Below are 144,179 nucleotides of genomic sequence, written 5' to 3'. Positions count from 1 at the left end.
AGTGTCATAATGTCTTTTGCTGCTTTAAGATAATTGTCACTTAATTTGAAGAGGGAAAACACTCTTGTGAAATTTGAGTAGCACTGAGATTCTAACCTCCTCAAACCTAGACTATGTGAGTCAAAGCAAAAGAAGGCTGGGACAAAGCTAAGGAAATTCAGGATATAGGTAGTTCCCCACTTTACTCAATGAATCAATTCCCATTTAATGAGTACCTAATTGGTGGGAGGAAGGGAGGGAGGGAGGGAGGGAGGGAGGGAGGAAGGAAGGAAGGAAGGAAGGAAGGAAGGAAGGAAGGAAGGAAGGAAGGAAGGAAGGAAGGAAGGAAGGAAGGAAGGAAGACTTATTATGTTTCTCCTCTTGTGTATTCCTAAGGCTCCTGATTCATCAGATTTTGCTATCAGCTTGTTGTTGTGCTACCTCTCAAACTCCCAAACCTCAATTGCTTCCCCCAAGCAATTGAAGCATCCCAAAATCAACATACTCCTTCATCCAGAAGCAAGGCACCTAAATGTCCACTCACATTGCATTAGTAGAGGGGGGAAAGTATAAATCTCCTTCAAGTCAAATACATGCCGTTCTCGCTGCAAGAGTAGGAAAGTGATTTGCCACTGTCATCTTCTAAGATGTTCCTTCAACTGCCCTGGGATTTTCTAGTAACCTCCTATCCAACTCAAAAGCAGCCCCAATCCTGCTTAACGGGCAAGGTGCTATCTTGAATACCCATCAAAAGAGGCCCATTTTTCAGGGAAACTAAGACAGCTTTAGTTAATATTGACCCAACTGTCTTGCCTTTCTGACAACAACAACACATAATATAACACATAACATGCCAAATGTAATCTTTTACACTGATTTAGTTTTTTAAAACATGATTTTAACGTGATGTTAATCTTTTAATGTCCCAGTGTGAATTGATTCTTCCTTTTTCCATTATTTTTATCCAGCTTGTGGAAAAATGAGAGAAATATTATCAATATAGCATTGGCAGTTCTTGTTCTCCACCTTCAGGAAATTACCAAATCTCAACTATATGGGGAGATTTGGGCTGTACTGGGCTACCATACAACAATGTGTAATTCTGAAATGTGGAACTGACTATAAAATGTAGGTAACTGACAACAGTTATATCAAGCTGTATTTTCCTGCTGACAGGAATTATCTGTAAGTCAGGGAAGTCACTAGCCTGCTGGCAGGATGGAACAGTATTTGTGACAGCATAGCAGCATTTGTATTTTCTGCTCCAGAAAAGCAACTTTCTTTACTCCACTCCAAGCACAGAGAAGGAAAGACGTAAGCATTTGGAGGGTCAGCAGCCAAAAGCTTCCTTTATTCCACATAGCAAGTAGTGAAGCCAAAGATCATTGGATGGTACAGTTTATGCAGAGGAAGCCCAGCTGGAGAAACCTTTGATTGCTCAGGTGGACTGGGACTTGGGAAAAATGTTTCTCTAATTCTAATAGGATAGTAAAAGCTAAACGCCAATAAGTCAATGATACAGAGTAGTATGGAGATAGCCTTGAAGAAGGGATGTGGCAGCCATTAGGATAACATGAGCTTAGCCCAGAAAGACAGGAAGGAGTAAGGACAAAACAAGATTGCCCCACCTTGACTCTCTTTAGTATAAGAAGGAGGGAAACAGAAATGCTGTCAGGCTTTCAAGTGTCTGTTAGTATGGCCTGTATCAGTAGAGCAGAGTCCTGGAATTTCTTGTGGTATCTGTTCCCTGACTTGGTCTACCTCCAAGGGCTGACAACATACCTTATTCCATGACGACATCTACTCATTCGGTTTGACTACCAGATTTCTGATCTTATCCAGACCCCAATCTGATAATAATAAACATGATCAGAAGGAACATTTGGGATCATCTACAGTATTCTGTTCCTATGCTCTCAACAGGGCTGTTATTATTTCACATGTTATTCTAACTGAATTGGCAATTTATTTATTCATTTTTTTCCTACCCCTTTCCCTAGGTGATCTAATAAATGGTTTCTCCCTTGATCCTTCATCTTTTTAACAGCTCTTGTTAGGTTAAGGCAGTCTGGTGACCCTCCAATGTGGTGGTCTCCAGGTGCATTGGGACTACAATCCTCCAGACCATCCTTGCTTGGAAGGCTGGGCTGGCAGGACATGGGTGAGCCCTCTCTCCCACTCACGTGGCTGTTTTATAAATCAAGAATCCTTACACCTCCATCTATATATATCAGGAGAGAAAAACAATAAACAAATGCCTATCTAGGCTCATTGACATTGGATTAAAAAACATGCCATGTTTTGAGCCAGGGAAAGAAGCATAATCCCCACCTCAGTTATTTGATTTAGCCAATGTTTCAGCTTTGATCGTCTTCCAGGTTCTAGGTGTTGCAAATTGCTTTCACTCATTTGGCAGCCCCAGTAAAAAAAATAGATCAAAGAAAATACTGCTCTCTCAAATCATGTTGTTCTGTTTGTTTACACGAATACAACAACCCCATAATATCTGAGTCACACCTGCACACAAAGAGGTTTGATTCCACACAACAAAATCATAGGGAGTACATATAATTCTCCTGTTTGACATAACTCACACCTCACCTCACACCTTAAATCCAATAAGCTCCCATTTTAACAATGAAGAATTAAGCTGTGAATATTTGGATGTGATATATTTCTAGGGAAATGTTGCTTTAAACAATTATTCATTAAAATTGCTCTTAATGTGTCATTGGAACTAATCTCCTTACGACTTTAATTCTTTTGTAATACATAGTTGTGAGCAAGGATGTTTTACCACAACTCTTCTGCATAACAAATGCTATGCCAAGTAAAAATATAAGTAAGAGAACAGAAAAGGGTGATAATGAAAGGCTCAGAGTGTTCTTGCAGAATGAACTGGAAGGAAAATTTTAATTATGATTCTGCAGCACATCTCAAATAACAATTATCTCAACTGCTGTCTCCCAGTGCTCAGTTTCCATTAAAGAACAGTTTGTAGAGGGTTAGGCAGCAGGTGCCTTCTGGATGTTTTAGGAAATGTTTCTCATAAAACCCAGCAAACATGGCCAAAAATCAAAGAATTGGGGAGCTATAATTGAAGACATTTGGAAGATACCAGTTTCAAAGAAAAGAAGAAGTTAATAAATTTAAGTTAGCTGGCAAAATGTGATTTGTGTTTGTTTTGTTTTGTTTGTCTATGCAGCATTTGCTCAGGTCTGAATTATTTGGTACTATATACATTGATTTCTTATTAAACATAAATACATGTTAGCCAATCCCCACAGTTGCACTGTCTTCAGAAACCCATTTTGCCATTAAGGAGACAAAGAAGGAAAGGCAGTGTCACACAGAATACATGTTACTAATACTACTGGAACATTCCAAAGAGGAATCCATCAACCAAGAGAACTCTAGAAAGGAAGAACCCATGAGTAGTCCAGCTAGCAGGACATTCAAAGGTATCTTGAAGATCTTTGAGTCAGACAGTGCTGAGAGCAAAGAGGAAGGAAAGGGCAATTTAAGGAACCCATGAAGTTTAATTCAGGATCCTCAAGCATCTTAATTAGGAGGTTACTTATTTCAATACGGGACTTTGCTTCTCAGTCAAAGCCACCACTATCAGTAATAACTGTTTCTAAATATAGGTTAACATTTCTAACCCTACTCCAGTTAAACATCACTTCAAGACAACTCATAATCTATGTATCATCTCTCATGGAGCACTTCTACCTGATGAACATCTCAGCAGGTACAAACAAAATTAAGCATCCAAGGACAATCAGGCCTGAAAAGGCCATTTGTGACTTACAATTCTGACAGATCATCTTGGAATCCCTGCTCAGTAGGAAAACACCTGGGCTGACATGCCATATGGTGATTATGCTAATGAAAATATACCTTCAGGTCTTACTGTACAGCTTCAATTGGGCAGACACAGCTAATGCTGGTGATGCAAAGCAAAAAAAAACAACACCTTAAATATTTTGAGGGCAGATTTCAAGTTCCATTCTTCCCTTAGCGATTTGGCCACTCAGTCATGTCTCATCATAGAGGGAATTCATGAGCTATAAATGCAGATTGGTTAGCACTGTAATGCAATGAAATACAGGAAATGTTATTTCTATGAAATTAGAAGAAAGATCTCAACTTTTAGTAAAATGATTTTTACCTTCAGTACTCCAGAATGTCTTTTCCAATTCAGTTATCTCCTGGATTAGCACTTGCTTCCAGGATGATGTTCTGGTTCATACGTAGACTATGCATGAATCTGGTGTCATCCTGAAGAATGTGTTAATAATGATTCAAGGACATGGACTAACTTTTAATACATAGAAGCGTCAGAAGTGTCAGTTTTGTACAGATTCAGTTACATACAGACAATAGTTGCAAAAAGCATACAACTCATACATTGAGGATTATTATTTTAGAACCACATAATCACATAACAACAACAACAACAACTCTTTACTTCTTTTTGGGACTTTGCAAATATTATTCAAAGTTTGTTGAATAAATTACAGTGAAAGTAATTCCTTTATGCACCTTTTGAAACTTAAGTTAAAATTTATCTGGGATGACCTATTGTGACAGTTTTTCAAATGTTACACTTGCCTTGTCCTAACAGTTTTACACTGAGTCCTTCCAATACCATTAAGTAAAAATTCTAACTATGGACATTTCTGAATATGAGCTATACGATATATTGATGCAAAAGAGGCGGGGAGTTCAGGATTGCACATGCTTCTAGAGCAATTAATGATGCTGGGAACATGAAAAAGGAGACATTGCATGTTTTCAGCTCTGCAACCTTTTGGAACCTACTTCTTGGGTAAAAAAATCACTTTGCACTTTGACTAAAGCTTTTTCCCTATTGTTCACTATATACAAAGTACTTGAAACTCTGATTTAATTTTCAGTTTGAATACCATCTATGTAATCTTAGTACAGTCTATATTAACCTCCAGTTTTTACTTTGATGGACAATAGGGAAGATATAGAGGATGAAATACTAACTGCAGAAATACTATTACTTGCTCAAGGAGTGATAATACTTTCAGAACAGATACCTGCCTGGGGAAACTGTGTACTTCTTGACCTTCAATAATACATAATCAAAGGATGACCATATAAGGTACAAGTACCAGAACTGCTGCAAATTGTCTATTAGTGATACCTGGGCATCATGGGCACATTGCTTCTTCAATTTGTTTGCTCATTCTCAGACAACAAATATTTTGCCCTTTGCTATATGGGAGAGTTCACAAGGAAAGTCTTCCAAATTCAACAGTGACTGACACCAGAACACAACTTATTTCATCTGAAACTGAGCAATATTTCTTTTCATAGTCCCTGGCCAGATCTGATCCTGGTTTGGGGGGGGCACTTTTCCTCCCCACACTAAATTTGGTCCTATTCAGTTTTCAGAGAATTATTGTGCTAGTGGACAGCTAGTGCTTAGTTGAAATTGGATTTGATTAATTAAATTGTGTTGTTGTTATTTGGATAAGAAAAAGATATTATGATTTGAAAATAAATGCTCCATATGCAATTGAAACGCTTACAACAAGAGAATTAGAACTCATTATGCTTAATCATAGGGATGGAAACTGTGTCAGAAAATCAGCACAGATACTACTGAGTTCTTGGACAGAACTCCCCAGTGCAAGCGTTTTTTTTCTAATCATAATGGAATATAGGATTTATATTCTATGAAAAGTATGAGTGTTTGGTTAATTAATTTTCCATATACGGATACTAAGGGTGTACAATATTGTGGGTGAATCAGTGGTCAAGACAGCTACCAATAATAAACTAGAAAATAAGATAAAATTATAATGAAAATGTAGAAACAAAGACATTAAAAATACTTAATCAGGAGTAAGCACCAATTTACCTTTAGAGTGTTCAGTAAATTTCAATACTGCCTAGAGCTGACCCCTTAGAGGAAGAGCTGCTGCAGATCTATACTTGCACCAGAGTGAATTAAATTACTCATTTGGCATCCCTTGAGACCTTGATTATTTCAAATCTACAATATATGAGATGAAGGAACAACACCCATATTTATGGTGACTAGTAGATTATGTCTTATTTCCCCTTCATAAGTTCATGAGGCATTTTTTAATAAAATTTTTTAGTAATATTTGAGCCTGGACATTGTGCTAAGACATAATTCTGGAGGCGAGCTTACATTTGAACCCAGTAGTCCTACCTCACCTGGCAAACACTAAAGTGTTCACAGCTTGTGACAGGACAGGAGACAGCCAATGTTCTGCATTACCTTCCTTCTCCTCCTAAGATCAGAAAACTCTTGGCTTAGCTAAGCTATTATGGTTCTTTAAGGGCTGAAAAACATTCTTTTTTATACCCTTTTATCAGCTGCTTCACCAAAGTACTGAATAGACCAATTAATTTATATCTGAATGTCACAAGAAGCAAAGATGTCATTCATAATTGCACTTGATCAATGAGAGTTAAAAGGTGTGGCCAGTTACAAAGATAGTTATTTGAATGATCAAGGTTCCTAGCATTACTCTAACAATAGCAGTATCTCAGAAACATAAGGGCATAGAGTATTCCATTATTTATTTAGGCATCAACTTTTTCTGCATTAACATAATGAATCTCTATCACTGAAAATTACATCCTTGTCATGAAAGTACTATTTGCACTTTTTGGCATTATTTGTTCCACAACCCATTTTGTTTAATTGCAGATCATGAGGCATTAATATGGCTATAGTCAGCTGACTTATCACAACCATATGATTTTTTAATATCACCACAGAGTTTTTATAGTATTTCACACAATCCAAAAATTAAATATGAATGTTGATCACTGCAGGTGTAGCTAGCTAGTAAATTACCAAACAAACATTCCCATGATAAGTAAGATAGCTTATACAAGCTGAGTCCAGAGTTGGGGAAATTCAGAGATGAACTGCAAGATATCCATGAAAACAGCTCTGAGCAACTAAGAACACAACAGAATCATTATTTCATCATTTCCTGACAGAAACTGAAATTCTTTAAAGCCAGAATTCCAGAACCCCCCACCCAGGCTTCAGTGTTTGACAAGGAGGACATTCTGGAGAGGATTCATCCTCACAAGGAGACTACTATTCTTCTGAGAAGGCTTTTGCACATGACGATTCCTATGCTTTGTAAAGCAGTTAATTATTCAGCCTGAACCTTTACATTCCAGCATTCCATGGGACTGAGCAGTGTAAGACTCTTCCTCTGATTCAGACCAAAAGGATCCTTTGCCACATAAAGATGCCAGCTTAATTCTGCATCTCCCAGGGCTCTTAGACTGGACCTTAAAAATAGTTCAAAGCTTCCTGTTTCCATGAGTGATCTCTCTATGGAAGCTCATGCTTATCCTCTAATGAGGATTCTCCTAGAATAGAAATGAAACTGCACCCCATTTTTTCGTGGTTTACAACTATATCAGATCAGATTAATTTTATTGATTGGCCATGTGACTCATATTAACAGGCAATAAAAGAATACATACTAAAATAGAAATATATAAAATCACAGGAAAGGAAGGAAGGAAGGAAGGAAGGAAGGAAGGAAGGAAGGAAGGAAGGAAGGAAGGAAGGAAGGAAGGAAGGAAGGAAGGAAGGAAGGAAGGAAGGAAGGAAGGAAGGAAGGAAGGAAGGAAGGAAGGAAGGCAGGCAGGCAGGCAGGCAGGCAGGCAGGCAGGCAGGCAGGCAGGCAGGCATCAATTTAATTCATACAATTTCATCACCCTTACAATCAACCTCAGTCTATTCTAAATGTTCTGTCCTCTTCTGGATAGTCTTTGATATGAAAGAAGCACTCCTCCTGGTAATATGCAACTAGAACATAAAAAAAGCACTGCAGCCCTCCACAAAAGTGAACAATTTTGAGGAGCATCTTTTCTAAATAAGAAGAGTGTAAGCTTTGTAGAAATGGTTTCAGATTGCTTCAAAAACAACAAATATATGTTCAACCATTTCCAGATCCACTTTTATAGATGTACATGTACATACATTCTATACATGTATTCAGATGTAAGCTACACAGTATTAAAGAGATTTACTTATCAGTAAGTATATATAGAGTGCAGAATAGAATATCTCTATTTCTTCCCTCTTTAGAGGAACTCATTAGAACAGCAAGTTTGGGTAGAGACAAATTTAATGTTAACCCTTAATTATCATAGGAAGATAAGTGATGCTCTGATCAATTTGGGAAAATGTTAATAGATTGTATTGTAACGTATTGTATTGCATTGTGTGGGTGAAGAGATGTTCATCATGGATGTAACTTAATCAGGTGACTTTTTAAAAGCCTGTTTATTTAATAAAATATTATTTTTATGAGGCTTAGGCTGATAAATCAGTCAGATACATTGAGTTTGTATGAGCTGAGAAACTAAGGAAAATTAGGCCTGATTATATTTGGATCAGCAACCACCTGAAAATTTCAGGGCAGTATGTTAGACTGGGAAATTAGTAAAAAATTCTGTGAGTAGTTAATGGCAATTTCTTCCATACCACTGCCAAGAAGACTGCATGCTGTAGTTGTATAGATGTAGTCACCAGAGTTTAAGCTCAAGGAACCTTTACCTTGTAATCCTGAACACAGCCAAAATATTCCAGACAGAAACAGGTAAATTTCAGAAACTAGCCAGCAAAATAGCAGGAGCTGGAGGCTTTGCAGCTAGTTGGTAGGGGTTGCTATTAGGAGAGACGGTATCCAAGTTTGCATTAGAAGAGAACGCAATAATACTCCTAAAGCCTAGTATTCTTGGACAGATTGCTTGCTTGCCTCCCAGTGTTTATAGTCACAGATGTCATAAAACTGGAACATGTTTTCAGAGTCTCTCTTTTCACAGAGGAACTGTCCCACTACCAACTATCCACCGAAATTCTTATGGCTCAGTAAAGGGATTTGTGTGGAAAATAGCTTTTGTCTGATGTAACCACTTCCTGAAGCACTGGAAAATTCCAGAACACCTTCTCTATGAGGAGAGACTACTATCTCTTTTTTCTCCCCAGCATTGCATCTGGCCTGCCAGCTGAAAAACTGAGGCATCTTCCCCCCCCCCCCCAGCCATATTAAAAATGAGAAATGGTTTCCTTCAAACCCATATCTGGGCTTCAGGGTCAACTAGGCCCCAGATTTCTGCCTACTAGTAACTGCCTCATGTCATAAATCCTTCCTCTGAAAGCAATGGCAACAGACCACCCTGGCCATAGGCTTACTACACCTACTCAGGTTGACCATTAGATCCTTCTGGATAGGAAGAAATCTAGTTAGCCATCTGAAGCAATGCAGCTTTCCTGAACTCTGATGTCTTCCTGTATCCTTTTTGGTTTGGGTTCTTGATCAGAAGCCTGTCCTGCTTTTTGCTTCTTACTTTTTGAGTGTATCTTGTACTTCTGAACTTGTGGAATATTGCTTTGAGTTCCTAGATCACGAGAAGCCTTCTGTGATTATGGGGAAGAATACCATAATCCCTATTTGGAGAAACGTATTACACAGCTGTAATATTAGGAAATTCTTCGGAAGATATGATCATATAAAAATCAAGGAGTGATCATGAATTGCACCATTTAAGATTAAAAGATCACCTTGAAGTCAATATAAAATCCCATCACTGGGAAGAAGAAATGGCTGATTCCGAAGTGACTGGGAGCAGGCTATTAACATCTCAGGCTTAAACAATGAATGTCCACCACAGAATCTGTATATGTTAGACAACACATGTCTTATAAATAGTGACTGTAAGCAAGAAGCAGGGTTTGGGATCATGTTCTTCTCCTTTTGAATGTTTTGTGTGTTTGTGAATGGTATGCAGAGGTAGTTTATCTGTGAAGCCGAAGTGGAGTACAGGGTCTCCCCAGTTTAAGAACAAGTCCGTTCCCAAGGTCTGTCCTTTAGTCAAATTTGTATGTAAGCCAGAACAGTATTATTGTATAATTCTGTGTAAGTAGTATTGTGTAATTAACTCAAACCATTGTGTATTTAACTTGAATTTTGCTACAATGAGCTCAGTTTTTAACTATGGATTATCTGTAAACCTGGCATTCTTAACCTGGGGACTACCTGTATCAAAATGGTGGGCCAGTAGTGGCAGAATCTCATATTAAAAATTAACCCTCTTTAAAAATGGCTTCATCCTATGCTAAATTTCTAAGTGCAGGAAAATATTTAAAAAGAATAGAAGGATATTCAGATTATGGTTCTCCCATGTCAAACTTCAGTGGAACAGTCCATGCAGCTTCTTCACAACTATGTTACTTATTCAATCTTCACAAACTATCAGAGGCTGCAGTTCAAAAAAAAATCTTTTTTTAATTGCTACATTATGTGTAAATAGATTGGGAAACCTATGACCTGCCATAAGTTGCCGAACTATAACATTTAGAAGCCTAAAGATTCATCAGAGTAGCTTTGCCTGCCACCGTTTTATTTTCAGGATTCTGCCATCTTGTGTTGGATGACTCTGAAAGTGTGCAAGAGTTTCTAAAGCAGGCATTCCTACACTTTTTGCCATCATACTTCCCTTTAATATAATCTTAATGTACACACCTCCTCTAAAAATCTAAACACCAAAACAAACGCAAACGAACAATGAAAATAATACAATGAAACTTTATTTTTAATAAAGACATAAAAAATAAAAAAGCAGAGTTTGTGCCCCCTCCACCATCATGTTACTCACTTGAAACTAGTATTTTGAGAAAGTTGGATTTATTGTAACAGTGTTGCAACAATGTACAACTAAAAGGTTCTTCACACCTCCCTGGGCTCACTCTGAACCTCCCCAAGGGAGGTACACCTCACAGTTTGGGAACCTGGTTCTAAAGAGACAAGTATTCCTAGTTAAGATGCAAAACCTGTAGAGAATGTTTTTGCTTTTTAATTAATGATTCCTATGAGTTCGAAGGTTTGTCTGTTATAGATTACAATCTAATAATTATCTGACTCTCAGACTACCTTCTTAAGAGAGTAATAGCCTAAGACGTATTAGCTGACTGCACAGAGTTCACAAGCAATCCGTTGGCTGTGAGGGGGGCCTTAAACACCACTCCGTTAGCTAACTACCTCATTTGGCAAACCCATTCATTAGCTTACTATCTCACCACTCCATTAGCTAATTATCTCACTAGGTCAAATCCTAGTTAAGATGCAAAACCTGCAGAGAACGGTTTTGTTTTTTAATTAATGATTCCCACAAGTTCAAAGGTTTGTCTGTTATAGATTACATTCTAATTATTATCTGACTCTCAGACTACCTTCTTAAGACAGTAATAACCTAAGAAGCATTAGATGACCCAGTCAGAGCAACACATGATTTTCTTACAGCTAGAATGGATTAGTTCAGTCTATCCTTCATGAACTGCAATTGGTTCTGATGCTGTATGAAGCACACTGGTGGATATTCACAGGCAGAACCATATCATATCAGTCCAGCAAGGTTTGTTCTGGGGGTCAGTGTTTCCAGGCGCAATTCAAAGTGTCCGTGATTACCTTTAAATCCCTTAGGAACAGCTTAGGACCAGGTACCTTAGAGATCTCCTCCTCCCACAGCAGCCTGCCAGCACTGATAAAGAGACACCAATGAGTTCGTTCCACATCTAAGCAAGAAGGCCAGGCAGTGATCTTGTCCATACTGATTTCATGGGGGACAGTTTCAGGGCTGCCCCACTGGCCTGTCAGGTGGAATATTGCTTGAGTGTTTCTCTTTAGCCATAGGAGATGGATAGTCCTGTTGAAAAAAGAGAGAGGAACCACCCCAAACAAACCAAAACCCGTGGCCCAGGTGGCCTTGAGCAGGTTGGCTGCAGAGGGCTGACTCTCATGCTCCTGCTGCGTGCATTACAGCTCCCCCCAGGTGGCATCATGTAGGGGCTGAAAACTCATTACAGCCTGGCCTCTCCCAGCACTGGAAGAGCAGAGCGTATAGCAGGGTAGATTTTGGTTGAATGTGAGGAAATACAGTAAAAAGAGCTTAAACAAAATAGACCTATCAGCCAGGATATTATTCTTTATGGGGTGGGCTGTTTTTAGTTTAGTTTAGATTTGGGGGGGCAGGGGGGAGACACAAGATTATCAGTCTCCTGGGAAATCAACAGCCATCTATCCAAAAGCAAACTAATCCTAGCCCTAACCCTAACTAATATCTATGTCACTATCATTCCTATACAACTCTCTAAAATATTCTTTCCATCATTCCTTCAGGTTCATCCCCTCAAAATTGTCACTTTTATTTTTAATTCCATCCACTCTGCTGGAGCTTCCTGTTTAGCCCTCTTCATACATTTGTAACACAATTTTTATTGCTCTTTTAATCGTAACTATTCCTTGCTCCCTTTGACTACAGTTTTGCAACTATCCCCTACTAATGGTAAGGACAGTAACAGTTAGTTGGCACATTTTGACCAAAATGCTCTTCTATGCAAGGTAAGATCTCTCATCTAGAGACTGTCTGGCAAGCCAACATACTGTTCTCAGATCTGACCAACTAGGAAATACACGCAGCATACTAATATACCTTCAGAATTAACAAACAAATAAAATTTCTATGATAAAAATATTGCAATTACATTTTCTCTGCTGTTTACAAAAATTTTCTCAGTGATCTCTGTTTCTCTGGTGTTAAATTTCTCTGTGCTGTAAGTATTCTATATTGAAAGTATCTTATAGGTGCCAACTCTCTAAGAAAGCAGTCCAGATCTGAACAAAAAAGGCAGAGAGCCTGCCTAACTATTTTAACTGGTAATTATGAGTTTTATGTGGCTTTGCATAATGTTGATGCATTTTTATCAGTTATGAATAAAATGTAATTTATGGCTATTACAAAAGGTGAGGACCCTATAAGGGGTCTGCTGATCCTGTAATACTACATAGCATTTTAACAGGGCAGGAATTAGCTGTGCTTCTTGTTAATTTATTTAGTTATTCAATTGATATTGCTGCCCATCTCACCTAAGTGACTCTGGGTGGCTTACACAATTAAAACCTTTTAATTTAAGAGTTGTTGGCACCATGCTCCAATTACAAGGGAATACGTAGCAAAGCAAGGAAGAGAACATAGGAGAGAGAAGACTGTATGTACCGAGAAATCAAACACCCTTTTCATGTCTCTGTGACATTCCTTGGGCTATACAAGTAGTAATACTCATTTGTTTGTCATGCACGTGGGTTGATAATATATGATGTACTGGGTAGATAATGAATTGCATCTCAAACATGACGACTGCATTGCCACCGTTTGCCACTCCTTTTCCTCCCTTGGATGCTTCAGATTGTTGAGAAGCAATCAGAAGGAAAGATAGAGATAGCAAAACAAAACAAAAAAAACCTGCCATCTCTTCTAAGTGGAAAAAGGCTAAAGACCATTCCTCATGGCTAAATTAATGCTATCTACCTGTCCCTGAGCAGAGAGAAAAATATTCTGGCACACATTGTGCTGTCTGTGTTGCCAATCAGCACAACCCTTCTCCCATACCTGTTGAATCAAATGATGCCCTTCCACCACCAACTGGGACATAGGTAATTATCCCATAAATAGCCATCAAAACTGCAGCTGCATGGGGCGGGTCCCGAGAGTGTTATTGTAATTGCACTTTTCTTGTGCAAGTCCTTGGGAGGAAAAATAGTAAAAAGTGTGGCCTCAGAAGAAGCAGCAGACAATGGCAGAACCCAGCTCTCTTTCCCAGTTTAAACTTACTTTTGGTACTGCCCAAAGACTTTGAAAGACCAGGGTCATTCAAAAGTTCACTAAGCCCATATTCATGAGAAGCTTGCATAAGACCTGATAGGTATTATGGAAAAGCCCAGTCAGGTCTTATTCTGAACAATGCTTCTGCATTGGCTGATGCCAGTCTCTCCTGCAGCCTAAGCAAAATAACCATGGTAGATAGCATCCAGATACCAGAGAAGATGGGTCTTACCCCCATCAGCTAAAGCAGCCAAGAAGAACAGGGCATATCTCAATCTCTGTCCTGTTGGCAACCAGATGGATAATATAGCTTGCCAAGCAACATCATGAGAACGCAGCAGAAAAAAGCAGATAATAGGGCGTGTTCATGTCTGTTAGGGGAGAGGGAGGAAACGCCCTAAGGTGCATGAAAGAGAAGGACAGTGTCAGCCCTTTGAGATAGACCAGACTAGGAAACCAAAGCCATGCAGGCTGATACTACTTTTATTATAAGGGTATAGTAGCAGAATTTTGCAAGCCTGAATATGCTTCCCCCTTCCCTCCCTTCATCTTTGTGAAGACTAGGGAGGGTCTTGTCTGACACATTTTCTGAGTTCTGCCTTGAACTGAGGTTTCTTTTATCTGATCATTATCTTAGTAGTGGCTCTTCCTCAAGGTCATTCCTTCTGTCCATTACAGGCAGTAGAGACAGAAAGTGTGGAAAGAGAAATTGGACTTGGAGAACAGACTCCCTCTATACACATATACAAGTCTTTTCTATCTACCCTATATTGATTTCAATAGAAAGTGTATGCAAACATACATCTTATTTCACATGATTGACAGACTTATCTACACATCTTATCTAAACAGACTTATCTACACATCTATTCCATTAAAAGCGATTCAATGGGGACAGAATGTGTATTTGAATGAACTGGACCATTGATCAGATATATGCCCCTAAATAATATACCAGAAGAAAACTGATTCCATTCTACTTCCAGAACTTCTTACTTGGATTCTGGAAGCAAGCATGGGTGCAACAAGAGGGAGAAGAAAAGAAATAGTTTTTTTTTTAATTTGATATCTTTCTTCTTTGGAGCTAGTGTAAAGCAGAAACAATAGAACAAAATATACAAATCGGGTAGTGCACTCACACTCACACAATATTAGATAATATTCAGGCAAACTCCTAAACAGGCAGAATAGAAAAAGACTATTCTTGTGATTTGTATTTTTGACCTGTTCATAGACAGGAAGTAAAAGGTTTTAGCTGGAGTTGTGTAGACTTTTAGCAAGTTTGTTTTGCGTATCATGCCTCAAGTAAGATACTGACGTCAGTGTAAATATTGGTCCAAAGCCATTATTAGCTCATTCATCCATCCTCAGTGCCCAAAGCAATAACACACAGAAATCGACATTATCCTGAATGACAAGTTGGCAGATATGTCACAGGAAATGCCATTGCCAGATGAGTTACCAGCAGGGGCTTTCTCCCAGCAAAGGCCTAACAGGTGTGATTGACTGATTGATCGATTGACTGATTACGCGCATCAAGTCATTGTCAACTCTTAATGAATAGATAGATAGATTTTCTCCATGACGATCTGTCCCTAACCTGGTCTTTTAGGTCTTCCAATAGTGCACTCATTGCCATTGTAACTGAGTCCATCCACCCTGCTGCTGGTTGTCCTCTTCTTCTCTTTCCTTCCACCTTTCCCAGCATTAGAGCCTTCTCCAGAGAGCTAGGACTTCATATAATTTGTGATTATGAGATGTTCTGGGATTCCCATTTTGCTAAGTACTTTCCACAGCTTGACGTGATGACACAATCAAAGGATTTCCATAATCGATGAAGCATACTCTGACTTCTTTTTGGTATTCCTTGGCTTTCTCAGCTACCTTGAGTGCATCAGCACTAATGTCTCATGTTCTTTGGCCTTTTCTAAAGCCAGCTTGAACATCTGGCATCTCTTTTTCCATGTAGGGCTCTAATCTGTGTTGAATGATCCTAAGCATTATTTTGCTAGCATGTGAAATTAAAGATATTGTATGATAGTTTGCACACTCTGTTAAGTCTCCTTTTTTGGTATTGGAATGAAGGTTGACCTCTTCCAACTGATTGACCACTGTGCCATTCTCCAGATTTGCTGGTATACCTTGGTTAGAACCTTGATTGAGTCTTCTTCTGTTGCTTGCCATATTTCAGTAGATGTTTCATCAGTTCTTATAGCCTTTCTATTTGGTAATGACTGGAGTGCTGATCTAACTTCATCTTCTAGTGCTACAGGTTCTTGCATGTAGGGAATATTTTCTAAGGTATCACGGATGTTGACATCTCTACTGTACAGTGTTTCAGTATACTCCTTCCATTTTCCAATGACCTTTGAATTGGTTACTATCTGTCCATTGATGTCTTTTAGCATACCAATTCAAGGTTGGAACCTCATTCTGAGTTCAGAGATTTTTTAAAAGATTTCCCTTGTTGTTCCATGTCAGTTTCCATTTTCTATTAAAAGTTTTCCATTTTCAATGTCTTTACAGATGTTGTTGTAGTACTGCTTCTTGTCTCTTCTTACAGCTCTTTGAAACTCTTCATTAAGTTTCTGAGATTTTTATCTTTCTTGGCTTCAGCTTCTCTTCTCTTCTTGGAAATTTCCATGGTTTGTTCTGACCTCCAGTTTGCTTTCTTTTCTTTCTTCACTTTTGGCAGTCTCTTTTCACATTTATCCTTAATAACTTAAGTTAATTTCCTAATTCCTCTGGTTCTCTATTTGGTTTCAGGACTTCAAAATAATTCTTGATGTTCTCCTTGAAAATGATGCTTTTCTTCTTCTTCTTTAGCTTAACTTGGAAGATGAACAGTTCATGATCTGTTTCAGAGTCAGCACTTGGCCATGACTTTGATGTTATAATTGAGCTCCACTACCTTTTAGCAGTAATATAGTCAATTTGATTTCTATATACTCCATCTGGTCATGTCTATGTATAAAGGTGTCATCTGGCTGTTTGAAGAGAGAGTTAGCTATGAAGAAATCATTGGAGTGGCAGTAATTGATAAGTCAGTCTCCTGCTTCATTTTGGTTTCCTAAGCCATACAATCCAACAACATTTTCCTCTTTCATGTTTCCAACTTTGGCATTCCACTCTCCAATCACAAGCAGCACATCTTTTTTTCATGCTCTCTCAATCTCAAATTGAACTTTATCATAAAAGCATCAACCTCTTCTTCTGCATTGATGGTTGGAGCATAAACATGAACAATCATCATATTAAAGGGTTGTCCACAACGTCTAATGAATATTCTTTGGTCATTGATTGCATTGTAGCTTGCTATGACCTTCCTTACTATAAAAGCAACCCTGTTCCTTCTTTGTTTTTCATGCCCTGAGTAATAAACTATTTGATTCTTTGACTGAAAGTGTCCAATCCCAGTCCACCTCAATTCACTGGTGCGTAAAGTGTCAATTTGTAGTCTTTTCATTTCATCTTTTTCTGTGCCAAGTTTTCCCACGTTCAGGCTTCTTACATTCCATATTCCTACTATAATTCTGTCTTTGCAGCTTTGGATTTTCTTTGCCTGTATGGCAACATCAGCAATTAGATGACCCAAAGGCTTTCATCTAGCACTTTGAGTGCCATCTGACCTGAGGTGCCCATCATCCGGCACTCTGTATCATCACTCATTTTATAATTTATTCTTGGTAAAAATACAGGATTGATTTACCATTGCCTTCTCCCACACGGTATTAACTGATGCCTTTGCCATTGCCACTAAAGTGATCATCTGCCTCCAGCATCTTCCTATATCATTGTTGGCCAGTATAGGTGCCTACTTGTTTTAGCTGGGCAGCTGGGATGACCTTCATGCCTTGGGTGTCTCTGCTGGGAATATATACTCTTGGCATACACTCCAATGTATGTTCCTGATGTTCTTTGCTCATCCCTCCCAAGAACACCCCCCCACACACACACACACACCACTGCCACAATGAAGAAGCACAGCAGGACTTGGGGGGGTAACATGTGTACAGAAGTCAATATAATGTTTTAATTAAGACTTGAAAATTGTTGTATTCACTAAGAGTACCAGACCTGGGATGCACAGCTCTCAACTACATGCATCAACATTTGTGCTAATTGGTCTTCAGTGAGAAGTATCTGCAGACAGTGGTATAACTAGGACTGGATTTCAAAGCTGAAGTATATGGCTCTGCATGATCGGCATCAAGATATGGCCTGCCGACACATATATGTGAATCTTCTTGAAGCCATGAATGTACAATGTACATACTGACAACATATGTCTCTTTTATATTTATGATTACTGGATGTTAGCCAAAGTTATAGAATTTCCTGTATCTGTTTAGTACTCCATAGTAGCTATCCAGATTTCTGCAAGACAGCTATAGTCCCCTTAGGGGAACAAAACTAGGAGATGAATCAAATCCTCAGCAGCTACTCCAAAGTGTTAAGAGTATCCACAATACCCAGCCCCCATCTCACATAGTTAATTAGGTTTAAGTATCCTTATACAGTGGTACCTCGGGTCACGAACGCTTCTGTTCACGAACAATTCGGGTCACGAACAGCACCATTCGCAAAATTTTGCTTCCATTCGTGAACTCCGCATCGGGTGACGAACATGACCCGCGGCCATTTTCCCTGCTGTGACACGTGGTCGTGGCTTCCTATAGGGAGGGGGACTCTCCCTCCAAACAATAACCACCTCCCCACCCGCCTTCCTGTCCTCCACGCCAGAAGTCACCTCGAGCAAGGTTAGCGTTCTCTCTCTTCATACTGTACTGTACTGTACTTTGTTTCATATTTTTGTGGTTTAAAAAAAAATACATATGGTTCAGAATGGATTAACCGTATTTACATTGAACCTTATGGGAAAATTTGATTCAGGTCGCGACCAATTTGGGTCGTGACCAGAGTCACGGAATGAATTAAGTTCGTGACCCGAGGTACCACTGTAATGGGAATAACTGAGTAATAAGCCATTGCACTAGAAGCCTATAATCTTGTGTATACTTATCTGAGAATAAACCTTTTGAACACAGTGATACGTCATTCAAATAAAGCAGCACGCAGGGAATTATGTTGCATCGATCACAAAAGTTCTAGGTGTAGTTAACGTGGAGATAAGTTAACCTGGAGATCAGATGTTCAACAGGATACCTGAGCATACAGGCAGAAAAATTGTGTTTAAACTATGCATTGATGTATCTGTGACTTTACTAAATAGTAATAGGGGACATGCAGAACATCATATAATCTTTGGAAAGATTTTGTAGAGGCATAGAGTAAAATAGATAAGGTGTACTTGGAGAAGATCAGAAATTTTGAAAAGAAAGCTTAATAGGTTTTTGTGCTGAGGAGTGTTTCTTTATCTTGCTTATTCTATTGCAGACTCCAACCTCTAAAATTTGGCAGCAAATACATCTTTTTTATAGCTTAAAAAACTATGAGGTTTTTTTTTTCAGAGTGTTCACTATCATGATACTTTGGCACTGAACAGAATAATATTTTTAAACAAGATTGGATACTTGGAAAATTGAGCATCTGTAGCTAGTTCACCAGAACACAAGAAACAAATGTTCATTTTTTATAGGATAATTTCACGTTGTAAAAGGACATTGAATAAAATCTCTTGCGGAAAATGGTTGTGCCAAAGTTCTGGCTATCCCTTAAAAAAGGGAAATCACAGCTGTGCAAAAGGCAACAGGGACAATGGCTTAAGTTACTCTGGAAACTCACTGGAAACAGTACTAAAGGCACAGCCTCATATTCCTCTAACCATGGCATGAACTATTTTTATATGACATCCTTGTGATGTTGCCATTGTCTCACCTCAGCCCACATTTGAATCAGTTTAATGCTGTCTTCAGCTGTTGCAGTTTCAAAGTAGTGTTTCCCCCGTTCTCCTGACACAGTTTCTGCTATGGAGACAATCTAGCACGCTCTTTCAACTATACGGTTGATGACATCCAATTCTGACATCAAAATTTTGGCCACTTTTGACTCTGCAGTCCTGCCTCCTCTCCTCCAGTCACTGGGCACTGCCATCCATGACTGTTTGGGCTTGGCCTAAAGGAGAAAGTGAAACACCTGGCTTCTACAGAAGCATTTGTCCAAGTAACACATGCTTCCCAAAGCTCTTGTCAGTCTTAAGCGAATTCCTGATATGCACAGGTTCTGCGCTTTTTTGAAGGAGTACTATGCTTGTTTTTTAAATACAGGTTTAGCCCTCTTTTGCAAAACAGGACTAACACTCTCTTGAGGGCTGTACTGAAGGTTCGTTTAAATGGGGAAAGAGACCCAGTTTCTGCCAGGTTTATGTCACCAATGAATGCATAACAGGTTTTTCACTGTTTCTCCAATAAGGGGTTTGGTTTGGCTTGTTACTATTTTTTATTGAGGTGATGCATTTGGCCTAATCCACAAGCTACTATCACGTGCTGCTGGCCACAACCATTCGCTACCAGCACTGCCGTACTCTAAACTATAAAATGACAATGTCAACTGCATATAAAGAAAATTTGTATAAGATGTTTTATAGGTGGCATTTACCTCCAGCAAGGATTGCGAGAATGTACAAGAGCAAGTCTGATAAATGTTGGAAGTGTCATCAGAAGCCCGGTACATACTACCATATGTGGTGGACATGCCCGGAAGCTAAAAGATATTGGATTAAAATCCACACATGGTTGGAAAAAATGATAAAACAACATATAGACTTTAAACCAGAGATATTCCTATTAGGAATTATACCTGAAACATATAGTAAAGAACTGAAATATTTGATTGTAAATGTTCTGACAGCGGCTAGAATTGTATTTGCTAAAAATTGGAAAAATGAAAAAGTACCTATGCAGGAGGAAGTCATTAAGAAAATTATGGAATGTGCAGAGATGAGTAAATTAACATTTGAAATTAGAGAGCAAGAAGATAAACAATTCTATATGATATGGGATCTGTTTTATCAATGGTTGGATGAAAAGATATAGTAATGTAATAGATCAGCAAATTATATAATAGAAACTTGACAAACTGATATAAATTACTATATATATATATTTATATATATATATATATATATATATATAATCAATGGATAAAAATGATATAAATCCTATTATGAAAGCTGGTGTTATAGACTAGTAACAAATGAATAATAATTGATAATTGATAAATATATAAATATGTGTTAGATAGATGACATGAGATTCTATATAAATGATGAGTGAAGATTATGAAAGGATGGCACAAATGATTGGTAACTGGCTGACACACGGTTTAAAATGGAAGATGGTTTTTTTTATGCTTTTTATGTTATTGTTTGTTTGTGTTTGTTGTAAAAAATAAAAAATTTATTAAAAAAAAAAAAAAAAGGATGTGGCTTGCTTGCAAGCAGTCATTTCCTCCTGCTTTATGCCATGTCTCTCCTCCACACCTGATCGCCTTATTGGACAGGTCACAGCTACAGAGAGGGAGGTGAGGTGAAGTGGGAAGTAGGACTCCCACCCAAAGTTCCTTACAGTTCTCCTCTGTATCTCTGATCTGTCAATGGGGCTAGTTTTGAGCATGGCTTTAGCACCAAAGAATGCTAGATCTGTGTTCAGAAATAGCCCAATTGGCAGGTCACAGGCCCAGAACACCTCCTCACCTGGCATTTGCTAGTCAAGCAATTTAAGAGGTGGCTAAACTGCCATTCCAAGCAGCTGTCTACATATGCCCAGCCCCACCCCACCTTGTTAAGAGGGGGGATTGGTGGTTGTTTTTCCCACCAGCAGGTGACACTCAGAGGGCAGGGAAGTAAAGAAAAGGAAATCCACTGGTCACTTTCCTTAATTACCGCACACTAAAACTCTTACCAGCCTAGTTGGTAAGTCAGAATAGGACCTAGCCATTGGGGCAATAGATTTTATCCTATGATACTTTTCTGCCAGCTTACTGACTGATGGATTATACTTTTACACAGCTGTCAGGCTGTGCTCAGAGAAGTCCAACAAAGACAAGACCAGATTGACCAAAGTAGCCCTATTGAAGTTCATGCATGAAACAAGCATTCAAGCCAAAACTTGCTCTGCACTGTTGCCCAACAAATTTCCCTCAAGCCATACAAAAACAACAACAACAGCAATGCTGGTAACTGAATAGTCTGGCTAGAATAGTTTCCAGTTTATCTAAGGCAACAGCCTTTGGGGAAAGTTGTTAACTTTCCTATGCTGGGTTAAGGAAAATATGAAACCTATTTGTCTCTATAGCAGATTTCATTCCCTCCCGTTCGCCCCACCCCTTAAAACACTACCATGGTTAGAGTTACATTGTGCCACTCCTTGTGAAGAACAGGCTCCAAGAGTTCCACCTCTACTATCAAGATGCCTATCTCTTCCCTTCTTGTGGGATAAGCAGGAAAGTTCACTAACTCAGCTGGAATATCAAGTAAATTCTTTTGTTTGCTACAGCTCCTGCACCATCACTGTCTAAATGTATTTTGGAGCCCTGTTTAAAACATAATGTCCTTTCCTTTCCTCCACTCTTTTCTGTATGTATCTGATTAGTACATTTCAGATGTAATCTTTGTTAATAGCATTGAATGTAACTATACTTTTATTCTTCTTAAAAATTATACTGTGAAAGGTTTGATTAATCTGACCATCATGAGTCAGGTAGATCAATATCTATGGGCCCATTTGGTGACAGCCATAGCATATGGAAGACTGTGGCTTGAAATGTAAGAGGAAGAAATGGTAAAGGGCATGAATTAATGAAGGAAAAAAGGGGGGAAATAGATGTTGTGAAATGGTAAGGCTACAGAGGGAGTGGTATAACTATAGAAATGTTAAAGTGGGGATAAAGTTTGCTTATGGAGTGGCTCTGCAACTTGTGTAACATGTATAATTACTGCATCCATGCCTGACATTGCCATTATTATTGCCTGATACAAAGCTAAAGATAGTAAGAGGGAATGTAAAACCTAGAGGGGGACTAGCTTATTGAGTGTACCCAGGGAGGTCCTGGGCAAAATTCTGATTGAAAAAGTGTAAGAGGTAACAATGAACATAGTTAGGTAGTAGAGTCTGGCTTTATGCCACTGTGCAGACCAGATTTTTACTCTTCAGGAAATTATTGAGAAATGTATGCATGTGAGAAGGAAAGTTCATTATAAGTTTGCTCATTTAAAGAAAATATATGATAAAGCGCTCAAGCTATGAAAGGTATTGTGCAAATATGGGGCAGATGTTGGGTTGCTGAATGCCATAAGAACCATATGTGATAGAAGTAAAGCTCGCCTGGGAATAAAAGGAGCATTTAGCAAATGGTTCAGCACTAAGCAAGGAGTAAAGAGAAGAGTGCGTGATGTCCCCTTGGGGTACTGTATTTCTGGACAAAGGTATAAGGAATGCGTGCGGTGATGCAGTTGGGGGACTGTATGCACATAGAATTTGTATGCAAATGAAACTATGTAGTGGCTGAGAACCTGAATGATTTTCGTCCATGAAGTCTAATGAATATTCTTTGGTCATTGCACTGTAGCCAAGTCCTGTTCTTGCTATACCTTTCCCAACTAGAATAAAAGCAACCCCATTTCTTGTTTGTTTTCCATGTCCTGAATAATAAACAGTATAATTTTCTGACTGAAAGTGTCCAATCCATCTCAATTCACTGATGCCTAAAATTTCATTCTGTAGTTTTCCCATGTTCATGTTTCTTACGTTCTATGTTCCTACTGTAATTCTATCTTTGCACCTTTGGATTTTCTTTTCCTGCATGGCAACAGCAGCAACTATAGATCCTGAAGGCTTTAATCTAGCCACATCATAAACACTATTACTATTCTGAAAGATCCTTAGTTCTTCCTCAGTAGCATGTTGAATGCCATCTGACCTGAGGGGCCCTGCATCCAGCACTGTATCATCACGTATTTTATATTTTCTATCCTTGTAGTTTTCTTGGTAAAAATACAGGAGTGGTTTACCATTGCCTTCTCCCACGCAGTATGAATTGATGCCTTTGCCATTGTCACTAAAGTGATCATCTGCCTCCAGCATCTTTCTATATCACTGTTTTCTCATCAATAGCAGCTTTCCTTTTCTCTTTGCATTTCTATAACTCCTAGAATTCCCTGGGGCTTGTCATTGGTTCCTTAGTGAGAAGACCAGTAATCCCCAAAAGGCAGTTTGTGATTTATTTATTTATTTTATTTATTTATTAAACACATTTATAAGGCTGCCCATCTCACTAAATGTGACTCTGGGTAGCATACAACCAATACTTAAAACAATATCACAATAATTAAAACTCTTTAAAAATAAAAAAACAAGATAAATAAGATAAATAAAAACAAGATTGAGGGAGAACACCCCTCTTTACACATACAACCATCGTATAGTCTCCCCATGGGATCCCCAAGGTTGCTGGAAAACCCATGTTTTCAGAGCCTTCTGAAAGGCTAGGGCTAACCTCACCTGTGGTGATGGTGGGGATGATATTCCATAATTATAAATGATATTGCTGTTACTGCTTTTTCTTGAACATTAATTTCATAGCAGACAGGTGAAAGCAATCAGCCTTCCAGATGTTTTGACTTCAAATCCAATTGGCATTCAGCCACCATGGCTAATAGAAAGGAATTGTGGGAATTGTAATTCAAAAATCTGGATGGTATCAAGTTCACCATGCTCAGCTTCAGAAAGTTCACTTGTCCTACGTGACAGGCAACCACAGGCTTCAGCAGACCTGGCTGTATAGACTGAAAGTGCATGCTCAAATGTGTTTCAAAAATTTTTTGCAACACAGATCTCTTTAAAAAAATGAACATCAAAGCATCTTTACATTAAGTTTCACTTAGTTAAACAAGATTTTAAATTCCCCACCCACATAATTGCTTCATGTGGAATTTGCTTATTTGCACATCTCCACTGAGAAAAATAACAATTCAAATGACTCTGCATATACAGTGCTACTTCTTTAAAGAACACTACACTGGTATTCCATGGCTGTTGGCATTCTTTTTGGTAGATAAGAAATAGTAAAGGGGCTCTTTAAGGGGGAAAGCGATAGGTCACTATTGTCCAAATGAAGTTTAAGGGCAGCGTACAGACCATAACAATTTAAAAGATATGAGGAACTTGCAACTTTTCAGAAGTTGCTGCCTATAGCTCCCAGCATTCTTCATCACTGGCCATGTTGGCTGAGTTTGTAGAGTTTTTTTCAACAAAATTTAGAGGACTTATTCCTGATTAAAATTTAGAGGCTGACTTTACTATAAGATGTGATATATTGATAAAAGCAGCTAAGGTGAATAGAAGGATTGCAATGCATTCCTCTTCTTCACTCTGATCTTCCTAATACATCTTTTTTTCATGACCCTGAGCAGGCTGAAATAAACTTATACTCACATTTCATTTTATCCTTGCAACGATACTATGGTGTAGCCTAAGCTACATAGAATAGAATACAAACTGCTGGCTGAACTTTGTGTTTAAGCAGGCATTTTAATTTGGTTGTGAGTGGTAACATGAGCAATTCTTCCCAAGTACCCCAAGCTGAAAGATAATAATGCAGATAGCCAAGATGGTATAAGTCAACTGAGTGTAACAAAGAGTAACACCCAAAGCAGGCATAAAAAAGAGCCTGAAGCAATTCCATCAGTAATGGACAAAGCTGATCCCATTATCCACTTTGCACACCCTGCTGGTGGGGAAGGCTTAGACAACACTGAGCTATATGAGGTGGAGATCTCCTTAAATCCTATCAAGAGGAGCTCACAGACAATGAATTGGAAGAGATGATCCAGGCAGCTGCGAACTGCAATGAAGAAGAGAAGAAAAAGGAAGAGTTGCTCTCCAAATCGTTCACCACCAAGGGGCTTTCTGAGAACTCCTGTGGTCTTGGCAGACAAAATATTTGAATTTTACCCTCTGATAGAGTACAGCACCAAGTTAAAAAGGCAATCGAAGGCTGCTTTTCAGCCTTATAAAAACACTACCAGGCTCTGCAAAGCCAGACCAAGTACTATCACCAGCTATGTTATAAACATAGCTACATCTATCACAGCTGCAGAGTCATCATCAGAAAATGACACTGATGTTTCCATACTTTCAAGAGAAAGAGAAAGAAGAGAATGAATGTTCTATGGCTTCCTGATTTTGTTTTTTTTTATTCTGCAGACCAGACTGGACAGAGATAAGAATGGTGTTCAATCCAACAAAGGAGTGAAGAAACTCTGTTCCAGCTTTATTATTTATTTTTAATTATTAATTTTGAATAAGACACAGTATTCAAAATATTCAAAAATATTCATTATTTATCTTTGTTTCCTTATTCTTTATTTGGAATAAAATAGAGTGGGAAAGCAGAAGATCTGAAGTAGTCAAGATACAATATCCTTATTTCTGGGTTTTCTTTATATTTTGGGGAATTTTTCAATAATTTTCCAGAGCTGCAGAACCTAATCTTCTGTTCCCATTGGCTCAAAGTCTTGTTATTCACAGTTTTGTTACGTGCAGCTGTACAAGGTAGTCCTCACTGAATGACCACTCTTTCAGCAACCGTTCGAAGTTATGATGGGCGCTGAACGAGGGGTACTTCCACGGGTCCACATAGTTGTGGCCATCGCAGTGTCCCCACAGTCATGTGATCTTAATTCGGGCCCTTGGCAACCATTACAATTACAACATCACAGCGCCCCATGGTCACATAATCTCCATTTGCAACTTTCACTGCCAGCTTCCAACAAGCAAAGTCAATGGGGAAGCCAACAGGAGGTCGCAAATGGCAATCACGTGACTGCAGGACACTGAGACTGTGCAGGATTTGCCTAACAGCAGCAGTTGGGACTGCTGGAGCTGCTATCGTAAGTTGGCACAGTTATGTGATGTCACACCTTATGACTGTGTTGCTTAGCAATGGAGTTCCCGGTCCCAATTACCATCAGTAGGTGAGAACTACCTGTATATTAAAACTTTAAGCCTACGAAAAACAAAGCCTACCTTATATCTACCACTTTACAAGCACACAGTTCTAATTCAACCCACATAGTTTTTATTCTGCTCAAAAACCCATCAGTCTATTGGGCAATGATATCTTTCTAAATGAAGGAGAAGATTAAACAGATTTCCAACACAGCCTGTGGCATCAGTATGAAGCATGAGACAATTCCAGCAGCATTGCCCAGAAAATAAGCTTCAATCCCAGAGTTCTAATTAATAATTTAAAAAAAGAAAATAAAGGAGAAGAATGCAGGATGCCAGAAGGCAATAAGTATTCTATTCTGAAGCCTGTCTGTTCTTCTGCTATTATCTGCCTAGTATCCATTCAATCAATCTATTGAAAAGTTATCTTGTATAAAACTTAAACCCTATGTCAATATGACTTATGGGGCAAAAATTAGCAGGGTCTGTGAAATCTCCCTTTTTAAATATTGGAATTAGAAGAATTAGAAATAGTCCAGAATAAATTCATAAGATCAATCTTAGCCTTACCCCCATGTATACCGGCAGCGATGTTGAGATTAGAAGTGGGCCTTCCATCAATTAATATAAGTGTAAAGAAAGCAATAATCTTATATTACAGAAGACTAGTTCTCATGCCTGACACTTAATTGGTAAAACAATGCCTCCATGAACAATTCATCAGTAGTGGATCGGTGAATTTGTGTCTAAAACTATTATCACAATTTTCACTAAATCAGGAACTGTTGAACAACATAAATTATCATATACTATTGAGGGGCTACTTATTTTTTAAAGATTTTAGACAAGGTAAAGAGCATATGTGAAGTTGGTGAAGTGGTACCGATCTCTTAGAGATGGAAAAGGAATGCCATATTATTTAGTTTCTTACATTCCATTCCCTGAGACATGCTTTCACAGAACTTTGTTTTCAGACAATGCCAACAGCCTATATCGATGGAAGATATAAAGGATTACCAAGGACACATCGTTTATGCATTTGTAATCATTCACAGGTAGAAGATCTGATCCATTACTTATTATATCGCAAATAATATCAGGAACCTAGAGCTAGATGCATCATGTCTTAATTAATCCAACTGAATCAGTCTAGCATAAAAGAAAAAATCTATTTCCCACTGACTGATATAGATGAACATGTAACAAAACAAGATGCATTGTTTGCAATGGCTGCAGTGAAGATATGAAAGCAGATGTTGACAGATGGTGCTGTTAATATTAGAGGGGATGAATTGAACTGATATGGATTGTTGCAATTTTACATGAATTTTGCTAAAACCTATGGTTGCAAATAAATGTATTACTACTAAATTATTCTATTTAGTTAATTTTATATACCATGTTTCGAAACAAAATTATATACCATACCACTTCCATAAAATAGTACAATACTGTATAGCTTGTAAAGGCCAGGGGGAACGGCTTTTGCAATTGCAACACTCCAGTTATGGGACTTTCTTCCAAGGGAAGTTAGAGCTGAGGCCAGGTTGTTAGTTTCTGAGAGTAGAACTGAAGGAACAGACGTCATCCAGGCAGTTGTAGGGTAACAAATATTTCTGCCTTTTCTATTGCCTTTCATGTACCTCTTCTTTAAAAAAATAAAGTTTCTATTTTTGCATATATGTGTCTCTGTGTACTGTATGTATGTACGTACGTACACACACACACAATGTATACCCTCCCCAGTGGTTGACCAAGAACACACCAAGAGCAAAGCATGTAATATTCCTGGAAGTCTCAAAGGATGCCAGGGTAACCTCTAAGGAACTAAAGGCCTCTCTTGCATTGGCAAAGGTCAGTGTTCATGAGACCACCATCAGGAGAACACTGAACAACAGTGGTGTGCATGGCAGGGTTGCAAGGAGAAAGCAACTACTCTCCTAAAAGAACATTGCTGCCCATCTACAGTTTACGTGGATAAGCCAAAAGGCTACTGAAAGGGTGTTCCGTGGATGGATGAGACCAAAATAGAACTTTTTTGGCTTGGATGGAAAGTGTTCTGTTTAGCAAAAGGCAAACACTGCAGTCCAGCATAAGAACCTTATCCCATCTGTAAAACATGGTGGTGGCAACATCATGGCTTGGGCCTGCTTTGCTGCTCTAGACCAGCATGCCTTGCAATCACTGATGTATAGGGAAAATGAGGAAAATATATCTTTGGGTGAATTTTTGGGTATTGAAATATAAAGGAATGTGCAGGCTGGTTGTAAAGAATTTATCCGACTGGTGTGAACTGGGATGACTGTAAAAAGCCTCATGTCAAAGCCTTACCACAAACATCCCAATATACAAGGCATCTGTCTCACAGTTCTTCCTGACAATTAGCACCTTGAACTAACTTGTTTCTACCTCCTAGTAAGGCTATTGTTTTCCTTGAAGATAGCAGACAAGAAGAGGGGCAAATAATCAAAGCATCTGTCTCGAAGAAGGATGAGATAAGAAGGGGGACAGACAGTGACTTGAGATCTATTGCTTGCTAATGTATGCCTGCATCATCACATGAATATGTATGCGTATTCGTTCTTTTCCCTTCCCCTTCTTGTAGAACTGTATAAATATCAGGGCATCCATTTTGCCTGCAGCGGAGTGTCTCCCACTAACCTTTGGTGGGCCCCCCCTCCAATACGTACTCTCTAATAAACACTGCAGTGAAGCCTTGATTATTTTGCCTTTGTGTCCTGTGTTTTGATTCCACAGATGGAACTATGAATTCTGAATTGTACCAGCCAATTCTACAGGAAAATGTCAGGGTATATGTCTGTGAACTGAAGCTCAAGAGAAAGTGGGTCATGCAGCAAGACAACGATCCAAAACATATAAGTTGTACAACCAAGAATGGTTAAAGCAGAAGAAAGTTAATGTTTTGGAATGGCCAAGTCAGAGTCCTGACCTTAATCCTATAGAAAGTTGTGGAAGGATCTGAAGCAGGAAGTCCATGTGAGAAAGCCCAGCAACATCCCTGAGTTGAAGCTGTTCTGTAAGGAGGAATTGGTTAAAATTCCTCCAAGCCGATGGGCAGGACCAATCAACAGTTATTGGAAATGTTTATTTGCAGTTGTTGCTGCCCAAAGGAGGCACACCAGTTACTAAAAGCTTCACATACTTTTGCCACACACCAACATATAGCTTTGGATCATTTTCCTCAATGAATGAATGAACAAGTATAATGTTTTTGACTCATTTATTTAATTAGGTTCTCTTCATCTAATTTTAGGACTTGTGTCAAGAACAGATCACATTTTAGGTCGTATTTTGCAGAAATACTGAAAATTCAAAAGGGTTCACAAACTTTTAAGCACTGCTGTAATAATATGTACCAATACCATATAACACAATGACCAAAAACCTAGCACCATAATTTTATTAATTTACTTTTTTTAAAAAAATCATGTTCATGAAATAAACACCTCTTAGAAATTTGTGTATTTCATTGTTTGAAGAATTGCCATATTTTACAATCATACGTGCAGGTACACTGCAACAGTTCGACAGAACTTTTCCCCCCCCTCAAAATGGCAATAGCTTAGTAGCCTAGTCAGTAATTCATCTAACTGCCTACTTAGTCATTCAGTTATTAGAGGAGAGCAGGTATTCCTCATACTAAAATGGGTAAGAAGAAAAGACATAGATCTAGCCCTGAAACTCTGAAGTGGGTAAAAGCTGTCAAACCACTGAAGATTAATGATTGCCTAACAGCCAATGGCACTACTGAATACCAAATGCTTCCCAACTTTGAGGATATTATAAATAGCCATTAACTTCAACTTATCAACCAGAGATTTCTAGGATAGCAGGAGCAGATACCATCACTGGCAAGAAAAAGAATACATTAGAAATCAGTACTTGCTTTCATGATTCTTCTGATGGAATAGCCTATAATGAGATTAACAGGCTGTCAGCTAAATCAATGGCAGATGTGATGGCTAGCCACTCCCTCCTAACAGCACAGACTGTGCTAGCCTTGTTTAACCAACCTGCATCCATCTCCCTTAGGACTGACGAACTGCAGAATGAAATAAAAGCTTATGCAGAAGTCTCACTAAAGTGACAACAGCAATCCCTCCAACCCCTTTGTCAGGTTGTTGGGTCTAATACTCTGCCTCGCAATATACAGACAGAAAATAGACTGTATAACGACTCCTATTTAAAGAACAAGACAAACTCTCTACTTGCGTATCAGAACAAACCAATAGTTCTGACAGTGCTTCACAATAGCATTAATGCAAGGAGATGGGACTAACAGCTCTGCGCAACGTTCTCTAAATCAGCTTCTTCATTGCAAACTTCAGGCTGTGGACTTGGTTCAGGTCACTTTACTTCCAGGCCGTATTGATGAAGATAGAATACACCTATTCTTTAACACCCCAGCTCTTCCATCAATGCTTTAAAGAATGTGACCCTTTCTTGCTTTGTTTGATAAATTTCCAGCCCAGTTACTTGCAGACCTTAATATGAAATTCATTTCAACCAAGGCTATAAGGCAGCACCAATCTCACAACCTGGTGACTGACCAGGCTGAAGGCCAAGCTCCTCTTGTTTCTGATCTTGACAAAAATGAGAGCAATTATGCATTCTACCAGCTTCATTTAAGTGCTGGACTCTTAGGAACATTATTAACTTTTTCTGTACAATGACTAAAGATAAGCAGAGGAAGCCTAGAATTGAAGGACTAGCTCAGGTATGAACTTCATTCATGAGATGGCACAGTCTCTTGCACATCTGGCACATCTCAAAGAGGAAATCCACTTATACCTACAAGCTGCTCTCAAACCTCTCAGAAGAGTTGATGCAACGTAATGGTAGCATTCCCCCATTACACAGACTATTCTAGACTGAACTCATTACTAACATCCCTATGGCTTCATCCTTGTCAGAAGTTGGTTCTAGAGAGCATGGCCTTGATTTCCCTCTGAGCTCCAGTAACCTTCCAGAAGAGCTATACAGAGAGGTTTTTTCCATCAACTCACATGCTTGCAGGCCTGAGGAAAATTCAGGGTTCTTCACTCTCACATCCCTCTTAGCAGAAAACCAGTGCAGCAGATACAACTTTTGCTAGGCACCAGTAAGTTCTCCAGCCCCCAGGAACTTCTGAGATCAACCTCATATCCAACAGAGGCCCTAAGCACATATCAAGATCTTGTAAGTGCCATCCAGCCACTCCAAAATCTCCCTCCCAGGCTAGGAGAAGACCCACTGGTATCCCTCAGAAACCATGGTTTGATCAGGAATGTATCTCTGCCAGGGCAAAATTGAAGGTTCCCCTCTCCCCATTTCCTGGCCTCCAAGCAAGACCATATATATAGCATTATAGCATCCCTTCCCACTTGGACATTTTGAAATTAATAAATCAGTTGAAAAGTGGGAAAGCCCCTGGCAGTGATCAAATACCACCTGAACTACTGAAAGGAAATGCTGACTGGTGGGCTCCTGCCTTGCCCCCTTCTTTTACCCACATTAACAACACATTCCAAATGCTGGGTGACGGGAACCGGTCCATAACTATTCCATTCCCTAAGGCAGGCAACAGTACAGATCCCCTACATTACCATCCACTTAGCCTACTGTCTCCAGCAAGCTACATGCCTGCTTTCTGTCCCTACAAGCTGCTGAACCGGCAGGAACAGGAAAACATTTTGGCAAATGAACAAGCAGGATTTAGAGAGGGCAGATCCACAATGGACCAGTGTGCCATCTTGCAATTTTTAATAGAAAAATATACACAGGGACAGCAACACTTTTTATACATTGCTTTTATTGATCTAAAATCAGCCTTTGATTTCATCCCAAGAGAGAATCTCTGGTAGAAGCTCATCCGTACATCCATTGACCGTTGGCATTTTTAACTAATCAGGATGCTACATGAAAACACAGTCACCCAAGTTAGATATAATAAAGCAGGCCATCTTACCACAGACATTCCAATCTGTTGAGGAGTGAAACCGGGATGTATTCTGGCTTCCCTACTGTTTAATATTTATATAAATTCAATGGTTGCTGCTCTTACCAGAAAAGAACTTTACCCCCCTAAGCTCAGGGGCAGACATTTGGCAATGTTGCTATGTGCTGATGTAGCAATCTTCTCACTTACACCAGTGGGCCTTAGGAGAAGTTTGTGGGCCTTAGCAGAATTCTGCTTACAATTAATCATTCCAAAGCTAAAATGATGGTTTTCTCAGGAAGACCTAGTTGCCATAAACATCAATGGCAAATAGGAACAAACAAAATAGAATAAGTTTCTGCTTTTAAATATCTTGGAGTAATTTTTCAAACCTCTGGAAGTTAGCAGGAACAATCCAGAATAATCTCTGCCAAAGCCAACAATAGTGCCAAGGCAATCCTCAACTTTTTTCAAAGGGAAGTAGATGCATAACTGCTGCCATTAAGCTGTTTAAAGCTAAATCTATATCCCAAATGCCATATGGCACACAGAGTATGTGCCTACAAAGATCTAAAGCCCTTGAATACTGTTCAGTCTAAGTTTCTGCAAACACTGTTCTAGATCCCATGCTATGTCCCACATGCATTAATTCATATGGAAACTGGAATGATTCTACTAGAGGCGAGAGTCCATGTTTGTCGTCTCTCTTATTGGATGAAACTTCTATTTTCTGATAGCCCACTGGCCCCCCTAATTCTTCTTGATAACTTTACATCAGGATGGAAAGTAAAAATCAGAGCTGACCTGCATTATTGTGGCCTTTCCATCCATTCTCTGCTATCTCTAGGCCTAGAGAAAGCAAAGGCCAAGATTTGCCAAAGAGCCTTCGATATTGCTGTTCAGACAGACTTGAGTGCTTCAGGCAATCTACACAGGTGGGTTCCTCCCTGGAAACCTTTGAGACCTGTAAACTATCTTGTTCAATCTGGTTTGTTCAACCCACCGTAGAGCCTTCTTTCTGGCCCACTTTAATGTTCTACCCTTGGCAGTATTGGATGGGAGGTTTCACAAAATACCATTTCATGAGAGAAATTGCCCATGGCCAGAATGAAGCTGAGACCTTAACGCACATACCCCTGCACTGTTCCTTTTACTGGAACGTACGTGCTTCTAATGAGATGGAGGTGGTTGAGTTCGTACTCTCGAACCAGAATCTCATTATCGTGAACAGAGTTGCCAAGTTATTATCAGCAGCTATTGCCATAAGAGGGCTTAAGATGTCCTAATCTTGGAACGATATAATGAGGAAGTTTTCATTTTTATTCTTTTCTTTTAAATTTGTTATCTACTTTCTGTTTTTATTTTATTTTGCTTGCTTTATATACATGTAAATTTTAACTGGCAGGTCTGTAGGGTTACATTGTTTTTATTGTAATTGAGCCTGCCTTTGGGTGTTGTTTTATTTAGTGTTGTAACTACTTTGCTGGTCACTGACTGTAAATAAACTACTACAAGAAAGCTGCAACCTTCTCTCTTAAAAAAAATGCCAGAGGCTGGAGTAGCCTCTCTTAACATCCTACACATGCCAATCTACCTTCTCTAGCAAGTATGATGGAAGGAGAAACCCAATATCTTTGTGGCCATGCAATATCTGGCCTTGGAATTATCATCTCTTTGCATTCTAGTGATCATGGATTATGGCCCCTCTACTCTGTGTCTCCCATTGGAGCTCCTTAAAATTATGTAGTCCAACAGTACCTACTAGAGAAATCTAGGAATGAGATCTTAGTATTTATATGATTTGGAAGGAGATCACGATTTATACAGAGACTAGTCTATAGCTCCGTCACCAACCAGCATAGTCACACTGAATAGGGTTGATGAGAGGTGTAGTCAAGACATCTGGAGGATGCCAGACTGGGGAAAACTGATGAAGACAATAAATATTTTAAAACATGAAACACTGCAGCTTTTTATAGCAATATGGAATGATGCATAAGAAGAATCTTATCAGTAGCCCAATTCATTTGAGTACTGTGTATCATGACAAATGCAGGGAACAGCAGAAGTTATAGGACATTTTGAGATGATGCTTATGGGAGTGCCCAAATTGCCCAGAAGAAATTTCCAGGTACTAATTAGTATGACACATATTAAAGAACTGAACTTCAGGAAAGGATTAATTATGGCCATGTTCTACAGAGTTCATTTGGCCTTGTCATCCACATAGCTAAATAGTTACAGGAAGTCTGAAATCCTAAAATCACATATTTTAAAAGGTAAGCCCTCATTTCAGCCCAGCCATTTAAATTGTTTCTTTATCTGAAACACTCATTTTTTTAAAATGATTTATAGAGCCACCCATCTCACAGCAGAGACTCTGGGCAGCATACAATGATTAAAACCATCATAACAATATATAACCCATCACCCTCAAAATAAAAAGCCACAGAACCCACCTTATTTCCTGATCCAAATGCCTGGATGAAGAGCTGGGTCCTCCATGCCTTACGAAAGGCTAACAGGGTTGGGGCTATGTGGAATTCTGGAGGGAATGCTGTTCCACAGGATAGCCTGCAGAGAAGGCATGGCTCCAGGGTCCAACAAGATGGTATTGTTTGATGAAAATAACCTGTAGTATACCCTCCCTGCTAGACCTAGTGGGGCAGGCAGAAACAATGGAGACAGGTAGTCTCACAGACTGGTCCTATGCTCAGGCAAGGCAAAAATACTCCACTATTCCACAGTGGGAATTACAGATTTATTTCACAAAGTGCCTGCCTCTGGACCACAGTTGAGTGAATAGCAACATGTGATGCAGTAAGTAGGACATCTTCATCTGGATACTACCCAGAGAAGAGAAAGTACTAACTACTTGCAAGCCCACCACTTTTGCCTGCAGATGCCAGTCATCCTTTGCAGCAATAAAAAACAACATTAGGAACCTTGCTTTCCCAGCGTCTGGTTTTTGTATGGTTACAACAGGGAAATGCAGGATAATTTCAGGAACTATTACATTGGAAGGATTCATGGAGGTTATCTATTTCAATTTATGCTCACTCCAGGATCTGCAATGCAGGATTTACTTAGAGCATCCTTGATATATGTCTCCCCAGATTTGTTTGTTTGTTTGCTTAATTACCTCCAGTGCAAGAGTCATAATCGTCTCAGGCAGTCTATTTCACAGTCAAGCAGCTCTTATCATTAGGAAGTTTCATCTAATGTTTAATCAAAATTTGCTTTCTAGCCATTTCCACTGATTGGTTCAAGATTGTCTTTTGAAGCAATAGAATATTCCACTCTTTCTTGAAATGTGCTTTCTATTCAGCATGAAGACCTTGGAAGTATTATTTATTTATTGCTTATTAAATTGATATCCCACTGTTCTGGTTATGCAACATTCTAGGCAGCTTAAACAATAAAAAATTCCAATTTATAAAATGTAAGAATAAAAACAAAGCTATTAAATACTTTTAAAATCAAAATCAGTTGCATACTTAGTGTCAGTACACAGCATGGATTTGTGGACCTTGGTAAAAAAGTTTACTAAAGATGGAAACATTATTGGAAGAATTTTAAGAAGTACAAATACTTATATAAAGGTAGTGGTAGTCAGTTGTCTGTTGCAAGGAATGAACATTTATCGAAAGGAGCAAAAATGCCTCTATATATGTGCTTGCTTCTGTCAATTTTGTTATATGGAAATGAGAGTTGGATATGTCAGGAAAAACATGAAAATATATTGTATGCAGTAGACATGGGGTACTTATGAAACGTGTAGGGTAAAACAGGAAGAGATAGTAAAGTTGCATGGCACTGATGAAATCTTGAAAAAGCAAAAAACATAAGAACTTTAAAGAACAAAAGACAATGCGTGAAGCAGTAAATGAACACGGTTGTAGCAGAAATGGTAGATTTAGCTATATTTCTTTTTCTTTTTTCATGCTTTTAATTTCTTTAGCTTAGTATTTCTTGCCCCCTTTTTGCACTTTGCATAACATTGCTTACCCTATAGTGTAATGGAATATTATGAAAGGTACCTATGTATTTATGTCAAAATCAGTTCAATTAACAACTAAAAGCTTGGTGAAGGGATTTCACCATTTTTCTAAATACAGGAAGAATGGGGCCAATGAACCTCTTTGAGAAGTACATTCTGTAGCCTGAGGGCCAGAGAAAGATTAGTTGGGGGGGGGTCTTCAAAAGGGTTTCTCCTGCTGATCTAACTAGGCAGATTCATAGCAGAAGTAGTCTCTCAGTCCCATGTAGAACAGCCAGATTCAGGAAATAGCTTTGTCCCCCAGGCTGTTAGATTCTTGATTGTTTAATAAATAAATGTCAATGTGTATAGAATGTATATTTTATAGTAATTATGGTATCTTGATTGTAATTTTAGTGTCTGATTGAAATTGTGAGCCAACTACAATGGAATTTCATTTTATTATACACTTGGTATATAGTGTATAGTGAAATGACAATAAAATTGTTATTCTATTCTATTATTCTATTCTAGATGGTCAGATCCTAAGCCATTTATGGCTTTAAAGATCATTACCAGGGCCTTCTGTTGTGCCCAGAAAGCAACTGATTATACAGGTATTACATTATCTTACACCAATTAGCAGCCTAATCAACCTATTTTGCACCAATTATAATTTCCAAACACTTTTCAAGCACAGTCCCATGTAATGCACAGTGCAGTAGTCAAAAGAGGAATAAACCATAGTATGGATAAGTAAGCTTCATTGGATCAAAGTTGGTACACTAGCCACATTTATGCAAACATGTGCTTCACCACAGCTGTCACTAGCAAATCCAGTGATCAAAGAATACTCCAAAGTATTTGAAGTGTGTTATCATAACTTCCTAAGCCTATTCTTTTCCAGGCTAGACATAACCAATGCTGTCAATAGTTTCTCATACAAACTGTTTTGTATGAGGGTTTTTAGATCCCTTACCTTACAACATTTCTCTGGATATGATCAGTTGTCAATACTCTTCTTAAACTGAGGACACAATACTCCAAATTTACCTTGACAAGAACAGAGTAGCACAGAACTATTACTCCCATGATTTGCACATCAAACGTTTTTCAGGCAATTTAAAGCTGCTTCACGTATGCTGGAACATATTAAGCTTATGATCCTGTATCATCTACATGCTTTCCATATTTACTGGGACCAGGTGAGCTCTCTTCTATCCAGTAATTGTCCCTTTGATTTATTTGGTATTAGAGGACAATTTTTTTTTCCTTTTTAGCTCTACAAAAAGTAATCTTTTTGGTTTTACTCCAATGTTTCTATTTATCAAAATACTTGTGAATCTTGATTCTTGTCCCTGGTGTTGGCTATTCCTCTCAGCATTCTGTCATCCATAGATTTTATAAATATCCCCTCCCCACAGTTATCCAAAATCAATTATAAATATTAAATATCTCAAGACCTAGCCCAATCACATACTTCACACAAAAGTGTACAGTTTACAGACCTACTGAAGGGCCCTAACAGTTTAGCAAATCATATGCTTAACAGCAGAAGCACCCATGTCCAACTGTATGCTACCATGTTTGAGCCAGGATATCTAAGCAATGCTCTTTCTGAATTAACTTATGTCCATGGTGTTTTCATGATCTATCAAAGTAGTAACTCACTAAAATAAAAGAAAGACTGGTTTGTGTTCACTTAATATGTTAATTTGCATGCTATGTATATAAGGCTGGTTGGTCTGTAGCTTTCCAAATGCCTCTCTTTTTTAACCAAATCACTAGCCAAGAATGATTTACTCTATTCGCATTTTCAATTCACTTCCCCATCCCTATCTACTTGTATTTATTACACTCCTTTCTTGGTGCAGTGAATATGAAGTTTCACATATAGTGCTAAGTTACTGTAGGTAGTGATACAGTGGGGCAAAAAAGTATTTAGTCAGCCACCAATTGTGCAAGTTCTCCCACTTAAAAAGATGAGAGAGGTCTGTAATTTTCATCATAGGTATACCTCAACTATGAGAGACAAAATGGGGGGAAAAATCCAGAAAATCACATTGTCTGATTTTTAAAGAATTTATTTGCAAATCATGGTGGAAAATAAGTATTTGGTCAATATCAAAAGTTCATCTCAATACTTTGTTATATATCCTTTGTTGGCAATGACAGAGGTCAAACGTTTTCTGTAAGTCTTCACAAGGTTTTCACACACTGTTGCTGGTATTTTGGCCCATTCCTCCATGCAGATCTCCTCTAGAGCAGTGATGTTTTGGGGCTGTCGCTGGGCAACACGGACTTTCAACTCCCTCCAAAGGTTTTCCGTGGGGTTGAGATCTGGAGACTGGCTAGGCCACTCCAGGACCTTGAAATGCTCCTTACGAAGCCACTCCTTCATTGCCTGGGCAGTGTGTTTGGGATCATTGTCATGCTGAAAGACCCAGCCACGTTTCATCTTCAATGCCCTTGCTGATGGAAGGAGGTGTTCACTCAAAATCTCACGATACATGGCCCCATTCATTCTTTCCTTTACACGGATCAGTCATCCTGGTCCCTTTGCAGAAAAACAGCCCCAAAGCATGATGTTTCCACCCCCATGCTTCACAGTAGGCATGGTGTTCTTTGGATGCAACTCAGCATTCTCTCTCCTCCAAACACAACGAGTTGAGTTTAGACCAAAACGTTCTACTTTGGTTTCATCTGACCATATGACATTCTCCCAATCCTCTTCTGGATCATCCAAATGCTCTCTAGCAAACTTCAGATGGGCCCAGACATGTACTGGCTTAAGCAGGGGGACACATCTGGCACTGCAGGATCCCTGGCAGCGTAGTGTGTTACTGATGGTAGCCTTTGTTACTTTGGTCCCAGCTCTCTGCAGGTCATTCACTAGGTCCCTCCGTGTGGTTCTGGGATTTTTGCTCACCGTTCTTGTGATCATTTTGACCCCACAGGGTGAGATCTTGCATGGAGCCCCAGATCAAGGGAGATTATCACTGGTCTTATATGTCTTCCATTTTCTAATTATTGCTCCCACAGTTGATTTCTTCACACCAAGCTGCTTGCCTATTGCAGATTCAGTCTTCCCAGCCTGGTACAGATCTACAATTTTGTTTCTGGTGTCCTTCAACAGCCCTTTGGTCTTGGCCATAGTGGAGTTTGGAGTGTGACTGTTTGAGGTTGTGGACAGGTGTCTTTTATACTGATAACAAGGTCAAACAGGTGCCATTACTACAGGTAACGAATGGAGGACAGAGGAGCCTCTTAAAGAAGTAGTTACAGGTCTGTGAGAGCCAGACATCTTGCTTGTTTGTAGGTGACCAAATACTTATTTTCCACCATGATTTGCAAATAAATTCTTTAAAAATCAGACAATGTGATTTTCTGGATTTTTTTTCTCATTTTGTCTCTCATAGTTGAGGTATACCTATGATGAAAATTACAGGCCTCTCTCATCTTTTTAAGTGGGAGAACTTGCACAATTGGTGGCTAACTAAATACTTTTTTGCCCCACTGTACTTTCTGAATTCAGTCTGTGGAATTTGTATAGGTTTTGCCACATCTGCAGATATTATCTTTTTGATGTTACTGCTTTTCTTATTACTATTTTATAAATAATTTTGCATTATCTGAAATTCTAAATAATAAAAAAGTAAAATTACAATACATTGTGATATTTTTGAATGCTACAAATCACACCTCCTCTAATCTGGCATGTACCAACATATTTAAAATTCAACTTTCTATTTCTATTAATTCAATATTGTAATTTATTTAGGTGGACTTGTTTATTTTTTTTAAAGCAATGACAACATAGTTTGCATTTGATTGCACTTAAAATCAATCCTAAGGCAGTCAGGGGATTGAACTGGCAAGTCACGCATCTCTTCATAAATCTTACTAACACATACCATATGTGCTTGTGCTTTCAAAATCCCCCATATTATATTATATTATATTATATTATATTATATTATTTATTTTATAGGCTGCCTGTCCATCACAACTCTGGGTAGTTACAATACGAAACAATTAAAAATAGAATAATGCAAAAACCATACAAAAACAATTGTCTGGCAAAAGAATGCCAACAGTACCAGATCAAACATCCCACAAGAGGTCTACCAACTACTCTAGCCCAAGAAAAGAGCTTGGGGAAGAGGCAGGTTTTAAGGGCTCATTTGAATAGGGTCAGGATGGTGCCCATACAACTCTCTGGGACATGTCATTTCAGAAGGTAACTGTTGCAACAGAGAAGACCTCTTTCTTGGGTCCCCACAGGTGACATGCAAAGCATGCTGACTGAGCCTGGTCAGACAGGCAGAAACTATGGAAGACTGACAGTCCCTCTGATAACCAGGTCCAATGCCATGAAGGGCTTTATAGGTGATAGCCAGCACCTTGAATTGCACCCAGAAGCCTACTGGTAACCAATGCAGCTCATGAAGCAGAGGTATTATGTGGGTATACCTTGGCATGCCCATAACTGCTCATGCTGCTGCATTTAGACCATGATTAATGGGGGGAGGGAATATCATAGCTTCCTGATTATATATTCAAGGGATCTCAATCTATATGATCTCAGAGGAATAGAAGAGTTAAGATCTAGTGGATCCAAAGCTGATTCCTTCTCCCCCTATATTACAGAGCAAAAACACTGCCAGAGATCTTTCTGCAAGTGTAAGTGGACTATGTGACTCTGTCAAATCCTCTTCATGAGTTTTCTGTCTGAGATTTTCTTTTGTGCCTTTGAGGTAGTGTTGACTCCTGGCGACTGCCTGGAGAAGTCCCTGCAGTTTTCTTGGCAAGATTTCAGAAGTGGTTTGCCATTACCTGCTTCCTAGGGCTAAGAGAGACTGAGTGGCCCAAAGTCACAGGTGGTTCTGTGCATGGTTTCTAGCCTCATACTTTAACCACTACACCAAACTGGTTCTCTCACCATTCTACTTATATTAATACAAATAGTTGCATATTCCTGCATGTATATTCTGAGGTTTGACAATCCTGTTCTCTGAGCATTATTCATTAGGCATAGGTTTCCCACAACACTGTATAATGAGGGAGAAACTCATTTGGTAGAAACTAAACTTCGCACTTCATTAGGTTCAAGTGCTTAAACTAATAAAAAATATTACAATAACAGGACTACAACCCGCTTTTTTAAAAAAAGCAGCTAAACCACCAAGGCCTGGGACCTCAGCACACCCGGACGCGCAAGCAGGAAGGGGCAGGCCTAACACCCTGCTAAAGTTGCTAGAAGAGCAATGCTCTGCCCCTAACTTTTTTGCGTCCCGCTTTCTACATTTTTGCTTTCCCTCAAAATCCAACTAATCCTATGGCTTGCAGGTCCAGCTAAAATCGACCTCAACTTCTTAAATTTAAGAGCAGACACCCAGCGGAGTCTTTCCCCGATAAAGAATTGGTAGGTTTACTGTAGTTATAAACCTACTTTACTAAGGAAATGATCAGCGCCAACGTGTCCCTTCCAGAAAAATACCTATTGATTCGGATCAGAATTCTCCTGACAACGGGGTTGAGGGGGGGGGGAGGGAGGGAAGAAGAGAGGTCATTTAAAAGTATGCGATCTTTTTCTACTGAATTAGAGTGGAAAGGGAGGCTGCTTCTCGTAGATTCCTCGCCATACAAGTATGGCAAGGCTTTAAGATTAAATGTAAAATATTTACGGACGCATGGAACACGCTGAACAAAGCCACCTCGCGCGTTTTAAGACCTTTAGCAAGCACCCTGCCTCTAAGCATTCCCGCCTTCTTCTCCGCCCTCTTTTTTTACCAGCTTCGCTAATCCTCTCGAGTCACATCTCGGTACGCTCAGTAACAGCATGGACTCTACGCTTTGCGATTTAAATAAAGCCGCGTGTTGCCGTTTTCGCTCGCTGGGACTACGGAGAGAGTTTGCCTGGTAGTGGCTGAGATTGTGTGAAGTGATAAAACCTCCTCGACCAGCCAGCCAGACCGACCAGTTGGATGCCTTTGTACAGGTCTTTCTGAAGGAGACGTTTTTGCTCAGCCACTTGGGCTTTCTGAAGTTTGAAGTGCCGCGGTATTTCTAGGGGCTAGAAACCTGGTGCGTTTAAAGCAAATGGCTCACCCGAGAAGTCTCTCCAATGGACATCTACGCGGTCGCCAGAAAAAGAGTAACTTATTAAAACACGAAATCCACAAAAAAAACGGCGTGGTTAAGGAACCTAAGGTAAGTGCTACCTCCCAGGATCGGCTCCCCAAAAGACAAACATTTCTACTTGCTTGCCTGCTGTTGTTTTAATGGAAACTTTTTAGATGTAGGATCTGCTCCTCTTTCCCAGCCTTAAAGTCCTTAAACTTGCGGGATGTGGCTGCCTAAACCAGGCCAGGAAGAGGAACTCATCCCCCTTTTCTCATTCATTCCGGATATTCCATGGTTACCCGTTTCATCATTAATCTGAAAACTTGTATAACGTTATTAAGTACTCCTTTTTAAAAACAAAAACTCAAACCACTTCCTCACGAATGCCAGGTCATTTATGATTTTTTGGCTCTGTTTTGCAAATTCATCATTAATCTGTGCAAGTGCCATGCCTTTGTAGGTTGCTTCACACCAGCTTGCCACTCTGTTCATCTGTTGGGAGTAAACTGATAGTATCCTTATTTTGAGGTACTGCTAGCCTCCCTCACTTTATCTTCCCCAATTTCAACTTTTCATTGGTAGTCACACCTCTCAGATGCTTCCTGACGGGTTTTTCAGCCATTATCCTGCCAAACAGGTCTTGGCAATAGTTGGAGAAGCAGACTGTCTGTGTTTGGGGGTTATTTTCTTGTAGAAAATGGGATTTTGAAAGGTTTAGTTGGAGTGAGGAAGAAGGTGATATGTGGAACAGTGTCCTTGACCACAGGTTAGTTAGCTGATTAACTATTTTGATTACTGTAACCCAGTGCCATTGGCCTTAAACTGATAGTTTGATGCTCAGGGTTGGCACACATCCTAATTCAAATGGGTTACAAGAAGTATAGCTGGATTAGGACTTGGATGGAGGACAATTATAGGATGCCAGGCTGGACTGGGAAATCAGAACAATACTTTGGAAGAAACAATGGCAAACTGCTCTCAGTTTTTCTTTCAACATTGCCTGGACCATTCTGTGAACTTAGCTGGAGTCAAGCTGAACTTGAAGGAGATCTCCCCTTTATATAAATATGCAATACAAAAACATGGTTTCCTCCACCCCTGCTGCCACAAATGATCTAAAGGTGGGATCAGGTTTGAAAAGACTGAATGCTACTGACATGATGACTAGTAGCAGCTCTCTAGAGATCCCCATAAAAACCTTTCTCCCTAAGATGATGGAGGTTGAACCAGAAACCCAATGTGTGCTCTACTGCTGAGCTGTGGTCCTTTGAGGAAAAATTTAGTTTTTCTTTTCTTATAAATCAATGCCTGAAGAGGCTAGAAATGCAGTAGCTATACAGGGGCTTTCTTAGCTGAGGTAAAGTATCCTTTCTTGAGTTAGTATTTCTTGTTCCAACTTTCCTGGCATTGCTAAACATGTCTGGTGAAATAACAGCTTCTGACTATATTGCTCAGACTTGGTGACCTTCTGCAGAAGTATTTCCTATTGTGATGCTCTTACTATCACAATCTACATATTTTACTATGGTTTATTAAACAGATCCACCCAGTGTCTGACCCAAGGAGTGTCTGTGGGTGGCTGTTGCTTGTGGGTAAAAAAGGGAGAGAAGGATTGTGTAACAGAGAAAAGAGCATATATTGTAATATAATATATAACATCCTAAAGGGGTTATAGGCAGTAAAATAATATTTGATAAAATAACTTTCTACAAGTATAAATAAAATGGCTTAGAGTGAATTCCTAATGGACCACAGTGCAAAATTCCAATTTACTGAGGTTTCTTTCTATACTGTTCTTGAAGAAATGGGTATTCTCCTAGGTTGTCTGAAAGAATCAAACTGCCTGCCAGGAAAATAATGGAATTTTCCTTAAAAAAAGTAACAAACGACACAGTTGAGCTCAACAATGTCTGCTTGCATAATAATATTTTGTTTCCTGTATTAGAGTTAATGTGTTCTGACTTTAGACCACCTCAAACTTTTGGTATAAATATATCAATTTACTGTACATGATGCCATGTAAATGTATTTGTATAGGTAGTCCCCAGTTTAAGAATTTGTTCCCAAAGTCTGTCCTTAGGTTGAATTTGTATGTAAGCTGAAACAGTATTACTGTATAATATTGTATAAATAGTATTGTGTAAGTAACTTGAACCATTATGTATTTAACTTGAATTTTGTTACAGTAGGCTCCGTTCTTAACTATGGGTTGTCTGTAAACCAGCCATTCTTAACCTGTATTCAGTGTGCCATAAGTACATTCATGATTAAAAAATGCACCACTGTAAAGGAAAAAATATTTTTTATATATGCTGCTTCAGAAGAAAGGTCAACCCTGAAATTTGCTGGTTGAAATCTTTATTAATGCTTCCAATTTACGTAAACCTATTTACCTGCTAACTAACTAAAGTTTTTCTTCTTTGATGATTGCTGGGGTTTTTAAAATATTTAGTTCAATTCAGTTGCTGAGTTATTTTGAAAATATTATTCTCAATACAGCTGTTAGTTGTCTAACTAGGCAGAAGAATGGGTCACAGGAAGAATGAAAATAATAATTAAGGAGTTAAGATAATGTGATGTTCACATGTTTAGGTTACTACTTGACCTCTTCACTTTAACATGTAAATCAACATTAGATCTTCAGTTGGTTTTTGTAGGTTCCAGACTTCCACTTTACAAAAAAAAACTTATATGGCTGAAATTCTGAATGCTATTTAACTACCTTTAATGCAGATTCAGAAGAATTACTATAGTTTACTGGAAAAAATAAACTGTTATTCTTTGGTCACAGATGATATAGCTCTCTCTCTCTCTCTCCAAGAGAGTTTCTATAATTACAGGTCATCCCCTCTCAGTGCAAGTTCCCTGAAACTGGCCAGCACAAATTTGAACTTTCTACAGCAGTAGCAGTGTAGGTAGCCATACAAATTATTTTATGTATTTACCAAATTAACCAAGTACTACTGAATCTTCTCAAATCTTCACAGCAGCTTATACTAACATAGTAAATCTACACAAATTTGTGCAATAAATACTAATACAAAACTGTCAGCTGGGCCTGTTCCATAACATTAGTGCCATGATGGAAAAGCACCTCCTGACCTAATGGATGTTAGGGTACCATGAGCATCTTTTCCTGGGAGGATTTCCTTAACAGGGTTGAATCCAGTTGAAATAGGTGGCCCTGGGAATACCTAAGTGCAAAGCTATAAAGGCTTTGTAAATCAAAACTAATACTTTGAATTGCACCTGACACTAATTCGTAGCCATTGCAGGGCCTACGGATAGTGTAATATGATCATAGCAAGTAGCATAAATTAACACGTGAGCTGCTGCATTTTGGACTGACTACAGGTTCTGAATGGCCTTCAGAGGCAGCCCTGTGAAGAACACATTGCAATTGCGTGGTCACAAGGGCATGAATAACTTCCACAAAAGAAAGGGCTGAGGATGGCTCACCAATAAGCCCTCCTGGCCACAACATCCATCCCACCCTGATGTCCACCAGAAGTCTTTAAAATATTGGCTGTTCTCCCAGGCCTTGGAGTAGGGTGTCTGTGGAGCCCTGTTGGTAATGTTGTTTTTTGTTTGTTTTTGTTAGAGGAAGTATGTTTGTTTTTTATTGCTTTACTTTTATTCTTACTTTGATGTAAGCCATTGTGGAATCTTCATGGAATCAGGCAGCTTCTAAATCTCTTAAATAAATAAATCTGCTCTTGGAGCACTAGCTGTGAGTCCAGGCAGTGCCGTCCATTCAACAGATGACAGAAACCAGAATGAGCAAACAGTAATTCAATCTTGCTAGGGTTCAACTTTAGCCTGTTTCTAAATCATGACTTGTTTTAACCAAGATTTATTAAAAGCTGTCATGCAAACTCACAAATAAGCTACAAACTGCATTTTATACATCACAGTAGTCAGATTCTTCATCATTTAAAGCCAGAACCACATTAAGAAATCAAAATTGTTTAGAACAATTGAGCCATTATAGCTTTTCAATCTGTGTAACACATTTTCTAAGGTGAGGAAATAAAATGGAAGAGACGCTAGGGAAACAGTGGGTTTCAGATGGAAGACAATGATGTTTGGGCCTCCTTCCCCATAACATCTCATGGGTGAAGCAAAACAAAATATAATAAAAGCAAGGCTGGAAGCAATTCCAGATGAATAAGCTATAAACCAGTTGTAGTCCTATTCTTACTTAGTCATGCCTATAGAAATGATATTGGAAATTTAAAATTTGACAGTAAAGATAAGTTCTTCATGGCATGGATTCCAACGTGCTAAGCTGCAACAGTTTGTTTGGCTTTCACCAAGTATGAAGTGTGAACCCAAGTACTCTGGAATATAGGTTGTGACTTAGTATTGGGTATGAAAAATGTAATACCCTTTCTGCAGCCTCTAGAGTGATGCTTTTATGTTTTTTGAGGTATATCAATTGGCAAATTGGGTGTCTTAAACTTTGTAGAGGCTTAACATTCCTATTTCATAACTTAATCCTCTTTCTGAACCCATTTTAGGTCTTGGTTGCACCTACATTTGGATTAAGGTCCTCAGTATGTCATGCAAAACCTAACATGATAGATGATAAACCCTGTGCTATATTATAATATCTATGACAAATCACAAAGGTTGTGTTCATTCAAAAAAATAAATCATGTTATGGCTTAGTATAATGCTATGGTTTATAAACCATGCTAAAATAATATGTAGGTTGTTTGGTTTTAGTTACCATTGGATGTGTATGCACTGGGCATGTTGCAAATTCTCTTAATTTTGTGCGCTTCTCAGATATGATGGATTACAATATCATCCCTACCCTTTTGGAAGGAATACCATTTAATATTCCTTCAAGGAAAGGATAGATGTAACTAGTGGCTTTCCCTGAAAAGTATCTTTAATCCATCACCAAGATTGGAGAATATACTGGGGATTAAAAGGCCTCACCAAAATATCAGCAAGGTTCCTTTATGAATTTCACAAAACAGAAGGAAGGTAGCTGCTCTCCCCACAATGTTTGCTACCCAGTAATTCCATCATGTCTGATGAGGCATTACAAATAGCTGTGGAAAGAAGGAATGTGAAAAGCAAGGGTGAAAGGGAAAGATATAAGCAACTGAATGCAGATTTCCAGAGAATAGCAAGGAGAGATAAGAAGGCCTTCTTAAATGAACAATGCAAAGAAATCGAGGAAAACAATAGAATGGGGAAGACTAGAGATCTCTTCAAGAAAATTGGAGATATCAAAGGAACGTTTAGTGCAAAGATGGGCATGATAAAGGACAAAAAAGGCAGGGACCTAACAGAAGCAGAAGAGATTAAGAAGAGGTGGCAAGAATACACAGAAGAACTATACAAGAAAGATCTTAATGTCCCTGATGTCCATGCTGGTGTGGTCACTGACCTTGAGCCAGACATCCTAGAGAGTGAAGTCAAGTGGGCCTTAGGAAGCATTGCTAACAACAAAGCTAGTGGAGATGACAGTATTCCAGCTGAGTTATTTAAAATACTAAAAGATGATGCTGTTAAAGTGCTGCACTCAATATGCCAGCAAGTTTGGAAAACGCAACAGTGGCCACGGGATTGGAAAAGGTCAGTTTACGTTCCTATTCCAAAGAAGGGCAATGCCAAAGAATGCTCAAACTATCGCACAATTGCACGCATTTCGCATGCTAGCAAGGTTATGCTCAAAATCCTACAAGCTAGGCTTCAGCAGTACATGAACCGAGAACTACCGGATGTACAAGCTGGGTTTCGAAGAGGCAGAGGAACTAGAGATCAAATTGCCAACATTCACTGGATCATGGAGAAAGCACAAGAGTTCCAGAAAAACATCTACTTCTGCTTCATTGACTATGCAAAAGCCTTTGATTGTGTGGATCACAACAAACTGTGGCAAATTCTTAAAGAGATGGGGGTACCAGACCATCTTACCTGTCTCCTGAGAAATCTGTATGCGGGCCAAGAAGCAACAGTTAGAACCAGTCACGGAACAACAGATTGGTTCAAAATAGGGAAAGGAGTACGACAAGGCTGTATACTGTCACCCTGCTTATTTAACCTATATGCAGAGTACATCATGAGAAATGCCAGGCTGGAAGAATCACAAGCCGGAATTAAGATTGCAGGGAGAATCATCAATAACCTAAGATATGCAGACGATACCACCCTAATGGCAGAAAGTGAAGAAGAACTAAAGAGCCTCTTGATGAGGGTGAAAGAGGAGAGTGCGAAAGCTGGCTTGAAACTCAACATTAAAAAAACTAAGATCATGGCATCTGGACCCATCAATTCCTGGCAAATAGAAGGAGTAGAAATGGAAGCAGTAACAGACTTCATTTATTTGGGCTCCAAGATCACCGCAGACAGAGATTGCAGCCATGAAATTAAAAGACGCTTGCTCCTTGGGAGGAAAGCTATGGCAAACCTAGATAGCATATTAAAAAGCAGAGACGTCACCTTGCCAACAAAGATCCGCATAGTCAAAGCTATGGTTTTTCCAGTAGTAATGTATGGCTGTGAGAGCTGGACCATAAAGAAGGCTGAGCGCCGAAGAATTGATGCCTTTGAACTGTGGTGCTGGAGAAGACTCTTAAGAGTCCCCTGGACTGCTAGGAGGTCAAACCAGTCAATCTTAAAGGAAATCAACCCTGATTGTTCATTGGAAGGACTGATAATGAAGCTCAAGCTCAGATACTTTGGTCACCTAATGCAAAGAGAGGAGTCTTTGGAAAAGACCCTGATGCTGGGAAAGATTGAAGGCAAAAGGAGAAGAGGACGGCAGAGGATGAGATGGTTAGATAACATCACTGAAGCAATGACCGTGAAATTGAGCAAACTCAGGGAGGCAGTGAAGGACAGAAAGGCCTGGCGCAATATGGTTCATGGGGTCACGAAGAGTCGGACACGACTTAACGATTGAACAACAACAACAACAACAACAATTCCATTTACTTATGACTAAAGCAAATTAAGGTGATGGCTAATAGATGTTAGAAATTACATGTTCTGTGAAGTACTGTTTGTACTTAACCTGTTGGTACTCAGTCATCCTCCCCCAGTTACCACTTAAAATTTGCCCACATTCAGCCTTTCCTCAATAGGGAGTATTTAACTGTTTGGTAAATTAACAGCAGGTAATAGCATCTATCCAATCTTGATGGATCCTGAAAAAAGCTAAGCAAATAACTCTTGTTAGTACTTAAATGGGAGATCACCAGGAAATCCCAGGACTGTAAATTAGACTGTGAAATTGAAAAAAAAAATGGATAAAAAAGCAGTGACAAAATACTTCTGTATTGTTGCCAAGAAAGCAACATGGATATCCCACATAGTCACTAGGAGTCAAGCTTGATTCTAAGGGGATTTTACTTTAACCTTTGATCACTTTATTACTTACTCTACATTCCTTTCAGCTTTGTGCATTGCTTTTTGAGACAGATTATCAGAACTGAATATAGTATTCCAAGTATCACAAATGAAGCAACACTGCAGTCTTATAGTACATGAAGCATGGAAACTGGATATTTTCAGTTTGGTCTCAACAAGACAGTTTGCTTCTTGTCATGCTTTTTGGGTTTATAATTCTTGTTTCTGCAGATGTCACTCTTGCACTATAAGTGACAGTGGGTATGTTCAAAAATTGTTAATTTTCCCTTGTGTATTATGCAGTCACAAGAACTTGCTCCTGCGTGATGTAATCCATGCAAAACATTTGGCAAAAATAAAACATTGTTAGAGGTTTATGTACGTGATGGGATATCTACAGTTATACAACCAAGTCTCTCTCTGAAATTGCAGGAAGTGCACCATGTTCAATACCACAGCCATTAATCTTACAATGTATAGAATTTATGGAAGGTATATAAAATATATAAATAATGTTGTCCCTATCAGCAGGGCCAAATCTAGCCATCGTTTCTCTTTTTCTTTCCCTTATGCTGTTTCTTGGTGATGCATTTTTTTTCCTTTGTGCAGGTGCATACTTTGCACGTCAAAGTAAAAATTGTCATAATGGCCCATAATGCTTTTGCAGCTTTATACTGAACTCCGTAATCTATTCAGGACACACAACACAGTGAAACTCCTTCCCCCTTTGGAAAACATAAGTCCCCATTACTTATCTACTGAGCTGTGTGCTTCAGCCGCCTTTTCCCCAATCCTCTCTGCACCCATTAGTACAGAACTTCACTACCTGTCTCTTTGTATAACATCTATTTTAGCATCACCTTGTTCAGAAGTGCTTAGCAGGGCTATTATTTTCTACCCGTGCATCCTTATGCATTTCAGCTTGAATTGACTTTAACTGAGTGTACATGCTATAAAGCAAAGAGGATGGTCAGACTTGGGTTTTAAGTGGTTACCAGAGCTGAGAGGTTCTGGAGATAATAGAGAATGTGGATGGAAGAAAGGAAGAAATGCCTCACCACAATACACTGTTAAAACTCAGGAGAAGAGCATCTACGTTGTACAGTGGTATTCAATTTTATAATATAATATGACCAGTAGATGGCTTATGCAGCATACAAGCTTTCACGTTACTCAGATCAGCTTGGATTGGAAGGAGCATGGATACTTCAATGGAAGACAATATCAATTTCAGTTGCTTAATAGTAAGAGATATAGGGAAAGGTGTCAACATAGGTTCATGTGTCCTGTATAGACATGTGCAAAAATTTCCAGGCCGAAACTTGTCAGTTCCAAAGCTTCCCATTCTAACTTCATATGGGTTATTCCACTTAACCAAAGGAACATGCAAATTTGAGTTGGCTGCTAAATCCTTTATATAATGAAATGGGAATTATTTTGTTGTCTTCATGGCTTTGACTCAGGAAAGGATCAAAAGCCCATGGAATCAGCAGCCTCTCTTGTGAAATAATATTCCATCTTAAGCTCCAAGAGATTGGGTGAGGAGAATTCCAGCCAACTGAGGTTGTCTGCCTGGCCTACCAGCAATTAGTAAGGCCTTAATCCTTTTCAGGAAGCCCTGCCCCCTCATTCATAATTCCTCCCACTTCTTATTGTTCAGGGAAGGGAGGATGAATATTACAATTTTTCTTCACCTGGCTTTAAAATAGTTTTCATTTTAATATCCTGTTGAGCAGGTGGGGACATTGTGAAGTTGGTGCTACTGCTGAGGAAGAAAGGACTAATCACCTTTATGCTTTTCTACTGGAAAAATTAGCCCCATTGCAATGAGGCTTTAAAATAAACTTGATGGATGTTAAATGGACACTATTTTAAAGCCATGTTGTTGGAAGAGGGTATTTGGGGGGAGCTACCACTGAGGTGAGTTTCTGAGGGGAATAGTCCTGTGGATGGAAAGACAAATCTTTCTCTTTCTAGCAGACACTTCATGTTTCCAGTGTACATTTCTTTTACTATTTGCAGTTATAAGAGATTAAGTGGTATGAATGATGAGTCTGTGCCTAGGAAAGTGTGCTATGGCCGCATCTGTAGTAGAGTGAAGTGTCTTCATCCCCTCTGCATTCTGACCAAACCTTGTGCTGTCATTGAGGATTCCAATATGGTTGCTCAGAGTCAGTTCAGAGCTTAGGGTGAAATAAATCCATCGCCCTTAGCCAAGGTAAGGTAATGAATCTTGCTGAAAATTACCTACAAAACAAATAATTCAATTGAATGTGGTAGATGTGACCCATTTGCAAGTTTTCCGGTTTAAGTCATCTTTGGATGACTTTGAGACTTCCATATGAAACAGTCATATAATTCCTCCATATTGGAATGTTTCATTCTTTCTTGGCTGAAAAAGTTTGTTGAATAATGGTCATTCTGTGAAATTCAACTTGCATTCCATGGGTCAGTAAAGCAACAAATGACAAATGTTGATTTAGTTCTACTGGCATTTATTTCCATGCCTAAGCACTATAATTTTTGAAGAGATAGGCTCATACTATACAAGTTGGTACAAATTGCTAATAAAACAGCATTTGCTGTTCATTGAATTTTGTTGCTTTTCTTCCACATAATTACAGGATCTTCTTGTTTTATACTGCACTCGCCTAGTTCTCACAGCAAAACTTATCAATGTATGAAGTGAGGGGTTTTGATTTTTTAACCAGCTTGTCACAGATCCTAATGCTGATTAGGGCTGAGAGAGAGTGCTTGGACCAAGGTCACCAAGTAGTTTCCATGTCTCAGAGAGGACTAGATCCAGGGTCTCACTGCTCCTAGTTCAGTAGCTTTATCAGTACACCTTACTGGTTCTCTTGAGTTACTAAAATATATGATCTGTGACAGATTTTGGACACTATTTTCCCATAAAGCTTGTACAATAAAATACTTTGTGACAACCTGCTTCTACTAGCCAGACTACTTTTAGTGACTATTCTCCATGCTTGTTATAACAATTGTAATGTTACTTCAGTCTTAGTTCCTAAATATGTCGTCCTCTCCTGTATCATCTTCGTCACTTTTTTGGTATCATACCTGTTAGATTATATACTTGTGAGATAATCCATGGTATATCATTTTAGGTACTTCTGTAAATAATACTGCTGTTGGATCCTTACCTGAAATCCTTAATTGTATGCTATTTAATCAGATGGCCATTTGAATTGAAGGTGATTGCAAAGTAACTAAACATTGGCCATTCTCACTAGGAATCTTATATATGGTAATTCCATGAGCTGGTGCCTATCATGCAGTGAGGAGGGGCAATCTAAATTTTAGGTAATAAGAAAAATGCTCCATATAGATACATTTCAGAATCCATGTCTGTGTTTCCAAACCACAAACAAGAGTAGTTTCATTCATCTCCAGCAAGCTGTCTTTAAATTAGTACAGATATTAAATGAGCTATTAGAGAAGAATCTGATGCTGTCTGGTATACTGAGCCCCAAGATGGGAAACCATTTTGAATAATTAAGGAAAGCATCTCCTCTTAAAATGTTTGCCAACTATGTCTGTTAGCCAGTTGCTTGGACACTATTAGGAGAAGTCTCCCTAGTGAACTTGCCAGTTTATTTTGGAGGGTGGATGCACTGCAGAATTCATTTGGAGATGGTATGGGGAATACAGTGGGAAAGAGAAGAAGCAGAGATCACTGGCACAAGCAAAAGCTTGCTTGTATGATGTTGGGTGGAAGCTAACATTTTTTAGATACCATTGAAAGGAATTCCATGTAACTTTGCTTAATAATTACTGGCTTCTTATATTTAAAAGAGTATTTTGTTGTGCCCAGTTACATACATATGTGGTATAAATTGTAATGGTTTTAGGAATATTTGTATAGAAGATCTGTCAGCCACATCTCACTGGATGATATCACTGATTTGTTTATAATGGTATGTTTACTGTCAACTGCAGAAACTTGTCATTCCTTCATTTTGAAGAAGCTAAATTGGATAGTTCCTTGGACTTCATTGCAGCTCACATCACAGTATGAATCTATGTGATTTCCTTGCTTCAGTTAATTAATATGATAAAGGAGAGCACTAGAATTCATAATTAAAACTCTTGACAATTTAACAGCTTAAGAGTCTGGGTTCTCTGTTCATTTATTATGATAGACTTCTAGGAACCACAATCATGTAATTATATTCATAAAGTAAGGCTGAAAAAAGGATAGACATGCCTAAACATAGTTGCAAGGTTGCGTTTATCACTAATTTATGATGAGTCACTTTATCTATGAATAGGCCATCTCAGGACTGTAGATTTTTGTTTTTTCTATGAACTTTTTGTTTGCTTGATTTGTGACTGTTTATCAAGGTTAAATAAAATCTTTGTGGCCAGGGTATTTCCAAAATAGGTGATTATTGACTAAATAAAGGTATAACATTTCTCAGTATTCTGAAGCAATAGGAGGGGAAAGTCCTTGTCATGACTCTCAGAAAAAAAAATTAGGGGAGAAAAGAATCTATGCAATATTTAATGTTAACTCTTTACTAAATATAACTCCATTTAAAATATACTTTTATAAGTTATATATTTTATGTAACAAAAAAGAAAAGTATTTATTCAAGCAGTAATTTTACACACACGCGCGCGCGCACAAGCTGTTAGCTGCTGAACAAAATAATAGCATCTCTTCATTTTGGTCTGTTTAAGAGAAGCAGGCAGGGAAGAAGTTAAGATTGAAAACAACTTTACAACAACAACAACAAAGTATTTTCGTCTCTGTCATAGTTGCTTGTAAAATTGTACCACCTGACCCTAGAGCCCTCCTAAAGGACGGATTGGTTATTTCCCCTGTGTTGGAAGCTTGCCTAAGAAAACAGTAATTATATCAGCAGAAGTATCTGGGAGTTCCATCAGTGTGCGAGTCAGCAGAAGAGATTGATATGTCTTGTAGAAGTTGGAGAGAACCTTCCATCCCAACTTCACAGTTCCTGCTGATATAGCTGGTAGAAGTTATGACTAGGGAGCCTTTACCCAGCTTTGGCTGGTGTGTCAGTTATGGTCTTATCTGGACCAGGATGCCCCCACCTCATTAACCCATGTCTTAAACACCGGTCTGTTCAACTTACTGCTGTGCACTCTGCACGGGGCTACCTTTGGAGACAAATCAGAAACTGCAACAAATACAAAATGTAGCGCCAAGATTTTTGGCAGAGCAGTTCCACCAATACAGAATTACATCTATACTAAAGTTGCACCATTGGTTGTCCGTAGGCTTCTGGGTCTAATTCACAGTGCTGGTCATTACTTTTAAAGCCTTGATGCACCACTGGGACACATCAGGCAACATCTTGCTTAAACTGAAACTGCCTATCTATGATGAACAAAAAAGAGCCTGCTGAAAGTTCATAAGATCCATAAGGCATGGATGAGACAGCAGGCATTCCTTGGAACAGGTCCATGTTGTGAAATACTCTCTGCCCCCAGAACTATGAGCAACCCCCTACTTTGCTACAAAGCTGATTAACTATGAGGGCCCATCCTGAGTTTTATCTCAGATTCTGTCTTTGCTTTCTGTGGTTATTTTTTTGTTTTTGATAGTGTTATGATTTAGCTATTTATTATTATACATTTTTGCTTTCTTTTTGCTTGATGTATGCTGGCTAGAATCCTTTGGGATTGGGGCAGGTTATAAATACTATAAAATAAATATATTCCCTTGTCATGGTCAGACAATTTCCTACTGAAATCTAGACTTCTAGTACTATCCAATTTTGCAGGAGTGGATTTAGATGGATTCCAGAGGGTTCTGTGAAATATTTTTGGTAATATGCCAGGCACTCTCATAGTAAGTGGAATACGAAGTTGAACCAGATAGTTAACACAATCATTCTTCAATAACTTCTCCCACTGTACCCAATTCAGCCATTTAGTATAGATCTCTCTTGATGATAATGAAACAAGCTGAGACTTGACTAGCAGAGGAAAATTCCTCTCAAATTTGATTTCATTATTAAGACCTTATAACTGAACTACTCTGCAACAGTGATAGAGATGAAAAAACGAAATTTGTTTCCCACCATTGCCTCCTATATCAATGCATTGTTGTGAGTGGTTTAGGGCTTTCTACATTCTGTCCAAGCAGATTACACAGAACACTTGGCAGCTCACTATGGCAAGTTTACTAGATGCTATGAGGACAAAAAAAATCAACCATATTCATTATTGTTGCAATTTCAATAGCTCGGTCTATAGAAATGCCCAGTGGTGCATATAGTAGAAAGGGGATGTTCACAGGTTTAGAAGGTTATGAATTTCTTAATAACAATTAATCCCAGCCTCATTAAAGGAGACCAGTGAGACCACTCGTAAAAATAAAATTGTTGGATCTAAAAGATCTGAATCATTATAGGCCTGTAACCAGTATTACCTTCCCGGCAAAGTGCTTCAGCAGGTGGTCATTAATCAGATCCTACTTAGTTTCCTGGTAGAATAAACTTCATGGAAGAGAATCAGGAAAGTACAGTTCTGTTGTCCAAGTTAGATAAGGGTGAAATTGAGTTGTGTAGATGTGCTACCTTGAGCAGAAATTCCCCAGCACCACTTTGTTGAGTCATGGCAATGATGCTGTGGGATTGTACAGATTGCATTTTGCTTGGTGCTGTTTACCATTTGCATAAAACTTCTTAGTGAGATGACTAGGAAATTTAAAATGAAATGTCATCAAATGTATGCTGACCACACTATCTCTACAAATGCCAGTGAGGCAGTAGAAATGTGAATGAGCTAGCAGCAAATAAACTGAAGCCTAATCTAGACAAAACAGAGGTGGTATCAGTGGATTATTTATCTGTACTCAGTCTAAAGGTTGTTTCCCTCCCCCCCCCGCCCAAAAGATTGCATTTTTAAATTGATTGTGCTTCTAGATTCATTTGTTGTGAGGGCACAAGCATCTTCTACGGCTTGAACTGCCTCCTAGAGCCTAGCTGGTACATGAGTATGGGTCTGTTTAGACAGAGAGTTTACCACCACCACCCATTCATGCCTTGGTAATTTCTTGTTTAGATTACTGTAGTGCATTGTACATGGAAGATAGCATGGAAACTTCAGTTAGTGCAAAATGTTTATTTTTTATTTTTTAATGTAATTTATTTACTGCCTTGATCCTCATGGACTGTAGACAGTTACTGCTACAAAATATTGCACCAAGGGTTAACTGAATGAAACTGGGTATTACATGAATATATTACACTAGATTTACACATTTTATTGGCTCTCAGTTCATTTCTGATCCTAGTTCAAGATTTGATATTCACCTATAAGATTCTTCACAGCTTGGGACCACAGTATCTGAAGGAGTACCTCTTTCCATATATGGTTATTTGTACTCTAAGGTTGTCTTTGGTAATCTTCCTTTAGCTGCCCTCCCATGCTAAGGGGGGCAAATGTCAAAGGGGGCTTTGGGGAATTTTTTTTCTCAGGCCTTTATATCTCTGTCACGGTCACTGCTTATGTCAATTGCACATCCAGTTGTACAGCAGTGTTGAAAGGGTTTATACTTCTGTATTTTGCAACTTATTACTACATATATTACAACATTACCAGCTGTGCTACTTTTCAGATAATATTGGGGGCCAGGGGTGTCTCCTTTCCTAGCTTTGCATGATATAAAATTGGATGTGACTAGCACATTTATTCAGATAGCTTCAAGACTGTCTTACTAAAATACACACTACGGGGAAATTATTTGGAAGCAACAGTACATATACCAATTTACAGGACTAGGAAGCAGGAATGTACTTGCCTGGCCAACTAGTCGTAAAGCTTGTTCTCACCACACTGCTCCCAAGCAAAATGAAGTATAAGAAATCTATCCAGTTCTCATGGTTCATCTGGACTGCAATGTGCTTCTCCGAAAATCCTATTTAACATATTTTTTAAAGATGGTGCTCTTAAGGAAGAGGGAATGAAACCACTGACATTGCACACAGAGTTTTGCAACACCCAGATCTGAGATCTATCAAAATATGCTGCAGCTCCCATAATAACTGTATTCTTCCCCACCTTGAAACTCCACATCCCAAGCCTAGGCAGCATATTTGATGATGTTGGCTCTCATGTTTTGAGAGGCAGTTACATATTTATTTAAAGTCATGTTTGTTTCATTTCTAAGCCAAAAATGCTCCTGGAGTTTCTTTTACAGCCAATAAAAAGACATTCCTAGCTAATCTAACATGAAAGAAAAACAGAAAAAAGAGATAGGAAGAAAAGCATCACTTCCTGTAAGTTAAATAGAAGTTCTTAACATGAAACTATTAGAGAAAAAGAAATGTGAAAGAGCTAGTCTTTCAGCAAAGCTAATGGAATAGGCCTGTTTTCTCATTTTCTGTCCCTGCAGCCTGCAAATGAATGACGTATGGGCAAACAACTTAATCTTCAGATCCCTTTTTTCTGGCCTTGACCTATGATGGTAGGCTAAGGAGCTCAAGCTGTCTGTTGATCCTATAGAGTGTATTACTGTATACAGTACATCAAGGAAATAAATAACCTGAATGAACTGCCTCTGCTTCGCCTCCCCCCACCTACCCATCTCCTCCCCCCATCTCTGCCATTTTGGCCACCCTGTATAGCACAGTGGAGATGAAAAAGCTGTGTATACTGCCACTGCCCCCAGCTGACTGCCGTCTAATTCGCTGCACCTCCCCTCTGCTGGGCTCAACGACACTGGTTGGCCTCAAGCCCCACAGTGCCAGGGTTCTGTCAGCACTGGGCTTACCTCCATCTTCCTGGTTACCAGGCTCCCTGCAGGCCTGCCCTGCTTCAGCAGTCTCAGTCCACTGCCAGTCGAGAGTCATGCATGCATGCATGCTCGCAGCTGGTGTCAGCAAGCCCACCAGAGGGAAGGGAGACAAGGCGAAGAAGACAATGAAGGACAGCTAGTGGCAAGGGGCAGTGGCAAGCATGCATGCATGACCCCCGGCTGAGCATGGGCTGAGACTGCTGAAGTGGGGCAATCCTGTCAGGAGCCCAGCAACCAGGGAGGCAGAGGTGAGCCCAGCACCAACAGAGCCCCCACACTGCACTTTCAGCAAGCCCAGCGGAGGGGAGGTGATGCAAAGAAGATGACAAAGGTCATCTGGGGGTGGCAGTAGCGGAATGCCACAGCCTCTTAATCTCAGTGATGCTATGCAGGGCAGCAAAAAGGGGAGAGAGGGAGGGGAAATAGGGTGAGGGGAGTTGAAGCGGGGGCAGTTTGTGCAGGGCAAGAGAATGTGACCACAGGACGCTGTGACAGTCATAAATGCAGGCCAGTCACCAAGCACCTGAATTTTGGTCACGTGACTACGGGGACCCTGCAATGGCCGCAACTTTGAGGATCAGTCGTAAGTCCATTTTTTTCAGCACCATTGTAACTTTGAACAGTCGCTGAATGAATGGTCATAACCTGAGAACTACCTGTGCTTGCAGGCTTCAGAAATATGGTAACTAGAAATCATGGAGATGGAAGAGGTTATTTAGGCCACTGAATCCAATGCTTGTTCAGTGTAGCAATCCAAATAAAAACATCCCAGTATGATGTCATTTGAGTTGCTGCTAGACTTGAATGGAAGCAGCTTACTACCTCCCTAGGTAATTTTTCCCAGTGCATCAATTGCTTCCACTGTAGTTACTGCTAGGATATTTTTCCTGACATTCAACCGGAATTTACCTTCCTGTAAGTTAAGGGCATTGTTTTGTGTCCCACACTCTAAGATGACTGAAAACAGGTCACCTCTATATCTCTTCAGGTATTTGAATAGTGCTATCATACCCCCCCCTCAGTTGTCTTCTTGAGGCTTAACATATTCATTTCCTTCAATTCTTCTTTGTAAGATTTAGTTTGAGTTTTCTGGTTGCTTTAAAACAAAACAACACCATTCCCAATTTATCTGAGTCTTACAGCGTAACTGCAGAATGCTTGAGACAGGATGTTAGCCTTGACGAATAGTTTAAAACAGTTACTTTTTTATTATTTTGAAACCATAAATGCTTCAGCCAAAACTTGTATTTGCCCTTTTCACAGCCATGTCACATTGCTGACTTATCTTCAGTTTATGATCAACTACAATTCCAATTTCCTTTTCACAATCATTATTTCAAAGTCAGATACCCGCATACTGGTGTATTTAATTTCTTTTATTAAGTATGATGGTGCATTTTCTCCCTGTTAAATTTATTCTGTTATTTTCAGCCTGGGTCTTTAACCTATTTAGATCATTTTGAATTTTGTGTCTGTTTTCTAGGCCAAGAGCAGACAACCTTTTGATGGCTAGGGGTACTTAACATTTTTGGATGTCGAGGGCCTCATTGGGTGATGTGATAATGCAGGGGCCGGAATTATAAAGATTTTATTCCCCTTGGATTTTAGACTATGGGAGAGTGAGGTCTCATTTGTATTCCAATGTGTTAAGACTATTTTAGGGCTTACTCTAATGTTGTTTAATGTTTCCCACCACAAAATGGCAGGAAACAATTCCACTAGCTATTAGCAAGTCTGGCCAAAAGAAACTGGGGCAGTTGGGGAGAGGCTGCCAAAGGAGACTTATGGGCTATAAAGCATATACCCCCCATCTTTGTGTCATCTGTAGATTTGATCATCACACCACTCCCCTCTTTTGCAGAGTCATTAATTAGGGTTTTTTGCCCTAGGACTGAACCCCATGACACCTGAATCTGTACCTCATCCAGGAGCATAAATGAGCATTGTCTTAGTATGATTTTTAAGCCAGCCGTGGAAGCACCTATTAAATTTGCCCATATTTAGATACAGTAATGTGCTGAACAGAATACAGGGGTGCTTAAAAGTTTGTGAACTAGGTTTAAGTAGATTCTCTTCATCTAGTTTTAAGACTTGTTTGGAGAACAGAACACGTTTTAGGTCATCTTTATGCAGAAATATCGAAAATTCAAAAGGGTTCCCAAAATTTTAAGCACCGCTGTATCTTGGGATACTTTGCCAATCCTTTGTTAAAGTCTAAATGTATTATGTCTACAACATTCCCACAATCAAAAAATGAAATAAGGTTACGCTAGTCTGATTTCTAGTAAATATCAATTGTCCTCAGCATATTTATATTTGATACCTTTGAGTCCATGTTGACTCCTGATGTCTGCCTGGACTAGTCGCTGCAGTTTTCTTGGCAAGATTTTCAGAAGTGGGTTGCCATTGCCTTCTTCCTAAAGTTGTGAGTGCGTGACTAGCCCAAACTCACCCAGTTGGCTTTGTGCCTAAGGCAGGACCAGAACACAGGACCTCACCATCTTGTGCTGTTCCCCAAGCTGCAACTCACATTCCTTCTCCAAGCCAGCGTCCCATTCCTTCCCCAAGCCTCACATCCCAAACCTTTTGCAAGCTGTGTGTCCCATACCTTCCCCAAGCTGTGCCTCTTGTTCCTTTCCCAAGCTGCATGTCCCATACCTTCCTGTGCCTTTTGTTCCTTCTGCAAGCCAGCATCCCATTCTCATGAGACCTGGGGAAGACAAGGTTTCAGAAAGATCATGTGAATGGGACACTGACTTGCAGAAGGTATGGGATGTGCAGTTGTAAGCATTGCTGGGCCAGGCTGGGTGGCTGCAGTTTTGCACCTCACTGTAGCACTCCCCCAACTTGTGCACCAGGCCTCGCAGGGCTTTCCCCACCCCCACCCCCTGAGGCACCCGCACACTCCATACCTGAGACTCCATCTGCTTAATGACAGGGAGTGCCAGGATTACAGTCACTAAGCGAAGTGGTCACATGAAAATTCATTTAATGACTGCATTGCTTAGCGACCTAAATTCTGGTCCCAATTGTGGTCATTAAGCAAGGACTACCTATACCTGAAAAAGCCCTTTTTATTGTTCTTAATATCTTTCTGATTTCTTAGTTTTTGTGACTAGCTTACTTGTAAATACTTTTGGTGACACATACCAACGAGGGCCTTTGTTCAGCCACATGCAATCTTCATTTTTTCTTTTTTTGTTGGAATTAGTTGTAAGTATTTTTTAGAAAGTTGGTTGTCTCTTGAGCAACTTTTCCTGTTAGTTTTTCCTGTCATAGGAAACTATTCATCAAATCTCTGAGTTTAATAATGTCCAAGGTTTGATTTAAATATATAGTCTTTGTTAAACTCAAAAACTCCAATATTATGTTGTCATTTTCTACCAAATTTCATACTATACTTTGTTTATTAATTCTTCCCCCTGGATTAAGTCAGGAGAAGATGATTGCCTTATGCCTTTCAAAGTAGGAAGTAGTCAGCAAGACAGTTCAGGAATTTCCTAGAGAGAACAGAGTTTGTTTTTCAGCAGATTTGGAGTAATCCTGGGACCTATACATACATATTTTAGTCAGAGAATAAAATAGGAAATAATTAGGCTTTTTTTTTCTGGTGTTCATTACTGTAAAGTAATAAACTAATTGTGCTTAGTCAACATATGCAAACATTATAGAAGTGGTTTAGGTAATATAAATTGTAGACTTTTAAAATTCCTTAATATGATCATAATGAAAAACATTTTTTTCAAGAAGGATGGGGTTGTATCAGTTCTTAGCATTAATTAAATGTAAAATAAATTCAGTGGGGAAATTGCGAAGCAACAGGCTTTACAATATATTTTATAAGGCTCAGATAGGTATCATATGTTCTCTTTGGTTAATATGTTTTGGTATAGCTTGTAGTTTCTGAGTGCAGATTATGTGTGGATGGAAGTGGGGCCTTTTGCCAAGTCTTTTTACTCCTTTACTGTAAAATCCTATTACCAGCCAAGCATCCGAAAACATCATATGACCTTATTTCATTTTCATTTTGCTTGATTTAGAGTTTAATTTAAAGTAGACTATAAACCACTTCATAGGAAAACCACAGGTTCCACGTAAATTTGCCCTACTTTTGAGACTGACTTCAAAGGCCCTGTTTTTTGTCTTCATATTTGACAATATCAAGGAGACTAGTTCCTGAAACAAGATCTTCTCCAGGATTGTACCCTTATTATGAAACTACCTCCCTGAGGACAAGCCTAGCCCTTTCTTGGCTTTTAAGAGACATGTTCTTTTTAAAAATACATTCAGGCTGGCTCATTTATCTATCTATTTATTTGTTTTAATATATTTATATGGCCGCCTATCTCATAACACAGCATAAAATAGCTGAGAATAATCGCAACACCTCAAAATCAATATACCCAAAAAGCGGGCTCACCCACATTATCAGGGCCCAGGCATGACGGCGAAGCCAAGTTTTTAATGCCTTGTGAAAGGCCAGCAGGGTTGGGGCAAGTCTGACCTCAGGGGGGATAATGTTCCAAAGGGTGGGCGCCACTTGGTAAAGATTTGCTATTTTTTATCATTGTCTATTATTTTTAATTTGATTATTTATAATTTACTTTTCTATTGATAATAAACTTTCTTGCAGTAGAAATACAGACTTAGAATCACTTAAAGATTTTATTGATGGAACATAGAGTGGCACATATAGTTTGGTAAACGCGTCTTTACACTTTGATGCATGAGTGTAGTTTGTCTCCATATTGTAAGATGTATCACCGTAGTCTCCATCACACCCTGAATTTTAAGATCTATATTCAGGAGGAAAAAACTAGGGGGAAATTAATTTTCTGCTGGGAAAAAAATGATAATCTCTCAACAACCCATTGGGCAGTACAATAGTCCTGAATGCAAAGGAGAAATGTGGAGAAAGGTGATATAAGAGATACCTTCTGAAATTTAGACCAATTTTGATCACCACATAAGAAATATTCCACTTCATTAGTTTTACTTCTGATTTCCACTCTGGATAAATGGCCCTGTCTCAGATCAGTGCTCTTTCTTGTCTCCTTTTACCATCTCTGCTGAATGACTTCCTGTCCTCTGAGTCTATCATGCTTCGACTTACTTCTTTAAGCAAATCACATCTACTTTCCTGGAGAGAAAACTGTGTTGGCAAACTTGATCTTATACCTGGCTTTATACTTTAAGGCTCAAATGTTTTGTATTATGAGTCCCATTCTTTTAAATAGAATGTTGGAATGATTTCAGAACCTTTCAGCTTGGACTGATGGTGCTCTGCCACAGTCCAAAAAATAACACGCATGTATTCTGTATCATAGTGTAAGAATATACATGGGGGGTGTTGGCAATATTGAAGATACTCTTCTAATGTGTTTGAATTTTTCCTATATTCACAGTTCTAAGTGCAACCAAACAAGGACAATACTTACAGAATACAACAGCACAGAGAATGGTTTCTCTTTTTCAGGATAAGAAAAGGCTAAAGAAAGTTCCAAGGAAAACAAATCATTCGTACCATAAAATCTGTCTATATGGATCAGTAGTTGCTAGTTTGGATGATTGAAGCTGTCTGCTAAACAAAGGAAAGAAGTGGATACCATTTTTAATAAAAAAAATTATCTCAGGCAAATACTTTATCCTTTCATCTCTCTCAAACAGCACTATTTTCAATGCATTCACATAAGAAGTGTTTACATTACATTTTAAAATAGTTTTCCATTGAACTACCTGCCATGGGCTCATTCAAAGACCTGAAATTTTTCAATTCTGTCACCCACAAATATAAGCAACAGAGCTCATATTAGATCCAGAGGTAATTTTAAGTATTTTGGAATTTTTATCCAAGGTCATTAACCTAAGACTTGCAATCATATTGCATGTCCACAGAGATTGTTCTACCTGATGGGTTTTCTATTTGAAACCCTCCCTCCAGCATAAATGGCTTAGAATTATTCTAATAGTGGATTAGAATTGGTGTACACAATGATTGTGCAAAACATATTAAAGTCACACACATTTTATGCCTGTGAGGGAATGCTCTACCTAAGACATTCTTCCGTATTATTTGCAGCTCTCCTGATCCAGTACCTTGTGTATACTAAGAGACCAATCTTTTCAAGATCTGTTATTTAGTTATTATATTTTATTGATTTATGTAGCCACTCTACTCAGCACTTTGCGCAGAGTGGTATGCATCACCAATAAACAATAAGTCAATAAAAACCACATAATAGGGCAAAGCATAAAATATAATCCAGAGCAACATCATATAAACACATAAAGTGCCAGGGAAAAAAAATCATCGGACAAGTCATACGCTCCCAGACTCACTATGAGGAAAAAAACAGGACTAGCTGAATCTGAGGGGGCTTGCTATTCTAAAAAGCAGGATCAGCGACAGAAAAGGCACATCCCTGGGTCCCATTAGATGAAGTTGCCCAAGGGATGGGATCAAGTGCATGCTGCCACATCTTAATGGATGGGTAGACATAATCAGAGAGAGGCGGTCCCACAAGTAACCTGGCCCTACACCTTACTGATTTAATGTAACTTAACTTAACTTAATTTATTCAGTTCACATGCTACCTAACTCCAGAATGATCATCAAGGACAATCCCATGTAGAGCACATTGTAATAATCCAGTTGAAGGGTGACTAAGGCGTCAGTGACCCTGAGCAGGGCCCTTTGATCCAGGAGTGGGTGCAGTCGGCACACAAGGTGGAGATGTGCTTTCCAAGCCATGGCTGCCACTATTAATCTCTTGTTCTGAGAACATTGTGGGGAGATGGGCGGGGACAAGTTAAATAAATAAATAAAATAAAATAAACAGAATAGTGGTAGTGTTTTTAGTGTAGCCCAAATATAGAGTTATCAGACTGCTAGCAGTAGAACCTATTTTTCAATTACTAATATCAGTGTTATATTCTCAAAGCTGGAATTTGTTATACTCTTATAAAATTAGCTAAGTAGGGTTTTGCTGTAAACTAACATAGCTGTCCAGAAGAAGACTATGTTAGTACACTGTCAGAATCTTAAGCACATGTCTTTTCCTCCTATCATGGTATTTTTCATCTCTGCATTAATATTATCAGAAATCCTACCCTATTGGAATCAAGATTTTATTTTCAGCCAGAAGCTACATGGCAGTAGTGGGCAGACCATCCCAGGAGTTCCTCTTTTTCAATAAGAGAAAGATTTAATATAGACCAAAAGGCAGTTGGAACTGAACAAGATAAGATGGAGTTAGAAAATGAACTATGTACAAATGATGAACATGTGATTGTGAAAATTTATAAGCTTTTGTTAAAATTTGAAATGGAAGAGGAACAATTTAAGAACTGCATGATAAAATGGGCTATGAATTTTAGTTATAATATACAGATGGACAAATGGGAGAGAATGTGGGTAACTGGGTTGAAATTCACATTGTGTTATAATTTAAGAGAAAATTTTCATAAAATGATGTACCATTGGTATATGACACCAGAGAAATTATCAAAGATGTATAAAAATACTTCAGACTAATGTTGGAAATATGAAAAACATGAAAGGACATTTTACCATGCATGATGGACTTGTGAAAAAGCCAGAAAAAATTGGATACAAATACATTCATTGATAAAAAGAATTTTAAAGATCAATATTGAGAAAAGTCTGAATTCTTTTTATTGGGACTTACGGATAACCAATTAGAAAAGATTCATAGAAGATTGATTTTATATATGATAACTGCAGCAAGATTATATGTACAGCGATGGAAGAATACTGAAACTCCCACAATGGAGGAATAATTGGAGTTTAGCAATAAGATAATTACAATAGTGTAATCACGTAGTCATGTTAATAGGTTGCCAGTAATTTATTTCTAAAAAGTTATCTGTTCCAGAACCAATATCTTGGCTCATTCCAGCATCTCTGCTGACAAATGTGCTATTGTGATAGGCAACATTTTAAAAGAGCTTTATTTTTACATTTTGAGTAAATTGGCCTGACTCTGTTATCTTTCCTGAACAGTACTAATTTGGAACATGTTCCTAAATAATGCTACTAAACTATAATATAAATGGACGTTCCTAGTGTATTATAAATATGTATGAGAAGGAATTGACTTTTGAGTTATAGTTTATTTATTTTATAACTTTAATAGTTTTTTATTATTATTATTTTGTGTGTTGTACCAAGGCTGTGCAACGTATAATCAGAACTTATCTAATAAGATGAAATATTTCTGTATCAGAGATCTAAGTTTCAGTTGTGGAATAGAAACTAAAAGACTTGTAGATTTTTTATTAAAGTATACAAATAGCCAGGATAGGCAGAAGAATATTTATTTACTTTATTTATATCCCTTTTTTATTTTATACAATTCAAAACAGCATATGTAATGCTCCCACCTCCTATTTGCCCCTTAGCAACAGCTCTGTGAGTTGGGTTGGACTGAGACAGAGTGACTGGCTCAAGGTCACCCAGCTGGCTTTTGTACCCAAGGGAAAACTAGAAATCACAGTCTGCCATTTTCTGCTCCAGCATGTCAACCACTACACCAAACTGTCTTTGTTAGTAAATTTCTGTGTGAATTATAATATACTAGATTTATTTCAATTTACACTACCAAGGATTTATGGCTCCTAGAAACTTAAATGATTGTATCTACATAGTCACAAGGTGTCAAGCTTATCTAAAAAACATTTTTCCCCTTTTGGCTCCTGTAATTTACAATAGTGATATTAAAAAACCCCTGTCTCCCACTAAATTAGGCTGCTGAAATCGAGAGCTTGGGGAAAAGCAGTTGACTTGGATGTGAAAGGATCTGTGCAGGAATTCAGCATATATTTAATTGGGGTGTGGGTGGAATCAGTTTCTTGTGCTACTTACTTTGTACCTAGTTCCCTTTTACAGACTTCTGGGATCTAGCAGAAAACAGTGTATTCCACTGTTCTTTTCTATAATACAGTATTCTAGATTGACATGTTTGACATTAAAATGAAAAGTGGCTTGTAACTTTTAAGATCCTGGTCCCATTGTGCCACCATAAAGGCCAGCATGATATAGCACATTCTTTCAGCTGTGTTTCTTTCTCTGCAACGTGAAGGCAATCATGCTGCTTTGCCATGTATAGTGCTACAAAGGTTACTAGAAAAAGCAGCTTCCTATACCAAGAAATAGGCTCACTACTTTATGCATTTTAACTTCTAAAATGTTTCTATATGTGGACTGCAGGGGATTCCCTGAGGTAATTAAATAGCAATTACGGAAGTATTTTTACTTTTTTAATTAATTAATTAATTTTTAATTTAATTAATTGATTAAATAGCAATTAAGGAAGTATATTTTCTAAATAAAAAGATAAATATATTTTTCTTTCAGTCTGCAGTCTTCGCTCTGTAGCTGGGAGTAAGCTCTTTGAATACAGTGAGGATTAGAATAAGTAATATAAGCCAGAGAAAGGACTGTCCCAGTAAGACTGAGAGGAGACCGTCCGAATAAGAAGCTAAAGTGCCTGAGTGATCATAAAACTATTCCACGTATATAAGAGTCTTCACTGAGGAGATTAATAAAATTCTCCAGGGCATCCTGTCAAAATGATTTCATGTGCTTCTGCAATAGCTGCTTATTTTGATCATGCTGGAGCAGAGAATAGTAATTGCAAACTTAGGAAATGCCTAGTATATTTTTCATTCTTAATTTGATGATGAATTCTCTTGGCTATGTATTTTAAATGATCATAGTCATACAGGCTCCCTGCTAAATCCCTACTATTAACATGTCATTTGGGAGAACTGCTATCTTCTGTACTATTCCTTAGAATCCTGTTTGAAATATAAAGGATGAAGGTTCTGTTAATCGTCCTTGCAAAAGAATTGGTTAGCTACAACAACCTTTGTTGTTATTACAGTTGTCAACTCAGCTCAACAATGGTAAATTTATAATTGTTGGAATTAGTCCACTTTCCTCTCAATGTCCCATGACATTTGTCAGCCTTTTGAGATAGACCAGATCAGGAAGCAAGCATCCCAAGGATTACAGGGATGCTACTATTGTTGTAGGGTATAACAACAGAATCTTGAAAGACTGCTAGAGTTTTCTTCTGTCCCCTCTTATACCAAACTGGTGGGGTTATTTTGAGTTTATCTCACGCACCTTCCCCCTTCCCAGGACCAAGCTGCCTTTTATTTTCTCTTAATAGCTCTTCCATACCTTTGTTTAGGTTATGTCTGCATTCCCCTACATCATCTTCATTGAAGGTTTCTCTCTTTTCTCTCTGGTTTGAAAAGAAAAAAAGTAATTTGTTATAATTCAAGCTAGAACATTGAGTTGATTCCAAAAAAAGAATAAGAGGCACAAAATCTGCTGTAATGCTTCTGTCTGTCCCAGTATACATTTTATGGAAAATTCAGGCACTTCAAAATCTGGGGGCTCTATTCCAGAGGAGAGGGGCAGCAATTGAAAAGGTATGTTCTTTGATTTCAGTTCTTTAGCCAAATTGTTTTCCCCTTAAGAACCATTATAAGTATTTAATTTGCCTTGCTGTGTAATATATAGTGTGCTGTATATGGAAACCATTCTTCCTTAAATTTGGTTAAACTTCTGTTGTGAATGTATGCTGTTAATTTTGCTATTACTGCATATTCTCCAACTTTTAACTTCCCAGTCTGATGTATCTCTTTCACAGTGTTGTGCTAAGCTTATCCTCACAGCCGTGAGCATGTATCTTAGTAAATTGTGGTATTTTTGTCAATATGTTTTGGAATTGTACTTAATACAATTACAGGTAGTCCTCACTTAACATCCATTTGTTCAGCAACCATTCAAAGTTATGGTGGTGCTGAAAAAATGGACTTGTGACTGGTCCTTGGACTTATGACCATCACAGTGCCCTTGTGGTCACATGATAAAAAGTCATGTCCTTCTAGCTCCAAATGCCTTCTGTTTCTCAGCAACATCCACTCTTTCATCCAAACCAAACAATAAGCTGCAAAATATAATTTCAAATCAGGTAAACCCAATCCTCTTTCCTTTGCATCTTGTAACACCTTATATTTAACTTGTATTTTTTTTCCCTGCCACACAAGTTTACATACATCCTTCTGCCATAGTTTAAATGGTGCATCAGTTGTCAAAACAGGAATTGTCTGAAACAAAATAACATTCTAAGTAAGACATTCATCTTAATCACAGAAATTCTCCCCAGCAATTACAATTGTATTTTCTCCCACCTTAACATATCTTTTTTAACTTCATTCCATGTCTTAATATAATTATTTTGAAATAACATGCAATTCATATTTGTCATAATGATACCCAAGTATTTTACCTTCTTCTCAATCTTAAAACCCTTTTATTCATCAATTCTGTTTGATCTTGTATTTTTATGTTTTTTATTAATATATTCATCTTCTGTTTATTAATTCTAAAGCCTGCTAACGCACCAAATTCTTTACCCATTACCCATTATTTTACCCATTATGCCCATTATGCCCATTAATATTTTAATTCCCTTTAAAGGATCTTCCAAAACCAACACCAAGTCATCTGCAAAAGGTCTTAACTTATAAGCCTCTTTTATAATTTTTACTCCCACAATCCTCTCTTCCTGTCTTAGCTTATTTTGTTGATTTTTTATTTCTCTTCCTTTAATATAGGTTGCTTTTTGTTGTTGTTATTTTTGGTTATTTTTGGGTCTAAAACTTAAGCTAATTAGTACTTGGATGGGAGACAACTAGGGAATTCCACAGCTATAGGCTAGATTGAGGAGAAGAAGAAAAAATGTTGGAAGAAAGAAATAGAAAATCACTTTCATGGAGCTCTCCAGGTGATCAAAAATGCAGCTAAGAATAAAATGGGACATGTATAGGAAATGGAAGGTGGTGTAATCACCAAAGACATGTACCAGCAAGTAGCAAATGCAGATAGTCCTCGACCTACAACCATTCAATCAACAACCATTCGAAATTACAATGGCAATGAACAAATGGTGGTTATGGCCAGTCCTTGGAGTTCTGTCCGTCCCAGCATCCCCCATGGTCACATGATTCCAATCTGGGTGCTTGGCAACTGGTTCACACTTAGAACTGGTTGCAGCACCCCATAATCACGTGATCACCATTTGCAACCTTCCCTGCTGGCTTCCTCAAAAACTCACTGGGGTAAGTCTCCCACACCTGCACACCCTCCCCCAGCCCTTCTGCACTCACATGCCAGCCACTCATGTGCCCTCGACCCAAACCACACCTCTCGCACACCACCTTGCACACTCTCCCATGCCATGCCTCTCGTGCACCCCCTTGCACCCTCGCCGACCTGCACTGCACCCCTGTGTACTCTCCCTGACCCTCCCTTGTACTCCCTCCTCAACCCTCCCTCAGTCCCTCTCATCTCCCCCACCCACCCAGTAGAAGCCACTTACCTGCCTGCCACCCTGGGACATGGCTTCCCCACTGACTTTGGTTGTGGGAAGCTGGCAGGATATTGTGTTGCCTAATGATTCAGTTAATGACAGCAACCAGGACTGCAGGAATTGCTGTCGCTAAGCAGTGCAGTCACACTTTACAACCCCATTGCTTAGCAATGGAAATTCCAGTCCCAATTGTCATCATACGTCAAGAACTACCTGTATGTACAGAAAGTGAATTAAAAAATTAAAGCTCAGGCTCACAAGGGAAGCTAAAAACAACAAAAATGACTTTTTGTGCTTTATTGATAGTAAAAGGAAGAAAAAGAAAAGGATGGACCCATTATTAGAAGATGATGGTAGGATAGTAACAAGTGAGAGACAGAGCAGAGCTCCTTAAATTCCCACTTTGCTTTGTTCTTCTCCCTCAGAGGAACTGGTTTCAAATGGTTCCAAATAGAACAATTACAAATGTTTTCTCTAATTTTCAGTATAGTGAACAACAAATTTCTTTCGTGTAATTTTTTTTGTTCAATTGTATGCACTATGAGACAGGTACATCCAAATACATAATTGCATATTTCTCAACTTGTGATGTTATTTTACATGTTAATAAATGCACATATAGTAACACTACAATGCTCGTCTGTTATGCAGACTTTTTATTGAGCCTGACCCTGCAAAGAGAAAAGTATTATGTACCTTAAAATTTTCCTCTACAATCTTTGGCATGTGTCCTTGTAGAATAAAGCCCTTTTAGATCTATTCATCTTCCTTCAAGCAGATTACTTTTAATAATCATTTTTAGAATGTTCCTTAAACTGAAGCCATGCTTACATCTGTGCTGATACTGGGATTGTTACACTAATATCCATCAATCTGACTATATCCTGACTCTGATCAGCAAATATCACCATATCCAGATATACTGATACCAGTTTGCTTCTGATTTTTTTTTTAACCTACTTCAAACTTAACTCATTGTACTATAAAACTATAAAATGTCTGTATTTTTAACATAGGAAATTGATCTGCTCAGTTCCATTTCTGAGTTTTGGAATCTAAGTTCCAAATCTGAAATCACATTGTGCTGTATAGTCAGAAGCAGACCAATCCTGGAAACCTTTTTGCTAAACAGACACACACAGAATGTTTATGAAAGTACAGTAATTATGGAATTACAATCCATTTGGTTATTTTCTTAAGAGCTTATGTCCAAAAGAGCCATAACTTTATCATTCCATGAAAGTCAGTCACCAAGTTAATGTCCTCTGATCTTATTTGGTTTACTGTGTACAAAATGCTTCAAGAAGTCATGTTTTTAAAGAAACCACCTCTTGTACTTTTAACATGATGTGGCTTGTTAGCTTGTTATGGCAGTATTTAGAAATTATATTGTTATCTTTGTGTTACCAGAAATATTCTAAAGGAAGAGTGTAGTTGTGAGTAAGTGCAAAGGCCTTATCAGCCCACAGACTTAATTGAGAGGTCTGAAAGCCACCAATTCACATTCTTTTTTGTGCGCAGAAGACTGAAAGAGTATTAAAATTTCAGTGTCTCTTATCACCATAATCTCTTTCCACGCACCAGAAATTCTTAATCATCACAATGTGCAACCATTGCTGGACTAAGTAGGAAATATCACATTTCAGCTGTCATGAATCTACCCAACATCGTAGAGGTATTTCAGTCATGAATATTATTATTTTCATTAGGTCACGTTTGTCTTCTTTATAAAACTCTGACTTCAGAGACTGTTAACGGCATCACAGCCTTGCAATAGTAATATTTTACTAAACAAGGTTTTACAGTATAGTCTGTAGAATTCTTTTTTCATCCTAGTGTTTTTTTCCCGCATGTGCAGGGTCTGCTTTTTTTTTCTTTTCAGGTCAAACGAATGTTGATCCGTTTGACTACAGTATAGAGTACAGCATAGTCTGTAGAATATATAGTCTAAATTTAAAATAGTATCAAGTATTTGTAATAGATCTGTTTTAAATAGTATCAAGTATTTGTAATAGATCTGTTTTATCAAGAACTAAAATATGAAATGGTGTCAGTTCTGTTTCATCCATAAGATCATTCTGTGCAATGCTGTTGATAATTTCAAGAAATTTAAAAGGATAATTCTTTCTTCTCCAGCTCTCTGATGCACACACATATTTTTCCATGTGTTCTTTCATATCCTAAATGGAAAGCATTAAACTATATTTTAATAGTCAGTGAAACACTGTCAGTAACAATCTTAATTTCTTCCAGGTCTAAATGCTTGTTTTTATGTCACAAGCTCTCCAGTATCTCCGATATCTGCTTTTACTTCTCCCTACAATTCTCTGCATAGGGCCTTCTCTTGGTTTTTCACCAAGGGTCTTCAGGTTCCAGGCCTTTTAGGAAATTGGCCTCATGACTCTGCCCTCTCCCTTCCTCCCTCCATCTCTATGAAATTCAATGGCCTTTAAAAGGAGTTTAAATACCTTTCTGTTTTATTAGTGGGTTACTGTAGAGTCTAGTTATTCCACCGTACCCTTGCACAGATGACAATTCCAGGTTTATGCCTGTTCTAATTACTTTGGCTGTATGTTCTGGCCTTATTTTATGGGATTGATTTGTAATTATTCGGTTGCTGGATTTTTTTTGTTTTGTTATGTACCATGTCTTGGTAAAGTTACATAGATGAGGAGAAGGAGGAAGAGGAGCCTTTTCTTTGCAATTGAACTTTTAAGCAAAATGCCAAGCAATCCTCCTCATAAAAAGGATTTTTGTTTCTGTACCTCATCTATATGAGACTTACTTGACATATGATGCTGTAAGCAATTGAGCTTCTATAGATCTTCCACATTTTTCCTGTGAAAAATTCTCCAAGAGCTTTGGCATTTCCACAATACATGAAGCAGCTCCGTAATCCTTATCATACGTAAATATTTCACCAATTTCAACATGAATCACAATGTAGTATTTTGATGTGGCCATTTCTAGAGACTTATCCTGCCATTTAGATTTAAATGAGTTCACCACTTACACATTTGGGGGACAGGATTTTTATTTTCTTTAAAATTATTCTTTAAAAAATTATTTCTATTATACTAAGATAATCTTAATGGTGTGGCTGGCTTTCAACAACTGACAACTCTTCAGTTTTCTACACACACCATTGTATAAGCAAGTGAGTCCACAGCAACTATTTCCAGTTTCCACAAACCAATTCAATTCCTGATGTTTCCAGTTCCACTACCCAGTCCCATGTAGGAAAGAACCAGAAGGGGTGCTGGGATGGACACAACTTGGAGGACTGGACATAAGTCTTCTTTTTCAGCATCGTCATAACTTTGAACAATTGCTGTATGAATGGTTGTAAATTGAGGACTACCTGTACTTTAAACATGGAAGTCATCTAATTCACTAACGCAGATGTTTCAAGCAATAGCTTTCCAACCTGCTTTCTTTAGGCATGGAAATACTTTCTAATCAATGTAGGGTTTTGGTATATTTGGTTTTGCATGTGTCTGGTTTTTAATGAAGTGTTGCATCATTCCTCCCACACTAGAAAACATATAGGGTTTATATAAATTCATAACATCAAGGGACCCTTTTTGTATACTATAGGCTTTTTTTTTTAAAAGATATACAAAGAAGGAGGTATCAGAGCTTTTTCCGTCATTTAATGCAATAAGATAATTCTGTTATTATTGTTGTTGGTCACACAGTAAGCCAGATGTTTAGACTGGATTTGGCATTTTTATCCACCTATCGAGTCCTTCCCAAGGACCTGGGATAGGCAGATGTTGTTGTTTGATGGTGTTAAAGGTATCGTCGCAGGTTCCAAGGAGATCTGCCTTTTGCAATTGACTGATGGTGATTTTGTCAATGCCAATGGTCTTCACGTGATACTCCAGATGATTTGGGACCCAAGGCGCTGATTAGTATTGGTACTATCTTTGCTTTCTTTTGCCATACTCGTTCTACTTCTATGTGCAGGTCTTTATATTTTGTGATTTTCTCCAGTTCTTTTCTATTCTGTTGTCTCCACATATTGCAAAGTCTGCTATCCAGACTTTTTTGTCTTTCTTATCAACAGTTGTTATGACTGGGTGTTAGGTGGCAGGTGCTTGTCTGATTGAATTCTAAAGTCCAAGAGCACTTTAGCTTCTTCATTTTCTGTTCCTTTGTCTGTTTTGTGGTCCCACCAGTTCTTGCTTGTAGGCAAATGGTATTTCTTGCAGATATTCCAATGCACCATTGTTGCTACTTTATCATGCTGTTGTTTGTAGTCAGTCTGTGCAATCTTCTTGCAGCAGGTAACCAGGTGGTCCACTGTTTCTTCAGCTTCTTTGCAGAGGTGACATTTGCTGTCTGTTGTTGTCTTCTCAATTCTGGCTTTGTATGCCTTTGTCCTTAAGGCTTGGTCTTGTGCAGCCAAAATTAGCCCCTCTGACTCTTCCTTCAACTTTCCTGCTCTCAGCCATTGCCAGGTCTTGCTGTTATCTGCTTTGCCTGCTAATTTTTCTGTGTAGTGGCCATGTAATACAGTACTTTGCCTTGTCATATCTCTTCTCTGTTCTTCATTTGGTCTTTCTTGTAGGCCAGTTTGGTCTCTTCAATATTCAGTAAGCCTTCATGGTGTCCTAGCTTCAGTGCATCTTCTTCACTGTCCTTCAGATATTTTTCCAATGGCCTTTCTTCTTCTTCAACTGTCTGATGTACTTGCAACATTCCACGCCCACCTATGCTCCTTGTAAGTAGAGTCTGTCAACGTTGCTGCGTGGATGAAGGGCGTGATTCCTTGTCATTATTTTTCTGGTCTTCCTATCCAGGGCTACTAGTTCTGCTTGAGTCCAGTCCACTATTACTGCTGTGTATCTAATGACTAGAATTGCCCAGGTGTTAATTGCCTTGATGGTATTTTCGCCGCTGAATTTGGACTTCATTCTCATGAAGTTTTCATTACTAACCTTCTTCTTGACTTCAGTGTGCTTAATATTGTCAGCTTGAAGGATGCCCAGTATTTGCAGTGATCTTCATCCAGACTCTTGATGTTATTTCCATTGGGCATCTTGAATCCTTCAGTTTTCACTATTTTTCCCTTGTTTATGATAAGAGTGGCACATTTCTCCAATCCAAATTCCATTACAATATCTTGGCTGTATGTTCAGACAGTGTTGACTAGCAATTCTATTCGAGATGGTGTTTTTCTATACAGCTTCAGATTGTCCGTGTAAAGGAGGTGGGATAGCTTGGCACATGTTTTTGATGTTTGATAGCTATGGCTTGACTTGTTCAATATTGTTAGGCGCAGATTTTTTGTCCCTCTGCTGTTTGGGTGGTTTCCTTTCTGCTCAGATGGAAAGAGCTTGTTTTCAACTAGGTGCTGTTGGGCTGCATCAACTACTACATCATTCAGCAATTTGAAAGTTGTTGGTAAGCAGCTAATTGGCCTGTAGTTGCCTGGTGCTGCCCCCTTTTGTTGGATCTTTTATTACCAGGTAGGTTTTCCCAGATGTTAAACAATCTTCAGTTTCACCTCCGTGAGGTATGTTGTTAAACTTCCTGGCAATGAGTGGGTACAGAGCGGTCAGATGTTTCAACCAAAAACCATGTAGTTCATCTTTGCCTGGTGCTGACCAATTCTTGAACTTCCTTGCCCTTTTCTCCACCATTTCTACTGTTATTACAAGTTCTTTCATTTCAGCTTCTTTTTTTATTCTTATCCATCTCCTTTATCCAAGCTTCGTTTTTGTTGTGTTTCTTTGGGTTGTCCCATAGCTGGGCCTAGAACTGCACTGTTTCTTCTTTGTCAGGTGTGGACTGGTTCATTGCAGTCTCTCCATTGATGGATTCGTAGAAACATTTCTGATTCAACTGAAGTTGGAGATTCTGCCTATAATGTGCAATTCGAGCTTTGTATCTGCTGATTTTTTTTTTGACTATGAGTGCTATTTGCTTTATTAGTTCCAGTGCTTCCTTAATCTTCCTTGTTTCTAGGACATATTTTTTAATCAGGCATTCTTTGATCTTCTTGTTCTTCAACTTCTTTTCTTTATTCTGTTCTGGCTTGCTTGCATTTGATCTTAGCAAGCTGATCTTATTTTCCAACCTGATCTTCCGTTTTGGTGGTGCACTGGCTTATTTTCTTGTTTGTTGATTTTGCATCCAAGGTATTCAGTTATAACTGCAGCCGTGCTGTACATCAGTTGGTTTGTTTCTTGCAGTGAGCTGGTGCTTATATTTGATATTACAGTATTGGCATCCTTTAATACTTGTGCTAGCTTTTTCTTTTTAACAAGCTTCAATGCAGGCAATCTTATTCTGTTCTTTTTGTGCTGTTCTAGATGCTCAGTTATTCCTTGTTTCAGTTCCACGTGTTTTTTAGGTAGAGGGCTTTGTTCTTTCTGAGGAGAAGGCAGAGGAGAGGGTGCCTAATTGGGAATGAAAACGATTCAGTAGCTATGCTGGCTTCCTCAACTGCCAACTCCCCCTGGTTTGCCACTACAGTCTGAGCTACTTCTGGCAAGCCTTCAGTTTCTTTGACCTGGCTAGACCTTTGCAGTTCTTCCAATTCTACTTCTGTGAATACCTTATTTTGTATTATAAATTGATGTTGATCTGCTAGCCTCTGTTCTGTTATTTCTGATTCTGGATGTTGTTCTTTCCAGAACCAGTGCATTCTTTTCAGATATCCTCTTCTCATTTGACTTGATTTGTAATTGCAGATCATTATTTCTTTGTTTTCAGTCTTCATACATTTGGGACAGGTAAACAACTTTTCTTCCAGTAGTCCTGCAGCTGCTGGCCCTGGTTGCTGAGCCTTGAGTCCTGTAGCCCATTTGTCACCAGATGTTCAGGAACTAGAACACCTAGTGCGGTCCTTGTTGACCTGGGCGATGACCAATCCAGTATAGGTTTTTGTAAATTACATCTCAACATATAGTTTATGGGAGAGGCACTCTTTGTCTACCTCCTCTGATGAGACCTGTCCAGTATGGTTGAACCTCTGGCATAGCTTTCATCCTTCTCGGAGCATGCAAGCCCCACTAGGCCAGCACCTTCACCACTACACCAAACTGGCTCTCTTTAAATAAAAAATTATTTAAGATAATTGAGCCAATTTGGTCTAGTTGTTAAGCTCCAGGCTAGAAAGCTATGAGTTCTAGTCCCGCCTTAGGCATGGAAGCTGGCTTTGGGCCAGTCAGTCTCTCTCAGCCCAACCCACCTCACAGGGTGGTTGTTGTGAGGAGTTGAAGCCAATGATAGTGAGCAATTTACAGCGTTCCTCAAAAAGGCACTGCCTTTTTGCTTTCTCCTCTGTTCGGGCAGGCCGCTTCAGCATGAGGCAGTGCTGTTTGACCTCCTGCTCACTTTCTGCTCTTTCCAGAACATTTACTGACTTAACCCTCAACCAACAATCATTTTCCACTCATAACCCTCCTGGTAACATGTTCTCCCAAAGTCAGTCAGCTGTCTATCTGTCCTCTTCCATTATCATCATTTACTGGAGGATAACATGCAACTGTCATCAAAGGATTGTTCCTTTGATACACACTTTCAACAATGCAGTTGATACCAATTCATACTTTCTGATATACATTTTAGCCATTTCATTCAAAATTAAACCTACAACTTTGCTTCCTTGATGTATTTATCATTCTCCAAGATCAGACCAATTTAATTCTGTTCTATTACATCTTCTCCCTTTTTCATGATTTCACAGACATACATGTTTTCTTTATTTCATTAATTTATTACTTCATGTTTTTATCATGTGTTCCTCTTACATTCCAAGTCACAATTTCACATGTACCATGGTCATCATTAGTTGGACCCATTGAAATTGAACTTCATAACCCATCATGATTTTGATCAATCAAGGCTTTCTCATAATGCTTTTTAGTAAGATAGAGAAATTCTAGAATACATTAATTGCATTGAACCATATCTAACATTCCCTTTTAATGATAAAGATAATACTAGTTGTGGCATATTTTTACTGGTATGCCAAAAATGTAACTAAAGCTTTATTTTACTAGGATCTCTAATCTAAACACTATTTTGCAAGCCAACATATTAAAACCTGCCTTGTAGGCCAGCATCCTGAATCCTACCAGATAAAAGGTAGATGCACTTACTGACATACACTTAGGATGCACATACCATCTAAAGCAGTTTTTTTCAGATTGTCATTAAAAAAAAAATTGAATAATAATCTTAGTATCAACCAGGAAGTTATATATTCATGAAGTCGTAGGACTGAATAAGGTCCAGTTCAATTAATTGTTTTGAATGTTGGGTTAGGGTTGCTATGTCAACAGAAGAAGCTAGATTATTACTTCATTGATTTATGATCCAAATATTTAAGTGACTTCCACTCAGCTCCTCATTATCAAAAGAATCAAGTATTTCTTGATCAGTCACTTTTGCCCTGAAATTTATTATAGTTGGTATTACAGGAGAGTGATTTCTGGAACCCTATAGCATAACTAACCTTTTGTCCCTGGCAATTAAAGATTGAGTCTGGTACTGAGTATTGAAAATATTGGCAAGAAGATCTGCTGGAGTGAGTAGTTGTTCTAGTTGTTTTTAGTATCTGTAGTTTAACTTTTCTGTTGATCATTTCTGTTTTCAAGATTGCAGTCATTTCTCTCCAAATGTGAACAGCAACATTAAAAAAAATCATTTTTGTATTTGTTGAAGCCTACTGAAATAGGTTTTAGGACAGTTATCAAACAGTGAGTGTTTCTCCTTAGTCCTGTTAGAGCATCTTTGGCACTGAAAGCTCTATTTGTTCACATAGACTATTTACACTATTGATACAGAGTGCCATTAATGTGTTGTATTAGACATTTGGGGGGAACGTTGTTATGGTTTCCATTGGTTTCTTCAGGGCAGCTGCTGCAAAGTGCTTTGCCATGGCTACTGGATTGGCCTTTAAGAAGTAATCAAGTCCTTTAACAGGAATGCATTAAATGAGCATTACCATCATAAGATATTAGCATGGGAATCACTTCGTTTCCTTCTTAATATCTTCTTATCTTGAATACTTTAGCACAGGGTTCCTCAACTTCAGCAACTTTAAGATGGGTGGACTTCAACTCCCAGAATTCCCCAGCCAGCCATGCTGGCTGGGGAATTCTGGGAGTTGAAGTCCACCCATCTTAAAGTTGCTAAGGTTGAGAAACCCTGTTTAGCAGTATTATTGGGGACAAAGCCATGTACAGTTCTAGTATTCAGAATTCTTGTGAGAGTTTATAGAAACTTTTACTACTGCTACTACGATTTTTATATTACATTGTTCTATAATATCTACTCTGTTGGGTGAACCATATCCTGATCAAAATGACAGAGCCATATGTAAACCATATTTTTGTCAACAATTGTTTCCTGCTATAAGCTACTGGTTTTTATTATCAACTTATCTATGCCTATTTCTGCATAATGGGTTTTTTTTTTTCCTTCTTGCAGCTATGGGAAACATACTAGATTCTTTCTGACTTACTGATGTGGTCAAAACACTGCTCAGAGAATTCTGAAATGCTAAGGCACTGCTGATGGCATTGAAAATAGTATAAGATGGTAGCCATCAGAATCTCGTACTTTAAGAAGGGATTTATTTAAACAAAAGATGTAAATACAGTTAATATACTTACTGCTTACTTAATATTCCTGAATGAAAGCATCAAAAAAGGTAGAATACTGAAAGAAATTTATGCATGTTTTGTTTAACTGAAGTAAACTTTCATGTAATATCTTTAGTTTTGTTCAGATATGAAAATTCCAGTAGTGAATCGAGAAGCCCATTAAAAAGCTACAGTCCTTAGGAAAGAAAGAGTCCAGTGACATAAGAATATTGAACAAACTGAAGATGCTGTATATTCACACACACTCTCTTCAGTATCTTCAGAGCAGGAGCAGTTCTTGTCATGAATGATACTCTTTGAGTAAGCAGGCCTTTCTTTGCTACACCGTTTGAATTTTATGTGCTTATCTGTCATGCAAGAATAGAAATCTCCCTAAAATAATTCCCAGGTTCAACAGCCTGCTGTAATAATTAGGGTTTAGTTAATAGAAGGCATCCTTCTGGATTAGAACCTTAAATCCTGAGTTGCAGAAATGTGCTATATTCAACATTTATTTCTTTTATTTTTTAGTTCATTCCCGTTCCTTGCATTTGTATCAAGATTCTCTATTAACTGATTTTCTTTTGCTTTGTACTCTTAGAGAGAGTGTCAGTTACCAAGTCTGTTATGCTGTCTTTCATATTCATATTAGCAAACAAATAGAAAGTAATTAGAAACTATATTATTATATAGGTGAGGTATGTTTCTTTGTGTGAAACATTTTTTTTTAATTGGATGGGTAGGTTTAAAGAATAAGCATATGAAACACATTAAAATCACTATACTTTTAAGTGGATGAATGTTTATTGATGTAACTTTATCTGTTTTCTTTTTTAGGAAAATGGTGTAGCAAATGGAACTATCTATAAAAGACCTTTTAATGAATCCTTTGAACAACCACCCATGTACATTGCTGTGCTTACATTTCTTGGTTTTGTATTTGCAAGTTTATTTGGGTACTTGGGAGATTTCTTAAGAGCCTATGGATTACAAAAAAGCATTGGCCCAAGAGAACGGGAAGAGCAAAAGGTATGTAGGGCTTGAAACTGTATGAACAGTCCCAGTTACTTCTCAAGAAGTCCAACAAAGACAAAAAGACAGAATCAAGTTGACAATAAAGGATTTCTTTGCAAATGTGTACATTGGGCCTATTACAGTATTTCTCCTATGTATGGCTTGGACAAAATGAACAGTAAAAATATGTGAATATGGAGTATTTGCTGACAGTGGTAGCTGCCATTATAGAATTTTGTTTCTTTCAATATTGCCACAAGTTCTAAAAAAAGCACAGCACCTGTTAGAAATTTAGGATTAACACTCATCAGCCCAAGCCTGTATGTTGCTAATCAGAAAGACAACAGTTATAATACAAAACTTTCTAAAAGCTGATCTGAGTAGCCCCTTAAATGCAATTAATAGGAAGCGGCACATTTGCCATGTTTTCATGTCTTGCTCTTCAGTAGTTTAACTGCTAAACTACAGATTAGCAAAATATGAGTATTTATTTGCTCATCACAGTTTTGGGGTGTTATACACAAAGACAAGCTGCACCAATTCCTTTAAGACACACACATTCCTCTGTCTCAAATATTTACCTCCTATACGGTTGGGAGGAAGGGGATCAAAATGTTTGCTTCCACATCTCAACCAAGAATTGTGATGAACTCAGAGTGACTTTTTAAAAACTTCTTGACCTTCTCCTGAGTCCAGCTGCACCCCACCCCACCCCACCTATCTAGCTGCCCAGAGTAAACAAGTAGGACATAAGCCCAGGTCACAGGTGACAGATCTCAAAGTACAGAGAACCCTTTCCAGTTCCTCAGAATCCACAAGATCAAATATATATCAGATGGCCTCACAGAATATAAGTCTGATCATCTCATTAGATTCTGTCCAAGCAGGATCTACTACTGGGCAAATACGCATGGATATTCATAGATTGTTAGTTTGCTAATGGCTTAGTTACACATCCATATTAACTGCTATTACAAGAGTTTTAATATTTCCCATAATATTTTTTTACAGTAAAGACAGGTCATAATTTTATTTTGAGAATTTCAGTCAATGTAGTAATTTGGTTAAGCAAAAGTATATTTTTGTTGCACAAGTGTTTTCTTCTTTCTTCTCTTGCCTCCAAAAATGTAAGTCCTGAGCAACTGCATGTTTTTTTTTATTTACTTAGGCGATTCCAATCTACCAATATATATATCTCCCCAATATGTAATTGGGATTATAACCATACAATTAATTTAAAAACAGTAATGTTTCTATGGAATCAGGAAACAGAAGTTAAACTATTAACAATAAAAATATGAATGCAATCTCACAACCCAACAGGCAAATACAACAATCCAACCTCCTTGGCCCAGTTTTCACCTGTTTCCTAAGAGCCAGGAAGGAAGGGGATGATTGCACATCAAAAGCAGTGTTATTCCAGAGGAGAGGGCAGTAATAGAAAAGCAATGTTTACATGGGCCTTAAAGGTGACAATTGCTATTTGAGGGGATGCGTAGCAAGCCCACCGTAGTGGATCTTATTGGGCAGGCAGATGTTACAAGGAGAAGGTGGTCCCACAGATACCCAGACCCCAAACTATGAATGGCTTTAAAGGTGACAACTAACATCTTGAATTGCATTCAAAAGCCAACTGGCAATCAGTGCAGCTCTGATAGTACAGAAATTATATGGGTGCCTCAAGATATATGTGTCGCTACCCAAGCCGCTACATTCTGGACCATCTGTAGCTTCTGAATGTTCTTCAGGCAGTCCCATGTAAAAACCCTTGCAATAGTCCAATTGAGAGGTAACTGAGACATGAGTGACAATAAGTAATGCCTGCTATTTCAGGAAAGGTTGCAATTGGTGCACAAGTTGGAGCTGTGCAATGGGCCTCTTTGCCACACTTGTCACTTGCTCCTCAAGGAGTTGTAAATCCAAGAAAATTGTGAATCAGCAACCACACTCAAAGTTTACAATGCACTCTTGCTAAAATTGGCAGACTTCGAAAACCAAGACCACTCTATTTTGCTGAGATTGAGTCTCAGTCTATTCCTCCCTATCCAGACCTCCTTAAGAATGGGCACAAAAAATATATAATATATAGTATTTGTGTGTTTCTTTGTAGGAAATCTACCTTCCCTAAGTATAATTTGTTTTCTGGCAACAATAAACAGACAGGAGGGGAAGTACAGTAATAAAGGAATATTCAATTTGACATTCAGAGTTCAGGGATGGATATTATATTTGTACATTATAAATGCAGGAAAGTAAGAGTATCTTATGTGCAATAGAAAATGCACTATTATATTAATTAGTTTCTTAGTCGTCAAAGCACCTGCTTGATAAAGGAAATGATTATTCCATTGATCTAATGGATTTCTAACTTCACTATAGTAATATTTGGCAGAGGTCACTTTTTAATTTTGCAAAGTGCTTTTCAGCTTGCCTCATTTTGGTAGACATGTAAATACCTACATAAAAATAAAAAGAAGATATAATTCAGGAGTGTTGAGGGTTTTTTATTTATTTATTTATTTATTTATTTAGATACAGAACAATGCTAAGGAAATTCTGTCTGTTGCTGGTTCAGAGCAAATATCTCTTCTACATTATGCAAATTTATCCTCACTTTAAACTATCTAATTTCATTAGTTTTGGTTATAACTTCTTGTTTTTCCCAAAAACCGAATAGTTTTACTGATCCATTTTCAAACAAACATATATAAAATAACGTAAATAAAAATAAACAATTTTTCATACACAAAAGGCAAGAACTCTGTACAAGACAGTACATAAAAACAACAAACCAAAAAAACTTTAACTGTATCCCAAGTTCATCTGATTTTGTAAGTCTTTAAAAGGAAAAACTAAGCTTTCAGTGTTGACCAAGACCATTCAAAATTTTTTCCCAAAGGGAGAAATAATGTGCCATTTTCTGATTAACTGAATATATAATCTTCTCAAAAATGGCTGAATAACACATCTCTGAAATCCAATCTTTTATATCTGGTATTATAGTATTTTTTCATCTGCTATTTTTTTCATTCTTTTTGCTATTGTTAGAAAACCAAAAAACCCATCTTTGTTCTGAACATGTTAAATTTCAAGTAGTTAGTATATAATTCAGTACAATAGACACATCTTTAAAAAACAGAGTTTTCTCAATAACTCTGTCGATGTATTATATAATATTACTCCAAAAGAGGTGTAAGGAAGAACATGACCATAACAATCAGATCAAACCTATATTACAGCCTATGTGTCAGAAAATGACCAAACATACGAGTTAAAGTACCTTCAAATCTCTTGCAATGCCAACCCAAATAATCATTAGTCCATCCTTTACAAAACACTCTAGATGGCATCCAGTGGATACAAAAAACATTTTTTGATGGATTAATTTCAATTTTAAATCACAGGACATAAAATTAGTATTCTTCAAAACTTAAGCTCATTGGTTGAAAAGAACCGGAGTTTCCAATTCTTGATTCCAAGCTTCTTATATATTTGTTATAGTTTGGGTTATAACTTATTATAATGCCAAGTGGTAAGCACAATATCTTAACAAAACATTTTAAAAATTGGGATTTCCCCTTAATTCCAAGCACCAAGGGCAATATCAAATAACAAGGTGTTAAAATACTTCAGAAAGATGTTTAGAATTGGACTTTAGTAGGAAAGAATGCTGCAATCCAAGAGGTCTCAAACTGTAGGTCAGGAACTCACAGCTTTGTTCCTCATTTTGCCTGTGCAAACCTGCAATTCTGATACTGTTAAGTCTGAAATTTTGAGAAGGAGGGAGGGAGGGAGAAATTAAAAAGTAATGATTAAAAGTAAGTGGTTTATTTATATCTTGTCCAGTGTCAATCCCAATGAAATTGTTAGCTTTATTCATGGGCGTGGATGTCATATATTATGTTTATCATTTTAAGGGGTCACAGTTCTGCATAGTTTGAGAAGCCCTGGAAACATTTGTAAAAGCTGTCAACAGCAGTAGGATTTACTTTCAGGGCAATAAGTATTACTGCCTTCCTTCTACTTTATTTTTGCAGTAACCCAGTGAATTAAATTAACCAGTGGCTAATTAGCCTGAGATTGCTCAGCTTTATAGCTAAGTAAGAATTTGAACTCGGGATTTTCATATCCAGGCTTATGTTGCCTTATACTGTATTAATTTCCCAAAAAGATGAAAATGAAAGAATCGAACTAGGGTTGGCTATAAGGAAATCATTACAAGTAACAGTTATTTAATTTTAATAAAAAGTCTACATATGCTAGAAATGTAACACTGCACACTTTTTCTTTCTTTAAAAAAAACTCTAGGATTTTGTTCCACTTTATCAAGACTTTGAACACTTCTTTACAAGAAACCTCTATATGAGAGTAAGAGACAATTGGAACCGCCCTATCTGCAGTGTTCCCGGACCAAAATTTGACCTGATGGAGCGTATTTCAGATGACAACAACTGGACATTTAGGTGGGTCAATCTGGGAAGGAAAGGAAGGAGAGAAGGAAGGAAGGAAGGAAATTTTGCTGAAAATACTTTCCAAATTCGTTTTTAACTAATGTAAATAAAATTGTATTCATTTTTTCTAGAATTTAGGAGCAAAAATGTTATATTTATAGGCCTGACTTCATATCATTTTCAAAGTTAGAACCTACTCCCTTTATGCTCAAGGCCAACAATTAGTGTTGTTGTTGCCTTCTTCCTAGTGAATGGTTGTGTGTCCATTTACCTGGTGAAATTGACATGTGCTGTTGATTTTCATTTTGATCTTCTCCCCAAAACTTAACAATATGTGACCTTTCCATTCTTTTTATTTAAAAAGTTCTTACGGAACAGCAGGACCTTTTATCCCCTTCCTCCTGTCTGTGGCATTTGTACTCCATTATTTTTCCAGGGAAGACAAACAGGTAGAGAAATGTCAAAGGAGATGCTTCTACTCATAAGAATATCTGTATTCAGGTTGAAGTTGTCACAATATTGCACAAGTTTGAAACCTGAGCTACCCCGTATAAATGGCGACTGTGAAAACTCCATGTGTGTGTTTCTATTTTTTTTTCTGATGGTGTACACAATACACTCAGTTCTCGTTTAGTGACCAAGTTCCCTTCCAACAACCATGTTGTTAAGCAAAATGGTCCCTAAGTGAACACATGACTGAATGAGAGAGATGCTGCAAAGATCACTGGTTGTTGCTGTCTCATTCAGATAAAGTTTTCTCGGACAGCTGTGCCAGCATTACTCTCACTCCAGCATCAGGCATACGAAATCTGGTCATAAATATGTGCATTGGTTGGAAAATGATTTCTTTATTACAGTCATATTTGCAAATGGTTGCTAAATGTGGTAGTCACTAAATGAGGAGTGGGTGTATATGAAAAAAGAGGAAGAGATTATGGAAATATAAATTGTAGTCTAAAGCTGGAAGAGGTCGTCTGAAGGACTGTTGGATGTTATATAACGTCTGTGTTCATAGAAAGGGACACATCCAAGCAGACGAGGAGGGATAGTTCAAGAGATCTTCCAATTGCAGCAGATGAAGTGTTACCACCATTTGGGCCACTGGTTCCTGTCTGATTTATCCCATTGTTGCCACTCAGGTTCAATTCAGCTTACTGTGAATGTTTTATTACAAGGCCACTTTAAGCAGGCCACACCGGGGGGTGGGGGCATCTCATAGGTTTAGTAGTGAATGCAGCTCATGTGTGTGGAGGGGTACCTTTTACCACCACACTACTCTTGACTGGAAAAAGGGCATGTTGCAGGTAGACTGAGAATCATTTGAAACTGAAACTCATTCCTAGGTCACATTTTAGACTATCGATTGGCAGGAGGAAGGGCAGGATTAGAGAAATGTGCTGCAGCCCTGGAGCTGGCATAATTATTCTACTTCTCATTGAAATCAATGGAAGGGGGAAAATGTCATTACTCGCTCCCCTGCATATATGCACACACATTTCATCATAACCAGCACAATCAGTTGGTTAGAAAGTTGTGATTCTCTTTTTATATATATACATATATAATTTTTATTAAATATGTTTTAAATAGAATAAAAACAATACAAATTTTGAATTAAAGAGAAAAAGAATAGAAAAAAGTAATAAAGTAAAAAAGAAACAAAGAAATAGAAATAGAAAAGAAAGAAAAAAGGTAAGTAGCTTCCAATCTTCTTAACAGCAGTTATGAGTACATTTATATTTTATCCTCTCTCTCTAAGGTTATATTATAATTTCCTTCTTTCCATAATCTACCTTTCTAGTCATCAAATCCATAAATCACTAGTTCATTTTTTTCTTTTTTCAGCCAAAGTTCCATAATGGGTTTCCAGTCACTAATAAATGTACTAATTAATCTTTCTCTAAGCAAACAAGTTAATTTTGCCATCTCTGCTAGTTCCATCATCTTCAGTCATTCCTCTGTTGGAGGTATTTCAGAGTCTTTTCGTTTTTGTGCATATAATAGTCTTGCAGCTATGATCATATATAAAAATAATCTTCCATGGCTCTTTTCTAATTGTCTGTCCATTAGTCTCAGCAAAAAAAAAAAAAATGCTGGTATCACTTGAATATTAGTCTTTAAAATTCTTATTATTTGAACCCAAAATTTTCTGGATTTTTTACAAGTCCACCAGGCATGATAAAAGGACCCGTCATGTTGTCCACATTTCCAACATAATTTTGAAGTAACTTTATATATTCTAGATAATTTTTCTGGAGTCATATGTCAACAGTACATCATTTTATAAAAAAAAATTTTTTTAATTATAACATAGAGTGAATTTCAATCCTTTCAACCACGTGTTTTCCCACTGTTCCAACAATATGTTATAGCCAAAGCCCATTTTATCATATACTCTTTCACTAGTTCTTCCTCCATTTCAAATTTCAGAAAAAGTTTATACATTTTAGCAATTACATGTTCATCATTTGTACATATTTCAACTTCAAATTCTGTCTTCTGCTGCTCAGTTCCAAATGTCCTATTGTCTACTTTAAATCTTTCTCTTAATTGTGCATACGAAAACCATTGAAAACTTAAATCCCTCTGTAGCCAGTTGTTCTCTTGGTTTCATCTTATATTGTCCATGCTTTTGTTCTGACAGCTCTCAATAGATTAGACATTTCTCTTTACCTGCTGCTGCTTTCCTATAAAATGCTTCTTGTGCTGAGACATATAAAGGTATTTTTGGGCACAGTCTGGGTTTATATAGAAAGTTGTGATTCTCCATACAACTTCTTTCTTGTTTTTCTGAAAGGTAAGATAAAGTAAACCTTTATTGTGGTCTTTGACTAACATGTGTACATATACATATATATACATAAAATACATTAAATATACATTTTAAAAATTGCAATTAAAAGAAGTTAAAGAGGAAGAAAGGGAAGGGAGGGGGGAAATTTTAAAAGTATTAAAGAAATGCAATTTTATTGGACAATATTTGTTGCCTCACCTTTTCCTGAAAAGAAAAACCCCTTTCAGCCTTGGCTTTGCCTTAGAAGACAAGGCTACCTGAGTTGATTCAAGGAAGGAGGATTCCACAGTCCCCTGAAATTAGCTGAGTTTCAAAATGGATTTGGTTAGTTCAAAAGAATTTTAGCAATGATCAAATATATTGTTATTTCCTTGGCTATTATAGGTTCACTGGAAGGACAATCAAGAATGTAATCAATATGGGTTCATATAATTACCTTGGCTTTGCAGAAACTGAACATAATGCTTTGAAAACTGTGGACTCAGTGTTATATAAATATGGCACAGGCGTATGTAGCACCAGGCAAGAAATGGGTAAGTAGAAATTATTATTATTTTGGTGGTTGGGCACACAGTCAGCCAGATGTTTAGACTGGATTTGGCATTTTTCCACCTATCAAGTCCTTCCCAAGGACCTGGGATAGGCATATGTTGTTTGATAGTGTTAAAGGTATCATCGCAGGATATAAGCTGTTCCAAGCAAAGATGCCTTTTGCAATTGACTGATGGTGATTTTGTCAGTGCCGATGGTCTTCAAGTGGTTCTTCAGATGTTTTGGGATTGTACCCAAGGCACCGATTACTATTGGTACTATCTTTGTTTCTTTTGCCACAGTCGTTCTATTTCTATTTGCAGGTCTTTGTATTTTGTGATTTTCTCCAGTTCTTTCTCTTCTGTTCTGCTGTCTCCATGTATTGCAGTGTCCACAATCCAGACTTTTTTGTCTTTCTTATCAACAATTGTTAAGTCTGGAGAGTTGTGTGGCAGGTGCTTGTCTCTTTGAATTCTAAAGTCCCAGAGCACTTTAGCGTCTTCATTTTCTATTCCTTTGTCTGTTTTGTGGTCCCACCAGTTCTTTCTTGCAGGCAAATGGTATTTCTTGCAGATATTCCAATGCACCATTGTTGCTACTTTATCATGTTGTTGTTTGTAGTCAGTCTGTGCAATCTTCTTGCAGCAGGTAACCAGGTGGTCCACTGTTTCTTCAGCTTCTTTGCAGAGGTGACATTTGCTGTCTGTTGTTGTCTTCTCAATTCTGGCTTTATATGCATTTGTTCTTAAGGCTCGGTCTTGTGCAGCCAGAATTAGCCCCTCTGTCACTTTCTTCAACTGTCCTGCTCTTAGCCATTGCCAGGTCTTGTCGTTATCTGCTTTGCCTGATAGGTTTTTTATTTTTTATTTTGGTGTACTGGCCATGTAATACTTTGCCTTGCCATGTCTCTTCTCTGTTCTTCATTTGGTCTTTCTTATAGCCCGCTTTGGTCTCTTCAGCATTCAGTAAGCCTTCATGGTGTACTAGCTTCAGTGCATCTTCTTCACTGTCCTTCAGATATTCTTCCAGTGTCCTTTCTTCTTCTTCAGCTGTCCGGTGTACTTGCAACATTCCACACCCACCTATGCTCCTTATAAGTAGAGTCTGTCAATATTGCTGAGTGGATGAAGGGCATGATTCCTTGTCATTATTTTTCTGGTCTTCCTATCCAGGGCTACTAGTTCTACTTGAATCCAGTCCACTATTCCAGCTGTATATCTAATGACTGGAATTGGCCAGGTGTTGATTGCATTGATGGTATTTCCGCCACTGAGTTTGGACTTTTAAGATCTTCTTCACTCTTCTGATGTATTCACTACTAACCTTCTTCTTAACTTCAGTGTGCTCTTGATTTTATTTCCATTGGGCATCTTGATTCCTTCAGTTTTCACTATTTTTCCCCTGTTGATGGTAAAGGTGGCACATTTGTCCAGTCCAAACTCCATTGCAATATCTTGGCTGTATATTCGGACAGTGTTGAGTAGCGATTCTATTTGAGATGGTGTTTTTCCATACAGCTTCAGATTGTCCATGTAAAGGAGGTGGGATAGCCTGGCAGATGTTTTTGATGTTTGATAGCCATAGCCTGTTGTTCAGTATTGTTCAGTATTGTTGACAGAGGAATCAATATTATTATGGTTGGTCACATAGTCAGCCAGATGTTTAGACTGGAGTTGGCATTTTTATCCACCTGTCAAGTCCTTCCCAAAGACCTGGGATAGGCAGATGTTCTTTGATGCTGTTAAAGGTATCATTGCAGAATATAAGCTATTCTAAGTAAAGCTGCCTTTTGCAATTGTGTGATGGTGATTTTGTCAATTCCAATATTATCATTATTATGTGTAAGTAGAATTATTAATGTTGTTATTATTGTTGTTGTTGTTATTAAGATCTGAGTCTAAAAATCTTATTTAGAAGTATATTGTAGATTTGACTTCTTAATGTATTTTATTCTCTTTGCATTGATGCATAATCTTAAAGCAATCCACTTGGGTGGCTGCTTATACTTTTTTATCTCGATACCCAACCTCCCCCATAAGCAACTACCTGTTACCTAACCAGAAACAATTAAAGTATGAGTAATTATTGCTCAGCTAAAACAACTCACCTATAGGATTGCCTGGATTATAGTCTTTGAATTCAGTTTAAAGCTTTCAAGAACTGCAGAGTGGTTTTGCTTGTTCAGCTTTAAAATTCATTCCAATTAACTTCAGTCAAAAGCAACATTGGTATGAAGAGTTGTTAATGCCAGTAGTTAATTTCATTTTTTTTTTCAAATGAAGTAAAACTCTAAATGGCTGTTTTCTCTGTGCTCTCTTAAAATTGACATGGTATTACATCATGATGCAGCATAGTGTTCCTTTCATGCACATTCTTCCCAGAGCAAATTATTATAATGGCTAAAAAAAAGGGAAGATGGAAGAACAGTTGAGTGGAACTCTTGCGTACCTATTCATTTATTTCATGAACTGGCCTCAGTTCAGTGATATTTTTTCACCTCCCTAGACGTCCATCATCTATTAACATGCACAAAAGTGAATGGAGAATCCTAGTTGTGAGCCACGCTATGCTCAGATATAGTTAGTAGCTATATTTATAAACACAGCAGCAGTTTTTTTAGTCAGAGGCATTGTTGTATGTAGAGATCCAATAATGTGTTACACTTGCCCTCATGATTGAAAGAATAACCCCTTTGTTATCAAAGATTCAAAGCTATTTTATCAAGGTAGCATTTTTCTCCCTCATAGCAATAAGCATTTCTCCCAGAGGATCCAATTAATATCTAAGCATTGTTTTTACACTGCAATCATTTTCCACATCATTCATTCATTCATTCATTCATTCATTCATTCATTCATTCAATTTATATAGCCGCCCATCTCAGACCAGTGACTCTGGGTAGCTAACAATAATAAAAACAAACAAAACAGTACAGAAAATTAAATATAAATATAGCCAAGAGGTCTTTAAAAACTGTCGGTGTCAGCACAACCATGAAACGGAGCCCTTCGCATACTTGGGGCCCCAGGTCTGGGCATAAAGCCAGGCCTTCAAGGCCTTCCAAAAAGCCAAAAGGGTCGGGGCCATCCTAATCTCAGGAGGGAGAATGTTTCATTGTTTTTGACTTTGCAGCATGTTGCCCAAATATGCTTCTTCTGATGATTTATTTGTGGCAGCTTTTTAGTGGTGACAACCAAAAGCAGTTTTAGTTCTAAGGGGTACTAGTACTAGTTTATGGAGCATAGCAGTGGGGGGGGGAAAAAGCTGTTGGCAAGAGTTCAACTGGTAATCCCTACCCCACCTATATACTGAAGAAAGCTAAAATATAATTTGGATGATTAACACAGTTAATGAGTGGTTACAAATTCATACTGATATAATCGCATAGGTAAATGTCCAAATTAGTATTACAATCACAGCAACTGGTATGCCTATTAATGTATGACAAGGCTATATAATCAATGTAATGTTCTTTCGGTATGTTGCATTTTAGCAATTGTTGTTTGGCTTTAATTTTCACAAGATGAAAGTTACATGACATGCTAGGCATCCAGGCTAGTGATAGGCAAGTTGATGTCCTCCAGAGGTTTTGGCTTCAACGTGGCCACTAGCAAGGGAATGTGGGAGTTGTAATCTCAAGCCTCTGGAGGGCACATAGTAGTCTCTTCTAAGAGTTAATTCAGTATGTAAAATCATAAGATCTGGATATATATTATTCTAGTGGGAGATTGTGGCTTTTGCCCTCTTTGGTGTTTAGCTAATGTTAATCAAGGGTCTCTCTACCCTGAGCTTACAGTGAATTGTGAATTCTGGTTAGCATTAGCAATTGTTTTGCTGAAGGCCATGCAGAATAGATATTAGAAAAGTGAGGGTAGCTGAGCTCTCAAGATCAACACTGCTTTTTTGTCCTTTTCACCATAAGAGAGACGCTAATGGCTAGTGAACCTCCTGGATGTTTCAGAGGTAATTTATCTTTGTAGGAAAGATGGCTTGTGTAGCGCTTCATTTGTCAATTCCTCAAGCTTGAGAAGACATTTGTCTTTCAGTGCAAACCCTCCATTCTGAACTTGTTCATTACATTCTGCTGAAAGCAGATAAAAACCACAGAGTTCAAAAATTACCTGAGATGTGAAAGATCAGAGAAGAGGAACAAGCAAAGTTCTCCATATTACCTTTTTGTGATTTCTGGCATTGCTAAAATTTTGGAATACATAGCTTGTTGCAGATCCTTTTCCTGTGTCTCAGCGGTACAAATGCCAGAGAAAATAGGAAGTTGCCTTATATTAAGGTAGACCATTCACCCATTTCATTCAGCCTAAACTCTGCTAATAGTGACACTTTTCTCAGACAGAAGTTTTTTCCCAGCCCAACCCAGAGAAGAGGGGAACTGAACCTGGGCCCATTTGTATACAAAGCATGTATTTTTAAATCAAGATACAATTCCGTGATTTAATCCACATGAATGACTGGAACATTCTTTGGGTATATCACTTTAATTATGTACATTTATCCTGCTTAAGTGAGCCTTGAGAATCAGATGGAGCTGTTCATAACCGTATTTAAGTTTGCCTTATCCTTCTGCATTAAAAGAGAAATTTGATGAAACTAAACTGGGCTTTTCAACCCCACCCAGAATGTCTTTGTCACAAATGTTCACAAACACCTCACCCTACCACCTACAGAAGTTCCATTTTAATTATAAATATGCAAAGCAGTAGGGCTAGTCTTACACATCCTTGTTGGTCAGGTTGGGTTCCTGCAAAGTTGAATCAAGAATCAGTTCTCATTGTAGTTCAGAAATCATTGCCATACAAATAAGGCAGCATATTGATATTTTCTAAAATATGCTGCTAGAATATCTTTATATTGCCAAGTTGGATTTTGCTACAGAAGAGGGCAGTGTGCTTTGGTGATCTCTCAATTCTTGCTAATTGAAGGAAATAGAATGGGTGAATTTATTTGGGCAGCTCATGATAATCCAGTGCTTATATTTATGTGAGATGGGCGGCTATATAAGTACAATAAATAAATAAATTCAGATTTCTAATTTAATAGGAGGCAACAGAAGCAAAAAAAGTTTCCAAAAATGAGACGCTCTTGAGGAAGTTTAGTATATAAACCCATTTTACTATAGCATGAAGATTAAATGTATTAGTTTAGATCCAAATCTGTCTTATCAAGATCATGACTACTCTCTAGTGGAAACTCCTACTCTGAGGAGATTTTTGTCAGTTTCTTCTGGCATCTTCCAGTCATTGTTTTAGATGACATTCGGGAAAGTTCCCTTATTCTTCTGAACATGAATAAAGAAACAGGTGAAAACTACTTCTTCCCCTTTCCCATTTGGGGAGCAGAACAGATACAAGTGGATATATACATATTTATTTCACTTTACTATTTCTCTTAAATTGGAGATTGGAATATAAGTGCTTTAATTATAATATGATTCCTACTTCCCCTGTAAGAAACATAGCGCTTTTAATTCTAAATTCTAGTGTGCAGAATTTTAAAAATTGCCAGTGTTAATATGTGAAAGTAAATAAGTTTATATTATGATTTAGTTTAGCTGTTCATGAAAGATACTAATGAGATCCTTTAAAATATTTTTGCTGTTGATAACAGGAAACCTTGATAAGCATGTGGAGTTAGAAAATATGGTAGCACAATTCCTTGGCGTTGAAGCAGCTCTGGCATTTGGCATGGGATTTGCTACAAATTCTATGAATATTCCAGCATTGGTAGGGAAGGTGAGTGAACATCTTTTGGAATAAATTTGTTTTGATAATCTCCCAGGAAATTTAAGATCATTGTAAAGGTGTCTCATTTCTTTTAGAAGGAAAGACAAATGGTGGTAATCTTTAGCAAGGGTATTGTCAGGTTCAGCCCAAAGAACTCCACGAGACAGTACAGGTCTAGTTCGATAGCTTTTATTAGCTTTCACCCATAAGACAGAATCTCGCCAGACTGAATCTAAACTTCCCAAGCCAGCAAGCAGACACCGCGAATTCCTTAGGGTGGTGCCAGTCTCATCCTCTTAACCTTCCCACGCTCCTGCAGGGGGCTAAGGAGATGCTTATCTCCCTGAGCGCGGCCTTCACCTAACCATTCCATCACAGGTATCATAAATTATAATCAGATCTGTACAAGTAATGCTGTCCTTAATGTTCAAAAATTGTATAGAAATATATATTTCCTATTTATTTTACTTCTCCACATATTTTGCATAAACCTTAGTTGATTTAATAATTTATTTAACTTTTGCCTCTGGCTTTGCTCTGATGAAGGAGCACACATTAGGAGAACCACCAAGAATTTTTCTCCTACTTAAATAATGCTGAACTAAATTCAATTATACAACAGCAGACTAATTTCATTTGGACGGTGTTCAAGAGAGGTTTCTGTTATTTAACATAAATGCAACCATTGGTATATTATAAGCATTTCTAATTACACACAAAGTAGAATAGTTTTGTCAGACTACTTATTTGCTTCCATGGAGAATCTGGATGACTATTCTAGGAATCAGGGTGTTTGAAAATGGACCAGAGATCTGATCTACTCTTAATTTCTCATTGATGAGGTAGTATTCTGGACAATAACTGTAACTTATAATAGTGATGATATGTGTAGTTGTTAAAAAAAATTATAATGCCTATAATTCAATCAAGAGAACTGTGTTAAAGTCTTCATTTTCTAAACAAAATCTACGTGTTTCTTTGTCTATGGTTGCTAAAATTATTTTTGTAAGTCTGTTTAGGATTGTATAATTAGGAAAATTTCAAACTACACTACTTGAATTTGCATGGGTTCATTCAGAGGCATTCACACAATCCTATGATTTCATCAGAATGACTAAGCAAGGATTATGACACTGCAACATTCATGTTGTCATTCATCCCTGTCCCCTACCCTGTTGATGCCTCTGGTTTCCCCTTAAGTCCACAAAAACAGAAGATACATTTACTGAGTCTTCTTTGTTATTCCTGTCAAAAAGAAACTAATTTATGTTAAGAAATAGTACATTCTTAGTAGTCCACTGCTGCAAATCAGTTATAGATTTATCTTTTTAGTGTTGTACTGTTGTTGTTTTTTTACTACTCCTGTGCATGAGGAATCCATCATTCTTGATGCCTTGATAAATTCCAAATGCACGAATATAGCCAAAAAGAAAATATGGGTCTTTAATAAGTACTGATCACTCCAAAGATATCTTACACATTTCATACCAAAATATGACTGTGGCAGAAGAAACCTGAAACACATTAGTGAATGTTCTTAAATTGTTTCTAATTAATACAGATTTCATCCACGTCCTTCAACTTCTTTTATGAAAATAGGCTTTTGGTTTTGGAGCCTCAGTTAACTCTTCTCAGACCTTTAACAAATACAGAATTTTAGAAGCAACAGTAACAGTGTCAGGACAAAGAGAACTTATGTTATTAACATAGTTGGTACAGGAACTTTAACTTAAATGGGAAAAAATCTGAATTCTCTATTAACTCCTTTTCAGGTACTAAAATAAATCACTCCTTCATATTTACCAGTTTTACCAAAACAATCTCTAAAATAGTAAATATTACAGTAATATAAGGATATAGTGGAGAGGTGACATTACTAACAACTACCCACATCAATATGTCAGAATCTGTCATTAGTTAGTAGGCTACAGAATACTTATCAGCTAAAAAACCTTGGCTTTCGGGGGAGGAATTGGCGGACTGAAAACGTCTCTGCGAAAGCGAGCCGATGACTGTGGCGAAGAATGAATAGCTGGTGAATAGACCAGCCCTCCAGAACCTCTCCAACAAGGAGATGATCAGAGATGACCCACATGTGCTCCAGACAGTTTTCAAACCCAGTGTGGGTTTGAGCACTGGGATACAATGGGAATAGCCATCTTGCTCGCAACCACGGTCGGTGCCTTTTAAAGGACACTTACATTCACTAACCTCATTTGCTAATCACTTTCAGAAATTGCTCATTAACTATTTCTAAGCTATTAGAGACCTTCGGAACGACAAGTTTGAAAACACCAGGTGAGATTGCCTTCAATCCTGAATGAAAGAAAATTTTAATCATAAGCTTAAGAATTTAAAGAATCTGAAATAAACAGCAAGAAACTAAATAAGATTTTGATCTTAGAAAGTTATAAATGGACTAAGGAACCAGATAAATTTGGAATATTGAAACTTTTACAATAAGATTTTGGATTTAATTATAAAGAACAAACAGCTTCTTATGGGAAATAATCTGTTTTGGTTTTTGGAAGACATGACAGATAAGTAATTTCATGATTTAAAAACTGGACACTAGAGGAGACTAAAGATTTTTGGTAGAGGACAAAAAATACAAGCCTATAAAATGCAAAATGTTATAACAGTGAAAATACTGAAGGAGACTTTTGAAGAATGGAGTCAGAAATTAGAAGCCACAATATCAACAATGTCAGTAATGATGACATAGATATTCTATGGATAGAATATGTCCAAAAGATGTTATTGAAGAAATGACATATGTAGAACAAATTTTATCTGAGAAGATAGAGGTGGTATCAAAAATGAATTTACAACTGACGGACAAAGAGAATGACTTGGAAAAGGATGTCTCACTGGCTCTACAAAAGAAATTGGCTGATGTTTTAAAATTCAAAATGATAAGCCAAGAGAGTGACCTGGACAATTCTTTCCTATTGGATTTGTAAAAGAGGCTTATCAAAGCTTTGTGTGATGGGACAAAGAAGAAATGAAGAGAAATCCTACAACAATATTTAAAGGAACTAAAGTTAAGACTGTTAGAAGTAAAATGAAGGAATATAAAGTTGGTTTATTTGATCAAGATTAAAACAAGATATGTTGTTACTTCTGGCAACTCTTTATGGACTTTCTGCTGACACAAGGACTGAAAAGATGATGTTTTATGGATTCGTCGATGGGATGTGGGATGAAGAGATAATCATTTGTAACCTTAGAGGGGGTGAAGAGTTGCTTAATTTGTTTATACTTGTTGTGATGAAGGTTGGAATCCACTTCTTTATATATTTCTTTTCTCTTTATTCTTACTTTTTTCTTTCTTCTCTTTTTCTTTTTCTTTGCACTTTTTACTTTATTTTCTTCTCTTTAAGTTTAGTTTGCATTAGACTTTACTATTATAATCAAAATTCTTTTATATAAATGTTATTAAAAGTTTCAAGAGCAATAATAAGAATACAAGCTAAATTAGAACGGAGAAAACAAAAGAGAGAGAAATAACAGAAAAAGCTAAAAGTGCAGTAAGAAAAGAAAATAGAAGAAAGTAGGAAAAAAGAAAGATATAAAGGTATAAGGAAGTAGCTTCTGATATTATTCACAGCAGTTATAAGTGCAATTATATTTTAACCTCTCTCTCTAAGGTTACATCATGACTCTCTTCTTTCTATAATCTATCCTGTCTAATCATCAAAACCATAAATCACAAATTCATTTTTTTCTCATTTTTATGCAAAAAGTCCATAAGGGGTTTCCAGTCACCAATAACTGTAGATATTGTCCTGACAAGAAGTCAGTTTGTCCATCTCAGCAAGTCAATTTCACCAACCATTCCTCCATGGTGGGTAGTGCTGAACCTTTCCTTCATTGTGGATACAGTAGTCTCACCACAGTAATCAATAAACTTCCATGGCTTTTCTCTGTTTATCCATTAATCCTAAAGGAAAAATTCTGGCTTCAATTGAGTATTAATCTTTAAAATCCTCTGTATCAATGTATGTATTTGAAATTTTTTAGCTTTTTTACATGTCCACCATTATAATCAAAATTCTTAATAAAATAAGAATATTTTATTATATATATTTTTTATATATATGAAAGAATACCTATCAGCTATAAATGTTAGTCTGTATTGATTTTATTCTTCTGGTTTTATTATAATGTATTAAGTTTTGTTTTGTTTTTTTGAGAGACATCTGTAGTGTATTTTGCTTACGTTGGGTTTTTATGTACTGCCTTGATAGTTGATGGTAGTTACAGGCAGGTTAAATAAGTCAAATAATATTCTTGTTTGTTTGTTTGGGTTAGATGTTTATTCTAATTCCTCATCTTTTGTTATGTACTTCCACAGGGTTGTCTGATTTTAAGTGATGAGTTGAACCATACTTCACTTGTTCTTGGTGCAAGGCTATCGGGTGCTACAATTAGAGTCTTTAAGCACAACAGTGAGTATTAATGAGGCAGTTTTGGCTAATTGATGGAAAAGTGAAATTCATGTCTTAACTGTCTCTCTTTGGAGACAATGTGTTCATTCTTTTAATATTTAAGAAAAAGGTTTCTGTTTTTCATGAAAATAGGTCTCAACTTACCACAGTGAAGTTCAATTTTCATTTGTAGCATACAGTATATTTGGATAAGACTAATTAATCTTTTCTGTATTACAAAATTATTTATTTACTCTCATGTTAGAGAAAAGGTACAAAAGACTAAGATTTTAGATAGCTCTAAAATTTGAGACAGGGAGCCTTTGTCATCTTTTGGTGGGAGCCCCCAAACCCTAATTAATTTCATGTTTATCATAAACATTGTGCTTGATTGTCCTTAGTTATTCTCTGTCCTTAAAGAGATTTAAAGTACAACCAACAGTTAAAAAGGATATAGTTAATATAGAAAAACTTTCAAGTGGAAATCTTGATTTCTAAGGAATAAGAAGCAGTTTTGTACTTATTCTTTTTTCCTATGATCTCAGTAGGAAAGAAGACATTGGTGGGTGTGCTCAGCACATAGGACTTTGATCCTAAAAGTCACATGTGTGTTTGTACTGAATGTACAAACCAAATGCACTCTTAATAAAAAGCAGGTGTTATTCTGTATAGGGGAAAGCATTAACATTTTTTTTTTTTTGCCTATGTGTAGAAAAAAGTCATGTATTCATATTTGACATGGTTTTTTCCTAAGCCGCCTTCTGCGAAATATTATTCAGAAGGATGGCATTAATGCATAAAACTACTATTTCTGTTTACCCAAAGGGATACTTCTCTTTCTTCATTTGCTACATTTTAGGGCATATTGTATGTGTAAACTATCTTCAGCACATGAATCCTCTACCTTTCAAATTACTGAGAATATACTGAGCAGATTTTTAAAAAAAGGCATTGAGAACTGGTCCAGTTCACTCACAGTAAAGTCACTGATCAAGTACTAAAAAGATGAGTACCTGCGAACTTTGAGTTCCTATGCTCTTTTCCTTTCTTCTCCAGAATAGCAATGAGAAAACTTTGGAAGTTTCTGTTTCCATTGTACATTAATCACAGTTTAGCATATCATCCAAATTCTGAGCTATGGTTAATTGTAATTATGGTTATTTAAACGTCACTTTATAAATAATGCTTTAAAATTAGCTTATCTGAATTAACCAGTTTTTCAACAGCCTGTGGCAAACCAAATAACATTTTAGTCAATTATAGTTAAGATTCATCATAGTTTATTCAAGTTCCAAAGTTACACTAAACTGTGGTTAATCTTAAACAATGGGAAAGCTTTGGCACTCTTTCCCATACTACACTGGAGAAAAAAGGGACATTGTGTGAGCCTGAAGCAGATTTCTGTAACATTAAATTATGATTTAACTTTGGAATCTAATCAGACCACTGTGTTCAAGTTCTGAACAAATACTAGAGACATGATTTCAGTGTTTGATACCACTGTTACCTTAACCATCTTTCACACCCAGCTATTATGTTATCAGAAGTCCCACAGTGTCTGATAAGCCTGACTAGTAAATTTGGTAAATATTGAACCAAAACCAAAAAAATGCTTCCTAGTTCAACAGAAACCACTTCACTGGATGGAAAATTAATTAAACAATTACCTTTGTAAAATCTTAATGGAGTTTTTGTGCATTATCACTCTTAAGATGCTGGTTAGCTTCTAGTCAACAAAGGTTTATATCACAATCCTTTTTAGTTTAAATTCTTAAACATGTTGGCATGCATCATAATTAGAATTGAACATTCTGTTGCAAATCTGAAGATTGAAGTGAGCAGTGTTTTTATCAACATATAGCAGCTGCAGAGTCCTTTTTTTATTATTATTATTCTGCCATAAGAATAATATATGTGTCCATTACTTTAATATATTCAATGAAGTCTAAACTTGGGATTTCAGCAAAACATATTCTAATATTTTGCAGTGCCCTAGTGGGTAGCCTGTGTCTATGAGCAAATCTGTATTGGGCTTTGAATGTTAGTAGATAACTATAAGCAAAACTTTTCTTGCTGGAGTGCCCAAATTCTAGAATGCTTTCCCATTCTGCAAGACCAGGATCCAGTTTTTAATCTGGTTTATTCTGGAATTTAAATATAAAATATGTTCAATTCCTAACTGACTGGTGGCAAAAAACTTTCTTAAAGCTTTTAACTATTTTAACTCAAAAAGTAGAAACCTTCTGATGTAGAAATACTTCACTGTTAGGATGCAAAGAGATTTAAGTATTCTTTTCCTAACCTCCTGCTATTCCTCACTCTGTCACTTTATTGTTTGGTAATCTGAGCCCAGATAAGCCTTACAAAGAAAGCCATTACAGTTATTAGCACAGTTATCAAACTGGGTGAGCAAATTGTGTTAATTAGTGAAGAAATAATTTATTCTATACATTATTATTTATATTTTTATTTCAGTGACTCCTATGACATTAATCAGTACTTCAGCAGTATTACTGAAATGCAGTAACTAACCAGGGATGCTATTTAAATTAGGCAACAAATGGTTCTGATGATAATTCATATGTTAACTCTTCAAAATGAGAAGTATTGAAGCAATATTCAGGACACTTTTTTTTTAAAGCTTCATGATTTCAACAAAAGTTAAAATAACAGAAGTCACACCAAAACCAATAAGACATGAGTATTCAAATGTTGTAGTCTTATGACTTCATGAAATTTAAAATAGGATTAAACTTTCTCTTTGCCTTGATATCACAAATGGAATCAGACTGAAACCATTGAGAAATACAGTGGTTTTGAAATGTAAGAATGACAGGAAAAATCTTCCATATAGGGAATTCCTTTTAAGCTGAATGATATTTATTGATAATAGAAATTTTGAAAATTCGGACTTGGTTGCTTTACCCTGAATACATAAAGAGAAATAGCTTGATATCTATTGAGTATGGATGGTAAAAATATGAGTACTCAAAGATAATTTTTCACCTTATTTAACTTCCTCCCAACCTTTTTAAAATTACTGGCTGGTATGCCATAGATAATTAAAACAGGCTTTAACCAGTAAAAGTCTAAACTTCCTGTTCTCATGTCTTAGAACTGTGTTGATGTAAAACAATTTTGTAACCAGAATCCAACTGAGCTATGTAGTTACAGATAGCTGTGTTTTTATCCATGAACCACAACTATGCCCATCAGGCTCTGTTAAAAAGGAATCAGTAGAAGTTAAATGCTTCATTAGGTACCAATAGAAGCGAATACAGTGGTACCTCGGGTCACGAACTTAATTTGTTCCGCGACCCGAATCAAATTTTCCCATAAGGTTCAGTGTAAATACGGTTAATTCATTCTGACCCCTACGAATTTGGTCGCCAACCGAATCAAATTTTCCCATAAGGTTCAATGTAAATATGGTTAATCCGTTCTGAAACATATGTATTTTTTTTTAAACCACAAAAATATGAAACAAAGTACAGTACAGTACAGTATGAAGAGAGAGAACACTAACCTTGCTTGAGGCGACTTCTGGCGTGGAGGACAGGAAGGCGGGTGGGGAGGCGGTTATTGTTTGGAGGGAGAGTCCCCCTACCTACCGGAAGCCACGACCACGTGTCACGGCAGGGAAAATGGCCGCAGATCCTGTTCAACACCCAATGCAGAGTTCGTGAACAGAAGCAAAATTTTGTGAACAGTGCTGTTCGTGAACCGAATTGTTCGTGAACAGAAGCGTTCATGACCCGAGGTACCACTGTATGTGTAGCTCAGGGTTGAACTGTGAAGTCCTTGGGGTTCTCTGAGCTTGGCTGTTTCTCAGAACTTGGCTTTCTCAGAGCTTGGCTGTAACATCTTCAGTGCTAGCACTGAAGATGTTACCTAGCCGGGTAACGAAACGTTTGCAAGAAAACAGCCCAGCTCAGTGAACCACAAGGGACTCCACGCTTCATTACGTATTTGAAGTCCCAATATTTTCAATACGAAGTGAACCAAAAGCTCACATTTTTCCCACGCTGCCAGGATGAGCTGACAGCCCGCTTGTCCAGTCAGAGTCAGAAGGAAAGCTTGGAGCAGAGTCTGATAGGAACGGGTCTTTGCGTGCAAAGTGGAGAGAAAAGGCTGGAGCTTGGTCTCTTAGGGCTTCAGCTTTGCAGCTTTCAAAGCAGGAGATTTTTAAAAAAGATGTTTGCATGTGCTCCCACACATTGCAAAGAGACTTTTTCAAAGGCTGTTCGTGGCCTTAGGATCAAGGCCTTCTCATTGGTTAGACTTGAGGTGAAGCTATGATTCTTGAATACCTGTCTGCTGATGGAGGTGTATCAAATCAAATCATAACTTTATTACAGTCAAAGACCAGCATAGTGGAGATGAATAATGCACAAGAGATGAATGGTACTTTTGATGTCATGCATTCTAAATTGCTAGCATAGATTCTGAAATGCTTTTGACCTTTTCCTGTATCAGAGTAAATGCGCGTAGATTTTATTTATTTATTTATATTTCAAATTTGTCACTGCCCATCTCACTGCAGAGCGACTCTGGGAGGGAACTCCATTAATTTTTAAAAGCAAACTGAATGCAAACTAAAAATTGCTATTGCATTATTTGTGTTCCTACCTCCCGCCAAGTTGCAGCAGCATTGTATTTTGGCATATTTCAATTTGTAATCAATAACGTGATACAGTACACTAGTTTGAAGTATCTTGCCTTATCTAAGGAGACTTGATAGACTATATGGCTTAGCAGGGATAAAATAAAAATATCTCTAAAACACATCACATTAATACTTCTGTCAAATTTAATGGATATTTTTTTCCTAAAAGAGATTGTGAAAGAACATTCTAATTTATATTTTACTAGATTCAGTCAGTATTTTAAAAGTTACAATAGTAATATTTTATACAGAAGCTTGGTTTGGTTTCCTAAGCATCTCACACTTGGTTGAAATTTTTTACAAAATGGATTTGCAGTTTGTAGAAATACAAAATATAAATATTTGATACAATGTTTCATATTTCCTTGTATTTTTAAAATCAGATATGCAGAGCTTGGAAATGCTGCTGAAGGATGCAGTAATACACGGACAGCCTCGAAGCCGAAGAGCATGGAAAAAAATTCTTATTCTAGTAGAGGGTATTTATAGGTATGTAAAATATGTAATTTCAACTGAGCATGGAGATTCCAGAAAATCCATCTAAAATACCCCAATATTTTGTACTATTAAACACAGTGACCAGAAAGCCATACAATTATACTATACAAGTTGGATTTTTCTAATTTGTTTCTTCTGTTGCTTATATGGTTCTGTTTTTTAATTTTAATTTTTATTTGCTTTGGGGAAATAGTTTGAGAGGAAGAGTTGGCATGATGTTGGCATTATAATAGATCAGTTCATACAGTTTCATCCATTAGATCAGTACTCAGTTCTCATTAGCTTTCTTGTTTTTCCAGTATGGAAGGCTCTATTGTACGCTTGCCAGAAATTGTTGCCTTGAAGAGAAAATACAAAGCCTACATCTACTTGGACGAAGCCCATAGCATAGGTGCTGTTGGTCCTACAGGAAGGGGAGTTGTGGAATACTTTGGAATGGATCCTAATGATGTTGATGTATTGATGGGAACTTTCACAAAAAGTTTTGGAGCAGCTGGAGGTTATATAGCTGGCAAAAAGGTAACAGCAGCAATCATTAGCATTCAACAATATACAGACTATCATGGATGTAACATCTGGCTTCTAAAAAAGTTTAATAATATCCTAAATTGTGGGTTCAGTCAGGAAACAAGTGTCTTCTGCAAAAAGTTTTCCCTTTTAGCTGGGATGGGTAGCTCCAGGCCAGTTGCAGCCCACAGCATCAGTTTGAAACTCTCCAAGTATCCTGAGATTGCACTGCCAAATGTTGACAGCAAAGTGGCCAATTTTTGGTAGCCCATTTTTACCATTTTAAGAAAATTACATGTGGTCCTCACTTAACAATGGTAATTGGGACCAGGATTTCCATTGCTAAGTGACATGGTCATAAAGCGTGACTGCTGACACTTCCGGTTGCTGTCGTTAAGCAAATCACTGCAGGTCATTAAGTGAGGATATCATGTGGTCACCATTTGCAACCTCCTGTCAGCTTCCCCATTGACTTTGCTTGTAGGAAGCTGGCAAAGAAAGTTGCAAATGGCGATCACATGACTGTGAGATACTGCAATGTTGTAATTGCAAGATGGGTGCTAAGCATCTGGATTGCAATCGTGTGACAGTGGGGACAATAGAAGTATGAGGACCAGTTGTAAGTACCACTTGCTCAGCACCATTTAAGTTTGAATGGTTGCTGAAGGAGTGGTCGTTAAGCGAGGACCACCCGTAAAGGTCAAAGCAGATGTAATTCTCTATGGTGCTTAATGCATCTTTAAAAGTGCCAAAGTAGGCTGAAATGATCTTGGCCTTCTGATCAAGACAATCTTATACAGCCCTCAGAGGCCAAATTGTTGGGAGGGGGTTGGCCCAGAGCAAAAAAAAAGTGCTGATCCCTGCCCTTGAATTTCTGATTGCTCTAGCTCTGGAGATCTTTTTCTGGATCAACAGCATAGGTGGTTAAGCAAATTACGTGCCCATTAAGTGAATCACATGGTTCCCCATTGATTTTGCTTGTCAGGAGCTGGCTAGGAAGGTCACAAATGGCAATCATGTGACCCCAGGACGTTGCAACCATCATAAATTCATGCTGGTTGCCAAGTCCCCAAATTTTGATACTCTGATCATGTGGGGACACTGCGACAGTCGTACGTTACTTTTTCAGCACTGTCGTAACTTCAAATGGTCACTAAATAAATGGTCAAATGATCATTTCACTTTCAATTCCTATATTGTTTGTAAGTGGACATGAGATCTCATTATGGATAGCATACTATGTTTAAACATTATGTAGTATGTTAAGTTTATACACTGATTTTATGAATTTAGATTTATACCATGGCAAATTCTAAGGAGCCAGAGTGGGTAATAATTTTTAAGAGAGAAGCCCACATCCCTTGACATGGTTCACAATGGAGTACAAAACAGAAAGTCAGACAGTTAAAAAAGAAGATAATGATGTTCATATTAGAATCAGGAGTGATATGAAAATTGTTGCTCTTGGCGAAATAGTACCATTTCATTCTTCTGGGTATGTGATACATGTGCTATATGTAAATAAAGTCAAGATAGGACATCTTATGTTTTTGCAAGACAATTTGGAAATACAAATTTTCTTGCCATGTACTGATTTTACTTGTTTGTTTATTTGTCTTGAGTGTTTTGGCCATTGCTTTAAGACTGTTGTTTGAGGAAATATCCAGAAACATGTTTGAAGAAGAATTCATTGAGAAGGGGACAAGAATTTAACTGTCATTTAATGATAAACTAAATTATCTGCTATTTGCAGTTTTATGCATGTTTTTCTCATCTGCCAACTTCTATTCTAGAAAGGGGGTTTCTGATGACCACACTGAAATATTGTTCTTTTGATTTAAGGAATTAGTGGACTACTTACGAGTTCATTCACATAGTGCAGTCTATGCCACATCTATGTGTCCTCCTATAACAGAACAAATTATAAGAGCAATGAAATGCGTCATGGGACTAGATGGGGCCACACAAGGTAGGATATTTCACTAACTTGGTCTTGTTTGTATTGAAAATAGATGGGAATAGTCATATTAATAGTGTATACTGTAAAAATATTTGGTATCATGAATGAATGCAGCTGTCTTTTTTTATAGCCCAAGTATGAGCAAAATGCTTGTATTTTAGGGACCAAGATACCTGACTCACATAATATCTGTAGGTAAATTCTGCTTGGAGGATGTTGCATGCTCTGCCTTGAAATATGTTACATGCTTTTCCTTGTCCTCTGTTCATTCCAGGTTTTTGTTACTTACATTAAAACATACAGGTAGTCCTTGACCTACGACCATTCATTCAGCAACCGTTCAAAGTTATGACAATGCTGAACAAATGGTGGTTACATCTGGTCCTCGGAGCTCCAGCCGTCACAGTTCCCCCATGGTCATGTGATCATGATATGATCGCGTCATGTGGATGCTTGACAACTGGTTCACATTTATGACCAGTTGCAGCTCCCTGCGATCACAAGATCGCCATTTGCAACCTTCCCTGCCGGATTTCCCAGAAAGTCAATGAGGAGGCCAGCAGGGAAGGTTGCAAGTTGCTGGGATAAGTATCCCACACCCCTCCCCCAGCCCCTCTGCACTTGCACCGTGCTGGCCATTCGTGCACTCCCATGCACCCTCCCCAATCCAAGCTGCACCTAACCCACACCACACCTCTCTCACACACCCCTGCACCCTCCCCAGCCCTCACACATACCCATGCACCCTCCCCGACCCTCATGCGCCCTCCTTGACCCTCACATAGCTCCTCACACCCTCCCCGACCTGGTTTTTTTATCCTGTCTTCAAGCTTCTCATTTTAGGGAAGGATGTTGAGAGGGTGGTCACCTTACAACTCTAGAGAACCCTGGAGGAAGCAAATGGACCCATTTCAATCTGGATTCAGACCAGGACATAGTACTGAGACAGCTTTGTCAATGACCCATGGTTGACTCATGATGGGGGGGGGGTGCATCCATCCTAGCCCTCTTTGACCTTTCAGTGGCTTTCAATACTATCAACCATGGTATACTTCTGGACTGGCTCCAGGGGTTAGGGGTGGGACACACAGTGTTACGGTGGTTCTTTTTTTTCCTCCAGGATCAGCTCTTGTCAGTGTTGGTGGGAGAGGAGCAGTCTAGCTCTGGGCTCCTGCTGTGTAGCTTATCCCATGGCTTTACTTTCTCCCCACTTTTATGTAACATCAATATGAAACCACTATAACATCTGAGTGCCAGTTGTATGAGGTGCCAGCATAGAGCAATTGCAGAAGTAACAAATTACTTCAGCACAGTGTCTACTATGAGTAGAATTATATAGTTTCTAAAGTGGCACCAAGACATGGGAGCTTAGAGGAAGAGTTTGCAATTGACATCATAAAAATAGACTGATTTAAATGTTTTTGTATATAAACATTCCTGCCAATGGAGGGCAATATTGTGCTCATTTTTCCAATATTACAGGATTCTTCCCAAGCTCAAGATGTAAATGATATAGGTCTTTTTTTCAGTCCTGTTTTTTACAAAATGCTCTCCTATAACATCTGTGCTCAGTTGCTGCATACTCATTGGAACAATGCTGTGGCGCTAATTCACACTATAACACAAATGGTAATTTTTGTATGGTAACATTTGTGTGCACAGGCATCTTCATTTGCTTAAATGGTGAGAATGTTAGAAATGTTTAAAATATACTTGTTCCTTTCTGTTGCTTGAGTAAGGTATGGCTGTATTATTAAAAAGTGCCTTACTTAGTTAGCATTGCAGGCATGGAGGATAAGATACCTAAGTGTAGAACACTAGTATTTGGAGGGGGGGGAGGCTGCACATCACCATTTTTTTAATAGATTTTTTTTTATTCCGCCTTTATTATTTTTATAAATAACTCAAGGCAGCGAACATACCTAATATTCCTTCCTCCTCCTATTTTCCCCACAACAACCACCTTGTGAGGTGAGTTGGGCTGAGAGAGAGTGACTGGCCCAAAGTCACCCAACTGGCTTTCATTTTTCTTCCAAATCCTTATAATTGCACTTTCCCTGACCCACAAGCATATCTGCTTGCCCTCCAGCTGGCCAATGGAAAAGCAAAATAGCTACATTTCAACTAGTTCTCTTTCCTTACATCTTCATCACTCCTCGGATTAATTGGTTGTGATAGAGAGATGCAACAACAGTGTCTCAACTTCAAGGAAGGAAGGGGATATTAAGGATCTGGGGGGCAATGGAAAAACACTTGCAATACAATCCCTGCTGCAAAACCATATTTATGCTGCAAAACCATATTTACAGTGTTTCTTTGGGTTTCTTCTGGAAGTGAATCAGCTCAGCTCAATTCAGCTTATGAAGAGCTCTACAAACTTCATAGTATTGTGGAGAGGTGAGCACAGCCCCTATCTTGGATCAGTGCAACTTTTGCATGTGAATGGAGCCCAGATTAGAGCAGTTCTTGTTGATAAGTATTTTGTTTGCAGTTTTCTTGGCAGCATTTTTGGAAGTGATTGGCCATTGCTTTCTCCCTAGGGCTGAGAGAGAGTGAATGGTCTGAAGTCACCCAGCTGACTTTGTGCTCAAGGCAGGACTAGAATTCACAGTCTTCCAGTTTGTACCCTGATGCTTTAACCACTATACCAAATTGGCTCTCTCTTGTTGATGTAGCTCATTAAATGTGATTGCCTTATAATGAAGAAAAGAGGTATTAGTTGTCTTTGTCAGAATCTTTTGAATTGGTCTTGTCCTCTTTTGCTGTTAACAATAATATTTATTGGGGTGGTAATCTGTCTTCTATTTAACAGCGAGACCAGAAGTTTATTTAATCTCTGGCACAGTGGAGGCTTGAGTTCTGCCAATCCATATTTTATAAAAAGCTTTCTGTTGTAAATATAATCTGCATGTTATCAAGGCAGGGCATGTGTTCTCAGTATATTTGTTAACATTTAGGCAAAACTGAATACTTTTCAGATTTTGCTCTGGCTCACTTCTGATATGATTAAGAGTAAGATTCTTGGTCATGGATAACCAAATGGATGAACAAAAAGTTCTTACTTTGGTCTATTACATGTTTTCATGGTGTTTATTCATATGAGGCACACAGATGAATAGTAGCACAGCCAATAAAGACCCACATATCAAATGCAGTAGTGTATCATCTTGGTAGCAAGTTATTGCTCTTCAGACTTTTACATGACAAACTGTAGGGATGTTATGGAATTGGCCCTTCTGTGTGTCTCAGATTTGGGAGGGTTAATTCCCTGATTCTCATCACTGCATCACCCTTCAAGTGTCAGGCTTTATGGCAAAATACATGTCTCTGTGGAAGCTTAACCCTGCATCCAGTTAATAGCTAATTGCAGAAGCTTCATAGAATCAATAAGATTAGAAAAGCTGCTTTATGGCAGACAAGAAAGAAGTCATATTTATGCAGAAGATCTGCCTACTGCAGAACACAGGAATCAAAGTATACACGCATACAACACACACATGCACATTGGTCCCAAGGTTTAAATCCTAGGCATGTTTCTCCTGCCCATTCAAGGCAATAGACTTTTGGTCTTGACCATTGAGGACATCTGTTATATAATGATTCTGTCTGGACTGAGAATTGAAACTTCCCACCTAGTCAGCTTAACCCCTTTACACTAAGAATGATCATGATTCACCAACTTCAGTTTTCCAAACTTTGCTCAGATAACTGCATGTGCATGGTTCATACCTTCCTCCTTCCTTCTAATTGTCTTTACATAATTATTAGAATGTATTAGTACCAAAAGGGGGGGGGGAACAGAACATCTGATATTGTACCAAATACCTCTCAACATATTTATATACAGATGGGATTGTAAAATCAGAGAAGTTATCCCAAAGAAACCCATTACAGAGAAGTCCATATCCTATTCAATTTCACTTTCTTCCCAAAAGCGAGGTTCCCGGAAAAGGGCTTTCAAAGAAGGCAGCGTTTTAGATATCCAGCCTATACAGTATCCTCAAATCCCAGCCACAGACGTTCCTCTATTGTCTCAGTTAGGAATCTGGCCGCTGGATATGAATCAAGAAAGCTTTCAAACTGCCTTCCAAGTAATCCCTGTAGAAAATGTGCATAGTACTTCCAATTGAGATGTTGTCAAAGTATGGATAACAGTGAGAAGATTAGCATATCTTCAAGGAGTTATGCCACCACTGCCATTTGGAATTCTAAAATCAAGTTAAGAAACAAAGGGACAAGACATGATCCTCTCTTGGGGGGTGGGGGAATAATCAATTTGCTATTGAATCACATCAATTTGTCTTAATTGGGTTGCTAAGGTTTTTTCATCCAACTTATCATTGGTTCCTAGCACCAGTTCAGGATAGATGTATCTGGAATAGGTGAAAAGGAGGAGTGAGCATTTGTCCACAGACCAATAACGCACGATTCCATATCACTAAATTAGCTCACATAATGATTTGAGGTAGATCAACAAGCTTTTGTGGCTCTAGCTACCTAAAGTAAATATTTGATGAAGACTTATGCAAGATTGCCAAAATCTTGTGAGATTTCTGCAATATTTCAAGGAATAGATGAAGCATCTCTTAGAAATATGGGAGGTACCACATTACAATCCTCTGATTACAATGAAGCCATATAGAACTCAGTAGCACATTTATTAAAGACCATTGAAGGAACAAGGAGAATCCAGAATGTATCCAGCAGTTTGGCAAGCCAGCTCTCTACTGAGAAAACGTGTAAAAGATCAAATTAGTCTCTGTCTAGAATGCTACACCTGCAGGTGAAGGCTCTGTCATTTTCCTGCTCATCAAGCATTTTCATAAAGAAGGGTTTCTTAATAAAGTTCACTCAGAAATTAATGGGAAGTTTAATGTACTTAATGAAATCCCAGCAGAATTTATCTTCCTTCATCTGTTAGAAAGAACAGGTTTTTTAGACAGGTGCTGTAGGTAAATAATGAATCATGTTTATTTCTTGTAATGACTTTGCATGAAGGTGCGTAAGTCACCTGTTTATGGATAGTAACCAAGTAAAAGTCGGGTGGTTTTTATCTCAGCTGAGATAGTGGCAGCTCTCCTGAAGGTGGCACATAAAGCTTGAAAATCATCAACTGGATTCAATTCTTAGAGGAGGACTAAAGATAATGTTGAGGTTTCCTTTTGCAATTGAGGTTAAATTCACCTTATTGTGGCAGGGTGATGGTTCCCCTCTTCCTAGCCACCCCATTCACCCATCCCTTTTAAGGGGGAAAAACTGTTTTTAGTCAGAGCATTTTTATCTCAAACCAGCCTTTACTTTTTAGGTGTTACAGTACAAGCCTACTTCCTCAATGTAGATACTTATCTATAGGCTGGGCCATTTCAGAGTGCATGTAGGGATGAAGAGTTCCCATGACAAAAAGCTGCTCTGTACCATATAAGAAAAAGAATATTTCCATTAAGAAGAAAAAGATGAGTAGAGATTTTATTTTAACCTCCTTCTTCCCATTTTAAATGGTGTCCTGTAAGCACATATTACATTTTACTAGGAATTTGATTTTAGCAAGATGCTTTTTCTGTCCCACTGCCCCACGTATAATTCAGAGATACTGCTAATCTGTTGGGAAAGTTGACTCTAACAATTTTAGGAAGCTATATTTATAATAAATATGCATGCATCATACAAATACTTCTGGAGTTTATCAGTCCAGAATATATTCTTATGGGTCTTGAATGCTTTGTATGTAAACCCCCCCCCATCTGTCTTAACAATTTGCTGTCATACCTTTGTCAGTAGAAAGTGGATTTGAAATATAGGAATATAGTGCCATCTCTAGGTCACATGTAAAGTACTCCCTTACTGCATCAGCTCCAGCTCTCACAGACCTGCAGTTCATCCTCAGCTGTTTTTGTTTGTACATCCCTCGGGCTTCATCACCACCCATTAAAGATAGAACATGGTTTGCTTAGAAGGAAGGAAGACAATTCTGAATTTGAAGGATTTAAGTCCCCTCCCATCCCCCAAAGTAATATAGGCAGAAATTTTAAAACCTCCATTGCCAAATTCTCAGGAAAACTAAGATCTCTCATTTTAAAAATATATTTGGGGGTGGGGGTGGAGGAGATAACTAGTCCTTCCTTTTACTTCAAACCAGATGTGCTCTTGATTCTTTAGAGCACCAAGAAATTAAAACCTAAGGATTCCGGCTACAGCTTGAACTTGTAAAAATGACACATTGAAATCTGCTTTAGGCAAAATACACTAACCATTTTGGCTCCCATGTCATGCCCTTGCTAAGTTACCTTGATTTAATGTTGAGTTGCATCTGGCTGCCAGCCTGTAATTGTGTTCAAGCCCTGAGGTTTTTCCAAAGTACCTATCACTGTAATATCTGTTCTTGTGTGTTAAAATAGCTCAGCAAAGCATGTATACGGGGGTGGGGGAGGCTTTCAGTTAAGTGTGTGTGGTCTCTGACCGCAAAACACACAAACAAAAATGAGATGAAAGTGGCAAGGCTGAGGAAGGAGCAGCTTAGATCCTTTTTATCATCTGGTTGAGAAGTCTCTCTTTCCTTCTCTGCTTGCCTATCAAACATATACATTATCCCTTCATGATTCCTTCGTGTCTGTTCACAATGGTATTGGTGTGAGAAGAGGTTTAGTGTCTTTTGTTTATGTCTCAGACAGCCACAAGACATGTTTAAATGTTTTGCCATAAAAATGTAACATTTTTCAAGAGTGTCATTTCAGGTTTCTGCTCTTTGCTATGCTTTTTTGCTCTCTAGCAGAGGTTCTTAGGCATACGTACAAAGAATGGCCCAAAGAAAATCCAAAAGTTCTTATACATAAATTCAGTCAAGCAACATGGCAATAAATTAATTTAAAATGAAGCATAATCATATATCATAATAACCAGCAATGCAGAAATCTAAATAGAACCATACAGTTGGGAGGGGCCATTTAGACAATCACGTTTGACTTTTTGCTCAGTGCAGGAATCCAGGCTAGAGCTTCCCCAACAAATAGCTACCCAGCCTCAACTTGTATGTATCTAGCAAAGTGGAATAGATCAGTTTCCCAGGTTCTACTGTCAAACTGCTCTTACTATTAGAAAACTTCCTAATATTGAATTGGAGTCTGCCTTAAGTTACACTGAAGACTGATATTCCACATCCTGTGCTCTGGGTCAATACAGGACAGGTCATGTCCTTCTGCATGACCCTCCTTCATTTTCTTGAAGAGTTCTTTCATATTTGTGTCTGTCATCTTTTCTTAAGTCTAACCATGCTTACTCTTTCTTTGCATTGCTTTTCACTCTCTGAATCCTGCTTAAAGTATGGTGCCCATTAATAACTCAGTTCTTAATGCACAATATAGTGGAACAATTATTTTCTACATTTTGAAATAAACTTCAAAGAATTAAAGCTGTTTGAAAATGTACCACAGTAACACAAACATACAGTTTTCAAATCCTGCAAGAATAGAAAAGTTTTACTCTTGTGCCAAAAATATATTAAGGTAGGTACCAAACAGACATCTTAGGGAAACATTGTTTAACTGGGAGAAGAGGGCTGCTGAAAAGATGGCTTCGTATGCAGCTACCTGATGGTTTTCTTGGTCATAGATGTCTCTTGAATGATTATTCACCCATAAGGGAAGAGCCCGAGTCAAATGCATCAGAGTTTCAGAGGAAATAACAGTTGGCAGGTTTGAATTTGAAGATGGAGGGAAGGGGTAAGGCAGTAAGATGGAAGGCTGAAGTATTTTTGGTTGATAACATATGGGCATCTTACACTGGGTTACTGCACATAGCCTGTATTTTGATTTCATATACTCTTTACTTATATCATTACAATTAAAGCAAATATTAAAGCTGTGGAATAGGAATAAGGCATTACTAAACTTTTGGTAGAGGTTCTTTGCTATATTGATTTTTAAATGCTTAGGTGAGCTGCTTCCAAAAATGCTCTGTACTGAAAGGCAGCATGGAATTAAATAAATAAAAATAAGTTAAGCTTGATTACATTAAATGTCACTTCTTTTACTAGATCTTCTCCAAGTATGATGACATCTTTTCCCAATACTTTACATTTCCACTGTACTCTCCTCCATTGGTAGAAATGCCAATGGTACTTCTCACCACTTGGATATATGTAACACAAAGGAGCCACCTCAGTGGTGGGATGACCACAGTGGGTAGAACAATGTTGCAGAATAAATGGGGTGACATGATGCATAATAGTGGAACTAAAGCTTTTCATTTTCTCCTGCGTTAGGGTGAATTTGGGAATTTTCCTTTGATCTTTTAAAAATTGGGTAAATATATTTCAGAGTTTATACTACAATTTTTCATTTGTTTCCTCCATTAAAGTGCTAATATCCAAATTTGTAAGTACATAAATCTGAGAAATAATCACATGTAATCTGAAAGCTTTAGTTATTAAATGACAACCCTGAAGTTAGTAACTAAGATAATTTTTTCCCTCCTATGAAAGGGTTAGGGTATATGCAATTTCATTCTAGTTCAGTGGACTTAGACCTGAATCATCATGAATGCCACATGTGATCTAATTCATTAGCTTGAGGGCCACAGCACTGAAGTCTTTTAATACTTTAATACAGAAGTAAAAAATGAAGCTACTAACAGCAAGCTGACAGGCCCTAGCCCTAACTGTGACAGTACCTTGACAAGAGACTAACACCAGCCAGTGTGCTCTGCTGACACATGGAGCCATTCTTATCCTAAAGCTGTAGCAAGGAGGAGCTACAGCAGGGGTGGTGCAAGCAGGCCCTGGACCTAGCTATGACAGGGCCAGGATGCACAATGACCTGAAGGAGCAGATACAGCCAACAGCCATAAGTTTGAGACCTCATCTTAGTGAAAAGGGAAGTCATGTCTTTGATCTTGCAATGAAAGCATATTTTCTCTATTGAGACATTTCCCATTGCTTGCCCACAATTTTTCATGTTTAAAGCTACTTTTGCCATAGGCCATTCTGTTCATGTTTGTTTAAATCAGGGACATATGATGACAGGATTTTTATTGGCTTTTTTTAAAAAAAATGTTGACAGTTCAGGGACACATGAACGCTGTACCCTTCATAACAAATCAACAGAGCAAGCCAGAAAACAGCCGTGGGAGTACAAGTAGCATAATTCAGGCAGGAGATGAGATGGAGGGCCTGGCCCTTTGCCTGGAGGCTGTTCAGGTCTGGATGGGGAAAAACAGGCTTAGATGCACTCCCAGCAACACAGAATGGCTGTGGATTCACAAGCCAACTCTTTCCAGAGATATAAATAAATACACACACACACACATTCATACATACTGCAATTTGGTACCTACATAGCCCCAAACACATTGATTCATCAACAAGTTTTGAAACATTTCTCTATCCATCAGTCAAAGGCAACATTCAGCCAGGCTCAGGACAGAACATAAGGCTTTGACATAGAGCAAGGAGAACAACCTAAAGGAAAGCATGTTAGACAATTGCCTCTTTGTAAATTCAGATCAACTGGGGCAATTTGCTGTAGCCACCAGGAACATGGATCTCTTATGTATGTGCATTTGTCATTATTCTCTGTTTTCTCTGAAGATCTCCTAAGAGAAAATGCAATTTTAAATATTTAATTTTATACTGTTTTCAACTTTTAAAGCAACATTTTAAAAAAAACCTTTTCTTTGAAATTTGACAGCCTGACTGTGTAAGCTTTTCACTGTACTTAAACATGTTAAGTACATGTTATAGCACATGAATTTTGGAGAATAATCCCAGGCTATTATTTGTATTAGCAACAGGAAAATTGGGGGGACTTAAGTGGGGTTACTCTGACACAGCTGCTTTTGTTTTAGATCTGTTGCAGAAATGGCTAAGCTATTTACAGTTTATATAATGTAAGGAATTTGTCACAAGGATGCTGAATGGCAACTCTAAAGAATAATTGCCTGCCTATGTGACATTGTGTGTGTGCATGCACGTCCGTGTGTACATACACACATTGCATTTACCTCCTAGTTAGAGGGACAGAGGCAACAATAAGTGGGCTTGTAATATAGCTTCTAAATTGGAAATCCTAGGAAGCGTAGAAAGTATGAGCATGTTTGCTTGCTTGCGCTTGTGGCATACTAGCCAAAATTTGTCAGAACTGACCAGCATTACCTTTACTGTTAACAGGGAATGTAAATGTGATACAAATATAACCTAGTCTACATTTATATTCATAAATGCTTTATGCTTTTATATTTATGCTTTGTATTGGTAAAAATGTGAAAGCCTCAGAAAATCAAAACCATGATAGGCATCAGAGGTCAGTATTTATAGCCCATCTGACATGTGGAGATTGCAACATGGAATCTAAGAACAATAAAAGCAAAAATCATTAATGAACTGAAACAAAGAAAAATAGAAACTATGAGAAAGAGGAAGAGATTTAGCCTTCATTCAGATCTGTTAGAGTCAGATCTTATGGAGCTGACAAATATATGTGGGAGGAGATGGTATAGATTTAACTTTGAAAAAAATAACTAAATTTTATGCCAGAAAGTATAAATTGGTGGCATCTGTTGTAGGTGCATGAAAATAGGAATCCATAGGTTGATGGTAATTCCAGTTTATGCTCCAGAATGGTGGGTGTGTGGATGGATGGGTGGATAGATATGACATGGGAATAATATGAGAGAGTATAGAAAAAGTGATTGAGCCATTTGGAGACCCAAGAATCAATAAGAATATCTGCCTAGAAAAAAAAATATTATCAAGCACCAAGGAACTATAGAAGTGTAAAAACATGATTGGTTACAAAGAAGACCAAAGACAAAAATAGACACACTATGCTGTACCTGTGAAATGCAAAACCATAGCCTTCAGCTAGCTGTTGCTGTCTGGCCTCTTGAGCCTACTCCCTAATACAGAACTGAAGCTATGCTATGTGCTTGCTTACTTGTAAATCATGAGTTGCCCATGATTTATATAGGTAGTGCCCAGTTTAAGAACAAATTCTGTTTCCAAGGACTGTCCTTAAGTCGAACTTGTATGTAAGCCAGAACAGTATTATTGTATAATACTGTTTAAGTAGTATTGTGTAATGAACTCAAACCATTGCATATTTAACTCAAATCATTGTGTATTTAACTCAAATTTTGCTACAGTAGGCTCCGTTCTTAACTATGGGTCATCCATAAACCAGGCATTCTTAACCCAGGGACTCAGGAGCTCTATGCTAAAAACAGCTATTAATCTCTAAATTGCTTAATTTCTTCCATAATCTCCCCACTTTTGATAAATGAATGGAACATTCAGCAGATCATTTCATTTAGATGTCATTCAGCTGGAGTAAAGATTAGCATCTTTCTTGCAGGTTCTGTTTTTTAAAGGTAGCACAGCATATGAAAGACTGGAAGGCTATTTTACCCCCACTACCAGTCATCCATCTCAACCATGGGCTTGCAATAGTTGATTCTCGTGTGAGTTACCTGTTAGGTAGCTCATAAGAGATCTACTTCTAGATCTACATCTAGATCCCACCTTAGGTGGGATGTAGATGATGGGTCTGGGGGCAAAAATAAGACAAGAATTGAATAATGAGCAGCTATATTACAAACAGCAAGATCCCACAGGCACAGCAAATATCCAATAATAGGCAATATAAGGTTCTTGACTCAATTCATGGATGGCAGCCAAGAAGTAAGCCAGGATCATAAAGATGTAGCAAAGAGAGCAATGTCATGACAGCTTTCAGTAGGTAACTGTGGAAATTTCCAAGTATCTACAACTTTTAGGTTGGTAAATCCAGTGGTTTTCTAAGACTAAGTTCTTTTCCTGGAAAAGGGGAACTTGTGGTTAACGAGCCCCTTATGGTACTATATGTGACATTTGGGCTCCTTGATTCCTTTGTGGTTGCCCTAGATTCATACTTCAGAACAGTTATTTTTGACCACATCCTTGCACATGCTAACTACTGGGGTCAAGCATAGTAACATCATGGCAACTGTCTTGCTCCTTTATTCCATATGTCCCTTATAGGCTTTTGTTGTTGTTCTCTTTAATTCAGCTAAATCATAAATAATTCCAAAGTATCATTATAAAAAACTTCCTAGCTGAAAAAAAAATACATGTCAACCATATTTTTTTATAAGAACAAAACCCTAGACTTATTTTAGTTCTTGGTAAATCATTGCCCAATTTTGTCTATATTTTTGCAGTTTAGGGATGTATTATTAAAATGTGGCATGAATTGCTTGAGTTACCATCTTTCAGATTTGAGCTGCTTCCTGGGGGTTTTTAGAAGAGCTTTCCCCAGCTTGATACAATTCCTGTCATCTTTAACCAGCACGTTATTTAGCTTGAGATGATGAGAGTTGTAGTTCAGCCCATCTGAAGGGACCTAATTAAAGAAGGCTGCTATAGAACGTAGCTATCTGGATCTTGTCGATAGATGCATCTCACTTGTTTGTGGGTACATTCACAAGAATTGAGGGTGCAGTTCTGTACCCTTTTATCTAAGAAAAAGCCTTTGAATTCAGTAGACTTACTCCTGTATAGGTATATTTGGGATTGTGTTGTTAGATACCATGTAGTGTATGTCATGTCACTTCAACAGGTATGATGTTTTTGAACTGATAATCCATTTTAGGGCAATTGTATGGGTTACCTTTTGATAAAAAACAGTAGTTCTCTACTTTCAGCAATAATATTAATAGAAGGCTAGTTGCTGTAGAATATATGCATCTAGTATGCAATACTTTAGGACTTTTAGCAATACAGAAAAAGGTGGGAGAAGGGAGTATGCACCAAGATGTCTGAACTGTGCATTAGCGTGTACTTACCAGTTAATTGTTGGAAGAATCTCTTGATGTGTGGGGGTACTATCTTAAACCATCCATCATATTTGAAAGATTAGTATTCCATTCTTCAGAATGGAGGAAGAGAAAACTGAAATGCAAAGTAATTCTCCTACAGCAGACCAACCAACTACTTTCTATCATTTGCCTCCCTAATTTTAATTTAGGAATATCATCAATTGTCTGCATGGAAAATATCCTTCTGATTCATTTAGTATAATTTGAGTGTGATAGTAGTTACTCTTAAGGATAGATTTTCTGGCTAAAACTATTCTTATCTCAGTCTAATCAGTTGCTATCAAGATGTTCCTAAAATACACCTCCAGCCCACCCCAACCAGTATATGACATGACAGAATGCAACCCAAGATGGAGATATTCATGTTAGGAGTGCAGGCTCCAACTTAGCTTTATCCATAACATGCCAGTTCTCTGTGAGTAAGACTCCTTCAAGGAGTAGTTTAGTAGTGGAAGAAACATATATACACTCCTCTAGAGTAGTGTTTTTCAAACTAGGTGACTTTAACATGTGTGGACTTCAACTCCCAGAATTCCCCAGCATGACTGGCTGGGGAATTCTGGGAGTTGAAGTCCACTCATCTTAAAGTGGCAAAGTTTGAAAAACACTGCTCTAGATGTTGCTGAACTGCAATTTCCAGAAGCAGTCTCTAGCTAGTAAAGTCTGTGGTGAGAGAAACTTGGAATTAGATTTCAACATCGTTTAAAATGTTGCTGTCACTCTGATTTATCTTTTGGGGAGTGGGGTTTTAAACATCCCTCCCAGCCGTTCAAGAGCTGCATGCACTGACCAAGTTAACACAGGCATAAAGAGTAGAAATAAGAGAACTTTTGTCTCTTAACTGCCCCAGGTAGCTCTTGTCTTGGTGGCCTATAAGTTCTTCAAAAATCAGAAGATGTTAAGTACCTTATGTCTCAACCCAAAGTGGATGAAAGGAAGCATGACCAAGATTGTAGTAATTACTGATTTTTAAATAACAACATCAAAAATGCAATATAAGGAAATGCCAAATAGTCTGGCTTGAAATTGTGCCTAGGAGAAGTGCTAATTACAAAGAACAACAGAGACATTGTAAAATAATAATAATTCTTGCCAGGGTGGAGCGGGATGTGCCTGTGGATTGCCTCTCTAGAAAGAACGAAATGCTTCACAGTGATGGCAGTTGTCAAAGTGACATCCTTAAAGAGAAATACAGCCATTCAGTCAAGGCTGTTCAAAAAGTTCAGAGCTGCCACAGGCACTCTCGGGGTGTGATGTGCACAGGCAGCCTGTAAGCTCTTGCAAACATATGCTTAGGTCGGTCAGTTTAACAGCTAACATTAAAAGTAATCCAGCAGAAACATTCTTGGCTCCTAGAAGATGAAAAAGCTAGCAAGAATACTGCATTGTCAAATGAAGGTGAAATACATTTATCTCCAATGAAAAATAGAAATAGTTTTTTTTTTAATAAATGGCCTGAATTTATTCCAAAACTAACTTTGTCCATTTGTGTTGTTCCTGGATTCTAGAATGTGTATCTTCTAGTGGTATCATCATCATCAATTTTAGTAAAATCTTACTGGTGTCATATGACATGGAGATCTTAACTGAATTCAAGGTTAAAGAGATTTGAGTGGAAAAACTCAGGACCAATCACAATAGTGCAATGTATTTCTTGTCCTCATCTTAATCTTATTTAGATTGCTTTACAGAAAGATTCAGGAATACTTTAGTCTACTGTGTATTAGAGCAGTATATAAATTTTCCATATCTGTCACATTTTATCCTGCTCATTCTCTGAGATGCTCGGGACATCTTACATAGGTTAATTGCCCTTTCCTTTCACAATAATCTTCAGAGATAGCCTCGGCTCTGAATGTTGTTGACTGTACCCTACAGATCTTAGTGCACGAACCAAGATTGTATTGTTGTGCCTCACAAGCTAAGTCCCACAAATGATTCTCTGTGCTGATTTTGTTATATAGTTATTATCAGTGTAGCACATGTGCAACACTAGGCAGTGTACAAAGGGCAGGGACTTAATGCTGGCTTATAACTCACTTACCTAAAACTCCTTATCCATGGCAAGTAATTACAATCCCTGATCCTCATCAGGAATGGGGTTCAGCAAGTTATCTACACCTATCAGCAAGAGGTAGACACATGCTGAGCCAGATAAAGCTATTATGACCGTGCAAAGCATTAGAAAGAGGTGCTTTACAGGCAGAGTGCAAATAAAGCTCCTCTCTTTGAATACTTAAAGCAGCCATATCTTTTGCAAAGCTCATGCAGCTGCTTTGGAAGTTGCTCCCTGATGTCTCTACATACAGGTGCATGTATGTATTTTAGATTTCACACCAGAAATGCTTTGCACAACCCTAATGTTACGCATCCCAGGAATAATGGAAATGGCAAGCAAATTCCCAAAAAATGACTATGTTTACTTTATTGATTATACAAATGCTTTCTACTATGTTCACCACAACCTATAGTTAGCCCTAAAACATATACCAGGCCACCTCATCTGCCTGTTGAATAATTTATCTGATGACCAGGAAGCAAATGGTTACTGAAGTACAGAGCAACTAAACAGTTCAAAATTGGTAAAGGAAGATGCCAAGATTAATTAATCAATGCATTTATTTATTTATCACATTTATATCCCATTACGATTGTACATAAACTCTCAATGGCTCAAAACTTAAAAACAGTAACAATGACAATCTTATAAAATAAAACAGAATAGGCAAACCTAAACTCTAAAAGGCATTTGGAAGAAGCTTCCAGGTGGTGACCAGAGTTGGGGCCAAATACACTTCTTGTGGGAGGCCATTCCCAAGGGCTGGGCCATTGATTAAGAAACAACACATCTGGGCCTCAGTCTCCCTGACCTTCCCAAAATGGGGGCTTCTCCCAGTATGATTGCAGTGGTCAGGCCGATTCCAGTGGAGAGATACTTCCACTGAAGGTAATGGAATGCAAAGCCATAAAGGGCTTTATAGATTAAAATCAAATTGCACTCGGAAGCTGATAGGAAGCCAGTACAGGGCCTGAAAAATGAGTGTAATATGTGCCCACCAGCAAGCACCTATGAGCACCCAGGCCGCTGCACTGTGCACAAACCGAAGGTTCTAGGTGATTCTAGAGGCAGCCCCATGTCTTCAGCCGCACTAGTTAGACCAGACCAGAAAATCAACTCCATAGAAAGCTACAACTAATTTTAATGAGATTGGCTATAATTATAGAATCTTGCAAGTCTGACTGTGTTGTACCTCCTCTTCTTCCTTATACTTCAGTGAATTAAGAAGTCGTCTCCCTGAGCCACTTCCAAATGTTACCTGGCTGTTCTGAACTTTAAAAAATTTCAGCCCCTTTTGTCTATTTCCATCAAGAACACCTTCCTTAACATTTTACATGCATAGAGCTCACTGTAGTAGTCTATGCATGTGGTGATGAGAGCATGAGCCACTGTATTCAAGTTCTCCCATCTCAAGTAAGGTCACAACTGGCATAGCAGCTGCAGCTGGACAAAAGTCCCTCTGGCCACAACTTTCACTTGCTGATCAAACAGCAGCTGAGAGTCCAGAAGGACACCCATGCCACAGACCACCTTCTTCAGGGGCAGTGCAACTCCATCCAGAGACAAGGGGGCATGGGAGAAACCAATGTACAAACAGTAGCTCCATCTTACTAGGGTTCAGTTCAAGCCTGTGCTTTCCCATCCAGATCCTAACAGCTTCCAAGCACTAGGATAAGATGTCAAAATTTCCAGTGGGGCCTGGGATCATAATATACAAGTGGATGTTGTCAGCATACTGGTGATACCAGACCCCAAACTGCCAGATGATCTCCCCCAGCAGCTTCATATAGATGTTAAATAACGGGAGAGAACTGACCACCCTACAGCACCTCACAAGGGAACAGCCAAGGTGCTGATCTCTCTTCCCTGATCACCACTGACTGGAACTGGCCACTGAAAAACAGTGCTCCCAGTCCCCAAACCCCCCTAACTGGTCCAGCAAGATACCAGGACAGACACACTACCTCTATCCAGGTACCTGGATATACCTCTATCCTGACATAGGTCATCAGCAAAAGTTACCCATGCTGTCTCTGTCCCTTACCCAGGCCTGAACCCTGACTGATAAGGGGCTAGGTAATCCATTTCCTCTAGGGTGCCCCATAGTTGGTCCCGAAACCACTGTCTCCACAACCTTTAACAAAAAGGGAAGGTTGGAGACCAGGTGGTAATTATCCAAAACCTATAGATCCAGAGAGGGTCTCTTCAAGAAGAGACAAACCAACACTTCCTTCAGAGTGGAAGGCATCAAGTCCTCACACAAGAGGCATTCACAACCTCCTGGATCCACAGGACAAAACTCCCCCCCCCCCCCAGCTATCCAAAGAAGCTAGGAGGGGCAAGGATCCAGCCCACAGGTGGACAAGGACAACTGAACTGCTCACTGGAAGCATTTGGTGAAAAATAGTAAACTAAAACTCAAATATTTTGAATACATAATGCAAAGTCATTGGAAAAGAGCCTGATGCTTGAAAAAATTGAAGGCAATTAAAAAGAGGCTGTCAGAAAGCCAGGTGGCTAGACACTATCAGTGATGAAATATGCATGAGTTTACAAGAATTTAGAGAAACAGCTACTGACAGACAATCCTGGTGAAATGACGTTCACTGGGTCACAAAAAATTGGAAGTGACTGAATAGCAACAATTCTATCAGATCAGTATTTTCACCTGTAAGAGACAGTGCAGTCCTGGAAACAAGTTCAGCTAATCTATTTCAGCTGTACAGTATTGAAGGTTATTGAATATTGAATAAGATGAAATATTATTGCCTTGCACCTTCAAATTCCTTCTCACATTCCAAAAGGATAGATGATTCTTGGCCTAGCGCAAGGTTCAGGCATGTTGGAATGGAGACGTATGTGTGTCCTTGGACCTGGCAGTGGTTCTGAGATCACATTTGATTAGATTTGGATATCCTAACATATCCAGGTTTATTGTATTAAAGCAATATAGAGCTAGATGGTAACTGTCATGGCTGGTCAGGATTTTTTCTGAACATCTAAATCTGAATATTTCCAGTGTGCTTTTCAATGGAGTTGAGAAGCATTCACTGTTTTCTTGAAAAGAAAAAAGTATACCTTGAAATGAGGCAATCATTTCATCCTTCTTCCCTTTTTCAAATATCAAGCAATGGAGAGATTTGTTCTCTCTATTAAAAGAAGTCTGTGGAACAGGGCATGGAACTTCTCTGTTACCACCACTCTTTCTCTTCCCTAAAACAGTTGGTTTAAGCACATATTGTCTAGAAATTCTTTAATTTCTGAAACAAACATGCAGAAAAATGATTGGACAAATGGGAAATCAGTTCTGAGAAGGAGAAAAATGTGTTGTTCTTCATACTTATGTTACTGCTGAATCCTCTTTAAAAGTCAGCAGGTTTAAATGTCTGCCTCACTTGGCTTCATTATCACCACTGTTTTGCCTAATACTTTTAAGCAAATTTGTTTGTTAGGAATAATTACATGAATCCATTTTACTGTTTACACTGTATGTTTCAGAACTGATTAGCTCCTAATTTGTTTCAGATTAAGTGTTTTGTTCACTGGACCAATTGTAGTTTAAATATCTAGACTTCTGTTTTTGTCTTGAGGTAGCAAGTACAGTATGTGATTTTTCTGAATTCTGTAATTCATTCATTCTTTCAGGACGTCAACGAATCAATCAGCTAGCAGAAAATACAAGGTACTTCAGAAGAAGATTGCGCGAATTAGGCTTCATTATTTATGGCAATGATGATTCTCCTGTTGTTCCTTTACTCCTTTACCTACCTGGTAAAGTTGGGTAAGTTAATTCTTGTTGCTCAGAAAACTGCAAAATTTTCAGAATATCATTTTTAAACTCAGATTTCATTTCACAAGTGTGTTTTTTAAGCTGTAACAAGAGGAACATAATCAGTTGCCTGTAGCAACTGTAGCCCCCCCTCCCCCAATCTTGTGAGGAAGGACAGGCTGCAAGTTTCATTTGTCATATTATTTCAGCAGTGAGTAAGCTTTCACTTGCTAGGTGATTAACAGTAATGAATAACCTTCAGCCTGAATAAAAGAGTTTCGTCCAATGGGGATGCATTTCCAAAAAAGGACAGGCCTTTTTTACTGAGCTTATCAGTAGCCTTTTAAAGATATACAGTATGTAAAAGTGTATGCTCAGGAATCTGGCACAACATTAAGGTTACTTATGGGGGAGGAGGGATAGATTGATTGACTGATTGATAGAGTAATGTAGCTTCCAATTCAGTACATTTATTAAAGGATCCTCTGGAGAGGAGTCAGAAATGATTGGTTACTGCATGTGGAAGCCACAATTGGACAGTTTAATTACATAAAACTTATCAAGTGTAGATTGCTACAAGCAAGTATGCATGGGGAAGGGAAGTGGGAGCCTGAAGCCTCTTATTGTTCATTCATATGCCATTGATTTGTTAAAGTGTACTAAATGTGCCAAATGTTTTAGAATGTCCATATCACACAGACACTATAATTCAAAAAAGAACTAATAGTAGCTGTAATGCTGTTGGAAGGATTTTTTATTAACACTGATTCTTATACCATCAGAATGTGTATATGTTTTCAGTATTATTTTTGCAGTTTTATATCTTTGTTCTTTTAAATATAATGTGGTTTTAAGAAAATAAGCTCTGTTTCACCTCATTTCCTTACTCAGGGCTTTTGCAAGACTCATGTTGACCAAAAACATTGGTGTGGTTGTAGTTGGCTTTCCAGCTACCCCAATCACAGAATCCAGGGCTCGGTTTTGTGTGTCCGCCGCTCATACACGGGAGATGTTAGATACGGTAAGCACAGAGATAGCTTTATAAAATGAACTACGTTTTTTGGAGAAGGTTGGGAGAAGCCTCACTAGGTTTCCCTTCTTCATTGTCTCTTGTAATGCCTGCCTTGCTTACTCTTCATTTGATCATGGAACCTTGGGAGTCTTTAAATTAGATAATTAGAAATGTCTGAATATGCTGCTGCTGCTGCTAGGAAGACAGGAAGTATAGGTTAAGCAGTAATTGAACCAGCTTATATCAGGTTTTGGGTTTTTACAGAACTCTGAAATTGGCAAAGTGGAAGAGGAGCAGAAGTATAGATGTATATATTATTTTATGAATGATGGGGTAAAAAATAACAGCAATACCCTTTAGAAATCCTGAAAACTTGCCAAGGTAGATATTGACAAATTATGGACGATTGGTAAAAAATAAATTGTATATTTGTGTTCTTATCATTAGTGGAATTTATGACTTACCCTTAATATGTGTAAGGGATAGTATTTGTCTAGTTCATTTTAATATCCCCTCATTCTAACATTATGAGTTACCCATGTCTGAAAAGACCAATTATTTATGTTTTTATTCCTCCAAAAGAAGGCCTGTAGAGGATCATCTCATTGAAATTACTGGGACTGACTTCTGATGAGGAGTAAGCTATATAGGTAGTCCTTGCATAACAATGGTAATTGGGACTAGAATTTCCATCGCTGAGCAATCTGGTCATAAAGCACAATGTCATGTGACCACGCCACTTAGCGACAGCAGTTCCAGCAGTCCCCAGTTACCATCATCAAGCAAATCACTGTGAGTCATTAAGTAAGGACCTCACATGAATGCAACTTCTGACTTCCTGCCAGCTTCCCCATTGACTTTGCTTGTGGGAAGCTGGCAGGGAAGGTTACAAATCACAATCACATGACTGCGGGACACTGTAACAGTTGGAAATCTGGGCCAGTTGCCAAGCACCCAGATCACGATCACGTGACCACAGGGGTGCTGGGATGGCTGGAACTTCAAGGACCAGTTGTAAGTACCTCTTGTTAAGCGCCATCGCAAGTTTGAACAGTCACTGAGCAAGTGGTAATTAACTGAGGACCACCTGTATAAACTTGACTATTGGACTGTGGACTTCATAGCCTGTCAGTCTGGGGGAAAAGTCAGTTCTTTGCCATCATCTGGAGAAGCATGTATGGTTAGATTAAGATATATTTGTAGTGCATGCAGTGGAACAAGCTTATGCATAGCCAATCCCTTGCGCTTCCTGCTCTTCCCTCCTTGGGTTAGGTTAATTTCACTTTACGTAATGGTTGGATACTCAGTACATTAGAACTAGAGATGATGGTTTAAAATAAGTTCTGTTCCCTTTCAAAACAAGCCAGCTTGCTTGCTTGATTTAAAAGACATGTATGGCTGCCCATATTAAATAAAATGATTCTGGATAGCTAACAACAGATAAGCAAATTACAAAACAAAAAATTTAAAACTTTCTCATATTAATAGTGCTTTAAACCAGATGTATGTAAGTTTTCTGGGATGAGGCTTGCAAAAAGTAGTGGACTAAAGACAAAAAATGAATTTGATTTCATTTACATTTAAACTTAACTAAACAGTAAATGTATGTGTATCTGTACATATATATATATATATATATATGGGTTATTCACAAGTCATTCATATATATATATATATACAGTATGTGTGTGTGTGTGTGTGTGTGTATATATATATATATAATATTTCCCTCTTATATCATATTTAAAAAAACAATTTGGTAACAGCTTTTTGGTAGCCACACTAAGACTGTTGATGGTTTTACACTGTGCACTGTGTATGGTTATACAGATAGTCCTCAAGTTACGGCTATTCATTCAGTGACCGTTCAAAGTTACGGCGGCACTGAACAAATGGTAGTTATGCTTTGTCCCCAAAGTTATGGCCGTTGCAGCGCCCCTGTGATTATGTGACCAAAATTCAGGCACTTGGCAGCCCACCCACACTTAAAACCGCAGGGGCACTTCAACTCCCCCCACCTGCCTATCTCCCCCTCCATTTCTGCCCTTTTGGCTACCCTGCCCTTGCTGGCCTTGCTGCCCCAGGAAGCCCCAGCAGCATGGCACAAAGCTGCAGCCACCCCAGGAAGCTCCAGCCCAGCCCTTCAACACAAAGCCACAGCCACCCCAGCTGACCTTCACTGTCTTCTTACTTCCGCTGCTGACAAGGCACGCCCAGCCTGGCCCTTGGCAAAACAGCTGCACGCCCACCCGTTGTCCAAATCACACTTGGCCTTCTCCTTCTTGCAAGAAGGAGGCTTCCGAACTTTAAATAAAGTTTTTAAGAATTTATTATCCAAATGGTTGAATGTTCTGATTTGGTTATTCTTCTGCTTGTTCTTGAAAGATAACTACTGATGTTAAGCCCAGTATGTTTAATAAGATTGGAAAACACACTGCCCCAAATCCAATTAATTCATTAAAGAAATGCAATGTACTATAAGGCCCTCCAACTTAGCACACTAAAGAATTTTATATTTGCTGGAGACATTCAGGACCTGTTCTTTGCAGTAATTTGAAAATAAAAGGCCCCTGAGTTTTATACTGTTAATTAAAATTTAAAATCAGTAGGAATTGCCTTACTTGGCTGTTAGTTTTGTGTGGAAGGCATGCATATGCTTTGGTCACAAAACAGTATCTGTAAGTTTTAAAAAATCAATAGTATACCCATATAATGTTTTTAAAGTGTTTGAACACAGTAGGGCTGGGGGGGTTTTCTTTTCTTTTTCTTATTTTTCGTTTGATTTTTCATACTTTTATTGTATTTAAAAATTCTAATAAAAATGAATGTTAAGAAAATGGACACAGTAGGGCTGTGAGCTATAACATGGTCTTAACTTAATTAAAAATATCCCAACCATCCTTATTCCTTTCCTAAAATGGAAGGATGTAAGAAGGGTTTTCTCATCTCTATGAAATATCTGCAAACTGAGGGAGTCATCCACATACCCTCCTGGATATGCTTTCCTCCTGTCTCCGAAGCAGGAAGAAAATACCCATGAACCATCGTTTTAAAAAGTGAGTCACCAAAAACATATTTGTAATTTTTAAAAATTAATGCTACAGCCATATAATACTTTAAAGAAAAGGTGATTTTTTTTTTCCTTTAGGATTTCAGAACTATAATAAAACTCACTTTCAAAACTGCTGTCTCCATGGTAGTCCTTTTACACTATGTCAGATAAAATGGCTGCCTGCAGAGATAGTAATACTTTCTGTGCCGCATTTGGTTGTTCTGGACTGTGAAAAAATAGCCCCTGCAGCAAGAACAGACATTTGTATTTCCTGCTTTGTAAGACGGCGTCTTCTGGTCTGCAGAGCTCCCCCCAGTGCCTTTCCTGAGCCCTCCCACCAAAGGCTGTCAAACAGTGCTGAGCAGAGCAATTCTCCTTGTCCCTCCTTCCTGTCATTCCTCTATAGTTGCTCCAATTGGTTCATTCAGCAGTTGGTCTTCTTGGGGTATCGCCTCTACCTTTTAAGGAGAACAAGAGGCCTCTTCCAGGCCCTTTCCTTTCAAACACCTACTGTCAATGATACTTCCCGGAATGAAACCCTATTAAAACAAGTGCTGTGCAAACTCTACCAGCTAGACCAGATTTCCCTCCCCCGTCCAGCTTTCTTTCCTTTCCTCTTTCTCCCACATGAGTGCTGCAGAAACTGTGTGACCTCCTGGGAGATGTGTGGTTGATCTTCCACAAGGTCAGTGTTCTCACAGAAGAGAAGAAAAAGGAAAGGAAAACATGGTGCTGGCAAGATTCTGTTTACTATGGTGGCCAGAGTAGAAATGGCCGGGGGGAACAGAATCCCGTGCCCCCAAGGGGAGGCACCGACCCTCCAAGTGGAGCCAAGCAACAGTGCTGACTCTCTCAAGCTGCTCCTCCACGCAACATAGAATGTCTATATAAAAAGTGCCCCTGGGGAAATACCACCTCCCTGCCAGACCACCTTGATCCAGATTCAGCCTGCCTCGGCCACAGGCTGGCAAGGTAGTAGAAGGTCCACTGTAAGGAAAAATCCTCAATAACGGATCAGTAAGCCATCTCTAGGGGACGCAGTGGCGCAGCGGCTTAATGACGCTGAAAGTTGCCGGCCAGAAATGGTTGACACTTCAGCGGTTCGAGCCCAGCTCCGCGCAGCAGAGTGAGCTCCTGCTTCCTCCCCAGCTCCTGTCAACCCAGCAGCTCGAAAACTTACGGGAGTAGATAAATGGGGACTCTCACCCCGGTGGGAGGAAAAATGCTGGCGGCACCTTGCAAAGGAGACGGGAACAGTTGCCGGTAACGCGGAAGCCGCGCACGCCCGAAAAAGGCGCGAAGCAACGGAAACCCCGCCTCCTGCGCTCGCCAGCTGGGCTCTGCTCTAGGAAGGAGGGACTGGCAAACCACTTCCGAAACACCTTGCCTTGAAAACTGCAGGGACTCGTCCAGGCAGTCACCGCAGAATCGGTAACGATTGAGTGCGGATTAAAAGCCATCTCTGAGATGGGGCAAGGAAGATGCAGGGGTGCATGTAGTGTATGCGTACACTTTGTCTTCTAGTGATACAGTGCTATAACACTTTTTCAGATGTGTTTAATTTAGTTTAATACTAACATTAAACACCCATGCACCTACAGTGTTTCTCCCCAAAAACATTTCAATGCTGCTTAAAAGCAGATAAAGAAAAATAAAGTTATTAAAATAGTGTATCTACCACAAAGATTATTCTGAATGTGTGTTGTACCCGTGCAGGGTCATGATCACCCTTATCAAAACAATGCCTTTTCAAGACAAGAATCATGCTAAATTCAGCTAACCCGGGGGAGATTGTTGGACTTCATCAAGGAAAGAAAAGAGATAGAAGCAGTGGAGACCATAGGAAAATTGCAAATACATGAGAGTGTCCCGTAGATCTTCTGAAAAAATTGAATGGATGAGTCATAACAGTTCAGCACTAAATGTCACACTAGAAACAGGCGTGACCTTTTGTGTCTTTTTTTTTTTTAATGCTAAGTATGTCTTTCTAATATACTGAAATTGCATTTCAGGTCCTGGATGCTTTAGATGAACTGGGTGATTATTTGTGTCTGAAATATTCCCGGTATGCTAAGTCATCTCGTCCTGAACTATATGATGAAACAAGCTTTGAACTTGAAGATTAAGCTTCCCTCCCATGGAGAAACCATAATGATGTTACAAGGAGGAGATGGGGGTCTCAACAATAGGAATGCATTTCTTTTTTTCTAAGGACAGTTTTTGCTTCACAGTTAATTGAACCAAGAGAAGCATTGCATGTCTGTTTTTACCAGATTGGACTCTGTGTGCAAAGGACTAGAATATTGCTGCACTTCTCTAACCAAGAAATACAAGTATTATTATTATTATTATTATTACTATTATTATTTGACACCAAAGACTTTAACCCACTAAATCAGTTGCTATTAGACAGCCTTTGTTCCTGTTTTAAGAGCAGAGTTTGAAAAAAATGAATTATGATTACACTTATTTTGAAAAATGACTTGGAATATAGTATAGTAGCTGAAAAAAAGTTATCTTGTTAAATTGGCTTTCATTTATAGAAGAGGGATATCTCCATTGCAGCTTACCAGGATTTAGGCCAAAAAAAACAACCACCATCAAGTAGAAATACTTTGACCTGCTGAATTAACAGGAGCCTGATTCAGGGGTAGTCAATGGTCCTTCATGGCTTTGTATAACTTTAAGTATTATTGTTAGAAAGTTTTGAGAAAGGAAGAAAACCACAATTCATCTTTGCTGCTTGGTATTTTAAAAAACATTTTTATATTTCAACTGATAACCAAGGATAAGCCAAAACAATGTTAATTTAGATTCAACTGATAATACATTGAATTATTTCATAATTTAAAAGGGGGGGCTACTTATTTAATGTTCAAGGAGGTTTTTAGGATTGTCATGCACAATTTTAATAACCATTTCACTTTCCCATTTGCAATGTGTTAAGCCTTCTAATATACAAAAAGCAGGTGGCATTTGGAAGACTACTTTCTTTCTCCCTGAATATTGATTGGCTTGGTAAGCATACTGCTGAACCAAAACACTCAGGCTATTACAGAATATAATCCTCAAAGATCTTACCATTTGTACATGCCATCTTTAAGTTGAAAGAGCTAATTCTTTCGCATTACTACTTCTGTGAGATACACTTAACACAGGAGACCACGGTGAATGTTCTTCTTTGCAAGGTTGATATCTCCATCTTTTTCTTAAGGTTGAAATCATTAACTGTTTTAAGAACATGACCAGTTGATTTGAAAATGGCTTTGGAGATTAAAGGAACAGGTGGATATAATTCCATATCTGTTTCACCAAATGAATGGGACCAAGATTAATGAGACTAAGATACCACTGTCTTTTGTCCGGTCTCAACAGTTAAGGTCTCAGGAAGCTATATGTGCACACATACTCTAAGATAACTGATTGAAAGGCATTTCTGTCACTTTTGAGAGAGGTACAAGCCATTCTGAAAGTCTGATGGTACTGTAAGCATGTCTGATCGAGAGATGGCTTAGGTTTCTGTTTCACAGATGTATTTTACTTTCATGTTCTTGAAACTGTGGTATCCACTTAACACACAGCTGCAAAATTAGATTTAAGAACTGAACAATTAAATTGTGGAATAGCAATTACAGTATGGGACTCCCTTGCTTGTTAAAGCAGCTTTGAGGATAAAACAAGACTGATTAGTTTTGAGGTCCATTTTTGTTATTCAAGTTAATACAATTCAACGTGGGTATAATGTTAAAAATGGACCACCATCCATTCCAGGATATCGGCTATCTGTTTCCAAAGTATAGGAGGGTAAGAGGAGTGAATTGTACAGTGTTGTATGATTGTTCACTTTGGCAAATGAACTTGAGAAACACTAAACAGGCCCATGTTTGTGCATCATACTAAAACTACTGTATAAAAAATAAAGGATGTTTTTGTGTGATTTTTAAAATATTTGAAGTTGGTTCATTTCTTGGTCATATACAGTGCTTTGCAAAAGTTTTAGGCAGGTGTGAAAAAATGCTGTAAAGTAAGAATGCTTTCAAAAATATATATTGTAATTGTTTATGATTATCAATTTACAAAATGCAAAGTGAGCAAACAGAAGAGAAATCCAAATCAAAATTTGGTGTGACTACCCTTTGCCTTCAAAACAGCATCAGTTCTTCTAGGTACACTTGCATACAGTTTTTGAAGGAACTCGGCAGGTAGGTTGTTCCAAACATCTTGGAGAACTAACCACAGATCTCCTGTGGATGTAGGTCCAACCATCACTTCCAGGACTCCTTGTTCTTCTTTATGCTGAAAATAGTTCTTAATGACATTGGCTGTATGTTTGGGGTCGTTGTCCTGCTGCAGAATAAATTTGGAGCCAATCACACACCTCCCTGATAGTACGGCATGATGGATAAGTATCTGCCTGTATTTCTCAGCATTGAGGACACGATTGATCCTGACCAAATCTCCAACTCCGTTTGCAGAAGTGCAGCCCCAAACTTGCAAGGAACCTCCATCATGCTTCACTGTTGCCTACAGACTCTCATTCTTGTACCATTCTCCACCCTTCGGCAAACAAACTGCCTCCTGCTATAGCCAAATATTTCACATTTTGACTCATCAGTCCAGAGCACCTGCTGCCATTTTTCTGTACCCCAGTTCCTATGTTTTCATGCATAGTTGAGTCGCTTAGCCTCATTTCCATGTGGGAAGTATGGCTTTTTGGCCGCAATTCTTCCATGAAGACCACTTCTGGCCAAACTTCTCTGGACAGTAGATGGGTGTACCTGGGTCACTGGTTTCCACCAGTTCTGTGCTGATGGCACTGCTGGATATCTTCCGATGTCGAAGGGAAGTAACCATGATGTGTCTTCCATCTGCTGCATTAAGTTTCCTTGGCCAACCACTGTGTCTACAGTCCTCAACGTTGCCCATTTCTTTGTGCTTCTTCAAAAGAGCTTGAACAGCACATCTTGAAACCCCAGTCTGCTTTGAAACTTTTGCCCAGGAGAGACCTTGCTGATGCAGTATAACTACCTTGTGTCTTGTTGCTGTGCTCAGTCTTGCCATGGTGTATGACCTGTGACATGAAATTGTCTTCCACAACCTCACCTTAGTAGCAGAGTTTGGTTCTTCCTCACCCAGTTTTAAGCCTCCTACACAGCTGTTTCTGTTTCAGTTAATGACTGTCTTTCAACCTACATATGAAATTGATGATCATTAGTACCCGCTTGGTATAATTGGTTAATCATACACCTGACTCTAATCCTACAAGTTCCCTGACTTTGTGTAAGTGTGCAAAGTATGCAAGTGTAAGAATTGATGCTGGTTTGAAGCCAAAGGGTAGTCACACCAAATATTGATTTTAGATTTTTCTTCTGTTTGCTCACTTTGCATTTTGTAAATTGATAAACAATTACAATATATATTTTTGAAAGCATTCTTACTTTGCAGCATTTTTTCACACCTGCCTAAAGCTTTTGCACTGTACTGTATAAATTGGCATGGTATCTCAGGAACAATCTGCCATTGATGAATGACTATGTATTACAAAAGAATTGTGATCTACAAGAGCTATAAAATTTCCAGAAGACCCTGTTCTCAATCTCTTTTCTTCCATAATTCCCTTCAGCCACCAGCAATTGCCTTTGCCTGTTTTCTACTATTTCTATACTTGGAAAAGTTTACTAAGAGCAGATGCTGGAATGAGTAACATGCTCTGATCATGATCAAAGAAAGCAGGACTCTGGCTTAGTGCAGTACATAGTTGCACTGCCTGAAGCTGGAGAAATGTGCGTGTTGTATGAGTTCTGAAATGTTTTGTACAGCCATCTGCTTCTATGTTCCCATGTGCAGTATGGCCATTCATGTGAAAACTATAATGGTGAACTTAAAGAAAAGCAGTCATCTTATCTGGTTTTGCTGCTTTCATCTTAATTTCTCCTCACTTGCTCTGATTTTCACATCTGTAGCTCAGCCGCAGTATCAAATGCCTCTCACTACATTTTGAAATTAGCTCATAGGGCAACTTCTTCTGGGTTGTAACCATAATCTAGTTTTCTGCGCTACTGAAAGAGCACCAAAGAATTTCTAGAAATGCAGTGACTTAACTTTTTTTTTTTTTTTTTTGCTTCAGTTAACATATTTAAAAGTGGGAATCGAAGTATTTTGCCCAATAAAAGCACCAAAAACAAGGAAAAAAATCACACCAAAGAAAAGGTGCCAATTTGCCCTGATTTTCAGTAGCACGGTCTCAAGAGGGTTTAGTGGGCCATAAATAAGAATGCAGAGAAGCTACAGAAGGGTTCCCACCCTAATCACAGTGGGGACATGTAGGGAGATAGTCATCTAATAACAGTGATGGGCGGACAGATCAGTTTGTATTATTCAAGCATCAGATTATATAAACTGCTATCTTAAAAAATCTCTCTCTCCAGGGTAGAGAAATCCATCAAGGCTACCTGAAATGTACTGTGAGGATTTTGGCCAGGTGCAATCTGTGCTAAAACTTTTCACTTGGCTCCTTGGCTCCAATGCTTCCAGAGGGTTTTAAAATAACCTTAATATTTTAAAATGTCCAAATACAGCAATTATAAAACATCTGAAATGCCTGATCAAATCAAAAGAGCTTTATTTGGTGCAAGAAAGAAAACTAGCCAGAAAAGTAACAATTGGCCACAGCTAAGAAGTTTCTCTGTCTCACCTAGGATAGCAGAGGGGCTTGAAAAGGACAAACCAAAGCAGTTTCAGCAGGAGGAGACTATTGAGGACAAGACTCCTGTACTCAGAGGCATAACCTAGCTTTAAAACCAGCCATTTAAATTGGGTTCAAAAATTGCCTGGAAGCCTGCAGGCTTTTTTCAAACTTGGCAAGATACACTCAGTATGAAGTATTTAAGAATTGTAATTCCATATAACACAAATGCCAATTTCCCCAATACATTATTTTGCAAGTCAGTTTCTCTTGAAAAGATTTCTAAGGCCAAGGGCACATCCAGACAACCAAGTTTAAACAACCTTTCCTCCAGCATAAAAATATGCCAGTATCGTTTGTTCTGTCCTGACGACCACTCCCTGTTCTCTTCTTGGCAACCAGGCAGGCAAGTGGCGTTGTCCTGGCAGTGTTAATGCAGGACAAGTTAAGGAAAACAATGGGTGGACTTCTTGCCAACTGCCTAATGCAGGGTGGGACAGCAGTGAGTTGTGATGGATAGCTAAGCCCATGGCTTCAGCCACCCATCAGAAGTCAACTCGCTCACTGTCTTTCTCACACCGTCCTGCTTGCTTGGTTTTCTCACATGTTGCTTGCTTGGTCCTGCTTGCTCACACTTGGCTTTCTTACTTGCTCTTCCTCCTTACCCTCTCACTTTCCTTGCTCATTTATCTTTACGCTGCTTTCTCACCTGCTGTTGCTTACCGGTCTGACTTTCATTCGCTTGCCTTTCTTGCTTGTGCCCCCAACATGCTTTGTCATGCCCTCATTCGGCCTTTCTCACCCTGCTTGCCTCACCCTGTAGTTTACTCATCTTTCTCCCCTGCTCTTCATTCTCCTGTGCACTCTTGCTCCCCCGTCTTCTCCCTTGCTGACCCTGCCATTTTTCACACTCTTGGTCTTTCCGCTCACTTGGCCGGGGCAGCTCCACAATGCAGGCTTTCTGTATGCCTTTTTATAGGCAACTGTATCTAGCAATCTCATCTGAGATCATTAGATCTGAACAGAAAAGAAGTGAAGTGCTGCCCAGGGACAGGCCCAACCCAAAATGGCCATGGAGGGAAGTTGCCAACAACTGGGTGGGAGTATCCACAGTAGCTAGAAGTGACCAATAACAGCCAGGTCAAGCCCACCCCTGCCGTGTCATTATCACCGTTCCCACCAAAATACCACAACTGTACATATAGCAAGGCTTTTGCTGGAAGAAGATGGATAACACTTTAACATGGAGTCAAATAAATGAAAAGCTAGGCAGCTTCAGTTATGGGCTGGGAATGAGACAGTCTGTATCATAAGGACATTTCTGGATGGAGGGATAGATGGATGTACTCCTCCTATTTTTCCCTAGAACAACAATCCTGTGAGGTAGGTTGGGCTGAGAGTGACTGGTCCAAAGCCATCTAGTGAGCTTCCACAACTGAGGGTGAACTAGAGTCTGCATCTCCCCACCTCTTAGCCACCTCCATTATTATGTCACACATGGTCTTAAAGAATGGTTATCTGGGCATCTTCAAGGCATGGTTAAGGAAAAGTACAGATGAACCTCAAGCCTCTGCCATTTGTGAAAATATATCTCTACATGTTCCAGTAGGAAATCAAAATGTGTCAGTAATCAAATACTTTTTGATAGGAAATATTTAAAGGAAATAGGAGGTGAACATATTCAAAATACAGATAATCCCCAGTTTAAGAACGAGTTCCGCTTCCAAAGTCTGTCTTTAAGTTGAATTTGTATGTAAGCCAGAACAGTATTATTGTATAAGTAGTATTGTGTAATTATCTCGAACCATTGTGTATTTAACTTGAATTTTGCTACAATAGGCTCCATTCTTAACTTTAAGAATTAAAATTAAAGTTAATTAAGAATTAACCTTAAAGTCCTTAAACTGGGAGTTCTTAACCCAGGGACTACCTGTACCAGTTGACTTGTATATGTGTTAAAGCAAGTTTTTTAAAAAGCAATTGGATTACTTCTCACTGCTTTTATATAATGTGATATGATTGAACGGGGCCTGCCTGTTGTTGGCAGAGTGAAGCAGTCACCTTCAGCAGAAAGGGATCCTGGACCCACTGATTTTCCAAGATGGGGTATTCCAGTTCTTCATTTCACAGTTCAGATATGTAACTAATGCAGACTTTCATTCTCTCCATTAATTCATTATAAAAATAGAAGTGTTGGTTTCGTTTCAAGCGAGCCATTTTTAAGGAGCCTAGGATTGTAGATACCTCTGTAGCTGTTAAAGCATCTAAGCCATTCTCTTTAGTCTGTACATGTTTCTACCTAAAAACTTTAGTCCCCTCTAGTGTCCATGAAAGCAATCATGAAATTGCTTATCTTTGTTGTGTCTTGCAAAAACCAAAACAGAATCTATTTCCCATGAGAAGCTGTTTGTTCTTTATAATTTATTCCAAAATCTTATTGTAAAAGTTTCAATATTCCAATTTTATCTGGACCCTTAGTTTGTTCATAACTTTCTAAGATCAAAATCTTATTTAGACTTTTGCTGATAATTTCAGAATCTTTAAATTATTAAGATTATGATTATAATTTTCTTTCATTCGGGATTGAAGGCAGACTTGCCCGGCATTTTCAAACTTCTTGTTCTCTAATAGCTTAAATGTAGTTATGAGCAATTTCCGAAAGTGATTAGAAAGTGAGGTTTGTGAACTTAGTGTCCTTTAAAAGTCTCTGCTGTGGTTGCCAGCAGGATGGTTAATCCCGTCATCTCCTGTTGCTCAAACCCATAGAAAACCATTGCCCTGTGATGATCTTATGAGAAGCAGCCCCCCAAAGCCACATCTCCCGTCCTCTCATCCAGAGAGCTTCCAAGGAACGGGTTTACTCACTGGTTCCTTGGTCTTTGCCATGGTCGTCAGCTTTGCTGAGCTGTCTTCAGTTTGCCATACCTCCCCTGGAAGCTCACCAATTCCCCCTGGTTTTGTGGAAGAAAATCTCAAAACAAAATTAAGCTCTAAATGAGCTTCTTGCAGTTTTAAAAACCAAAAAACCATCTCCGTTTCTCACCCAAAGCCAGGGATGGGAGGACGTTCTGGTCCTGCCATGGTGCACGATACAGCATTCCTAATAAATAAGTCACTTGGATTGAGATGGGCAGCTATAGAAATTGCATAAATAAATAAAAACAAACAAACAAACAAACAAATGTGTCCTTGCCCCCACCCTGCAGCTCTCAAAAACAGTGTGGTCCTGGATACCAAAAGATGGACTGCTCCTGGTTTAGATCAACCAATTTTTAGGATTGGGATTAGGGTTACAACCACCAGAATTCCCAGCCTGCTAGACCACATGGGGTAAGAATTCTAAGCGAGGTCCCAATATGTTTGAACAATGCCAAGATGAAGAAGTCTTGCTACTTTTGCCCTGCTGTCATTTAAATTAAGAAAGAAATACTTACGTTCTTAGTTGTAGCTTTGTCTTTGTCTTGCTGTAAACTTTTTTACATCTAATACAATTTTTTTTTACTTTATTTTACAACCTTACTATTTTACTGTTATTTTATTGTATTTTGTGGTACATTATATGTTGTGACCTGTGGTTACGACAATAAACTTATTGTTTATATTAAGGCTGCTATTAAGGTCTACCTTGTGGCTATAAGAGCAGTGAAACATCATTATTTCTCCGCTGTTATTGCGTCTGCAGAGTACTGCCTAGCGGCCCTTTTTAAGGTTACCCCAACCCTTCTAGTTAAGGGGTCTCAGAGGTTTACCTTCAGGGCTGTGCAGAGGAATTTGCTGAACATTTGGCAGATAAAATTGCTCAGATTTGCTCCCAGCTGGAGGCCAAGTGTGGTGCAGGTCCCTTGGAGATGCCTGGGGAACGGACTTGCCCTGTTATCTGGGAACAGTTTGATCCTGTTGGGCCCAAAGAAGTGGACAGGGTCCTCAGGTCTGTAAGCACAACCATCTATGTATTAGATCCATGCCCCTCCTGGTTGGTCAAGGCCACCTGGGAGGTGACATGTGAGTGGGTCCTAGCAATGGTTAATTCATCCTTGAGGGAGGAGGTGTTTCTGGCTCCTTTTAAAGAGGTGCTGGTACGCCCTTTCCTCAAGAAGCTGTCGCTGAACCCCCCTGTCCTGGACAATTTTCAGCCAGTCTCTCACCTCCCCTTTTTGGGGAAGGTGGTAGAGAAGGTGGTAGCATTGCAGCTCCAAATGATCTTGGATGAAACGGATTATCTGGACCCCTTGCAGTCAGGTTTCAGGCCCAGATATGGGAAATGGCATTGGTCATGCTTTTAGATGATCTCTGCCAGGAGCAGGATAGGGGTAGTGTATCCATCCTACTCTTCTTGACCTCTCAGCAGCCTTCAATATGATCGACTGTGATATCCTTTTGGGTTGGCTGCGGGAGTTGGGGGTGGGGGTCACAGTTTTGTGCTGGTTCAGCTCCTTCCTACAAGGCCAGTCCCAATCAGTGTTGATAGGGAGTGAGAGGTCCAGCCTGCGGCCCCTGCTTTGTGTGGTGTCACAGGCCCCAGGTTACCTGAGGAACCATCTCATCCCAGTTACATCAACCTGGTCCACCTGGTCTGGCAGGAAGGGCATGTTAAGGACCCCATCAGCTAAAGAATTTCAACTGGCAGGGTCTAGGAGGAGAACCTTTTCTGCTGTTGCCCCTGCCCTGTGGAACATCTTGCCCTCTGGGGTGAGGTTGGCCCCCACTCTTCTGGCCTTCTGGAAGAGTGTTAAGACCTGGCTCTGCCGACTAGCTTGGGGATCACATGGGGGTTTGCAGCACTTGGGGTGGCTGGTGGTTTGAAGACACTCTCTCTACCTTTTAACTTGTATATTTTTGTGCAGATTTTGTTTTTTATTGCTTTTTTACTTGTAAGCTGCCTAGAGTCACTTGTACAGTGAGATGGGCGGCATATAAATTTGATTAAATAAACAAATAAATAAATAAATAAATAAATAAATAAATAAATAAAATACTTACTTACACTCCAGATCTGCTTTCTGGAGAAAATAGCCTATAGAAGTAATTATTGAGGGGTTACTTGTAGCAGTTGCTTACAGTTTATTCCTTTGTACCAAGCCTCAAATAAGACCAGCCAATAGAAATGAGCTACAGAATAGCTGTAGGAAGATTTAGGCCTATTAATCTATCACTGGAAAGGCTTGTACTTCACCAGTGTGGAGTGTGCCAAGAGAGGTCCGCTTGGCATCTTCCTTGGTATAACATCAAAGCCAAGTGGAGACCTCCTACACATTTTTGGATATGTGCTGTAAAATGTTCTGAATGATTTCATGCTATTTTGTATATGATTTCTTTTTCTCTGATGCTTTTTGGAGCAGCAGCAGTGGCCATAACAAGTGATGAATCTTTATGGCATCTTAAAGCCAGCCAACTTATTATAGCAGAAGATTAGTAGAGCAGAGAGCTTACTGGTGTTTTAAATTTGTTTATACAGTAGGATGTATTTGCAAACTGCTCAGGGAATTTGTTGAAGGGCCTGATATAAATAACAGCCTCTGCAAAATGATGAGATAGAATAGATGTCGTGGGGAAATGGAAGGAGCTGCCTGCCATGATATGTTTTAGGTTTGACTGTCCTTGTAATTAACACAGCTCTCAAAACTTTGTTTTCCCCCAACAATTTCCCACCTTGGGACATATGAAATATTCAGAAAGTCACAGGACTGCAGCAGGATAAAAATCCTACAAACAAAGATATAAACAAAGAAGCTCACACTTTGCCATCATTCTCCTATAACTGGAATTGGACTAGATCTTGGCTTTGCAAGTAGTCGCAAGTTAAAGCTTCTGTACAAAGTCAGTATTTCTAAAACATGCAGATGAAGGTCTATCAATACCCTTGGTTTCACCTAATGCATATCTTCGTAATATGCGAGTTCTTTCCCATGACCCAGTAATATAAGTCAGTACTATTGTTGGGTCCAGCCAATCGACCCTAATTACCAGGTTCGGGACTTGGTGCGAGGTGAACAGAACACCAAGACGAAAATCAGACTTTTTATCCACTTTATTTCAGAGCTCTAAATAAGTTGGAGACTCCCAGCTAAAGGAGAGAGTCCTGATTACAGATTTTACATAGCTTATATACGTTTTCTTCACAGGATCTACATGACAGTTTAAACAAAGAAACCGGTTAACTTCTTACAAACATCAGGTCACTGTGACTTCAACCAAAGATGGACATCCTTCCAGCTATACATTAATTATTACTCATTATCCCTCTTAAACTTATCTTAACCCCATCTCTCTTCCCCTTACCCTATCAGGATAATAATACTACAGGCATATAGATCTTGCATGTCCTGTCAGTTGGCCCAGCCCTGGCCCCTTATCAGACTGACCACAACTGGTCTCTCCCATCTCTGCTATAGGGTCAAGGAAATCACAAATCATACAACCATTCTTATCTTCAAGGATACAATGAAAGCATTAAAATAGTATAGCTATTCTATAAAGAAAGTAACTATCTTTAGAAATTGCATGGGCATGTCATTGGGAAGAAATATATCACTCTTGACAAGAACACTGAACACAGTTTCTATCACAGATGCACACATTCTCATATGCTAGCCCCCCACCCATGTCTTCCTATGCAGGTACAACTTCCACATACTCAGGTCCACTATCAAATTCAGTCCCCATCACTATTTTCACCTCTTGTGTATATATCACAAGTGGGAAAGGGATGAGATGAAAAACTGCTTCTTTTCTACAACTGTTTATATGCATGTACTTATGCCAGGCAGGTACCAGCAGTAATATTTGTTTGGCTTCTTTATTACTTTTGTACCTGTGGTGGCTCCTCTGATGGCTGAGTTTGCCCTTGTATGAAGTCCTTTGTAGGGCTGTTTTCCCAAACAGATTCACCAGGTTGCAGTCCTAGTATTCTGAAGGCAGGAAGGGGCCTGGATCTCCTTTCTTTCCATGATCCACATCAGTTAGCATCCAGTCAGGAGGTCTGTTCAGGATGAAAAGAATATGGGATTGTGTAAGTTTCATTTCTTTCAAGAGAGGAAAATGTCTTTCTTTTCAAAGTGCCTCTACTTAGCTTTCATTTCCTGTGCACAGAGTGGCTTTGTCTTGAGTAGGATAATTAAGCTGTTGACCTTCTGTAGGGGTCAGATGGAGCTTCCTCTAGGAGAAAGATAAAAACTGTCAAAAATGAGCTTGGAGAATGCCCAGCAGATAGGTGACATTCCATAATTTCTGATGAATGTGCAATAAAAGCAATATGTAATTGTTTACAATCAGCTGATCCACAAATAGTAAGGCACAGAATTCATTCAATATTTTTAAAATTCTACGTTTTCTGCTTTGGCTGTCTCCTCTCACTGTAATTTGATTAGG

The 144,179-nt window shown here is 38.4% G+C and overlaps 1 protein-coding gene across 1 annotated transcript; it reads left to right on the top strand.

Annotated features, from left to right (window-relative positions):
* Positions 1 to 42,356: 42,356 nt before the first annotated feature.
* SPTLC3 (serine palmitoyltransferase long chain base subunit 3) lies at positions 42,357 to 134,057 on the top strand. The gene is made up of 12 exons (XM_088150461.1): positions 42,357 to 42,721; positions 81,640 to 81,831; positions 86,125 to 86,279; positions 89,446 to 89,594; positions 95,215 to 95,339; positions 99,688 to 99,781; positions 104,810 to 104,915; positions 105,224 to 105,443; positions 107,274 to 107,400; positions 125,939 to 126,074; positions 126,954 to 127,083; positions 132,139 to 134,057. Exons 1-12 carry the CDS (start codon positions 42,611 to 42,613, stop codon positions 132,250 to 132,252), a joined length of 1,659 nt encoding a protein of 552 aa, XP_088006587.1. The 5' UTR covers positions 42,357 to 42,610; the 3' UTR covers positions 132,253 to 134,057.
* The last annotated feature ends 10,122 nt before the right edge of the window (positions 134,058 to 144,179 follow it).

The sequence above is a fragment of the Python bivittatus genome, unplaced genomic scaffold, assembly GCF_059951505.1.
Source record: "Python bivittatus isolate LINGU-HERP-01145 unplaced genomic scaffold, Pbiv_v1 ctg000020_np1212, whole genome shotgun sequence".
NCBI classification, from domain to species: Eukaryota; Metazoa; Chordata; class Lepidosauria; order Squamata; family Pythonidae; genus Python; species Python bivittatus.
The sequence above is the reverse complement of the archived record's forward strand: the minus strand, read 5'-3'. Positions and strand labels throughout refer to the sequence as shown.

Bases quoted from the DNA above. Each gene is read 5' to 3' on its own strand.
- SPTLC3 (XM_088150461.1), top strand. From the start codon at position 42,611: ATGGCTCACCCGAGAAGTCTCTCCAATGGACATCTACGCGGTCGCCAG. The intron at 42,722-81,639 runs GTAAGTGCTACC...TTTCTTTTTTAG, and splicing joins GCGTGGTTAAGGAACCTAAG to GAAAATGGTGTAGCAAATGG. The intron at 99,782-104,809 runs GTGAGTATTAAT...TTTTAAAATCAG, and splicing joins TAGAGTCTTTAAGCACAACA to ATATGCAGAGCTTGGAAATG.